General features: G+C 38.9%; 2 protein-coding genes and 1 non-coding gene across 3 annotated transcripts; all 3 read right to left on the bottom strand.

Moving 5' to 3' along the window:
* Positions 1-32,904: 32,904 nt before the first annotated feature.
* On the bottom strand, positions 32,905-141,506 carry HIBADH (3-hydroxyisobutyrate dehydrogenase). Its single transcript, XM_065939596.1, has 8 exons — positions 141,313-141,506; positions 130,431-130,591; positions 117,831-117,940; positions 114,728-114,849; positions 50,492-50,625; positions 48,852-48,928; positions 41,789-41,945; positions 32,905-33,888 (listed from the first exon to the last, which is right to left on the bottom strand). Exons 1-8 carry the CDS (start codon positions 141,401-141,403, stop codon positions 33,730-33,732), a joined length of 1,011 nt encoding a protein of 336 aa, XP_065795668.1. The 5' UTR covers positions 141,404-141,506; the 3' UTR covers positions 32,905-33,729.
* LOC136170568 (large ribosomal subunit protein uL23) lies at positions 108,665-109,203 on the bottom strand. Its single transcript, XM_065938877.1, has one exon. It carries the CDS (start codon positions 109,194-109,196, stop codon positions 108,726-108,728), a length of 471 nt encoding a protein of 156 aa, XP_065794949.1. The 5' UTR covers positions 109,197-109,203; the 3' UTR covers positions 108,665-108,725.
* LOC136171286 (small nucleolar RNA SNORD56) lies at positions 124,892-124,962 on the bottom strand. The gene has a single exon (XR_010663827.1). It is a non-coding gene; the product is annotated as a small nucleolar RNA SNORD56 (small nucleolar RNA).
* Positions 141,507-144,179: the final 2,673 nt, after the last annotated feature.

Raw genomic sequence — 144,179 nt, 5'->3', positions numbered from 1 at the left:
CTGAGCACCAAAGAATTGATGCTTTTGAACTGTGGTGTTGGAGAAGACTCTTGAGAGTCCCTTGAACTGCAAGGAGATCCAACCAGTCCATCCTAAAGGAAATCAGTCCTGAATATTCATTGGAAGGACTGATGTTGAAGTTGAAACTCTAATACTTTGGACACCTGATGCAAAGAACTGACTCAGTGGAAAATATCCTGATGCTGAGAAAGATTGAAGGTGGGAGGAAAAGGGGACAACAGAGGATGAGATGGTTGGATGGCATCACCAACTCAATGGACATGAGTTTGAGTAAGCTCTGGGAGTTGGTGATGGACAGGAAAGCCTGGCATGCTGCAGTCCATGGGGTCGCAAGGAGTCGGACTCGACTGAGCGACTGAACTGAACTGAACTGAATATCACTATACTATTAATATTCCCTATGGCTCAGGTGGTAAAGAATTTGCCTGCAATGAGGGAGACCCAGGCTTGTTCCCTGGGTTGGGAAGATCCTCTGGAGAAGGGAATGGCTACCTGTATTCTTGCCTGCAGAATCCCACGGACAGAGGAATCTGGTGGGCTACAATCCATGGGGTCACAAAGAGTCAGGGCACAGCGACTGACACTTTCACTTTCAGTACCATTAATACTTTAGAGAACATTTGTATATCAATTTTACTGTGAATATATGTTTCCGATTCTCTTGGATATGTATCTAGGAGAGGAATTTCTGGGTCATATAATAACCCTATTTAAATATTTGGGGAACTTTTCAAAAGCACCACTTTACATTTCCATCAGCAATGTATGAAGTTGCTAATTTTTCCACATCCTTGTCAATGCTTGTTTTTACCTGTCTTTTTAATTATGACCATCCTAATGCATGTGAAGTGGTATCTCCTTGTCCCAATAATTTCTCATTCTTAATTTTGTTGCTACACTCTCATGATGTGTGGACTTTAATGGCCAGTGGTTGTTTTATTAAAATTCCAAGATGGAAAGGATCAATAAAGAACTCTTGAACTTTAGTGCACCTTTTAAAACCGTCCACAGACCCCAATGTTTGGAAGAAAAATTACCCCAATGCTTGGAAAGGGTAAACATGGGTTTAAAATAAACTATATATTATTACTATTCATTACACACCATTACTTATTGAGGACATATATACCACCGAAGGACCATGCCAAGTGCCTTAGAGGAAATGAAAAACACACAGGCTCCTGACCACCAAGAATTTGTAGAATTCTGTAACTCATAATGATGGCAATAATACTATTTACACACAACTTTACAGATTATAAAGGGCTTTGAGATCTTAACTCTGGGTTGTTTGGGTTTTTTTTTTTTTTCTTAGAAATTGAGAGTTAAAGTAGCCAGGAGGTCTGTGACCTTACCCCCACCCCAATAAGACAAGGGACAAGGGGCATACTAGGAGGTAAAGGTACCATGGGGAAACACGGCAGGGGGAACATCTCATACAAGGCACACTTGGGGAGCCCCACAGTGCAGGCAGCATGAAGAGCCAAGAAAGACTGATAGCCTGGGAAGGAGGTCCAACCACGGTAAGACGCCATGGGCCCGAGAAACAGTGGCGTAAAGACATGCACAGGTTGGGGTGTCCAGACAGACCACAGCGGATTGGGGACCAAAGGCCAGGTGCTTGGGCACTTACCTGAAACGGCTTCATGAGTGGCCACTAGCTTCCCCAGGTCACCTCCACTTCTCTAGCAATCCTGGCTCATCTGTGAATTTTTCAAATGTGCCTTCCGTTCCTACCTTAATGTGTTTCTTCTATAGGTTGTTTCCTGAAACACCCTCCTCCAGTTCCTACACAACACTGCCCAAAGCAATTACTTATTAAAAACCTTTTGCCTTCTCACCATCTCCTATACCAAGGTGACCAAAACATGGCATTCAATGCTGTTCCCAACTGCTCCAGCCCCCATTTCCCAGCTCCTCTGCTTTCCCTTCCCCTGGCATTTGCCATTCACCCCACATATTCCAGAAGTCTTCCCTGACTCACCCAGGCAAAAGCGATTACCCTCTGCTTGTGTCCTCTCACCCTTTGCGTTAGGCCATCATTGCTGTGTTACAAAGTTGTTACATTTCAGTTCCTCAAGTTGTGGGGTCACTTTAAGCAGGGGTTCTGCTTCATTCATCTGTGTGTTAACAGTGCCAAAGGGGGTTATCCAAGTGGAAATGTATCCAAAAGGTAATGTATGATTGATGGATTAATGAATAAATAAACTTATACAAAATGTTAGACCAAACCTGGAAATATTTAGAAAAAAAAAATTGCCTTGGACAAAATGTTATGGCTAAGGGTTAACTTAATCTCAACATCAGATCAGAACAATTGGTGAACTGTTCTTTTGTATATACCTTTGTTCTCCAGAAAACCTAAATAAACCTGCTTTGATTAGAGCTCTTTTTTTATTAGAGTTTGTAAATGATATAGAAGTATTATTCAATGCAAAAATGACAAAATATAAATGAAAAGAATGAAATGCAAGCCTGCTTTTATTTAACAGTGGTCATCAATATCAGTGAGATAGAAGAGCAAACAGAAGCATAGTTTCTGAGCCTGATTACTCTCCATTATAGCAAAAAGTGCTTTAAAAGGGGGTGGGTTGGTCATGCTGGCTTTTGTGTTGATTTTCTAAGAAATGCAATAATTACAATTACAACGTGAGTGAAAGTCGCTCAGTCATGTCTGACTCTTTGTGACCCCATGTACTATATAGTCCATGGAATTCTCCATGCCAGAATACTGGAGTGGGTAGCCTTTCCCTTCTCCAGAGGATCTTCCCAATCCAGGGATCAAACCCAGGTCTCCCACATTGCAGGCAGGTTCCTTACCAGCTGAGATCCAAGGAAAGCCCACGAAATGCAATAGACTTGTACATTTGTGAAACAACTGGGCAATATCAGAGATACATTTTGTGGCATACTCTGTCCTCAGCAAGTAAATTGATCTCTATAGGAGAAAATACAATGAGTTAAAGATAGCTGCATTTTTTTTTTGCCATTCCTTTCATCAAGAGATGGATCTATATCCTTTCACCTTGAGTCTGGGCTGGCCCTCTGACTTTCTTCATCCAATAGAAAGCAGTAGAAATGACACTGTGTAATTGCCAAGGCTGAGCCTTGAGAGGCCTGCAGTTTCTGCTCTTGTGCGCTAGACATGTTTCCTCTTGGAATCCTGACTATGCTATGAAAAGCTCAAGCCATGTGGGAAAACTGAATGGAGGAGAACTAAGGTGCTGTGGTCAACAGTCCCAGGTGAGCTTTCAGCCAACAGCCAGGACCAATTGCCAACCATATTGGTGAGGCAGCTTAGAAAATCCACCCTGGTGACGGCCCTAGATGACTGCAACTCCATGCAACACCACACAGTGCAGAAAAACCATCCAGCTGAGCCTGGTCAACCCTCAGAATTGTGAAAGACAATAAACTATTGTTGTTATTTTGAGTCATTAAGTTTTGGTGTGGTTTGTCATCCAGCAAGAGATAACTGAAACAAACCCTGGTTCAGAACTGAGTAGGTTGAATTTACTGGAAAGTGAGACCAATTCAAAATACTTCTCAGCCCTAGGAATACCAAAATGGGACAGAAATAAGACTTCCTGCCTCTCAGGCAATTCCCAAGAGAAACAGAGCTTAGTTGACTCTGGGAGAATTAATAAGAATAATGCAGTAAAGTGATATAAACTGTGCTTTGTCAGCAGTGTCACTGGCAAAGTGTACAAACACTATTGTGCCATTAAAATAAGCAATCTAATTACTACAATATGTATGAAGCAAAATAATCAACTTTCAGTTTGATGAGAAGAGTATATAAAATCAGTAGCTATAAACAGCACAGAGGAATCAATAAAGTTTATGAAAGTGGGATTAGTTTTGTGTGAAGGTGAGGAACAAATGCACAACATTTAAGAAATGAGAAGAGGGCCCTCTGTGGTCTGAGGCCACATTCAGAATAAAGGGCTGACATATACCTATCTACTGCTTGATTTATTTCGATTATATCCAGTACTCTTGGGTTTATTCTAATTTTTAAGGTTTTGTGTTTGCCCAGACATCTGTAACTTGCCAATTTTGCCTCCAGTGGACTCCTACTTATCTTTGTCCAGCCAATACTGCCTCTGTGAAGCTTTGTTTTATTCCTCCTACCAGTAATTAATAATTTTTTTCACTGTGTCCCAACGATACTTTTTACAAGTTGCTAAAATAGCACATATTACATTGTTTCAATTTCTCATTACCTGAGCTTATTGGGGGCAGGACTAAGCCTTATTCAGGTTGGTGCAACCTCTAACGGGTAAGAGCTGGTTCTGGGCACATAGAAAGGCTACACAGTGGGTGTTCAGTATTCAAATAAATATAGATGGATAGAAAGAATGGCTCCCAGAGCCAATCCCATTGATGGAGTTCATTGGATATCAAATGAATATTAATGGATAGGTGTGTGAATTTCCCTTAAATGGTGACTTATGGAAAATTCCAAGAGTTGGAAAGATGGGAAAGAAAGTCATGTGATGACTTGAGAATTTCTCTATAGGAAGAGGTGACTCAGATGGTAAAGAATGTGCCTGCAATTCAGGAGACCCAGGTTCAATTCCTGGGTCAGGAAGATCCCCTGGAGAAGGAAATGGCAACCCACTCCAGCATTCTTGCCTGGGAAATCCCATGGACAGAGAAGCCTGGAGGGCTACAGTCCATGGGGTCACAAAAGAGTCAGACATGACTTAGTGACTAAACCAAGCATGGGAGTACTGTTGGAAGGAGAGGTAGAAGAACCCACTTAGACACACATACTCTTTTAATTTAGATTTCATTTTTATTTGGAGCAGATTTGGGGTTATTCTTTGAGGCTATGGAAAGGTTAAAGCCACTTGTTGGTATAGTTACTGAAAAGAGTACTTGCAAAATAAGTGTGATTGATTCTCAAAAGCTTACTGGTTGGTAACAATATCTAATGTGCCCAAAGAAGGCAACTGGGACTGAGAACAAAATTACCTGATTGAAGTCTGAAGCTCTACCACTGGGGCAATAGCAAGAAAGCATTATAATTTTGTAGCACCAAGCATAGAGATCTAGGTAGATGGGGTCTCTGCCTTCCCAAACAGTTTCCCAACCATGACTGGGCTCATCCCTGTTCCTTGGAGACCTTGATTTGGTTGATTGGAAGGCAGTCTCCAGAGTATTTTCTAAAATCTTTCCAGGCGTGTCTAATGGACCATTGGATTAGAAACCATTCATTGCTCTAGAAGCTTGCAGATACAATGACAAGGACCACAGTGCTTTCAGATCCTCTGGAAATCGAATAAAAACACTGTCTACATGTGAAGAGAGCCACATTGTATATACATTAATTGAGCTGACATTTATTGAGTGGCTATGATGTGCCAGGCCCCCCATCAAGGGCTCGGAAACAATGAAATGCAGTGCTCATGGTGTTTACATAAGTCTCATTGGGGTATTAGACATTAAATAATACACACACATATAATTACAATTGTGACAGGTGCTCTGGAGGAAAGGACAAGATGATGTGATACAAGATAATCCAATTTAGGTGGAGTGGGGCAGGAAAGGGAAGCGGAGAGCAAGTCCCCTTTAGGTTGAGATCTCAAATACAATTCAGTGATACATGTATTTGAGGAGTTGGAGGTTAACATTAGGTTGAACCACATGAAATTACTAAGATTTAACCATTTATGACCTACAAAATGGCAATTTCATACAGTTCAACCTAATATAAGCATGTAATCTGAGCAGGAACCAGGGAGAGGAGGCATGGGGTGTTCTATTTTCATCAGAGCGGGGACAGATGGCTGCAAGATTAGAGGCAACTGCTGCAGAGGGAGGAAAACTTGCAGCCCCACATTATAAAAGTAGTGCTGGAATTTGAGCAGTATACTGAATGTTTATAGCAGCCTTTGATTTTAAATACCCATACTTGTTCTCAAATCACTGAATCAGTGTTTGGAAAAAAATCTAAACTTCTGTACTCTTCCCTCCTTCTAGAATAGAAGTGGAGAGGAGCTGTTGTTTAAAGTTTAGTTCTTGGGTACAGTGCATTTCTAAACAAATCAGCGGCTCCCATCACCAGGTAACCACACAGCAGTGGACAATGTAATCCAGTTACCATGACTGCATAACAAACCCCCCTAAACTTAGTGGTATAAAGCAACAACCATGTAGTATGTTCTCGGATCCCAGGTATCGAGTATTGAAAAGGCCACAGTGGGGATGGTTATTCTGTGCTGTAATGTCTGGGACCTCATTTGGGAAGACTTGGACTGTGAAGGATTAGAATTGCTGGAATTGGAGGATCCACCTCCCACATGTATCTACCTCCCCCACTTGTCTGCTGCCTGAACTGGGATAGATGGAAGGCTGGCTCAACTGGGATGCTGACTAGACCACTCCCCAACAACTTCGGCTTCTCGTATCCTACTAGCTAAGTTCTGAGGGGAAGGCCTCAGGAGGGGGTCTTTGCAGAGTGAGCATTTCAAGAAGACCATATCAAAACCAACTAGACTTTGACCCGGTTTCAGAAATCACAGTGAATCCCTCTGCCCTACTTCACTGGTGGACACAACCATGAGCTTACCCATATCCAAGCAGGGGGAGAGAAAGAAAAAAATTCCACCTCTCAGTGGGAAAAGTGTCAAGGTCACATTGCAGAAGAGCATGGGGGATGGGAGATATTATTGCATCCATTTTGAAGATACAATTTGCTGTGACATGGTTAGAGAATAACACTCAGAGAGGCTTTCATGATGGGCCAGGTAATGACTTTGCACAGGCTAGTTGGGCCTGGGCACAGTGAAGGTGAGGGCGAACTAACTCTGTTACAAGAAAGAGGTGACTCCACCAAAAGGAGTTTTCCACTTCTCTTGTGATAGTGTACAGAACAGTGCTGGTTCTTCCTGAGAAGATAGACACACACACATTCAGTTTAAAGAGACAGAAGACTTCTGCTGGCAGAGCTAAAATTTTGCAGAGCATGTTAGAGGGAAAGAGTTTTCCAAAGAAATCAAAGGTTCAGTTTGAAAAGATTTTTTCAAGAGACCTGCAGAAGCAATAGCTGAGATGTAGTGACTGAAGGCAAGAAGCAGATGTCGAGATTTAAGACATCTTAGACTGTAGCCTGGAAAGAAGGAGCCAGTGGGATAAATACCCTGACCTTTCTCATCTCTTGCCCTTTGATCTCCTGCCAGCGCCTCCCATTGGCCAAAGCAAACCAGCAGCTGGATGGGAGGAAGCCTGGGGCCAGGCAGCCCCAGGGGGCCAGGCAGCCCCAGGAGGCCAGCTTTTCGAGGTACAGAGCAGTGTGGAGATGGTGGAGGTGGATCCAGAGTACAAGCCCTGAATGAAGGAGCACACTCAGAGTCCGTGACCCAGCCTCTATGATCACCTGGACCAGGGAGGTCTGATCTGTAGGCCCAACCTATTACATTCAAGGTTCTGTAGCCGAGATGAACAAAACTTAGGTAAGCACTGTTACTGTTTTGTGTTTGAGGCTGAATTTGGTCTGTGTGTGCTAATGCTGCAGAAGCATTCCAAAAAATACCGTAGCTGAATACATGCAGGAGTGTGTGTGTGCCCCACGTTAATTATTATTAGTCAGGGCAGTGAGGGGATTGTATTACTTAGTAATGCATCACTTAGTAAAATTGATTAAATTAAAACCCCAACAATAAATACACAGCAAAGGATACTGTTCTGTACAGTAAGCAGCAATGACACATCTGGGGACTGAAGGAATAATGTGAGCATAATATTTAGGTGTCACATTTCCAATGATCCATACCTGGGATTTCTAGGGATGTGGAGCAAACAGGGAGGGAGAATCCACAGGAAGGTGGACTGCAGGGGAACTTGACCTTGGTCCTCAGCTGGGAGACAGCTCTGTGATGAGGGCTCCAATGAGGAGGAGGAGCCTCTCTCTGCGTGACGTGGCCAACTGTCCACATCAAATCGCATTCTCACTCCTGCCATCTGGCAAACTGGATGTGACTTTTAAGAGGTAGAGCATCAAACTCTGACTTGTCCCATTTATTCTTTTCCAAGATATCAGTTGCTGACATATTTGTAGCCAGATAGGAGTATCTTAAGGCTGCAGAGAGAGTGAGGAAGCCTGGCAAATGCTGGGAAGGTGAAAACCTTGCCTGGGCAGCAGAAGACGTTTCTGAGTGACCTTCAAAAGCCCGACTTGGCACCCACCACCCAAAGCCCTCGCTGTTTCTGAAGGGGAAGGCGCCCATGCAGAAACAATGCCTACACCACACGGGGCTCTGTGAGCTCCACTACTGGGTTGCTGCCCACTGGCTCCTTCTTTCCAGGCTACAGTCTAAGATGTCTTAAATCTTGACATCTGCTTCTTGCCTTCAGTCACTACATCTCAGCTATTGCTTCTGCAGGTCTCTTGAAAAAATCTTTTCAAACTGAACCTTTGATTTCTTTGGAAGCTGTGTTTCCCTCTAACATGCTCTGCAAAATTTTAGCTCTGCCAGCAGAAGTCTTCTGTCTCTTTAAACTGAATGTGCGTGTGTCCATCTTCTCAGGAAGAACCAGCACTGTTCTGTACACTATCACAAGAGAAGTGGAAAACTTTTGGTGGAGTCACCTCTTTCTTGTAACAGAGTTAGTTCGCCCTCACCTTTACTGTGCCCAGGCCCAACTAGCCTGTGCAAAGCCATTACCTGGCCCATCATGAAAGCCTCTCTGGGTGTTATTCTCTAACCATGTCACAGCAGATTGTATCTTCAAAGATGGAGGTGGCCAGCCTTGAACGTGAGGCTCCATGGCTTTCAAGACCACACTGTATCCTTAGGGATGGCCCGTCTGCAAATGACCAGGCCATGACCCCCTTCCCCTCCCACGCACCCTGTTGAACTGAGTCAGCATCTCCATGGCACTGGGGCAGTACTCATGCTAGAGGCTGGTCACCTAGTGGATGTGATTAGACCCAGAATCAGGCAAAATGAAAACACAGGACTCTCAATCCGGGTGTGCAGAGGCCGGTGGAGTGGAGAGGTCCCCTGACTGAAATACTGGGGACAGACTCCAGTTATACATGCCTACAAAATTGTTCACAGGCTTCCCACAGAGGCCAGAATTATCACAAAAGTACATATGTTCGATGCAGAGAAAATGAAGGAAATGAAGGCCTGAACCGAAGCAGCAGGCACTAAGCAGTAAAATAAAAAGTATAAAATCAGCCCCCACCCACCCATTGCTCGGGGGCCTGGCTTCCTCTAGTGGATACTCACCTGGCCTGGAAGTCCTACAGATGGCTGCACGCCTCTCTACCTCTGAATCCCACTGCATATTGAGCATATTTGCCCAGAAGGAATGCATTTGTCCTATACAATTTTTTAAAAGAAATACATTTTCCTTTTAATGAGAGCGCTGTAAGCTTTACTTGACCCTGAAATGCAGTGGAGGTCCCAACCCAGGTATCATTTCCTCTGGACTCTGGAGTGTGAATAAGACCCAACTTGCTGGCACCTCCTCTGTGCCAGGTCCCTGCTAGATGGTTAAGAGTATCTTTTCTTTTAATCCTCACACCTCCTAAGCTGTATTTTACTTTTAGTCTCATTTTACAGAGAGGAGATGGGTTCAAAGAGGAAAAGCAAGTCACCTATAGTCATCTGGGCAGTGTAACTATCATTCCATATGCCTCATGCTCTTTAACAAATAACAACAAAAAGTTAAAAATCCAAGATTCCATTTCTTGACTCCCAAAGTTCTGCTTTTGAATTCAGTGACATGACCCTGCAATCCAAGCCGTGCAGGGTGGAGACTGAGCTCCAAATCCAGTGGCATGGGCTGGCCCTGGGGGCAGGCAGGGAGAAGGCACTGCTGCCCACTGATGTCCCCAGCGTGTGCCTTTCCCTGGTCCAGGCTGCATGGTTCCCAGGTAATCTGCCCTCCCCCCCCCCCCCCCCCCCCCCGCCCAGTGAGAAGCAACTTCTTCCTGGCAGACCCAGGCTGTATTGGCTGTATTTAAGCAACAGGTGCAGACTAGGCCTGCTCCTGGAGGTGGGGTCAGCCCTGGCAGCTGACATCTGGTGTCAGGATACCCCCTCCTCCTCGTCCTGGTCATCGGTGAGAGGGGAGGCAGGTGGTCATCTCCACCGGGCAAGTTCAGCTTGGGTCCATGCTTAGGCTTCCTTGCACCTTCTCCCAGTGGGGAAACGGTGTCCTTTCATCAATCTCTAATGAGGTCCCTACCTGTTTAAACAAGAGCCAATGCTGTCCAGGCTATTTGCAGAGTCTTTACAAATCTTTGCTTTGGAATCCCTGGAAAGAAAGAAAGATTCCCTAAATATCTTTCTCCCTCACCTTTGAAGGGGCTCTCATCCAACATCCTCTCCACTTTACTAAGCCAAAGAAAAGACATTCTTTGCAATCCCTCTAATTAACAGTTTGTTTTATTTTTCAATATCTGGTGGCTGATTTAGTTTAAGGTCCTTGGAGAATTTAAACTACATGGATTAAATAAAAGCAGCTGGAAAGTGGAGAATGTTTCAGCAGAGTTTTTCCCTCTCTTTTTAATTGGTAGCAGCACAATCTGTAACAAGGTGAGTCGAATTCCATTCTGCTGAAAGAGGAAGAAAGTTTTACTTTTATTATCCTTCTAAGAATATCTAGCAAATTGGCAGGGTTGGTGGATTTTTTTGTGTGTTTTTCCCCCCTAATATAATGAAAATGAAAAAAGCCCCAATTTCTTTTCATTTCTGAGGAATCATCAAGTGTGGAGGTCAAATGAGGAGATAGACATGTCCCTTGCATGAAGTCTTTGCCTTACTCTGGAGTCCCGATCTTGGTATCCATTTTATCCAGGAGCATGGGCTGACTGCACTGTTCCCAGTCATTAGAGCCAGCCTGGTCCTGCTCCTTTTGGAAGCGTGAAGCGCATTCTCTCCCCCAGCAACTCTGCAATAGCTCCCTATTGGGGACAGGTGGGCCTCTGCTTTACATCAGCTGTTTCCTTGACCTCTGGGCCAGTTGATTAACTGCTTTCAAGGCCTCCCTCAAACCTCACCTGCTCCACAAAGCTTCCCCAGACTAACACAAACTCATCAGACTATTCCCCCTCTGTGAATTCCACACTGTCCTGCACTGTTAGGCACAATTCTCCAGGTGTGACCACAGCAGCATAGGCAGCAAGCTTCAAGTTTTCACAGACCTGTGAAAAACCATTGTTTATGTAGTCTCAGTGTTCTTATACTGGTCAGTTAAAAAGCAACTAGATACAGCCTTAGTGGAAGGCGGCTTAGTAATAAGAATCAAAAAACTTTAAATTTCATTGGGCCTTTGACCTACCAATTATACCTCTAGGAATATATCCTCAGAGAAAAATTATCTATGAAGAATGCCTATTAGAAGTATTTATTACTTCTAAAATTTGGAAATAATTCAAGTGTCTAACAATAGGAGAATAGCTAAATAAATTATACAGCAGCTATACAATGGACTAGTCTACAGCCATTAAAAATATTACATATAATATTTAATGACAGGGAAAGTTATTCAGGTTATTTTTTAAGTAGAAAAACAGACTTTAAATTAATGGCAAATTTTACTTTTAATCATACAATATACATCTTTGATTTACAAAAGTCTAATGCTATTTAGACTTTCCTGGTGGCTCAGAGGGTAACGTGTCTGCCTTCAATGCAGGAGACCTGGGTTTGATCCCAGGGTGGGGAAGATCCCCTGGAGAAGGAAATGGCAACCCACTCCAGTATTCTTGCCTGGAAAACCCCATGGATGGAAAAGCCTGGTGAGCTACAGTCCATGGACTCACAAAGAGTCGGACACAACTAAGTGACTTCATTTTAATGCTATTTTATATTTTTACTCTATTATCATTGAATTAGCTATTCTTTGTTCTTTTGAATATCAAAAGAATTACCAACAAAACTGCAGAAAATCACTTCTGCCTGGGGCAAATTTAGGGGTATACAGCCATTCAGGGATTCTTTCTTTGTGGTTCATCTGCCTTCCCCCGACTTTATTGCCTCTGTGTGAGTGTGTGTGTGTACATACGCACTCAGTTGCTTCAGTTGTGTCTGACTCTTTGAGACCCTATGGACTGTAGCCTGCCAGGCTCCTCTGTCCATGGGACTTTCCAGGCAAGAATACTGGAGTGGGTTGCCATGCCCTCCTCCAGAAGATCTTCCCAACCCAGGGATCAAACCCGCTTTTCTTACGTCACCCGCATCTCAGGCAGATTCTTTACCATTGAGCCACCTGGGAAGCCCCATGACACTGCCTATTGCCTGGCAAACCAAGGTCCAAGTAAGAATGAAACCTGATGTCTTCCTGAGTACAGACCATACTGCCTCTTCCCCGCTATGGTCTAATTTTGGCCAAGGGGTGAAAGCTTGTATTGAGTAAGGTCTACGGTCCCAGTTCACAAGATAATATGTTAATTTGCCTTTTGTCCTCTCACTTGTATTGGTGAGAGCTGCAGCTACTGACCCCTCTTTTGAGTCACACACACACACACCCCACACACTTCTGTTGCTAGTGCTCAGTTTCCCAGCTTCTGGAAAGAGAATCTAACATTTCTTTTTTAAAGGTCAAGTCTATAAGAATTATTAATTTCCTGTTTGAGCTAATTTGAAGAATAGCCTTCAGAAAGGAGAGAGGATGAGGTGGCATCCTATAACAGTGCCTCCCTTTCCAGGGCTCCTGATGAACGGAAGTGGGTCTTGGGAGGTGAGTGCTGCGGTGTCAAGGCCCTCAGGGCATAGAACCTCATAGTTTCTGGTTTCTCAAGGAAGCTTCAGAAACAGTGGGTTTTCTATGCTCCATAAAGCCTGCCTCAGTAACTTTTGGACACTGATGGACAGATGAGTGCCATAGAATTCATGCTTTTTAGAGAACTGGAGTTTCTTTTTTTTTTTTTTTTGCCATGCCATGCAGCTCAAAGGATGCCAACTCCCTGACCAGAGAATGAACTGGGGCCAGGGCAGTGAAGGCTCAGAATCTTAACCACTAAGCCCCTAGGGAACTCCCTAGGCAATTGGGGGTTTCTAAGCCTGGCAGGGAGGGATCCATCCTACTCCTATCACAATTCCTTCATCTTTTCATGCAAGGAAGATCTGCCAGACTCCACTGCTCATGTGAGTACCAGCCCCCACTATGGCTCAAAGAGGATTTTAACAACACTTCTATGCCCCCTCCCTCAGGCAAGTTTTTAATAGTTCTTTTCCCATCTTAACCAAGCTTCCAAAGTCAGGGGATCAAAAGTAATAAAGGCTCTGGGGGATCAGACTTTAGAAATTGAATTCAATTCAAATCACCTTTGTTGAATTCTTGGGGCTGCATATATGACTAGCACATTGCATTTTCTAAAGAAACAGAAGTCTTTAGTGTAGTAACCTCAAGATGTCTGTCATATGCTTTTTGGGGGGAAATAGCACATATATATACATATATATGTATATGATAATACCATTTTTAGACAAATAAACACATCTATGTATAAGTAAATAATAGTATATACATTTTAAAAATTTGTAAGAACACAAAACATGCTGTTAATATAATCAGAAAGGGAGGACTTACTTTATTTTATGTACTTTGTTTTCTTTTTTTACAAGCAAAAATTACTTCTTAATAAAGATTTAAATTTTTTAAAAATAGAGACTTTGGAAGAGTTTCATGAAAAATAAAATTATAAAGAAATACACTAGAATACTCAGAACTTTAAGTTATTTTAGATTTAAAATTCTGTAATTGATTCATTTTTTAAATTCATCCCACACATATTTTTGAACATCTCTGTTCTCAACATTTTATTACTAGGTGATTTTAAAAGTTAAAATGGAGTGGGTCAGGGGAGGTGTAGAGGGAGCAGAAAAGAGCCAAAAGGAAGGCCAAAGAACTAGAAGACAAGGTCCTTATGCTTAAACTTACAAAATTCATTGCATGTAAGCAAGCATCGATCCATCCCCTCAGTGAATATATACTACTTGCAAGACCCTATGCTAAGTAGTTCAGGGTATAAAGAGGTTAGAAAAATCACTCCCACCTTAACAATTCTGCCGTCAAGGCCCTAGAGTGTTTGCCCTATGCTGTGCCCTGTGTGTGCACCTCCCAGAGCCACCTTCATCAGAAGATCTGCTATTCCAGTGGCTGGGCGTGCTGGGCAGGCAGCCTTCAGTCGTCAGCTCCTTCAGGGATGCCCTCAGTTCCAGAGAGCCGCCTGCCCAAGTTCTGACCCCTCCCATGTGGCTGATACCCAATAACTGACTCTTAGAGGAGAATAAAGGCCCAGCCATCTCAGCCCAACTTGGAAACATTCTAAGAGGATATTCTACATCCAGAGCGCCTGTGGAACTGGCTGAGTCTATTGCCAGATCTTCCTCACAGCTTGGCTCCTCCCTCTATCTATTATCTCCCATTTTCCACAGGTGAGGATATCAAAGGCATTCCTTAATAAACATCCTTTCCATTAAATTCCCTCTCAGAGTCTGCTTCCTAAGGGAATCCAATCTGCAACACACTAGCCCTATAAAATCCAATATTTACAGAAGATGTTAGAATAAGTCAGATTCATCTACTTGGCATTAGTCTGGCCAGGGTAGTTACAGAAGCAGTATTGTGTAGGGCAGGGGTGGCAAACTATGCTGCAAAGGGCCAGACAGTCAGGCTTTGCAGGTCACAAAAGTTTCTGTTGCATATTCTGTATGTGTGTGTGTGTTTAAGATGCAAAAATCATTCTTAGCTCACTGGCCGTAGAATAAACAGGCTGTCTGCCGACAGATGGTAGTTTACTGACCCTGGTGTAGGGCATTAAGAACACAGACTTGTTAGGGGATTGTTCTCAGGGGGGTCTCGTATTTCTCACACCTAGCAAAGCAGAGGCGTGAATAACATTGTCCCACACTTATCTTTTTAAGCATTTTGTATAACCTACAGCCTGGGAAGGTATAGCATCTCCCTCCACAGAAGAGGTCAGGCATACTCTCCGCCTACTGTAAAAGACAGTCACTTAGGTGACACAGAAAACAGAGTCCATAAGTCTTTCTTGGCATCAAGCCCATTTCATATTTTTCCAGAGTGTACTATGCCTCCTTCCCCACCCCCTTTCTCATGTGTCTTCACGAGGGAGCATGTTTCTGTCCCCACTGCCCCCATCAAGAATCTCTGATTTAATGTCAGTGGAACCCTAACAGAGTAAAGAAGTATAGACCACAGTACTGTAGAGTGTGTCCAAGTTTTATAACTTATGTAAAGTGAATATACTGTTATTTGTAAAGTGTAGACCTACAAATACAGGGAAAGACATACTTTGCTAAGGTCCCAGAGCTACTCACGCCTTCCCTCAATTAACTACACAAGAGGCCCCATCTGGGCTCCTTCCCAGAACTCCTCCAAAACCAGAACCAATTTTCAGGGCAGGAGGGGCAACACCACCACCACCCCTTTGCTGATTTAAGAACTCAAAAACCTGGAAGACTGGGCCTCTTCATGAGGGGCTGGTGCCTAATCAGTGGTCCAGGGGGATCCCCACATCTGCTGGACCCCGAGGCCTGTGACCTCGCTGATCATTTCTGATCATGGGTCTCTAGCCAGGCTGAATCAGGATCACCTGGGGGAATTTTTAAAAAATGTGGTTGCCCAGGGCCCACCCCAGGACCAAGTCAATAAGAAAACCATGGAGATCAGGTGTGGGCAACTATGTTTGTTTCTGTTTTTTTAAAATAACCTCCCTGAGGTGGTTCTCAAGTGCAGCGGTGTTGAGAGCCACTGATCTCTCTGTCCCTGGGAAGACCTGTTCCTTCAAGACCTGGAACTTGCCCACAGCCCCCAACCACAGAGGGGAAGGGAAGGCTCGCTGGCACCCAGCCTGTTCCACTCTAACCCCTACACAGAGCAAGTTTACTGGCTTCCTGGGTGTCTGGGAAGCTGCCAGTCCTGGGCCTGCCCACTCTGGCCAGGGCCCTGGAACAGAAGACATGAGTCCGTGCACCGCCAGTGGCACTCAGGCTGCCACCTGCCAGGAACATTCTGTGGCTTAATATTTCTGTCAAGAAGATGATCAATAAAAATAGTATCTGCTCGAGAGAAAGAGCAGCTATTACAACACCACAATGCCTAGGGTGGACGCTGGGGGCTGGGAGCTTACTCACAGGGCCAGACAGAAAGAGGCCCCATTTGGGCTCCGTCCCAGAACTCCTCCGGAACCAGAACCACTGCTCTGACCCTGCAGTTATTCTCCTCTTCGTGCCAAGTAGGACACAGTGCGGGGTTCTGGAAGGGATGCCTGTCAGGCCTCACGGATTCCAAAGCCCAGCATCCAGCAGAAGGATATCCAAGCTCCTTCTGGCCACATCCTCCTCCGCCTCCCTCCCAGCCCACCTGGTGGTCATTTCACTGCTCATTAGCACCTCCTCCAGAAGGTGAGGGGTTGAGGAGGAGGTGAAACTCAAACCCAGACATCCTCCTGCCTGTTAGCAGTGCTTATAAAAGCGTCGATGGAGGAGCAGATGAAGGCAATTGGCTAGAACCCCGAGCCTCAGGCATCCCAGTCCCGCAGATGCCCGGACCTGGCATTTGCTGAGCACTTCCTGTAACCACCAGGGCCTGGCATTTGCTGAGCACTTCCTGTAACCACCAGGGCCTGGCATTTGCTGAGCACCTCCTGTAGCCACCAGAGCAGGAGCTGATGGTGTGGGAGGCGCTTGGGAGTCCAAGAGGTGAGCTCTTGGACTCATCGCTTCAGAAGTGATCCTCCAGCGAGCCTGTGAGATGCGTACAGTTCTTATCTGGACAGATCTGGAAGCTGAGGCTGGGAGAGGCCAGTGAAGCCTGTTCAAAGGCCACACAAACCACAGAGAGGAAGCCACCAGGAGTGTGAATTCTGACAGAAATCAGAGTCCAGATGCTATAGGCCTTACCCTATCCTTCTGGTTTCCTACTATGCACTCTCCCTGTGAGGTTCAAGGTCCCCATTCCCAAGGGATTTCTGATTCAACAGGAAAGGAATGTCATTCTTGTGTTAAAATTCAAAAACCCTCAAAACCCAAAAGGGAAGTAATGTGTGAGAGTCATAGCTGCTGAGAAGAAGAGAAGAAGGAGAGGGAGCTTGAAGGGGCAGCATCGGAGACCTGTTTGGAAAGGGGGCGGTATTTGTGTGGATGAAGATCAGAGGAGATTCTAGGCAAGGACTGGGGAGGAGGGGGCGGGAGGCCCTTCAGAATGACAGGGGCTGTGGTCAGGTGAACGGTGGTGGGGCCGGGGCTGGCCTGGGGCGACCAAAGCGCCTGCAACTCTGAAGGCTGAGCAGGTTGGGGCTGTCCAGGAAGGCCACAGGGACAATTGTGGGTGGAACAGGTTGAAGGGAGAACGCACAGGAAGCAGGATCAGTCCCACTGCCACCATGGTCCAGGCTGAGCCAGGAAGGAGAAGCTGGGAGAAAAGAGTGGCCCAACAAGCAGAGAAATGCCTTGCATAAAGAATCATCTTCGTTTATGTAGCCTGTAACCAGCTTCAGGGAGTGCCTGTAAAACAAGGCTACTGGGCTTCCATGAGGTCGGGTTACCCTGTTACAGCGTCAAAGGGGTTATTAGTTTTTGGTCCTCAGATGGCTGATATATCTGTCTGGGATTTACAATTTTTCTTGAAATACTCAAGTTCATGGAATTCTTTTTTTTTTTTTTTTGTTCATGGAATTCTAAAGATTTCAAATCCTTCAGTAATAATTTTTAAACATTAAAATTTTCTCCAGCAATCTCTTCAGGGCTTCATAAAGTCAGCTAGGCTATTAAGCTCTTTGAAGAGTTGTAAGGAGGTGGCCTGTCTTCTGAATAAGCATCCAGCAAATATCAAGTCAGTGGGACTGTCTCTCACCAGGCTCCCATGTACATAGATAGTTCTGTACCTTATCATGACATGTCTCTTAAATGAATTGGCCCACAGAAGATCTTAAAATTAATGTTCCCATACTCGTCTTTCCCTCTTTCCTGCCCTAGAATAGGTCTGGCAATAGATGAATTTAGGGAAGATTTTTTATCATCTTGGCTCAAGCTGACATTTGCCTTGGGAAGCAGGTAGGTGCATTCAGAATTTCGTGTTTCTTAAAAGCTATGATTAGATTGATGGGTTGTCAGGAGCCCACCTCTCAGGTCTCTCTCCTTGCCTGCCAGTCAAGTCAGTTCAGTTCAGTTGCTCAGTCGTGTCCAACCGTTTGCGACCCCATGAATTGCAGCACACCAGGCCTCCCTGTCCATCACCAACTCCTGGAGTTTACTCAAACTCATGTCCATGGAGTTGATGATGCCATTCAGCCATCTCATCCTCTGTCGTCCCCTTCTCCTCCTGCCCCCAATCCCTCCCACCATCAGGGTCTTTTCCAATGAGTCAACTCTTCGCATGAGGTGATCAAAGTACTGGAATTTCAGCTTTAACATCAGTCCTTCCAATGAACACCCAGGGCTGATCTCCTCCAGGATGGACTGGTTGGATCTCCTTGCAGTCCAAGGGACTCTCAAGAGTCTTCTCCAACACCACAGTTCAAAAGCATCAATTCTGCGGCGCTCAGCCTTCTTCACAGTCCAACTCTCATTATCGATACATGACCACTGGAAAAACCATAGCCTTGACTAGACAGACCTTTGTTGACAAAGTAATGTCTCTGCTTTTTCATATGCTATCTAGGTTGGTCATAACTTTCCTTCCAAGGAGTAAGCGTCTTTTAATTTCATGGCTGCAATCACCAGCTGCAGTGATTTTGGAGCCAGTCAAGAGGCAGCCTTTATGTCAGCAACTTGCCCCCATCAAGCTGATCCAAGAGTCCAGTCCATAGACTAGCCAGTGACTTATGGGTAGCTGGGAGCAAAACACTGAACTGGACTAATTAGATTCTAGCTCTTAAGAATTTGATCTGGCAAATATAGAGGAAATTAGGCACCAATATGAGCTGAAGTTGAAAAGATGTGATGGTGGAACAAAGAATGGGGGAGGGACCATTATGGGCCAAGAGGAAGACAAAGTTATGAGGCAGCAGCTTAGGTCCATGTATATCCCATCAGTAAATCCTCTGCTTCTGGAAGTCTGTTTTTTGCTCCCAAAGAATACCCCTTCAAACTAAAAACCTACTAATTACATCCTAACCACAGTATCCCCTAACACAGCATGGGCTGAGCCATACTCAGACACCAGCTTTTCTCAGACCTGAATGTGAAGGGAATCCTCTGGGGATCCTGTACAGATGCTGATTCAGCAGCTCTGGGCTGGGGCTGGGCTTCTGCTCCCAGGTGATGCCATTCCTGCTGGTCCCAGGTCCACAAGAACGAGATGACAGGTAACTGTTGTTACTGACTTGGGAAGAAAGAAAAACCTAAATCAAAGCCAACAAAGACAGATTTCCATCCTGTCCAAAAGATAAGCAGTAAAGAGGCAAAGTCAGTGATACTTTCTAGCCCTCATTTTCCTTTCTATTGCATTTAGAAATAGAGTGGATGTAGATGGTCAAAATACAGGACCAAGGGACTCTGAGGTTTCAGTATACTATAATATTTGAAGCAATCATTTTAAAACATTTTTTTAAAAACAGAAGTCTTGGGTTTTTAAATAAATCTGTTCTCTGGCATCAATAAATTCCATCATTTTGCTAAATGGATTGGTTTTGAATAATTTCTATGACACTTACAAGAAACTGTTAGAGTTCACCAGAAGGTAGTAATGACGGAAGTTGGTAATCATTCTAAACTCAGCAAGAATTCCCGGCAGTCCAGTGGTTAGGACTCCGTGCTTTCACTGGTGACGACCTGGGTTCAATCCCTGGTTGAGGAACTAAGATCCCACAAGTCAAGAAAACAAAAAGGCTTATATGGTCTAAACTCAGCAAGTAAGTTTCCTGCTGCATCATTTCCAATAATGCTGCTTTCCATTGATGCTAAGTCTGGGATGTGTGTTTTGCTATTGAAATTAGAAGGCTAATTCTTGATTGAATGCAAACCTCATTTTCCGTGTACATATTTTCCTGTTTTAACTGCAAGGTGGATTAAACTGCACACCCTCTTCAAACACCAAAAAGCCCTACTGGAGCAGAGGTTAATAGTGAGATGGGAAGTATAAGGAAGAAAAGGGGTACGTTACTGAATATATGAAAGCCAGCTTTGGAGCTGGTTTAATGAAATAAAAAAGCATAATATAAATATGTGAGCTCTAAAAATACCCAGTAGACTACACACTTACTTATCTGAAGGGGGGAGAAGGAGGGCTTTGCCTCGGTGGTATTATCATCTGGGTGAGAATCTTGGGCAAGGGGTCTTTTAGTCCATTATGGTTTCTGAGCATTTACTGCCTGTGATAAGCTGGGAGCCTCACCATGAACTTTTAGTGCTTCAGGTAGAGTGATCACAGCTTTCCAAACTGTAAATTACTTAAGTAACTACTCTGGACAGAACGAAGTAAAACAGGAGTCTCAAGCTGAGAGGACCGTTTCTTATTCTCCCTGTATCCTGGTGCTTATCTGCACGGGACATTTGGGTAAAAGCAGGCTTTATGCCATCCCCCACCCCTAATCTGAGCAGCCTTTTTAGTTGGATTTTGAGTAAACTTCAAAGCCCTCTGTCAGTCAAGCAGTACATGTACATGTGAACACAGCTCACCGTGACGATAAACACAAGTGTGTATTGGAGGCTTAAGCACCACATTTCACATTTTTAAACTACTTCTCTTGGCCTTACTAATCTACTTCTTCACCTCTCAACCAACTTGTTGAATCAATAAATAACAGGATCTTTAATCGATAAGGTTGGTACAAGGGTAAATGCTTTGAAATCTTACTAAGATAATGAAAAAGTATACAAACTATATAAACCAGACCTTTCACATCTGAGGCATAAAATAATCTTAAAGATGTTACATTGATCATGTCCTCTGGATTTGAAATCAATGCACCTTGTACACTACACAGTTTTCCTGAGGAGACAACTGGACAAAATATTTGAAAATGGAACTGAATCGTATTGACTATCTTCCATGGGTCAGATACTCTTTTGTCTCATTTATTTCTCCCCAAAGCCCTCTGAACTGCTTTTCCATTACAAAGTTAAGAAAACTAATTTTAGAAATGTTAACGTGCTAATTGTTGGCAATGCTGGTGTTCCAATACAAGTCTGCCATACTCCAATGCCACTGCTCATCCCCTTTCTAGGTATCATGCCAGACAAAGGCAGCTCTCTCTTTACCGCTCTCTTCTCCCCTATTCCTGACTCCTGCCTTCTCCTGCCTCCACACAGCAGTTCTGTTTTAGTTTCCATAGCTCTATCATTTACTCCGGGATCGTATTTGTCTGCCTAAATACAGTCATTTGTACTTTCTCTCCAGTAACTAGGAGGCTTACAGGTAGCTAGAAGCTAAGACAGATGGATAAGCTTCACTGGCTGTGCTGTGCCTCTGTTCACAATTTAACAGATGTAGGGAACATTCAGAGGTTCCTATAATTCTGTGGTAGCTCTTCACACGTTTCTCGAATCTCCAAAGCCAAACCTCTTCACCAGCTGACTCTAGACCTGGCAAAACTTGACTGGAAAGAACCTGAGGAAGCCTATGATACAGACAAGGCACTGAACGACGTGTCAATACTACAAAACAAGCTAAGATGAAGGGGTATGCTTATAAATCTATCTCTATGTGCTGAAACAAGCAAATGTTTCATTGTCTCTTGAAGATGCATTCCTAGGAATGAAATGACTGGCTCAAAGCATCTACTCTGTGGCAGGCACTGTGCCATGCACTGCACATACCTTGTCTTTTTAAAGCCTTTCAACAGGCCCATGAGGTGGGTACTGTTATCATCCCTATTTTAAGATGAGAAAATGGAGGCTGAGGGAGGCCGTCACCTTTCCAAGGCCACACACGAGGAGAGAGTAAAGCAGGGATTCACACTCAGGCCTGACCTCTTTACGGCCCAACAACCCTGTCTCACTGTTGCTGTGTTCAAAGGTGCAGAAGACGAGTGGAATGAAGGATGGCTTTCATCATTATTTTCGAAAGTTAGATCATAAGTTTGTAAAGTAAAGATGGGGTTTTAAACCTATTTCCGTCACGTATGTGAACCCAGGGAAAGGAGACTAAGCAAAGTTTCTGGCTTTCTGCTACAGCGGGTTTCCGTGTCCCCTAAGCGTGGTGATTAGCCAGGCAGCGTTTCAAACTACTGGGCCTATGAGTCCAGTCGAAGTGCTCATCTGCCAGCATCCAGACACAAGTCACTCTGGGACGTTTACTGAGTATCTGCTATAGGTCAGAGCCTGTGCTAGTGGCTTTACATGTGTAACTGGCTGTTTAGGGGGGGCTTTTCCTGACGCTGTAGAATTGGCCTTGGGGCCCTTAAAAACAGGGGCTCAGTGTTGTTTCGAACTCAGGAGAGCTTCTGGAGCTGGGCATGGGGCAGCACCCATACAGTACCCCGAGGCTTCCAGAGACCGGGCAAACCAGCCCCACTGCAGCCAGACCCTTCCCTCCAATCGCTCCTGCTCAGAGCCCACAGCGGCAGAGCCCACGGGAGCTTTGGCTTCAGCTCTGTTCCTGGTGAGCCAAACAAGGGCGAGTGTCAGAGTATTACCAATAAAAATTGGGGATGCTTATAACAGAAAACTGGTATCTCAGCAATTCGTTCACTTATTCATTCATTCTCCCTACAGATGCAGTATTTACTGAGCCCATACTGTGTGCCAGGCACCGCACTGGATGCTTGGGACACACATGACAACAATGGCTCTCGCCCACTTGGAGCTCCATCTGGACATCTGCTCTGGCACTAGCCGTGCTGGTCTCCCTCAGGCTGACCTGAGCTGGGAAGAAGTGAACTGGAGAGTGATGTCTATAGAGAAGAGGGGGAGGTGGAAGGGGGACACCCTGGCTTCCCACTGTGGGGCGTCTAGGATGCAGGTGTTGCCCAGACTCCTGAAAGGCAGGTTCCTGGAGCCTTCTTATCAGTGCTCACGTAGAGGGTTCCTCTCAGACAAGCACATCTGCCTGGAAGAGGCTGTCAGGTACATTCCCACGTGGAAGATGAGATGTAGAAAGGGGCAGGCTGGAGGGAGACTCTTCCTATGAAGGAATGCTATGGGGGTGCCAGAAAGGGGGAACCGCAAGGCCTTCCAAGGCCCCATATATGTTCCCCTGAGAGATACAGAATGCACATAAGCCAGCTTTTCTAAGGAGTACAGGTGTCTTGCTTGGCCTCAGTTGGATTGCCCTGCAACCGTCTCCCTAGCAATCTTCACAAGCAGGCACCTCAACAAGACCTTCTCTTCCTCCTCAGCCTAATCAAACCCATCTGGAGAAACAGAGGGCATGGCCTCCCTTTACACCCTCCATCCATCTGAATTAGCTGGACAGGACCTGGAGTCCTGGCCAAGTCAGTATGAAATTGTCCCCAGCCTCTCTTCTAACACTTACCAGAGCTGGACCATTTTTTTTTTCAGAGTGGAATGTCTCCAAGGTGACATTTATAGGAGTGTGCTGATTAGGAAGCAGGGTAAGGCTGAGGTCCTTGGCCTTGACAAGGCCAGACACAAAGGCTGAAGGTTATTATTTAAACTCAAGTTCTCAACTAAGCAAGTTACTGTCGCCAATGTTTACAATACTTACAAACATCTCTCATAAGAATAAGGATGCTGCTGCAAGCCAAAGAAATAGACTACTACCCACCATCAATTCACTGCCTTTTTGGAAGGTCGCAGGTGAAAACTTTCAATATCATTTCATTTTTCTTTAGGGACTGTTTATTTTCCAAGTTACCCTTTGTCTCTACTGAGCTGCCCATTTGTTATCTATTCAAGGATCAGAGTAAGCAAAGGTTTTCTTTTGACAATTTCTTCACTCCAAAAGATATTCTTGATTACTGATAGCAAGGTAATTACCTATTATTCTGAAAACCAAAAGTAAAAATGCAGTTATACTGATCAGAGGATCTTTTCTGTCTGGGAATATCAGCCTTGCCCACCTCTCAAGCAGAGGGCTGCTAACTAGCATATTTTATTTAGAACGTGTGCTTAAATTGGCCCAATTCTTTTCCTCTACTGTTCCCATTTCTCCATAATGGTAGGCTCTGGAAGGTAGGCTCCATGGGATCAGGGCTTTTGTCTGCCTTGAGCACCGGTGGAGGGAAGCCTGGTCCATAGAATACAGCCTGGCTCTAAGGAGGTCCTTCAGAAACATGGGTAGGTAAATAAATATCTGTGGTCTGATTCTGCAGTCCAATGTTACCTTTTCTGTGATAATTCAGATTAATCCTCCTTTACCTCTCAAATAACATAGAAAGGGAGGAAAACCTTTTTGTAACCTAATTTTAAACTCATAACATATGTCCTTCATTATACCCTTCACGATTTAGAGCAAGCAAAACAAGTCTTAGGTCATCATTTTCCCATTAGCTGTGGACAGCAAGTGTTCACTTTATATGAATATTCTTTTCCTTTCCCACAAAGTAATTACCTAAGATTTCTAGCTTTAAAAAAACGGTGTAATTTCCAACCTGGAAACAGCATTGCTCATTAAGGTTGAAAAAGTGACTGGGGCTTGCTGAATCCTATGCAAATCAGTCCTGATGAGCCCTTAACTAATCTGTTTACAAACCAGACCTGCTAGACAGGCCTCAGTGATTTTCTATCAAAGCAAAGCACTGCTCTTTATGGGCATCTGGCTGTCCCTGAATGGGGAGTTTAAACATAGACTTTTTCCTTCAAAGTAAGATCAAAGGCTTTATTACTCTTAAATGAGTGCATTATTTCCACTTACTACCTTCTTGTTTGCAATTTGTGTTTATTAACAGCACTGTCTCAGGTTTACTTTGTGAATTACTCGTTTCTAAAAACAGTATGGCAGTTTTATAGACCACAGTATACATTTGTGGAGATTATGTAGCATATAATACATAGAATGGCCCATCAGATAGGACATTAGGCAAAGAAAATTCTCCGCAAAGATGACAATACCTGACCATGCAGAATTCATTTATGATTTCTTTTTTTTTTTTTAAGAGGAAACCATCTGGTATAACAGGGCTAACATAAGAAAAGATTCCCCAACTCTAAAGAGCTGGAGATTAGATAACTCTTTGACTGCCTTAAGGAGAATTTTCTTTGAAGCTTTAATTTTATTTCTTCCAAAGAGAACAAGCACACCAAGCTGTACCATGGATGAGGGATGCCATCAGTACTGCTCCAGGAGAAGCACAATCAGACAGAGAACAGTCTGTTTTCAAAAACCAAAAATGCCAGTGTGTGAGTAGTCACTGTGGAAATCCCTCTTTCAGAGAGTCCTTCAAGCCAGCAGTCTCCCTGGGGCCCATGTGAGGGAGGACAGGCGTGTCTGCCCTCCCTGGTCCTAACACGGAGATTAGAACCTTGTCCTTCACTCCCACCCTCCAATTCATCTTAGGAAGATGAAGCTGCCAAGAAAATTGCATCTTTTAAGATTTGTGGTGACACGGGTATACAAGCTCAAGGGTGTCACTGACCTATAAAAGGGGCCAGACTAAACTGCTATGAGTGCAGTGCAACTCAGGGAACAGGCAACCTCGGAAGGGGCAGCTTTTAACGCCACTAGTTGGACCAGCCAGAAATTAAATGGGATGGCTGGGAGAGGCCATAATCAGGGATCAAGCCACTGTTCAAAGTCATATCAGTTTTTAATAGTGGAGTGTTGTTTTGTTTTTTTTTTCGGACATTGAAGCAAGCATAAATTCACAAGGATAAAAACACATTGTCAGAACCCCACGGTCAGACCCCAACCAACCCAAATGAGTTGGGCTGAAAGTGGAGAGGCAGACAACAGGGGAACTAAACCCATCGTAAATCTCTTTAAAAGTCTCTTCGTGCTTATCACTTTCTAAGCGTCCTTGATGGCCCAGGTCTGCCATTGTAACATTGAAAAAAAAAAAAAAATCAGATAGCATGCATTAAACACCAAGTCAAAAAAAAATTCCTGCACACACAGACAGGATCAGAAATTACATTAGAGAGGCTGGAGAAATAAGACATTCATACAGCAAAGCCTCAAGCACGAAAATTTTTATTGAAGACATTATGACTCCTACAACTCAGAAGAGGAAACTGGTTCTGAGAAATAGCGCATTAGGGTATAACTGCACAATAAACTATGTTCTTAATGAACATTTGCACTGTTATCTATAACATGGTACACATATTTGTGTGCAGAGGCACAGAATACAAAGACTCTCTCCTTCTTGAGCAGTTTGCTTTATCTTTCATTCCTGGGTAATGTCTGTCTCCTGACTTGCTTGTTAACATTAACTGTTTGCATCTCCCTTGTCTAAAATATGGACTTTTCATCTCTGAGACAAAGGGTCAATTTTAGGCAAGAGTAAAAGACAAATAAATGAGTTAGGAGTTAACTAGTAGAGCATACTTACATTAGCACAAATAAGCTATCAGGTCTCCCTAGTCATCTTGGCTCATTAAAGAGGCAAAACTAAATCAAGCAAGGAGAATGAATCATGTTTGGCACTTATAGAGAGCAGGTTTGGGGTCAGGGTTAAGGTCATTAAAAGGAGGAGAGGGGAATGAAAGCTACATTTGCTCTTTAGGGTCTCTGAGACTGGAACTCAAATGTGAAATTTCTGGAGAAAGGCTTCAAATTGTCTAAAATTACCATAGAATATTTCAAATTCTAGCCACAAATGGAATGAAAATTGAATGCAACAGGCACAAAAGTGAAAGAACAGTGAATTTGATATCATCTGAGCTGTGCTCAGAGGGGCTGAGAAGCACCATCTGGAGGCAAGTTAACCATTTCAGGGCACAAAGCTCTCTCTTCATGGAGTCGGGAGTCATCATCTACCTCCAAAAGGCCCAGACCATTCATTTTTATAAGGAGAAGTGGCAACAATTATGCCCAATATCCTCTGACTTAAAGGGAAAATAATGGAGGATTTTTTATTTTCCGATTTGACAACTTCAGTGAGAAGTTTTCTATTGTAGGGTATCGTCTGGTCCTGAAACAATATTTGTTCTAACCTACAAGAATCCCAACTCTCAAGCATTTTAGGCATTTATCATTTTTAATGACCACAGCAAATGCCAAATTTTGTCCTTTTGAAGATAAAATGCTACACTCAAAAAGTCATGGGATTTGCATATACAGCCAAGGCTGAGAAACACACCCCAAATCTGCCCTTTGATTTTATGAGTCTGGCTGTGAGGAAGGTTTCCATAGTGTTTCCCTCTGCCAATGTCATTATTTTACAGAGAGGCCTGCCAAAATGCAGCTCAGAGCTAAGCTCAGGGTGTCAGGTTTATTCAAGGGGCTCATTCTCGATGAGCTCTCTTGCCATCTCTTTACCAGGCATGACGGACTATCATTAATAAAAATGTATTGATCTCTGAATCTATTCCCAGCTATAAAAAAAACCCTAATAAATAAGATGCCTATATGAGCAATAAATAATCCCCGACCAGACAGAGTCCAAAAACTGTCAGAAGCACGTGCCTTACATTTTCTTAAACCCTTAACTAAGAGGAATCAGAAATTTAAAGCTAAAACAAACCCTGGAGATCAGCGCAATGCCCTCACTTAAAGAGAAGGAAACTGATCCATGATGCTGGACAGGTGAATGCTGACCCAGGTCTCCTGTCTGCCAGCCAGGGGCAGCTCTGGGAAACAATACACTTAGACACTCCCTACAGGCTGCTTGCAAAGTGCTTCATCTTTATTGTATTTTCCTATTAATGTTCTCAAAGAGTCGAATTCTAGTCTGAATGAAGAAGTCATCATCCCTTTTAGGTATTCTTGAATTATTAAATGATGAATACAATTAAATAGTAAAAGGTCATCTTCAATCTCTCTGCCACCTACGAGAGATGATTCCCCATGCGCATCGGCGCGATAGACATGCTGGTTTATGGGCCTGACACCTTGCATGGAATGTTACAAATCTCTGTGATGTCCTTAAGCTACCGCTTCAATTGAACTGAAAGATGGCTAAAAACCCCACTCAGGCAGACAACTCCCCATTGGTTGGCTGTTTGAGAATGCTCAAGGGGGCAGTTACCATGGCTGAAGCTGGTGGTAACCTGTGAAGTTTCCCTGAGCAGCAGCAGGCTTCTGACAGTAGCCCGGGTAGGATTTATGCACATGGATAATGCAACCCCATTCTCTGCCCTTTCTCCTCCAACCCCCATAGGAAGCGGATAGATCACACGCATTTCAGAGTGCTTAGAAAACAAGTCAAGATCAAAATCCCTGCAATAAGAAGATTGGCCAAGGGTAGGCCCAGACCATTTGGGGTTCCCTTAAATATGGACCCAGCGATGGCCTTGCATATGTTCTCTCATCATGGTTTCAGATCACTAGGATAGCAAAAGAGTCTCTGAAACACCTAACTCTTCAAGGATTCCTTGAATAAATCAAACCTGTGTCATTATGAAATTCACCTTATGCCTCAAGGTCTAGGTTGTGTGATATAAAAGATCACATTCGGAACCTGTACTCCATAAGGTGGAATATGTGCATGCTTTATCTGCATGCAAGTTGATGTTTAAAGTACGTTAACAAGACTAAAGCTTGCTACCAAAAATGTGTATTTTGATTGCACAAGTACTTAGGTCAAACGTCATAAGCTAACCTTTTGACTAAGAAAACTTTGTAAAAGTTCCACACTCTGCAAGTGTCTAACAAACCGCATCATTTATAACCCAAAGGAAAATAAACTTGATCCGCCAAGGAAGAATCTTTCAGGAAAAAGTTCATGCAGATCATAGTCAACCTAACACAAATGCAGTGCCGCTGCTTTCCATTCACTCGGTCTTCTATTGAGCTCTTATTTGATGCCAGGTGCTGACCTCAACATGGGGACTCAAAGCTGAATAAGATGCATTCTTTGCCCTCAAAGAGCTCACAGTCTGTTTAGAAGACAGATGACCAAACCAGCAAACATAATGTAAGAGGAAAGTTCTATGATGGAGGCTGGATCAACAAAGAGCTATAGAAACAGAGGGGAAATGACTCAGCCTGAGGTGGCCAAAGAAGACCTTTTAGATGATATGGTGCCTGAGCAGTGGGTCAGGAGTATAGAAGGGTATTTCAGGTGAAGGAAGCAGCATGTGCAAAGGTCCTGAGGTGTGAGAAACATGGCATGCATGGGAAATGGCAAGTGCTATGGTTCACAAGCGGGGCCCACAGGGTGCCACAGAGGAAGCAAAGGGCAACAGTGTTGGTGAAGTAAGACAGGAACCAGAGGATGAAAGGCCTGAATACCACGCCGAGGGGTTCAGGCTGCATTTGTGGCTGAAAGGTGTTAAAGCGAAAGTGAAAGGGACAGTCGCTTAGTTCTGTCTGACTCTTTGTGATCCCATAGACTATACGGTCCATGAAATTCTCCAGGCCAGAACACTGGAGTGGTAGCCTTTCCCTTCTCCAGGGGATCTTCCCAACCCAGGGATCAAACCCAGGTGTCCCAAATTGCAGGCGGATTCTTTACCAGCTGAGCCCAAAGTTATGCAGGGGAATTTTAGACTTTCACTTCTCCTGCCATGGGGGAACAAATTGGGGAAGAACCAGATTGGTGGCTAAGCAGCAGCTGCAAGTCTACAGAGTCAGAAAGATGAGTGGTTGCTTAGAGCTTTGGGGTTAGGGGAGGAAGAGAATGGCAAGTGACTAAATGAGACTTGGGGGGATGGTGGTGATGGAAAACTGGATGGATTGTGGTAATGACTAAGGGTCACTAAATCGTACATTTAAACTGAGCAAATTTTACTGTAGGTAAATTATACCTCTGAGAAGTTCTTAGGAAAAAAAAGAAACAACCACAAAGAAACCTAAGTATTCTAGACAGGAATCCATGATGGTGTGAAGCAGGTATGAGAGATTTAGAATCTGCTTTGGAGAATGGGTGGAGGAGAGAGCCTCATGGGTGCTTTCTGGGAACCTGGATGGACAGAGACAAGGAGAAGCAGCAGGTCAACAGGGGAGGATGTGGAGCTCAGGTTTGATACACTGAACTTGAGGCATTTGTGGAATACCTGAGCAAGGTTTCTCAGACTCCCCATGACTGACATTAGCATGCATTAGTAGTTTATTCCTCTTCATGGCCAGTCTTCCACAGTATGGATATACCACGATGTGTTTATGCAATCGTCAGTTGAGGGATGTTTGGATTACTTCCACTTTTTGCATATTATGAATACTGTTGCTATAAACATTCTTGTACAGGTTTTTATGGAGGTGTATATTTTAACTTTTCTTGCACTTTCTAGGAGTAGAATCGCTGGATCATGTGGTAACTCCATGTTTCACCTTTCAAGGAACTGCCAAACTATTTTCCAAACTGGATGCACCGTTATACAGTCCTGGCAGCAATGTTATGAGGGTTCTACTTCCTCCGCATGCTTGTTAACATTTGCAATTGTCCTTGACTCACATTTTGTTTCAAGTTTCCAAAAGAGCATTTAATATTAAGCTACACTATTGATAACTGTAGATGAGAAAGCTGATGATCAGGAGGGTGACTGATACAGGTTAATGCTTATAGGTCGCTGAAGTCCTTTCCAGCACTAATATTTATTCTGTTGGGAAAAAGAAGTATAAGTTTTAATTATATTTAATTGCAATACTACTCTATCCTTCATATAAGATGATGGCAGTTTGACACATGGTTTTTGTGCTGGTTTTTAGTTTTCAAAGCTCCATCCACGCCTCTACCCTTCTCCTCTCACTACTCAAACACACCACTTAGCAAGTATCTTCTTTTGTGTGTCATTACTCACCCCTCTGTGATCATTCCACCTCCATCAGCACAACCCCATAACATCTCCCATCCATAATGAAACTTCCTTTGACCTCATGTTCCCTACTAGTATCTAACCAATTTGTGTTTTCTTTCTACAGCAAAACTTGAAATCTGTCTCTATTCATTTCTTTAAATTTCTCTCTTCCCATTCCCAATCTTATTTCTAGCACTCCACCAAAACACTTGTCAGAGTCAACAATGATTTCTATTTTGCCAAATCCAAATGACTAATTCTCATCCCCTATATTACTCAACTTGTCAGTAGCTTTTGATACAAATGTGCATTCTCTCCTTATAGTGAGTCTTCATTTGGCTTCTGGGACACTGCTCCTATTTTTTCCCCAGTCTTACTGGTCAGTCTCATCTGCTATTTCTGCCTGTTTCAACCATTAAAGCCTAGAGTAAGATAGGGCTCGGTCCATGGACCTGCTTTTTCTCCACTTAGATGTCTATCATAAACTCCTGATTTTTTCTCCTATACCTCTCCCAATCCTTCCTAAATTCTTCTCCCACAATCTTGCTCTCATAGTACATGGTCACTCCTTTCTTCCACCTTCTCCACCAACTCTGGAGTCATCCTTGACTCCTTTTCTCTCTCCCCATCCATCCTGATGTTTAGAATCTGACCACTTCTTGCCTCTTCCATCTTCATCATTCTTGTCCCAGCCACCATCATTTCTCACCTGGATTATTACCACTGCCTACCTGGCCTCCTTGCTTGCACCTTTTCCCCAATAGTCTATTCTCCACACCACAGTCAGAGGGATCCCTCTAAAAAGCGAGTCAGAACACACAGATCCTCTGAACAAAATCTTTCATGTACCGGCTGTGATACTAGGTTGTTTGCAAAATGGTCCCATACTGCCCCCTTCTCTGTGTCCACATCTTATGCAACCCCTCCCATACTGACTCGGGGCTTCGCTAGGTGACCTGCCTTAACCAATGGGACAATACAGCCATAAAGCAAGCAGAGGCTTGAAAAAAGCTTGTTCACTGGGACTTGTCCTATGTTGCCACTGGGAACCTTCTGCCACCAGGTCAACAAACCTGGATCTTCCCAAAGGGTAACTGACCATGTGGAAAGGAGCCTCAATCATTCCAGCTGTCCCTGCTACGTGAGACCAAACTACAGCTGCCAGCTCCAAATGAGTTAGCCCAGTCGGAAGAATAACACAGCCCACCTTGAGAATCATGAAAAATAATTAAACACTTGTTGTTTTAAACCACTAAACGTGGGGTGGCAGTGTATTGGTTACCTTTCGCTTTTGCTAACTGACATGCTGCATTTCACTCAGAATAAAAGCTACCATCCCAACATAGCCTCCAAGGTTCTACACGATCTGGTTTCCCTCAATCTACGACACACAGTTCTGGCCTCCTTAGTCCTCATATATCTTACGCTGTCCTAACTCAGGGCCTTTGCACTTTCTGTTCCCTGTGCCTACGATGTTCTTTTCCCAGTTATCTATATGGCTTGCTCCCTCGCTTCCTTCCTATCTCTGCTCAAAGGCCACAGTGCCCTTACCTGCCTAATAAGGTGCCTGACACTCTCCATCCATCACCCTCACCCAGCTTTATTTTTGCTTTTAGTCCTTATTATCACCTGACATACACATTCAACACTTATTTCTTGTCTCTCACACCTCCTCACGTATACACCTAAGAGACACCAGAATTTATGGTCTACAATGGCAGGATTTTATGTTTTGCTCATCACTGGAGCGCTAGCACTTAAAAATAATGCCTGAAATTTTTGATCACCAGGAAAATGATTAAAGTAGCAGTACTTTTGCTAAATCTGGTGTCTAGGTATATGGCCTGGAGTGTTTCTAGGGGCTGTGGTGGGGGGAAAAAGGCAACTGTGCTCCCTATTAGGACATAATTACATCTTTTGCAGGCCAAATTCCTATAGCACCCACGACCCAGAAAACAAACAAAGACTCAATAAGGATACAGGCAGAGGAGCAGGCTGAGGGCTGCCCACTGGCCAGTTCACACTCAGTTCCTTTTGACCTCCCCTCCCTTCCCTTTGTCCCATCCTTTCCCCATTAGTCTACAACACCAATTTGTCAGGTCATTTGACTGTTCACCAAAAAGGTTAGCAAGACACGAAAACTCCAAGGAAGTATTATCAGCATAGAAATTTATTTGAATTCAAAATAATATGGTTATATTTAGGATAATGTAATAATTATCTAAAGCACATATCATTGGCTCTGAAACAGTTCTAAAGAAGTCATTCTTCTGAAGTCAAAAAATATGTAGTAAGAATGTACAAGGAAGCAAAAATATATTTAAAAAAAAAGTCTGCTGAGTATTGGGAGTTGTTACAAGAGGGACACACCAAGATACTATAACAGGGTCCAATTTACATAACATGCAGCAAGGTGTTATCTTGCTTTATCAACTCTTGGAAAATAAACCATAACCTCAGAATGCAAGACCACCACCACTGGGTTAACAGGACAAACTTCCTGAGGGATACAGGGAGTAACTCACTATACTTCCCCTTTCCCTAACTTGTTTCCTCATACCAATTTCTTTTCCTTCCTTGAGGATAGGTTTTATCCTGTTGAAAAAAACTGGTCTTATTTGTGAACGTGTGAAAGTGAAAAGTGGAGTAAACAATATCCTGATTGAAGTAGGCAATGTTTCAGCTGAAGATGCTCAGGAATAAAACTTTTGAAAAAGGTCAGTTGGCTAGCTAGCAGAGACCATCAGTGGCTTGCAGAAAAGGAAAAAAAAAAAAATCCAGGTAATATGTGTTTGCTAAATAGATAAAAAGAATAAGCAGTTAAAAATGGGTGAAAAATCCCAGGGTTTACTGTGACCCAGACAATCAAAAGCAGACAGGTGACCTCTGATTAAGCCCATTTACTTGTGGAGTGAGCTATAAGGGGCTCCAAGAGGGTTTGGTTTCCAACAGTGTCCACAGCCAAAGGGCAAACTCAGAACGTCTCCTCCTCTCGTAGAAACTGGAACACAGATGAGAAGTCTTTTTTTGAGTAGCCTTTCGCGCACATCATCCTGTAGATCTGATGGGCTTGACTGCCCAGAAGGATCGGGGTCTTCGTGCTGGTAGCAGAGTCTTGTGCTAATCCCAGATCCTAAATCAAACAAGGGTGGAGGGAATACATTGAGGCTGTGCAGTTAAGGCTCACTTCGGAATTGTGGCTCCTAATGCTTGGGTTTCAAAGAAGAAAAAATGAAATCTGAAAAAATAAGATACTTACAAGAATGATGTTAAGTTATATGTGTGTGTGTGTGTGTATAAATATTTTATAAGTGCTATCTTACAGCTACAAAACTGCTCCAGAGACAAACCTTGATTTCTGAGTGTCCTCTCTACTCCTCCACAAAACCTATCTGTTTTGACTCTGGACAGGTATGTTCCCATCCAGATGAGACCACATAGAGAAATGTTTTTTCACATCTGCAGAAGCCTGTAAGCCTAAGACAAACCCCAATATGAAATTAAGCATGATGAAATTATCAATGATGAAAATACCCATTTAATCTCTTAGTCAACACATACTTAAAAATTGCTGTGTGCTGGATACTGTTCTAAGTGCTGGTGATACGTGGTCATAATAAAACCAAGTCATTATTCTCAGGAACTTAATGTCCACTGTGAAAGATAGACAGGAAAACAACTGCTGAACTTCCAGATAATGACAAGTGATGAGGAAAAATATGCAGGGTAAGGGGTCAGGAAGTCATACACAGCAAGGGGGAGAGTGGAAGGAAGAGAGTTCTGATTGATGAGATGTTTAGGGACGACCTCCCGAGGTGAAGACACTTGACCTAAGATGTGAATGTGAGGGGGCAGTGAGCTGTCTGGAGAGCTGGGGGAATGAAGTTTCAGGTGGGTGGAAGAGCAAGGGAAGGGCCCCGCAGGAGGCATAGCTTGGATGTTCAAGAAACAGTAAGAAGGCCAATGAGACTGAACTAGAGTGAGCAAGGTGCTGGGGAGGGAAATGAACCTGGGGATGGGCAGAGGTGGAACAAGAAAACTTTATGATGTTTGGTGAGAAGGCTGGATTTTCTTTCAAGTGCAATGGACAGTCAGCATCACTGGATTTTCTTTCAAGGGCAATGGACAGTCAGCATCACATCAACCCTTTAATATCTCTGAGAACTAATGCTTCATTTTGAGAGTTTTGGAAAACTTATGGTTGTTTAAAGATAGACAAAAGCTAACATTATAAATTTTTTATAGCTAAACTGTAGTGAATGGTATCTTCTACTATAAGAATAGAATCGTGTCCCACCTTGAAATATGTAGGGTAAATGGAAGACAATGAAGGCATGGATAATTGAAACAATATTCCCCACATTTCATTTTATTTGTGATTATATAAGAGCTGCACAAGTGGCAAAACCAACTAGATTGCCTTCTTACCATTACCATCCTCATTTCCTCATGAACAGAAAAGTCAACAAGCAATGAAAGAGGAAGACAAGAGGCAAGATCAGGACCATTTGTGTTCTTTGAGGAACATTCTTGATAAATGAGCAGTTATGGATACCATCCACGCAAAGGAGGAAATGATTCAAAGAAAAAAGAAGGAAAGTTTAAAGAATGGGTTAAATCTCTAGCCGCTTGGGTATGTATGATGCTATAGGTGTTAACACGATTTTGTGCTTACTTATATATTTTTCACATGCAAACACATAGATTTCAAAAATCTACTTAAACTAAAACTTGTCTATAGCTTCCACTATAAAGCAAGGTTAATTATTACCCACACATTTAACAAATGTGGGTGGAAAAGCTACATTATTGCTTATACCCGGACAAGCAGACAAGCCTCTTGTCAACATCACTTTGCTGCACATCTGCAAGATGCATTTATTTAAAAACGACAGAGAGAAAATCTACATAGAAAGACTGCCTGTAATTTTTAACCTAGAACTATAACTAGAATATAAAAACTTAAGAGTAAACATAACATATTGAGGAGAAGACAACATTATTGAGAAGGAAAGTCTAGTAGAGGTTTTCAAGTGGGCAAGTAAATATTCCAAATAAGAGCTAATAAAACCAAAAAAGGGAAGCTAAAATAGCTTTGCTGGCTGCTACCTCAGAGGATGGACATTCTAAAAAGAGAAAGGTGATTTAGTCTATAAAACTCTAAGTGGCTTATCTGTCCTGAAATATAAGAAAAGAAGGCATCCTTTGAAGTTTGTAACATGTAATTTAAAACAAACAAATGCCCCACTTCACTAATCAAATAAAAACATTTATGAATTCATCAGCTCAGTGGGTGGTTCAGGGGAAAAAATAAAACAACTGCAAAAGTTTTCAACAAATTAATGAAGGACCAAGTCATTGCATTTTACAAGGAGACAGGTACATTAAATAAGTAACGAGAGTGGTCATGATATTCCATAAGTTGTTTCTTAGAGGCCATCAGAAACAGACTTTTAGGCTGAGGAGTTTTTGGATGTTCTAATTACGGTCTGATTATATACACACCCTATATTAGAATTTTATGATGTTAAGACCTAGAAACATATAAGCCTCTACTTTAAGAACACACTAACATTATCTCCCCCAATACAATGAGATCTAATAGCAGTCAAGCAAAATATCTCCTAGTAAGTTAAGGCCCTGAGGGGCTTGCATAACTCAATGAAGCTATGAGCCACGCCATGCAGGGCCACTCAAGATGGACATGTCATAGTGAAGAGTTCTGACAAAACGTGGTCCACTAGAGGAGGGAATGCAACCCACTCCAGTACTCTTGCTGAGAGAACCCCACGAAGAGTATGAAAAGGCAAAAAAGATAACGAGGAGTCCCCCAAGTCGGAAGGCATCCAATATGCCACTGGGGAAGAGTGGAGGGCAATTACTAACAGCTCCAGAAAGAATGAAGTGGCTGGGCCAAAGTGGAAACAATGCTCAGTTGTGGATGTGCCTGGTGGTGAAAGTAAAGTCTGATGCTGTAAAGAACAATATTGCATAGGAACCTGGAATGTTGGGTCCCTTGAGTCAATCAAACTGGACGAGATCAAGCAGGAGTTGGCAAGAGTAAACATCAATATTTTAGGAATCAGTGAACTAAAATGGGTGGGAACGGGCAAATTTAATTCAGATGACCATTATATCTACTACTGTGGGCAAGAATCCCTTAGAAGAAATACAGTAGCCCTCATGGTTAATGAAAGAGTCCGAAATGCAGTACTTGGGTGCAATCTCAGAAACAACAGAATGATCTTGGGTTGCTTCCAAGGCAAACCATTCAACACCACAGTAATGCAAGTCTATGCCCCAACCACTAATGCGGAAGAAGTTGAAGTTGACCAGTTCTATGAAGATCTACAAGACCGTCTAGAACTAACACCAAAAACAGATGTCCTTTTCATCATAGGGAACTGGAATGCAAAAGCAGGAAGTCAAGAGATACCTGGAGTAATAGGCAAGTTTGGTCTTGGACTACAAAATGAAGCAGGACAAAGGCTAACAGAGCTTTATCAAGGATACACACTGGTCACAGCAAACACCCTTTTCCAGCAACACATGGACATCACCAAAGAGTCAATAAAAACAAGATTGATTATATTCTTTGCAGCCAAAGATGGAGAAGCTCTATATAGTCAGCAAAAGCAAGATTGGGAGTTGATTGTGGCTTAGATCATGAGTTCCATACAGAAAAATTCAGGCTTAAATTGAAGAAAGTAGGGAAAACCAGTAGGCCATTTGGGTATGACATAAATCAAATCCCTTATGATTGTATACAGTGAAGGTGATGAATAGATTCAAGGGATTAGATCTGGTAGAGGGTCTGAGAACTGTGGACGGAAGTTCATAACACTGTATAGGAGGTGGTAACCAATACCATCCCAAAGTAAAAGAAATGCAAGAAGGCAAAGTGGTTGTCTAAAGAGGCTTTACAAATAGCTGAGGAAAGAAGAGAAGTGAAAGGCAAGGGAGAAAGGGAAAGATATACCCAACTGAGAGCTTCCCAGGTAATAAAAGAGACACAAGTTTGACCCTTAGATTGAGAAGATATCCTGGAGGAGGATATGCAACCCACTCTAGTATTCTTGCCTAGAGAATCCCATGGACAGAGGAGCCTGGCAGGCTACAGCTTAGAGGGTCACAAAGAGTTGGACATGACTGAAGCAACTTAGCACACACACATATCCAATTGAATCAAGAGCTCCACAGAACAGCAAAGAGAGATAAGAAGGCCTTCTTAAAGGAACAGTGCAAATAGAGGGCAACAACAGAATGGGAAAGACCAGAGATCCCTCCAAGAAAACTGGAGCTATTTAGGGAACATTTCATGCAGGAATGGGCAGGATAAAGGACAGAAATGGTAAGGACCTAACAGAAGCAGAAGAGATTAAGAAGAGGTGGTGAGAATATACACAACTACACAAAAAGATCTTCATGACCCAGATAACCACGATGGTGTGATCATTTACCTAGAGCCAGACATCCTGGAATATGAAATCAAGGAGGCCTTAGGAAGCATCACCACAAACAAAGCTAGTGGAAGTGATGGAATTCTAGCTGAGCTATTTCAAATCCTAAAAGATGATGCTGTTAAACTGCTGCACTCAATATGTCAGCATATTTGGAAAACTCAACAGTGCCCATAGGACTGGAAAAGGTCAAATTTCATTCCAATCCCAAAGAAAGGTAATGCCAAAGAATGCTCAAACTACTGTACAATTGCACTCACTGAAATGAGTGCTACTACATGCTACTAAAACTATCCTCAAAATCCTTCAAGCTAGGCTTTAGTAGTACGTGGACTGAGAACTTCCAGATGTACAAGCTAGGTTTAGAAAAGCAGAGGAACCAGAGATCAAATTGCCAAAATTTGCTCGATCACAGAGAAAGCAAGGAAGTTTAGAAAAACATCTACTTCTGCTTCACTGACTATGCTAAAGCCTTTGACTGTGTGTATCACAACAAACTGTGGAAAATTCTTAAAAAGATGGGAATACCAGACCACCTTACCTGTCTCCAGAGAAACCTGTATGTGGGTCAAGAAGCAACATGGAATGACTGAGTGGTTCAAAACTGGGAACAGAGTAGAACAAGGCTTTATATTGTCACCCTAGTCATTTAACTTATATGCAGAGTACTTCATGTGAAATGCCGGGCTGGATGAATCACAAACTGGAATCAAGATTGCTGGGAGAAATATCAATAACCTCAGATATGCAGATGATACCACTCTAAGGGCTAGTGGAAGTGAAAAGGAACTAAAGAGCCTCTTAAAAGTGAAAGTGAAGAGTGAAAAAGCTGGCTTAAAACTCAACATTCAAAAAACTAAGATCATGGCATCCAGTCCCATCACTTTATGGCAAACAGATGGGGAAATAATGGAAACAGTGACAGATTTTATTTTCTTGGGCTCCAAAATCACTGTAGACAGTGAATGCAGTCATGATATTAGAAGACGCTTGCTCCTTGGAAGGAAAGATGTGACAAACCTAGACAGCATATTAAAAATCAAAGACATCACTTTGCTGACAAAGGTCCATACAGTCAAAGGCATGGTTTTCCAGTAGTCATGCACAGATGTGAGAGCTGGACCATAAAGAAGGCTGAGTGCTGAAGAATTGATACTTTCGAATTGTGGCACTGGAGAAGACTCTTGAGAGTACCGTGGAGTGCAAGGGGTCAAACTAGTCAGTCCTAAAGGAAATCAGTCCTGAATATTCATTAGAAGGACTGATGCTGAAGCTGAAGTTCCAATATTCTGGCCACCTGATGCATAGAGCCAACTCACTGGAAAAGACACGGATGCTGGGAAAGACTGAAGGCAAAAGGAGAAGGAGGCAGTAGAGGATGAGATGGTTAGATAGCATCGCTGACTCAATGGATATGAATTTGAGCAAAATCATGGAAATAATGAAGGACAGGGGAGCCTGGCACGCTACAGTCCATGGGGTCACAAAGAGTCTGACACGACTTAGTGACTGAACAACAACAAATAGCCTCATCTGCCCAAGCAGGTATGACTGCTTTCATCAGTAGCATTCATGGGGATTTTTTTAACCTCTATCAATTTCTCGACACAAGTCTCACCTATAGTGTGAGACACACATACACATCTATAGTGGGTTTCACTAACAGCCCTCTGAGGTGATGAAAGCATTTCTGTGTAAATTCTCTCATTGTAAGCAAAATTCAGAAGTCTTGTTCTTTGTAAGGGAAATGACAACTGCATTTTACAGAGAAAACATATGAACAATGTTCATATGTTTTACTACTGAATTGTCTTATGCTATCTTCTACTATCAAGGAAATAATTTTAACGGACCTCAATAGGGACAGATTCTTCCTGGGCAGGGGCACTGGAGAAAATGGTGGAAGGAAAGGTGTGATACACAGGTCAGCTACAGTTGAGAGTCCCAAAATAAAGCCAGCACTGCTTACAGGTCACTTGTTAGTTGCTTCTTCAATTGGAGCCATTAGCAGTATTTGAGAAACCAAACAAGCTAACAGGTCACAACCTACTTCACACAGATACATAAAGCAAACGGCATAAATGTGATTCTTTCACTCTTCTGTGTCCTGATAAACGACCCTGCAGCTTTGTGAAAACAATCCACTTAAGGAGCTACTTTCTCCAATAAAAGTAACAGCACACTACATCAATAAAAGCCTGAGTGGAAGATATGCAAGCCAAAATACAAGGTACAGATTGGCATAAAAATAAGTATTTTCTTAAATGAAACATGAGGAGAAATGAAACTACAAAATCCACAAAATAAGAAACATAGTTTCAAACCTGGCTTCACCCAATAAATATTTCAAATGAGCTGACAATGTGCCAGGGGTCGGGCTGGAGGGCGAGGAAGCAGTGAGGTAGGCCTGGGGCGGACCAGGCGCAGGGCGGCCAGGGAGGGAAAACAAGGGGCCAAATGAGTTCCATGTGGCTAAAGCAAAGGAGGGGAGTGGGAAGCAGAGACGAGTCAGGGAGGAGAGCAAAGGCCTTTAAGAAAACGTGCAGAGATGGACTTTAACCTACAAGTAACTGGAATCCACGAAAGAGACTTAACAGGAGAGACGACACAATCAGGTTTTTACATTTTAGGAAGACCACCCTTCGCCATGTCATGGAAAATGAACTGGGGAAGATGAGAATGAAAGGCAAGGAGACTAGTTGAGAGCTGATGTGGCAGCATCCAAATGAGGTTCAGCCAAGGTGCTGGAGATGGTGAAGAGGGCGAGTGGACAAAGTCAAGGCACAGTCGAGAAGCAGAATGCACGAACATCGTGGGGAATGAGCGAGGGTAACCTGCGCACCATATCCAAGTGTTCGTACTATTACTTTGGTCGAAAAGTAAAGGGCAGGGTTGTGGGGAGTGAGAAACGGGGAACGCACTACACAAAAATCTGAAACTGTTTGTCTAAAAAGTATTTTCTACCATTGAAATCACAAATAAGAGAAGGCTGATAGTTTGCTTTTCAAATGACTTTACACGTAAAGTCATATTCTTAAAGCAGGAAGATGTATTTAGAAATCTAGTATCATGAGAAAGATCCTCTCTTCTGTGATATGTACATCTAATGTCATTATATTATTAGCCATCAGAAAATGCTTACTGCTTCCATTTCTAAGGACTTGGTAAATGACTATAAACAAGAAGACTATAAACTATAGGAAGAACAAAATTTTACCGACTCACATTACAAACAAAGCCAAACACAAGAGAAACATCCTCATCTATTCTCATCCAAAAGACCAGGATTAAACATGAACAAGATAAGGGTTTTTATCCAAGCTAAGTTTGAACTAACTTCCTGTGAATGAGTCGCTATTTTAGTCATCTGCCTTCTAGGATAGACGTGTGCTTTCTTACAAGCAGGGAGGAGTGGGAGTGGGGTGGGGTGGGGTGGGGTGGTGAGCCCTGGGCAGGGAGGGAGGTAGTAGCAAGAGGGGGTGGGTGGAGAATGATAGAGGGAAAGATGGAAGGAGAAGAAGAGACCGTTAAACATTTCCCCACTCTCTTGGGTAGTCACTGCATTTCCCATACCTTTGCCATGAGTGTTGTTCCGAATCCGCCCTGATAGTTATTAGCCGAGGGAACTCCATCCATCACCCCAGGTACAGGATTATAAGTGTCACTTGACCAACATCGTCCTGAGCTCATATTTAGGATTTTAGCCAAGAGTTTTGGGTCAAGCCCTAACCTGTCAAAGGTCAAAGGAAAGAAGTGTTAAATGTCAAAGTGTACAAGTCACATGTGACTTATTTATGTCGGATGGTGCTCCATCTTCTCTCTCCATTTATGATGTCTTCAAAAATCAAAGCAGATGGATGAGTGAAGAATCCAATCTTAAATTATAGGGTGTTAAAAGCTAGTGAAGAAACACTTTTGAGCCAGGACACTACACTGAGAGAACACCTGCGCTACCCTGCTTTAAGAAACAATATATAATTGCATAAAAAATGGTGCTGGCTTATCATACACATAGGTTTTCTAGTCTTTTGAACATTATTGCATTTATGTGTCGCCTAAGAACCTTAAGCCAAGATGATCATCTAAATTCTACAGTCTTTACTCGCAAATGAAGTATTTCAGAAAGAAATACTGACAGATAAGCTACGTTTCATGGGAGTCTATGTATCATTTATGTGTATGTTTATTCTTTTAGCTTTTATGAGAATAAATGCAAGAGATGAGTCATGAGCAGTAAAACGAGCTTATGAGAAGTTGTTATTATAAAAGAGGACATTTCTTGCTGTAAACTTTTCCTTATTTATTAAATCTTCATTAGACCATCTTGCTTATGAAGCAAGTCTGCATAGAGCTGTGACATATGCTATCTATTCAGAGGCATGCATTATAGTTCTGGGTCAACTGCTGATAAGGTTACTGATCCTGATAAAACAAAGCCTGCCCAAGCGGAAACATCATTTGTTCTATCACTGAGCCGATGGCATAAACGGCTGTTCAAATGTGGACCCAGGGAAAAAAAAAAATTAAAATGCTGTACTACTTTGATTTCAAGTATCTTAGTGCAGTCTGGGAAGTACAGTTTTGCTAAGTATCTTTTAATCAAGTTTCAAATAAAACCTTCTACTTTTCCTTAAAACTAATTCATTCCAGAATGGAAAAAAAAGATTAAAAAGAGACATATAAATGTTAAATGAATTGTGTATTTTGGCATGCTGCTTATTACCTGTGTGTTGAAATATATCTGTTTATTTCCGGGGCAGAATATAACAACCAGGAAAACCTTTTTTCCAAACGCTCAAGTGGGGTTGAGGGATAATACCCGGGATGGGTAAGGACTTACCACATAATATAACTGTTATGTAATCAGACTTTCAAGGAGCAACTGTGATTCAAGGAATACGATATGGCATGCCATCTACACGAATTCACATAGTGGGCCATGTTATAGTGAGCAGTTTTTACTAAAAGATTGTAACAAAGATTCCATTGAAGTCAGCTGTTCAACTATACTCTGCTGGAAAGTAACCTGACAGTTTCACTCATTCTTTTATAAAGATCCAAGTTTGTTACATGTATAATTTGCTACTGATGTTTTCTTTCTCTTTTAAATAAAACCAGGCTACCAGGGTGCTATGGTAGCAGATGACCCAAAGCCAATGCACTCAGGGAATAATTGTGGAAAATAAAGTCACAAATGAACAACTAGTCAATTTGCTGTAACTGCAAATATATTTTCTAAGCACAAATATTGTGTTCTATGAGCAGGGGATATTTTTAAAGACCCCCCCTCTCCAAAACATTGCTTTTTCCTTCCACTTGAAATGTAATTCTGGCTTCCTAATTTAAATTTTCTTTTAAAATGGCTCATCACATTCTGAGCAGCAGAGATACTTCCCTGCTTACCAGGCTGGACTCAACAGTGCCTCACAATGCTCTTTATTGCTAAAGAAATTCATACTCTGTCTATAATACTCACCAAATGAGAGCACAGTTTATTATCTGTTGTAAAACCCTACCTTTCATTTTGCTTGAATGTTCGAGGAAAAATACTGGCACTGATTTATGGAACTCTTTTTGGTGAACATGTTACTATTTAGAAGCAACCTGAGGGGCACACCAAAAAATGAGGTGACAGTTGTTACGTGCTCACTTTTCAAATCTGATGCTTCCCCACCGTGCTGATACCCTTTAGGAGATGCTGCTCCCTCTTCGCGCCTCCCCAAGCCACTCCCCCCACCAACAGCAAAGTGTATCATTAAAAAGAGCAAGTTAGAAGTGTTTTGCATTTCATCTTTCTGAGGATTCTTTCACTGGCATATATATATAACTGACAGCTAAAATTAGACATGATATTAAAATCAGTTACTGAAGTCCTCTGTCTTCCACTGTGCCCAAGGCTTGTAATGGTCTGCAACCAGCTAGAATACACAGTAATTGTCATTCAGGGAGTCTATCCTAGAACGTCATGCTTCACTGGAGAAGACTGAGTTTCCATTTGAAATCAACAAATTAATCCAAGACAGGTATCTGAAAGGGCAAGTTTAATAGGAAGCAGCTACTGGGCTCTCAACCATGATAAAATGTTATTGCTGTTTCCCTGTAAATTGGCTGGGAACATATGATACTTTCTGCATAAGAGCCCCATTGCTGTTCAGGAGATATACAGCTCAAGCCATCAAAAGGATGACAGCCTGTCAGTCCCCATAATAACTTGCCACTGGATGTGGTTCCAGAGTACGCGCGTGCATGCATGTGGCTTTACAATTGCTGGAATGTTCTCTGATATAAACAGAGAATGAATTCATTGCTCTGACCGCATATATAATGCAACTCAAATAAACGTCACTGTGTCAAATCTACTCACCTTTAAAACACAAGAATTTGAAATGAACTTTTGAGAGAAGTAAAAATGATGCATAAACTGTAAGAAAAATTCAAGAGAAGCCAAGTGTTTGCCTTCACTGTAACCAAGGCTTTTAAAGGCCAAAAAAGTTTGCTCACTTTATAGTCTCTGTAAGTATCTATACTGTCTGGTTCATATAAGAACACAGCAAATGATGTCCCTAAACTGAGATGTTTGTATCACAGGAACCGATCTGGAAATGAAACATCCAAGACTAGGTCAATTTAAATCAATCATTCCCTTATTCACTAAAGTTTATGCAGACTTGCCAGCTAACAAGAGGCTGTGCCTGCCCTCCAAGAGTGGGCCAGTTAGGACATCCACATAGTAACATTTACCTAAGGCAGGGGGAAGAGCCTTCCCTACCTCCCCCACTCTTTCCTCTTCATTCACCTGGCAAATCTTCCCTGAGTGCCTACTATGTGCCATGGATGAGCAGACAAAGCTCAGAGAACCTGCATTCTAGTTGGGAAGACAGGCAGTAAACAAACAAACAAATATATAATGCTAGCCAGTGAGAAGCATTATGAAGAAAAAACGTTAACGTACAATTCAAATACTAACCGCCCCATCACATCAATAACTACCATGTATTAAGCACCTACTATGTCTCAGGAACTGTTTTAAAAGATTGACATGGGTGAATTTATTTACTCCTCACAACAGATACGGGGCTTCCCTGGTAGCTCAGATGGTAAAGAAACTGCCTGCAATGTGGGAGACCTGGGTTCAATCCCCGGGCTGGGAAGTTCTCCTGGGGAAGGGAATGGCTACCTCCAGTATTCTTGCCTGGAAAACTCCATGGACAGAGGAGCCTGGAGGGCTACACTCCATGGGTTACATAGAGTTGGACATGACTCAGTGACTAACACTTTCACTTTTCACAACAGAGCCTATTATTACTGTGGATAGATACTATTATTCTTGTCATTTTATAGATGAGAAAAGTTTAAGTTGGTGGCAGAGCTGGAATGTGGTCATCAACAGGCACCCAGACTCACCACCCTGAGTCTCACTAGGTCATATGAGTAGTCACATAATCAGCCATCATGATGACCATCTTACCAGTTTAGTAAGAAATTTGGTCAAACCTTTATTATAAACCTTTGGCCATATGTTTTATCTATTAGGGTATACAACTGAGAGGTTTCAGTCATCACTTAAACAAAAAGGCAACACCATCTCAGGGCAGTAGCCAAGAAGCTAAAATTATGCTAGTGGGAAAGTCTTCAATTCGAACAGCCTTCCAGAAGTTTAACTGTTTTAAGCTTCTTTTGGTGGAAGGAGACAATACGGCTGTTGCCAGAGGGCCCTGGGCCCTGGTGGTAATGCAAATAACTTGTTACACCACCCATACTGGGGGAAAAAAAAAAGAAAACCAAACAAAAACATAATTTCTGGTAGAAGAAAAATGAAAACAAAACAACAAAACTCACAGTACCAACCTTATTCTTACGTGGTGCATGGGAACAAAATCTCTCTAAGGCACATAAGGCATTTTTAGTACCGTAAAACTATGCTCTGAGTCCTAAATAGAACCCAATTAGAAGGCAGAAAGGTCCAGTAAAAAAGAATCTCAAAATATGTTGTATACCAATGCTTTTTATGCTTTACTTTTTTTTTAATAGCATTTAAACTTTCACTGACATCCATAAACATTCATTGTAAAAGATCATATAGGGTCAATAAGAGTTTAAAACTATAAGGTTTTATTCTTCTATTTAAAAAAGGGAAACATCAGTGTTCCAGAAAAAAACACTGCCTTATGAGAATGAAATTAATCAGAAATGATCACTTCATAGGAACAAGTGACTCAATTTGTAAATGTTGACATTAATGCTCTAGAAAATTTTCACTTCAGAGTGAACAGAATATAAATGTGGCTGAACCACTTTGATGCTATAGTACTTTGTGGGAATTTACTACTTGGGAATTTATGCTTGCTGATGCCAATTTTCTCTTTCACCTTGCAAAGCTCAATAAATCGTGGCCGCTCTCTATACTCTATTAGAGAACAATCCTGTCATTTTAAACCATGTCTGTAAACCATGGAGAAAAGACAATAGCCGAAGCAATCATTTTTAGGACTTTCAAACCACTGAGAATCTCTGTAAGATAAACTGATAAAATCCTAATGTTGTGAAAATAAACAATTCATTACTACAATGTAGAGTACCACAAACTTGCAGATTATTAATATTGTAGCACATAAGTAAAAATAATGAATTCCTGCTTTGAATTCAGACATATGTGTGTGTGTGTGTATACATATGTAAATATTTTATTTATATACATATACATCAATAACAGTAATATACAGTTTTGGAAAAATTAAACATTGAAAGCTTAATATTTTCCAAATATTGTTTTTATCATAGTGAATCAAGGCCAATGATAAAAGATTTATTGCTTTTGCTCTTAATACTTGTTTGAAATTTTATCACTTTTTTTTCCTCTTTGATAATAAACTTACTCTAGTAGCCAACGTATACATTTTATTCATTTGATTCAACTGATTTTCATACTACTCTTTATTAGCTGGCCTTTGGAGTTAGACTTCCATAAGCACTTACTGTACAAAAATTTCATTTTAGAACCATCACCTAATAAGAGTTTTGCTAGGAGAAACATTTGAGGAATGCTATAAGATGCCTAATGAACATTCTGTTCCAGTGATGCTTAATGTAAAAGGCAGAATATAAAATAAACTGGCAAAAATAGAGGGAAATTTTGGTATAGTGTAATCTAGGCTTTTACTTTTTTAATTATATACTCATTTATATCCAGAAAACAGAAAATAAAATTCTAAAGCTGAAAATGCATACTAATACTCTAATCCTGTTGTCAATACCAATTAATTTTGTATGCAATTTGGTTCCAGAAATTTACATTTTCTTCCTTCATAAAATTAGTCTAAAGAATGGACATGAAAATAAGTTACTATTAACTAGTTTTCCAATTATGATAAGTGACCTATAGCCTAGACTAGCTACATTACAGACACAACACTCTGAAAAGCTTCCTATATACTACCAGTTTTATTAAGACTTTGTACAGATATGCCTTACCATCTTACAGACATTCAATTTTAAAATGTAAATGGTACAGGATATTGATAAACCAATTAGCACTGATGCAAAGCAAATTCCTCTTTTATCTCAATTACAACATGACAACTTAATAGGTCAAGATAGTTTAACATCTGAGACAAGGGCAATTCAATAAAACAACAGCATCTTGATATGGTAATTAAGAGGAAATGTGAATCCATTACTGTGTTTTAAAAAATATCTCAAGTACTTTGGCTCTTTTATTACTTTTATCAAAAGCTATGATATGAAACACTACTCTGATTTGTAATATATTTGGCAAGCAGTTCTGGGAAGTGTGAAGAAAACACCTGAATAAAAGCATCTCTCTCATTAAGCATTTTCTAAAATAAGAAATATATATTATATTCATGAAATACAAAACATCCAAAAAATTAATTAGGTGATTAATCATATTTAGAATTCCTAACCCAAAAGATTAAAGACTAAAATTAAGGCATTAACCTTAAGCATTCTAAAGGATGATCCCCATCGTAGGAAAAACTGAATTCCTAAATCAATTTCAGCAAAGTATGAATGCCATTTTATTTCAATGAAAAGATATATTTTCAATGTAAAGTAAGGATAATGTAAAGCCTTAATGTAAAACCCTAGGCAAGTTAAAATGCAGAGTTATGCTATGTAGTCTTATGAATGCCATCCAGTTTATCCTGAGAATAAATAACCAAGAGTCCTTTTAGTGTAGATACTGGGGACTATATTTTCAATAAATACATAAAACCAGTCACATGGTAGCCTAACACTTGAATTCACTATACATTAAAACTGTATTTTATAAAAATTTGTCCTACACTGCCAAAGATTGTTTAAATTTTATAGTAAAAGTGTTTCTTGCATTGTGACATAATAGAAGAAACGGAGCTCCCAATGTAAAAAGGATAATGTAACTTCAAATAGACAGCACAATGCATTTTATGGCTTAGGGCAAAGAGTATTCATGCTCTCCAGGGTCCTATTGGTTGTCCAATAAGCAAAGTCTATTAAAGTTCAATAATGAAATACTTTCAAAATGTTCCTGGATCAACTCATTTATCTCTCATGAACATTTGTTTTCAACATCAGAAAATCAAATCGGAAAGCTCGTAAAAATTGTTAGTATATGAAAATGTACTATTCAACAAACCTGATTCCCAAATTCATAGCTTCAGCAGTTCCAATCATACTAATAGCTAACAGCAAGTTGTTGCAGATCTTCGCAGCCTGAAAATAAATTGAGTACATATTAAATATATTTATTTTCAAGCTATAACTCACAGGAAGATTTCTTCACCCAATTCTACATGTTTCTAAAAGTAGCAGCATTCAACTGTTGATTCTCTCAAACAGGAAAAGGCATCTGGTGCTGCAAACCTCCCTCCAAGCCTAACAGAAGCTCCCAGAGCTGACAGGGGTAGGGGTGGGGGTGTCTCTTGCACCAGGGAAGAACCGTGACGTGTAGGTGACCGAGTTACTCCCATGGGTGCAGGCACGGCAGGGAATACTGACTGACGTGGCACAACCGTTCCTTCAGGAATGGGGCCGACATCCTCACCGGGGAAACAGTAGTAAGACACTGAATGAAAGGGCAGTGAACAAGCAAACACAACTTCGTGGGAAACTGTACGGTAGAAGCTGTAGACAGAGACAGGAGGAGTGCAGAGACACCAGGTCACTGAGGGCAGGAGCAGACAGGAAGTGAAGCCTGGAAGGAAGGTCTCTCAGAAGGTCAGGCAGGATTGAAATAGCTAAGAGAGGGAAAGGAGGAGACCAGGAGAAAAAGTAAATACGTAAGAGCATGGGATATTCTTGAGAACAGTAAGCAAACGGATTCCTGGGCAGTGGCTTTAAGGACTGGGAAGAAGTCTGACAGCTTAGACTGGGTCAAGAGCTACGGAAGCTAGAATAGAGTGTCCTCGAGTTTGACATGGTAGGAAACAAGAGATCTACACAAAGTGTCAGAACTGGGAACTCTACAAGGACTCAAGCATCCTGACTGGTTCTGGTGACAGGGTTGGCAGAGGGCTAAGCCCAGGGTCCAGAGACCCACCAGGCCCTGCGAGCAGTGAGCAAGGCATGACGCAACGCAAGACCGGACCAGGTAATGTGTGCAACGAACTAGACAGAACAGTGAGAGCCACTGAAGCCAGAATCAGAAACTGGAGACTGACTGGATAAGGGAATGGAGACAACAGATGTATCTAGGATCATAGAATAGTCCTGAATATGATTAAAACAAAAAGGGGACTAGTGACCAGGACAAAGCATGAAAGGAGTGAGAGTGTTGGGTGGGAGGGGGACAACCTGTTTGATTTCCAGATTCAGTGTGATCATTCACTTCTGATTAGAAAAGAAACATAACACATTTCTTAATGAAAATTATGTGTGTTTTTTTTTAAGTTAAAGTGCATACATTACTTCTACCCAACAGTACTAAGAAGAGAGCTGTGGCAAGCAATTACAAAGTCAGAGGGAGGATCAGACAACATAAGTACTTCATACAGAAGCCATTTTAAGGAAAATTTCAGTGGTCACTGGGGCAAACATGTCAAAGTCTGAAATTAAGGAACTTTTGGCATCTTTTTAAATTAATTGGCTGATTTCTGCTTACTTTTAGTAGGAATGATGGAAAACTAATTTTTCTAAATTAATTTAAGAAAATCTGAGCAAACAAAAAATCCACAGATTGAACAGAGTAAGGCAGAATCAGATTGTCGTCAGGAAAGAAAAATGAACATTAGCTGATTTTACACCATCAAATCAGTGTCAGTGATGTGAAAACGTTACCTGCCCTGTCCCAACAGCGCCACAATACACCACATTGGAGCCCATGCACCCCAGCAACTCTTGGGCAGCAGCAAATTCTTCTTCGACTCCTCCTACCATAAATGTGAGGTTCCCCGACCGAGCAGCTCCCACACCTGAATGATTTGGGGGTAAAGGGATAGAAGCAGAGGGATACATTTCTTCAAGTGTTTAAGTAGATTAGAGAAAATTCCAAACCAAATCAAAACACCTTGCCTCCAAGTTATATTTGTGTCAGGCATAAATCTCTCCTGGAATATTTTAATTGTCAAGTATTAAGAAGGTTACTCATAAGCCAAAGGCAACACACAGATTCAGTCGAACTCAATTCATCTCAAGTTTTTTTGCAGGATCATGGAGTACCATGGGAATTTGAAATGTGAATTTTAAATTTCCATGCATCTCTTATTCTCCTGAAAAACCTATTCAGTAATAGTGTGTGAAAAAGATGACCTGTACCCTGACCAGTATCTGTGCCCTGGGAATAGCCATGGGTCAGCTGCCCAGGTTTGAATTTGGGGTCTCTGGCTCACTCCCTCCCTCTCTGCACACTACAGATGAGACTACCAAAGAGAGGGGCTTGTCTTTTTCTCCCATAAACAAGCAGGCATTTCAGATGGAAAGATTCTTTTTTAAGGTAAAGAAAACAGTTGCTTAGTTAAGACTGATCATTCTGATGTGCACTTTCTAGCTATTACTTGATTTTTCTTTTTCCTCCTGCTATATAATAAGCATGCATACCTTGAAGATTCTGTGGGTTCAGTTCCAGGTCACCCCCATAATGTGAATATTGTAATCAGGTGAGAGTCACATGAATATTTAGATTTTCCAATGTATATAAAAGTTATATTTACACTGTTCTGTACTCTACTACATGGGCAATAGCATTATGTCTATAAAAACAATGCATACATGATTTAAAAATTCTTTATTGTTAAAAATGCTAAGTATCACCTGACACATCAAGGTTACCACCATGTTGGTTCTTTCTGTTAAATAAATATTTAATTTATTTATTATTGAAGTACAGTTGATTCACAATGTCTTGTTAATTTCTGCTGTAAAGTGACTCAGTTATACATACATATATTCTTTTTCTTTACAGCTTATCACAGGATATTGAATATAGTTCCCTGAGCCAGACAGTAGGACCTTGTTGTGTACCCATTCTGTGTATAATGGAAAAACCCAATATTTGTAAAGAGCAATATAACAAGGTAGGCCTATACATCTTTCGGGCAGTTCATTCCTGGTGATATGACGGGAAGAAGAAATAAACTTTATCAATGGTGTGGCCACTCCTCAGCCTCTCAAAGTTCTGAAGTGTGTTCACTAATGGAAATGACTGGAGAAGCAACTTCTACTTCAGCACAGAAAATATGGCCTAGACTCTTGAGAGTCCCTTGGACTGCAAGGAGATCCAACCAGTCCATCCTAAAGGAGATCAGTCCTGGGTGTTCATTGGAAGGACTGACGCTGAAGCTGAAGCTCCACTACTTTGGCCACCTGATGCGAAGAGCTGACTCACTGAGGGCAGGAGGAGAAGGGGACGACAGAGGATGAGATGGTTGGATGGCATCACCGACTCAATGGACATGGATTTGGGTGGACTCCGGGAGTTGGTGATCGACAGGGAGGCCTGATGTGCTGTGGTTAATGGGGTCGCAAAGAGTCAGACACTACTGAGCGACTGAACCGAACTGAACTGACACTTGTCTTAAAAAGGAAGTAGGGGGGAGCTTCACTCATCCATATTATTATTAACTATAAAATAAAACCAAGAGTATTATTTATCGCTTTTAGCATTAGAAAAATCTTAATTCATAATTTTCAGGTTAGGTTTTGCTGTTCAAACCCAGGGCAGTATGTGAAAGAACTATATTAGTACAATTTTTGTCTTTACAACTTATTTATAGTATAGCTAGGAATAAAGAAACTGTAACTATTTGTGCTATGTATCAAACCTGGCTATTAGAATAGACAGCTACAAGTAATGGCCTACTTTTAAATTTAATTTATTCAATGAAATACAGGTTTTATACATAAAAAGCCAAATGAGGATCTTTATTTCATTCTAATTGTGAACATGTCACAAACTGATAGCCTTTCTATTTTACAGTTCATGCTATTTTTAACTAATTATTAAAAGGAAGAGAAGTCAGCATTATGTTAGCCAAACAATCTTGGAAGAGGAAGTGCCCGCATGCTATGAAAGTCTGAGATGCTTACATATGGTTAAATTACATTATTTCACAATATTTTCAGACACACTATGGAACTGATTATGTACAAAAACCCAATTAGAACAAATGCTTTTAATTAGCTTATCTGTGTCATTTGAACATTCTGATAATGGTGAAGTTTAAGTGACTGTCATTTTGTTAGTTTCTAATTTACTTCACCAAGATGGTGGATCATTAATGTTTTACAATCATTTTGCTCAATTTCTATGGCTATTTTAATTCAAACCACATAACCACCCTTACTCCAAATCCTGTTGATCTGACCAGGAGAAATTAAGCAGACGATTTAAGTCAAAGCTTACAAACAAACCCAGCACTATCCATCATAGGTCAACAGCTTTGTATCTAGATTACAGGCTGCTAAATAGCTTCAGAGAGTCATTTATTAAAGGAAAATTAATGCTGACAATGGTTCTCAGCTGGTTAATCTTTTGACAGGTGTACTTTCTCACTTGTTCAAACACATATTTCAAAAAGAAGAAATAAGTTACTTAAGAGAATACCACAAAAGAAAGAATAATTCATCTTTTAATTTGTAACTCTGTGGTACTTCCACTCTTTCCTTCTCTCACTATGTGATGTAATTATTTCCGACTTCATCATAGTCTATATTCCAATGTAAGGGTCTGACTAAACTGGGTAATTCTAAAGTTCTGGCATTCCCTGGGACCACATTCTAACTTTCCATATGTATTCCTTTAACCATATGTTACTATCAAGCCTAGTCCTATTGCAATGACAAAATTAAGACCTGGTCCATCTAGTCAAAGTTATGGTTTTTCCAGTAGTCATGTATGGATGTGAGAGTTGGACTATAAAGAAAGCTGAGCACCGAAGAATTGATGCTTTTGAACTGTGATGTTGGAGAAGACTCTTGAGAGTCCCTTGGACTGCAAGGAGATCAAACCAGTCAATCCTAAAGGAAATCAGTCCTAAATATTCATTGTGGGACTGATGCTGAAGCTGAAACTCCAATACTTTGGCCACCTGACATGAAGAACTGACTCTCTGGAAAAGACGCTGATGCTGGGAAAGATTGAAAGCAGGAAGAGAAGGGGATGACAGAGTATGAGATGGTTGGATGGCATTACCAACTTGATGGACATGAGTTTGAGCAAGCTCCAGGAGTTGGTGATGAACAGGGAAGCCTGGCGTGTTGCAGTCCATGGGGCCGCAGAGTCAGATATGACTGAGCGACTGAACTGAAGTTATCCCAAAATAAATGCAACCATTTCGAGTTTTGAAATAACATAGAGACAACTGGAACTCTAAAGCTGTATAAGACAATCTCATGGATTTCAGAAGACATTGTACACATTTTTATGTCTATGAATAATAAACAATAACTTAATTACTCTGCCATGCATTTTAAATCAGATCCACTCCCCAAAATAGGAAAATATGGAATATATAACTAGGCAGCTGCTAGACTACTGGGAGTATTTATTTTACCTTGTATTTTAGTAATTGTATTATATATACAAAACTGAAATATGCCCTATGCTTAATTTTATTACACCTTATTAAATTTATACACCTTATTAAAACCTTTGACTTTCTTACCTGATTCCTCCATGACAGCATAAACCACTTACAAGGGGAGCATTTGGGTCATGCTTATGTCAGCACTCCATTATCTATCATGGTGCCTGATACATTCAACAGATAGTTGTTCAGTAAATTCATTTATGAGCATGGTACAAACAGTAAAGGATCTGGAGATGAAATACCTGGTTTGGGGATGTGCTGGTTATGTTGTTACTATAAACAAAATATAAACAAATTACTTCACTTCTCTGAGGTTCTGTGTATAAAATAGGAAAACATTAATAGCTTTTTCATAGAGTGGTTTTATCTTTACCTATATAATATCTTGAGTCCTTTCCTATTTGGTTATCTAAGCTGTCTGCTCTAGTATAATTTTAGCCTCTCTGGCTAAATAGTGGCTGGCTTGAGCCAATTCTATAAATAATGGAAGCAAGCTGGTTGAAGTTAAGAACTACTAAAGTAGTCCACAGCCAGTGACATTAAGATTACAGTGAAGACCTTTTGTAAAATCTTTCAAAAGCAACACAATGTTGGAAAGTGACAAGAAAGCTGCATTTGTTTGGTCTTATTCATTCAACAAAATTAACCTACTAAGAATCAAGCCCTGTGCTAAGCCCTAGGGTGACAGATGAATAACATGTGTTTCCGATCCCAAGAAGTTAAGTTATACACTTGTGAACCGGCCCCCTCTCTCCTTAACCATCACCAAACCTGGGTTGAGTCATCCCTCTCTCTCACCTGAATTACTGCGACAGCCAGGTCCTACCTGATCTCGCTTCAGCTCTTGTCTCTAAAGTCTATTCTCCATACAACAGTCAGAGGGATCCTTTTTAAAACATAGCTGACCCTTGAATAATACAGAGATGGGGAGCACTGACCCCCACCCCAATGCAGTTGAAAATCTGAGTCTAATTTATGGCCAGCCTTCTGCATCCAAAGAGTCAACCAATCACGGGTCGTATAGTACAGAAATATTTATTACTGAAAAAAATCTGCACATAAGTAGAGCCCCTGTTGTTCAAGGGTCAACTGTATGAATCTAGTTCATGGTTCCTCCCTCCTCTCAAGCCTCCAAAGTGGTCCATCATTCTCAACATAAAATCCAAAGTCCTAAAAAGCGGTACACGGTGTGGTCCCTGGCTACCTCTCTTAGTTCATTTCACACCATTCTCTTCAGCACTCACTACTTTCCAGGCACCTGGCCTCCCTATTGCTCCTGAACCAGCTCAAGTGAGTTTCCTTCTCAAAGCCTTGCACTTGCTAGTCCTTCTTCCTGGAATGTTCTTTTCCTAGGTATTTAATACTTGTTTCCTTTATTTCATTCAGGTTTTTTCTCAAAATTCACCTCTTTACAGAGGCCTTCCCTATCTCTGTAACATACCCATCTAAAATGGCACCCGGCCACTCTCTATCCCCTTTCCAGATTTCATTTTATTCACAGCACTAATTACCATCTGCTTATGTTAACATCTCTATTTATTTGTTTCTGATCTGAATTCCCCACATTAAAATTAGCTCCAGGAGAGCAGCAACTCTGGCTTATTCACCCTGTATACCCAGTGTCCAGTACATAAGAGATGCTTAGTAAATACACTATGTGTTCCAGAAAGAGAAAGGGGCAAAGAGAGAACCAGGAAATAAGTGACTACAGTACATGCAAGAGCTGCTCCCAGAAACACACAAAGCATTTGTCATTCTACAAGTTTTTTCATATTTAAAGTGAGATGATTAGACAAGATTATTACTGAGTTACTTTTAAGCTTTTGAAATTCTGTAATTTTGAATTCTCCAGTTCATACACATACACTTTCCCACATCCATCATACTAACACACAAAACTGAAGCAGGTTTCATTTTATGCAAATAATATATAAAAAGTTTCAGAATAGAGAAAAGTTAAAAAATGAATTTTTTCATGTAACTACAGTAATTAAATCTGACAAGCCTAAAGACTTGTAGTTGCCTTTGATGGTTTATCTAACACTTTCCTGTGATGATGTCATTTGTGTTTCTCTCCTATGACCCTAGGATCAGAAAAACTGAATGCACTGGTACAGACAAATGAAAAGGCAAATGCCCAAACCATTCAAAATGGGTGGCTGACTACCCTGCTTTTAAAGTGATAGATATCTATCACTTTTCTTGGTAGCAGTTTGATTTCAATCAACCTTACAGTGGAGAAGCACTTTAATCTAAGTCCCTAAATCACCCCTCCCCTTTAAAAAAAGGCATCACAGGGAGCCTCCGTTATCTAAACTACCTTCCCTCTTTCCTTCCTTCCACTCCTACTTATAGCTGACATAAAAAAATGTGACCATCCGAAATCCATTCCTTAGTAGTTCTCAACCAAGAATGGCAAAGACACAGTCCTTGCATCCAAGGAGTTTGACAGCCAGTGTTTGTGGCAGTGTGGGGGTACATGTGGATGGAGACAGGAGAAGAGGTAAGACAAATGCAAATATAAATAATAAAAAACTGTTAGATGCAAGCTACAGGAGAGCTATACACACAAATGCAAGAAGTTCAAAGAAGAAAATATCAGCAGGACGTATCTATCAGTCCTTCTAACAGCTTGATAGATCTTGGTGCTAGGTACAAAGATTCAAGGAGTAAGCATATTTTCTAAATGAAAAACTGGGACCTCTTTTTTGGTATCAGGAGAATATCTGAAACACAACTGTTCCAGAAAGTCCAAAATGTAAGGTCATGATAGGCATAAAACATAGTCTTTGCTCTCAAAAAGTCTAACAAATAATTAGGAAAAAGAGACACATACTCAGAAGTAAATGCCAAAAGGTAGCATCACATACCACGTGTCAGATGGATGAAGACAATCACCATCAAATAGCAATTCCCCCTTTCCTTCTATTTCTTAATGTCCATCATCAAAAGAACACTGATTCTCAGAGAGATAAAGAGTGAAAATCAAATAAGAAATTGATCTCAGAGAGTAATGGTCTTGCTATCAACTGTGGGTAGGCTTATGAAAACTTTGATAAGAATACAAGTATTCTGAACCCACTTGTAAATTGTGTTCAGAGCAGTTTCAAGTAACTTGAGCATGTAATTTTGTTTGTTTTATATACAGACAGTGAGTTCTGCCTGTTATCTAAATGCACATAATACCCTACCTCTCTTCACAACAGATTTGAGCTTGCTTAGTAGAACGAAACAAACAGAAAACTGAACATGAGAATTAAGAACAAATACCAAAATGAAACCATAAGATTTCACAATGAATTTCAAATACATATATCAGGGCTTTTGTTTTTTTTCTTTTTGGCAAATCCTATTTGGGAGAGGAATAAAGCAGTCTCAAGGAAAATATAACTTTTCCTTGAACTAAGTTACATGCTTAAAATATTATCATTTGGAACTTTATGCAGGAGACAGTAAATAATGGAAAGTGTTCTTCATATTTTTACAAAATAGTAGTGATAATTTTTTCAAGGTAAACTGAGCTAAAATTCAGTTCCTTCTTTATATCCTTTAGTGGCTAATCTTAGTCTTGTACCTGGTAACATAAGTCAATATTAATAACCTCATTCTAATATTTGTTTATTCTAATCTTTGGCATTTTCTTTTGACAGAAGAACCAAAACGGGCTTAAGTCTCAAGTCATGCATCAACATGAATATAACCAGCAGCTAGAGACATTAATAACTATTCCTTACTATTTCTATATAGTGTCAGTTTCTTTTTCCATTAAGGAAAAGCTATTTTTTCTGAAGTACTTAAATGTTTATGTTTCTGCAAAAAAGAGAACTTCATAACTCACTGTATCTTCCCCCTTTTCTTTAGTTACAGGAAGCAGTAACTTTCTCTTTCTCTTCTTTCTCCGTAACTAGTTTCTGAATTTTTTTCTTTTTAATGAACTCTAACCACTTTTCTGGTTTCCTCACCTATCCCTGCAACAAAATGCACTACACAATGCATACTGGAAACCCTTTCAGTGGCTGTCATGTGCAATGGCTTTTCATGCATCTATGCCTCTCCTGGGCATTCCTTCTTAAGAAATTTCCTTCTCTTTCTTCTGTGTCTAACTCCTGCTTGTCTTTCTAGACTCAGGGGACTTCTTTGATGGTTTGCTGGCAAAGACTTTGCACTCCCAATGCTGGGGGCCTGGGTTCGATCCCTTGTCAGGGAACACGTGCTGTAACTAAGATCTGGTGCAGCCAAATAAATAAATAATGAAATAAATATTGAAACAAAGATTCATCTCAGGTTAACTCTCAGAAGGAATGAATGACCATGACCTCCTTTTTCTATTATTGTGACATTCCTAGTGATATCTCTGATGAAGCACTGATACTAATCAATGATTTTTCTGGGGTCTTGGTAAGATTATTACGGGCATGAGCTGTTTGAATCTTAGCATCCAGCATGTGTCTGATAAATGATCCCTGGCTTTTTAGGAGGTAAGCAGAAAAGAAATCAATGATTAATAAAATGACCAAGAATACTAAGACATGTTTTTAGTCTAAAACTAAGACAATGTTTTCTAACTTATTAAATAACACAATGTTTTCACTTTGGAATAGCACGATTCTCCACATGTGATAATGGCATTCTCAGTTATTGCTGAATAAATATGCATGCACATAAGTATACATGTATGGAGATACTATCATAAAGACTTGAAAAATGAACATGTGATCTGCGTTAAGGACCTGGAGTGAGAGTCACACCACTTGGACCACTTATAACACCTCTCAATCTTAGTTGCTCCATCCGAAAATGGTGATATAAAAACACTTGCCATACTTAAATTTGAAACTCAAATGAAAGAGTACATTGGAAAGATACTGAACACAGTTTCTACCCTAGTGTTACAAAAAATTCAAATATAACACAAAGTAAATCTACTCAATTTGAACATGTTAAAGTCTTTGGCCTACCAGCAGCAAACAACTGAAATATGGAATTTAGCCTTAATGAGAAGCTGAACCAAGAGTTCAGCTCATAATAAAAAAACTATTATGCAAGCATAGACAACTTAGAATAACCATTTATAAGTCACAAATAAGAAGGTCATTTTCAATCCAATGGCTATTAGAAAGAAATCTTCAAAAACCAGAGAAGGGAGAGATGGCAATCTAAAGAGTACAATCGAGTTAGATTTGTCTTCAATACTGTAAAAATCCTGCCACCAAAGCATTCTCATTGATATATAGCAAAATGTAGTAAATCACTTAATTTACTCAAAAGAACTTAAATGTTCTAACCAGTCTGCCATCAGAAGAGATCAAGAAGAGGGCCAATGGGACTCGGGCTGCAATGTGAGCCGTCTTTAAAATGCAATTGTTCTAATCATTTTCTACAGATGCAGCCTCACAAGGGGCTGCTGTCACAGGGACCATTTACGACTTGTTATGGTGTCTCTATTGTTTACCAGCGACATTCGCTGAAAAAGGCGACAGCTGGGACAGAAAGCTGCTACTCAACGAACAATATAATCCCGTGAAAGTAATCAACAAATTTAAGGGTGTTAATTAACTTTACACTTTATCATGTTCAATTAGTTGTCCTTTCTAGAAAAGATTGCCGTGCACAATCAGTTTAGAGCGTGCCATGTTTGATTTGTAAGTGATCACTGTTTCTGTTTCAGAGCCCATGTCAGATGTCCTCTTGGGTTTTGGTGACACAGATGAATGGCTCTGCACATGTTAGGGGGTGATCTGGTTTAACATAAGCCAGCATAACATAACCCCTTGTTAACACTATTGCTGGCATTATCCAAGCTGGAAACAGAAAAGCAGAAACGTTCACTGCACTATTCTGGAGTTGGATAAATGAAGTTTAGTTCTTCCTGTAATAAACACAGACACAAATATATGGAGAAATAAGCAATTTTTCATCATTATTTTTCAAAATAAGACTTGTCTTTCAGGGGCATGTTTGGGATCATTTCCTCCCAGCAAGATCTTGAAGCTCTGCTGCATTATGCACAAAGCACCAGTGTCTCCTCAGCCTTTACATAATGCAGACAGCCTTCTCCATGGCAGGTGAACAAATGCTAGGATGTGTTGTTAAGTACTAGCTGGTGTTAAATTCTAGACTGTGACTTTCAAATCCAGAGGCCCTGTTTTATAAATGCAGGAAATCTTCAAGGGAGTATATCAATCTATGAACACAATGTGTTTCTCTCTTACCCTTAATGCACCTGTTCTGACGTGCTAATAGTACAAGGAAAAGTTCATGATACAGTGACAATATATTCAGTATCGCATTTTAATGTAAGTCACCGCAGTTCCTCTGAACTGATAAATGGAGCTTTGTATGAAAATATTTCACAAGTCACTGAATCAGTGAACAAAACCTAAAACAGGTTTGGCAGGAGGTGTCCATCTATAAGAAAACAAAAGCAAGGGACATGTTTCTCTTAAAAAACAAGTAAAAACCGTTTACGTAGGATTTTGAAACATCTTCATAAAGCTGTACCTTGCTCTTTCAGACTCTTTCCTACATAATACAAATTAAACGCATACAAATAAACTACAGCTGGTTAGCTAGTTATAGCACACACAAGGACAAAGCTGAACTTCTTCAAAATAGAAAAGTTGTTAACTCTGAAAGCTAATAATGTCCTAAGTTAAATATTAAAGAAGGAAATTATAGGCTCTATCTGAAACAGCTGAAACCACAATACGCGGCAGCAGAAAACATTAGTTTTCTGCAGAAGATCTGCAGGGAGAAGGGAAGCGGTCGATAGATCCTTAAATTGGAAGCAATAGCCGTTCTTCTATCCCAAGTTGGCAGCTGCTACATTTGCAGACCTGGTTCATTATTTACCCATAATGACCATCAAGCTGCAGTCAAAGTCAGATCACAACAACTGTCAGCAGCTCTTTTAATTAGCCTTGTTTGAATTCAGATAAATATCACAATAGACCTGCTTATGCTGAAAGAGCAACAGAACGTCCCGCATGGAGCTGGGCTGGTCTCAGGACCAACGCAGCACAGAAGCCGTCACCCAGAGCGGGGATTTTTATAGGGTGGGGGTAAATCAGAGAATGAAATGGTTTGCTTTAATTTTGAAAATCACTTTAAAGACCACTTCTCTGACAGTCACCCCAGATCAAGATGGTGCATAATGTTGGATTTGCTATGAAACTCTAGGCTCCTAACAGCTACCTATCTGGAGCCCAAGGAGAGCCCAAGGAGAAAGTTAATGATGTCTTCAGAGATTGTGATTTTCAAAACTCCATCTTGCAGATAACGTGTCTTTCAGCTTAAAAAAAAAAATCACTTTTAAAAGTCAAATAAGAAATCTTGTATTAAACAGCTTGCAGCCTTTGTCCTTCTGTTTTGCTTTCTTTAGAAGTAGCATAATTTGCAACAGTTTTCTGTGATAGGAGTCAGATTCTTCCCTGTGTATTTTCTACACATTCCTTGCATTCAGCATTAACAATCACAGAGTATAGCAAGGCTAACAAGCCAAATTCTGAGTAATCCAATCACTGCCGTATCTCACAAACCTCTGTGGTTCCCTTCTCTAGTTTGCTTGAGAAGTAACACAAGCATGTTCATCCACCTTCTATTTTACAGACAACTGATCATTCACCTGAGTTCTGTTTAACTTTGGGGAAAGGTAAAAGAAGTGACAAATGACAGAGAAAGGAGAGTAGAGAATAAGGAGGAAAAAGCTAAAGGGCAGGTAATAACCTGGAAGCAAACCAGAGCCAACTCAGGATAGAAACTAAAGATTAAGAGAAAGCCATGCTAATAAGTTACCCTCAGCTAACTGGGAATTACAGTCTCCAGGACCCACTGGAAATTCCTTGAGACTCTGGCCTCTGGAATTGGGGGGGCAGGCACAGTTGAAGAGGTGGCGCTTCCAAGTGTACGCCGGTCTCAGTCCACTCTGCCATGCCTTCCAGCCCTTTGGTTTTTCAGCACCCTTTTGCCACCATTTCAATGTTGCATAGCACCATAGTAAGAAAGGGTAATTATCGTATCTGCATGATGATCAAGAACATACTGCAGTTTACACAGGGTTTAGATCCCATTTACTATTTCCTTATTGAGTAGAAAAACAATACTATAGGAAGTAATAAAAAATTATTATATTTGTGGTCAAGTACTAAAACCTGCAGAAAACTTTTATTGAATACTGTGAGACCAAATATGTGGTCAAGGCAACTAGTGAATGTTGACCATGTAAGTGGTACAAGAACTCTTCATCTGGTTTCATGAGAATGAAACATGGCAGGAAGGAATGCTTCTTGCCCTACCTCTTTTTTTTTTCTGAAAGTACAGAATAAGCCATATACATCATCCTATCACAGATGACAGCCTTCTCCCTCCTCCCCGCTTAATACAAACAACCTCCTGACGACACTCACAGCCAGCCACTTTATTTTGTTCAGGATGCTGAGTACGAAGTCAACTTGTCAGTCCCAGGTCTAGCTCAGTGTATGTGAATCAGAATTCATTCTGTAAGAATACCAAAGAAAACCTCACATCCATTTGGATGGCTACTCTAAGACAAAACTGAACTATAACAAGCAATGGTCAGAATGTGAGAAATTAGAACCCCTGAACACTGTTGGTGGGAATAAGAATCGGTACAGACATGCAATGGAGTATGGTTCAGGTTAAAAAAGGAAAGAAATTCTAACACATGCTACAACATGAATGGAAGTTGAGGCCACTGCACTAAGTGAAATAAGCCAGTCCCCAAAACACAAATGCTGTATGAGGTACCCAGAGCAGTCAAATTCACACTGACAGGAAGGAGATGGGCTTCCAAGGGGAAAGGGAAATAGGGAGTTGATGTTTAATGGGTGTGGAACTTCAGTTTTGCAAGTTGAAAAGAGTTCTGGAGATCAGTGACCATGACGGTTGCAAACACTACTGAAATTTACACTTGAAACTTGGGTAAGATGGTAAATTTTATGTTACATGCATTTACAACAATTAAAATTATACTAAATAAGTAAATTAACTAAAATATAAAAAGAAAAAATAATTTTTAACTGGTGGTATTCTGATGCTCTTTTGTTGATTATGAGGGCTACTCCATTTCTTCTAAGGGATTCTTGCCCACAGTAGTAGATATAATGGTCATCTGAATTAAATTTGCTCATTCCCGTCCATTTTATTTCACTGATTCCTAAAATGTCAATGTTCACTCTTGCCATCTCCTGCTTGACCACGTCTAATTTACCTTGATTCGTGGACCCAACCTTCCAGGTTCCTATGCAATATTGTTCTTTACAGCACTGGAATTATTTTCACCACCAGTCACATTCACAACTAAACATCGTTTCTGCTTTGGCCCAGCCTCTTCATTCTTTCTGGAGCTATTTCTCTGCTCTTCCCCAGTACCATATTGGACGTGACAAACCTAGACAGTGTACTAAATAGCAGAGACATCACTTTGCTGACAAAGGTTCATATAGTCAAAGCTATGGTTTTTCCAGTAGTCATGTATGGTTGTGAGAGTTGGACCATCAACAAAGTTGAGTGCCGAAGAACTGATGCTTTCAAATTATGGTGCTGGAGAAGTCTCTTGAGAGTCCCTTGGACTGCAAGGAGATCAGACCAGTCAATCCTAAAGAAAATCAACCCTGAATATTCACTGGAAGGACTGCTGCTGAAGATGAAGCTCCTGTACTTGGCTACCTGATGCGAAGAGCCGACTCATTGGAAAAGACCCTGGTGCTGCGAAAGATTGAGGGCAAGAGAAGCAGGCGGCAGAGGATGAGACGGTTAGACAACATCACTGACTCAATGGACATGAGTCTGAGCAGGCTCCAGAAGATAGTGAAGGACAGAGAAACCTGGAGTGCTACAGCCCACTTAGTCAGTCAGACATGACTTAGTGCCTGAACAACAACAATTCTGATATTCTCACATCCTGCAAAAGAACAGAGTGTTTCAATCATATGCTATTAACTGTGAGTTTTACAAATCATTAATGCAGTTATGTAGAGGGTTTTACAAATCATTACTGCAGCTATGCAGAGAAAACTAAGGAAACTCATACTAATCTTATAATGTCTATTTTAAAAACACATAACAGTTAACAGGAAATAAGTAAACGTACATAGTTGAGCCAAATGGGTAAAATTAGGATCCTCTAATTTGCAGTATTATGCTCATTTCACTAGGCCAAATTGCCTCCCCAAAGAAAAATGCACAAATTCTGATAAGAGGTCACCCAACAGTTAAGATGAAAAAGGAGACTAATCAAAGCACAAAAACTAGGATCAAGAACTGGTTAAACTAAAAGCATAGGCTAAACTAAAGAAGCAAATGATTTTAAATCCATGTGGACTGGTACTTAAACTATAAACATGGGAGTGGGGGGGGGAATACCCAGTATGTTATACATGCCACATATATACATGCCGTTGTACATAAAAATAGCACCTAGTGTCTTGATATGGTTGGGGAGTAGGTACGCGGAACAGGAGAGACAATAAAGCAAAGCGAAATGCCTTCAAGATTCAGGAGAAGGCAGTAATCCCAGGATAATACTACTAGGAAGCAGAGTTACAGTTATCCGGTTTGCCTAATTATGAAACCAGATTTGGGCCAAAAGAAGAGGGTTTTAAATCTGCCTTTGTGTGAACTGTAAAAAGCCTTCAGGGGAAAAGAGCCCAGAAAAGGGCAGCCCCTTTGGGTGAACAAATCAGAAAAGGCTTTACCCCAAACAGACAGAAGGAGGTGAGACCACCAAGTCTGGCATGTGGAGGATAAACAGAATTTCAGCCCCAATTCAGGTCTCCTCAGAAGGGGACAAACCTGCAGAGGGGAACACAGCAGCCTTGGGAAGACACACCAGACCTATGTTCAGACTACAGTTCTGACATGACAGTGCTATTTTGGGCAAATCAACCACTTTGGACTTTAGTGCCCTCTTCTATAAAATGAATCTCAACTTCAACTTTACTAATCTGTGAAAATGACAAATTAATCACAGTTAATTCACACATCCACTCAGCATTAGTGAACTCCTACTGCAATCCACAGCACTGGGCAAGGCAACTTCAAGACAGGGTTACAGTCCTCGGGCCCCCAAATCATCCAGTCCAAAACACAACAACTGAATAATGTCCAGTCTAATGAGCTCAGCTAAACCTAGACTGTGTATTAAAAAGCAGATACATTGCTTTGCCAACAAAGGTCTGTATAGTCAAAGCTATGGTTTTTCAGTAGTCATGTATGAATGTGAGAGTTGGACCATAAAGAAGGCTGAGCACCAAAGAATTGATGCTTTTGACCTGTGGGGTTGGAGAAGACTCTTGAGAGTCTCTTGGACTGCAAGGAGATCCAACCAGTCAGTCCTAAAGGAAATCAACTCTGAATAATTCTTCATTGGAAGGACTGATGCTGAAGCTGAAGCTCCAATACGTTGGTCACCTCAGGCGAAGAGCCAACTCACTGTAAAAGACTCTGATGCTGGGAAAGATTGAAGGCAGGAGGAGGGGACAACAGAGGATGAGACGGTTGGATGGTACCACCAACTCAATGGACATGAGTTTGAGCAAGCTCTGGGGGATGGTGAAAGACAGGGAAGCCTGGCATGCTGCAGTCCATGGGGTCACAAAGAGTCACACATGACTGAGTAACTAAACAACAAGCTCAGCATGTTTTGTCCTCCCAACCCTCCTCTCACACAGACCCCAAACTGGTTCTTTCCTCTGTGCATCCTTTCGCAGTAGACATAACTACTATCTGTACGTGTGCTCAGTTACTAAGTCATGTCCGACTCTTTGAGACCCTATGGACTGTCACCTACCAGGCTCAGACTTGGTCCATAAGATCTCCTAGGGCAAGAATACTGGAGTGGGTTGCCATTTCCTTCTCTGACTATCTATATACACTACCCATATACACTAGAAATCCCCGGCAGTATTTCTCAAGGCCACTTCCTCAGAATACTACTTCTACAGGATGTTATTGAGTGTTTAGTGATATGGTTTTGTTTCTGGCCCCTGTAAGCTTTCCCATTCTCCTATTAACAAATCCTCCCTCTCTGGCCAAAGGGTTGTGCTCATAGACCATAAAGATACCCCATCCTCAGGAAACAGTACCTAGTCTATAGGGACAAGGAAATTCAACAAAACCAAGAGTCCTGTCCTAGGTTGCTAAGTTAAGATTGCTGAAGGCCTACATGGACAGTGTCTGCAGTAAAAGACGATGAGGCCAACAAGCAAAAAAGCATAGCAAAAACTAGCAGATAATAAAGACAAATAAAGAGTGTTTCAGCAGCATCAGCTGCTCAATTCTAGTCACTAAAACCCTGGTTCTTGAAGCTTTTCTTTCAATTTGAGAGTTATCCCATAAATGTCCCACCCCCTGACTCCCGTTTCTCAAACTTTAAAAGCTTTATCGTCAAACACATACTGGCTTAAACAAAGTTAAACAGGTAACTAAGAATTTAAGGGCTTATTTTAATATGAAAACATGCACCTTGAATAGTTCCAAAATGGTGACCAAAAAAAATGTATCATTTCTCAAATTTATTTGAATACAAAAAAAGATTCCAGGCCCTTCCAGGCTGGTTTTTTGTGTTACTCAGGGTTCTCCAGAGAGACAGAACCAACAGAATGTGTATGTTTGTATACAGAAGAAGATTTAAGAAATTTATAAGGAGCTGGCTCGCATGGTTATGGAGGCTGGTAAGTCCACAATTAGCTGTGTGGATGAGCAGTCTCAAGACCCAGAATTGCTGACGATGCAGGTAAAGTCTGAATTTTTTCAAAAACGAAAATGTTCTGAAGCTAGATGGTTGCACAACAATATGCATGTACTTGACACCACCAAACTATACACCTAAGAAATGGTAAATATTATGTGTGTTTTACTGCGATTAAAAAATAAACTACATCACTTAAAAAAAAAAAAAAAAAGAAACCTCCACAGAATTAGTTTTCTCAGGAGCTGTCTCAGGAAATGCTACTTCAATCATCTGACTTCTTTTTAACTTTCTATATTCAGCTCCTATTTTTTGTTAATTCTGATCTGAAATTTCTATTCTGGTTAATATTTTCTCAGTGTTTTCTCTCCCCCATGTTTAATCTTTTTGCATACCTTTTATTTCTTGCTTTCTAAGCACTGCACAGCCTATGGGATCTTAGTTCCCCTCAACCAGGGATTGAACCGGGACCCTCTGCAGTGAAAGCTGGGAGTCCTAACCACTGGACAGCCAGGGAATTCTTTCTTTCCTTTCTTCCCTCTTTCCTTTTTAAAAAAGATGTTTGGATATGTCTCTCATAGGGAGTAGACAGCTAAAGTTTTAAATGACAATTTCAAGAAAAATGAACTTAGCTAGCTTATATGTATTACAATTAGATTTATTACTAACATAGCTTTTGTATTTACTTTCATTTTTCCTTCAATTACTTTCTTCCTATTCTCTTGCCTCCTGTTGGATTGATAAACATTTTCTAAGATCTTTCCCCTGACCAGTGGGCTTTGGAAGCTATGAATCACTTTTCTATTCTTCTAATGATAGTCCTTAAAAATTTTACATATACAAAATTAACTATAACATTTTCCAATAATCTAAAGGTTTTCAGTGTTTCTATTCTCCTCTCAAACATCATGTTGAACCTTAGCATGCATTAAGCCAGAGGATACTAACTGGCTTAATGAGTATTAAGTAGTAGACGATATTAAGTAGTAGAGGATACTACTCCCTCACTACACACATACCTCAAATCTTATTATTGTCCACTTTTAGTTTTACTTTTTAAACACACAAAAACAGGCTTTTTTAAACAATCAATACTTAAAGTGTGATTCGGTTTTTTAAAAACTATTTATTTATTTAACTATGCCAGGTCTTAGTTGCAGCATGTGGAATCTTTAGTTGTGGCATTTGGGATCTGGTTCCCTGACTAGGGATTGAATTCAGGTCCCCTGCATTGGGAGCCTGGAGCCTTAGCCACTGGACCACCAAGGAAGTTCGATACACACACACGCACGCACGTACATACACATATATGCACACACACACATACACGCGCACACACGTATATACGTACGCACGCACGCACATACCCGCACACATATACGCACACACACACGCACGCACACACTGGTTGCTCTGGGCCTTCACGGCAATGTGCAGGCTTTCTTTAGTTGTGGTGCAGAGCCCACAGGCTCAGTTGCAGCTCGTGAGCTTAGCTGCCCCGCAGCATGTGGGAATCTTAGTTCCCCGGCCAGGATCAAACTGGCATCCCCTGCATTGGCCGGTGGATTTTCAACTACTATACCACCAGGGAAGTCCCTGTGATGTGATTTCTAAAATCATCTTGTGTTTGTGGTTCTTTTTTTTTTCTAATTAATGTTTTTTGGAGTATACAGTTGCTTTACAATGTAGTGTTGGTTTCTGTTCTACAGCAAAATGAATCTGCTATATGCATACATATATCCCCTCCTTCTCAGATTTCCTCCCCATTTAGGTCACCACAGATCACTAAGTATTTCTCTATGCTATACAGTAGGTCCTTATTAGTTATCCATTTTTATATACAGTAGTGTGTATATGTCAATCCCAAACTCCCACTAACATTTGTCATTTTGCTTTTTCCATAGTAGCCATCATAATGAATGTGAAGTGGTATCTCACTGTGATCTTAATTTGAATTTCCCTAATTAGTGAAACTGAATACCTTTCCATGTGATTATTGCCCATTTGTATACCTTCTTTGAAAAAATGTCTAACTCAAGTCCTAGACCCATTTTAAAAGTGGGTTGTTTTCTGCTATTGTTAAATTAATTTCATTTTTCAAAATGTGTTTTATTTTTGCTTTGAAAATGAAAAAAAAATTAGCTCTTTCCTATACTCAGCTTGCTTCCTTTTAATATACTTTCAGAATTTATTCAAAATTTGAATTTGCTTTCTCCTAGAAATCCTACTTTAGCTGCATCCCAGTTGAATATATTTTTTTCTTTACTGTTGAGTACTATTCTTTTGCTCTCATATGATTTCTTTGAGTAAAGAATATGAACTCTTTAGAAATGTGGTTTTAAATTTCAAATGTACAGAAATTATTTTTGCTATTCATATCTCATTAAATTACATTGCTGTTAGACAATGAAATCTATAAGATATAAATTCTTTGGAGTTGGAGACTTGCTATATAGACTTCCTTTATACACATGGTCAATTTTTAATACTTTTTCCATATGTTTTAAGAAATACATTTCTTCAATTTCTAGGTATAAGGTTCAAACTTGTTAATTGTGCTGTTCAAATTATTGCATTTTTAAAAATTGTTCATCAATTGTTTAAAAGAGATATACTGAAATGTCTCACTATTATGGTGTACAGTTATCAATTTCTCCCTATGGTTGTCTTCTTTTTTGCTTTATAAATTTTTAAGGTTATTTTATTAGGTGCAGTATGTAATGTCTTTTAAGTAGGTCTGGTGGAGATAGTCTTTTAGTTTTCCTTTAGCTAAGAATGTCTCTATTTCACTTCATTCCTGAAAGATATTTTGCCATATATAGAATTCTGGTTTCAGTACTAAAAATGTTGTTCCACTGCCTTCTGGGTTTCATGGTTTCTCTAAAGTCACTCATATCACTGTTCCCTGTAATGCATCATTTTTCTCTGGCTGCTTTCAAGATAATTCTCTTTCTCTCTGGTTTTTGGCAGTTTTGTTTATGATATATCTAGGCATTAATCTCTCTGAGTTTATCCTGTTTCAGGCTCGCTGAACTTATTGGATTTATAAGATTTTCTTTTGTCAAATTTGTGGCACTTTCAGTCATTTTTTCCTTCAAACATTTCTTTTTTTTGCACCACACTGTCTCATCTCCTTTGAGAACACCAATGGCACATACACCTTTTGATGGTATTTGATAGGATCCTGAAGCTCTGTTCATTGTTTAAAGTCTTTTTATCCTCTGTTGTTCATAATGAATAATTTGCATTCATGTCATTTCTATCTTCAAATTCACTGACTCTTACCTTTGTCATATCCACTCTGCTTTTAAATACTTTCTGTGATTTTTTTTTCAAATTTCTGGTTACTGTATTTTTCAGTTATAAAATTTCAATTTGGTTCTTTCTTATAGCTTCTATTTCTATACTTCTTGGAACATGGTTATGATAGCTATTTTAAAGTCATTGCTTGATATGGAACATCTGGGTAATCTCAGAGTTGGCATCTTGATAGTCTTTTTCTCTCGAGAATTTTTCAGATTTTCCTGGTTCTTTCTATGTCAAGTTAATTTTCCAGTGTATCACAGACATGTGGAATATTACATGCTATGAGACTCTGGGTCTTGCTCAAATTCCATGAAGAACATTGCATTTTGGTTTTCGTCTGTCTGCTTCAGCAGACAACTGACCAGGTAAGGGTCAAGCTGCAAACTGCTATTTGCTTTTCGTGCATTGTGGTTTCAATGTCAGTTCAGTTATCAGTCTCAGTGGTGATATTTGAATTGTACTACGTATGCATCAGCAGGTGCCAGTCTGTCTACCCCATAGTTAAGTTCTTTTTGGTATGCTGTTTAGGGAGAGGTCCATGCTGTGTGGCTCTGGGATGGACCCAAAAGTGCACACAACACTAAGGGATCCCTTTTTCTTGAGTCCCTCCCTACCTGTGAAATCCCACCAGCACCCACTCACTGACACTCCAGTACCCCCATTTCCAATCTTCTCCCTCTTCTGGTCCTCTGGCTGTGTGCGTGGGTGCTCAGTCGTGTCCAGCTCTTTGCAACCACATGGACTGTAGCCTGCCAGGCTCCTCTATCCATGGGATTTTCTAGGCAAGAATACTGAAGTGGATTGCTATTTCCTTCTCCAGGGGATCTTCCCAATCCAGGGATTGAACCCGCATCTCCTGCATCTCCAGTATTGGCCGGAAGATTCTTTTATTACTTGAGCCATCAGGGAAGCCCCATCCCCGCTACCAATCCTCCCCCTATTCTGGTCCTCCAGCTGTAAAGTCCTGCAATTCCTACAACTAGGTCTATCTCTGGGTACCAGGAGCAGAAGAATAAAGAAAGTAAAAAGCAAGGGGAATTTTTCCACACTCTTTGGACTTACAGTGGCAAAGCTGGGAGGAAAAAAAATTAAGAATTTCTTCCTCTCTGTTTTATGGGGCCTTTCTTTCTGCTCCTTGGACTAGAAAGTACCCTTTCCTCAGAACTCTTTTTGTTTGTATTCATGCACAGCTTCAGAATTCGAGCGGTCTTTGAATCCAGGCTGGGAGATCTGGGGGTGGGGAGAGGTTTTAGGTGGATTCCTGTTTTTTGTGGATTTATGTCAATCTTGGAAATTCTTAGGCATTATCATTTAGACCATTTCCCCCCATTATATCTGGGAATTCCAATCAGACACACGTTTGATTTTTTCTATCCATGTATTCATGCCTCTTAACTTTCCTTTCATATTTTTCATCTCCAAGTCTTTCTGTAATACATTTGGGTGATTTCTTTAGATCTCTCTTCCTATTTACTAATTCTCTCTTCAGCTCCCTCCCAAAAGCCCTTTAACTCATCTATTAACTTTAACATTTCAATATTTTTTCCAAATTTGAGTGGTTGGTCCTTCTTGATATTCTCTCGTTCCTTGTTCGTTTATTTTTAATTCTATGTTTGTCATTTTAAATTGTTTTACATATAGTAATTATATATTCTATTTGGGGGTTTTTAGTATCTGTAGCTCTTCAGGACCAAGAGCTTTAGGGATTTGTTTGTTTCTGTTAACTCTTGTGCTGGAAACTTGCCTTATGTTTCGGATATATGTATTTTTTGTCAGCCTGTGTTTACTAAGCTGAATACGTGTGAATTCCAAGAGGTCTGGATTGAGGGTGATTTTCTCCAGAGGGATTTTCATTCTTTTTGTGGCTGACAGGCTCTACCAGCCTTACCAATTCAGAAACCAAACTTATTGTTTGAGTGTTTCCCCAAATGGGTTACTTGCTTAAATTTGAACACTATATCTGAGATCAGACCTACTGTTATAAAGATTTGGCGGGGAGAGGGAGGCTGATATATTATGCAAACTGTCAGTTCAGTTCAGTCGTTCAGTTGTGTCCGATTCTTTGCGACCCCATGAGTTGCAGCACGCCAGGCCTCCCTGTCCATCACCAACTCCCGGAGTTTACTCAAACTCATGTCCATTGAGTCGGTGATGCCATCCAACCATCTCATCCTCTGTTGTCCCCTTCTCCTTCTACCCCCAATCCCTCCCAGCATCAGGGTCTTTTCCAATGAGTCATCTCTTCGCATGAGGTGGCCAAAGTATTGGAGTTTCAGCTTCAGCATCAGTCCTTCCAATGAACACCCAGGACTTATCTCCTTCAGGATGGACTGGGTGGATCTCCTTGCAGTCCAAGGGACTCTCAAGAGTCTTCTCCAACAACATAGTTCAAAAGCATCAATTCATAGGCGCTTAGCCTTCTTTATGGTCCAACTCTCATATCCATACATGACTACTAGAAAAACCATAGCTTTGACTAGACAGACCTTTGTCAGTAAAGTAATGTCTCTACTTTTAAAAATGCTGTCTAGGTTGGTCACAGCTTTTCTTCCAAGGAGCAAGCGTCTTTTAATTTCAAGGCTGCAGTCACCATCTGCAGTGATTTTGGAGCCCCCAAAAATAAAGTCTCTCACTGTTTCATTGTTTCCCCATCTATTTGCCATGAAGTGATGGGACCAGATGCCATGATCTTATTTTTCTGAATGTTGGGTTTTAAGCCAGTTTTTTCACTCTCCTCTTTCACTTTCATCAAGAGGCTCTTTAGTTCTTCACTTTCTGCCATAAGAGTGGTGTCATCTGCACATCTGAGGTTATTGATATTTCTCCCAGCAATCTTGATTCTCGCTTGTGCTTCATCCAGCCAAGTTCACTCATTTCTCATGATGTACTCTGCATGTAAGTTAAATAACAAGCAGGGTGACAATATACAGCCTTGAGGTACTCCTTTCCCGATCTGGAACCAATCTGTTGTTCCATGTCCAGTTCTAACTGTTGCTTCTTGACCTGCGTACAGATTTCTGAAGAGGCAGGTCAAGTGGTCTGGTATTTCCATCTCTTGAAGAATTTTCCAGTTTGTTGTGATCCACACAGTCAAAGGCTTTGGCGTAGTCAATAAAGCAGAAGTAGATGTTTTTCTGGAACTCTCTTGCTTTTTCGATGATCCAGCGGATGCTGGCAATTTGATCTCTGGTTCCTCTGCCATTTCTAAATCCAGCTTGAACATTTGGAAGTTCATGGTTACCACCATAGATAGTGTGGTTTTTCCAGTAGTCTTTAATCTACTTTATCAGCAGGAAGATTATCCACAGACCACCCTTTTCCCAGAGGATACGGCTTCTGGGTATTTTGACTTTTAAGAAGTAGGGGACTATGAGGCAGGGGTCAGCTTTCCAAACTGGTGTGAGCACAAGGCCTAGTTTCCCATTATGCTTTGATTCTTCATTCATCAGTATTAATCCCTAAAGCTCCTGGTTCCTGAAATCAACATTTGCCTCTAGGGCAGCCAAAGCTTCTGGATTTATTACTCTGACTTCAGGTTACAGGCATATCCTGTTTTATTGTGCTTTGCTTATTGCACTTCTCAGATATTGCAGGTGTTGTTGTTTTGTTTTTTTTTTAACAAATTGAAGGTTTATGGCAACCCTATGTTGTCAGATGATGGTTAGCATTTTTCAGCAATAAAGTATTTTTTAAGTAAGGTATGCACATTGCTTTTTAGACATAATGCTATTGCTCATTTAACAGACTACAATATACTATAAACATAACTTTTATATGCACTGGAAAACCAAACAATTCATGTGACTCACTTTATTGCACTGGTCTGGAACTGAACCAGCAGGATCTCGGAGATATGCCTGTATTATTAAATTATTTGGTCACTGAGGATTTCTCTTATTTTTTGAAGTATCTGAAATGCATTTAAAAGTATGTTTGTTATTATTTATCCTGCACCTAGGTGTTTTATTTTAACATACCTAATTCACTATACTGCCAGAAGAAGCAGATGGATATGTAAAAAAAGAAAACAGAACATGTCCTTAAATGTTAAAGGCATGATTGATTTCCATGTTATTTTTATGCTGAGCCATCTTTAACTCTTCTATGATAACAAAAAAGGTTTTATCTTTACCATTAGCACCTGTGTTACACTAAAAATTTACAACAGAATGTTGCTTTTATGGCATCCACTTTTACAAGTGAAATCAAGAAATTTTATACAGGTATAGCAGCCAATCAAATTTATGAATATTTTTCATGAAAATAATCGAAAAGAAAATATTAGGTTTGGGGAATCTCTAGATTAGTTTGTGTTTTTGTTTGGTTTACATCTCAGAAAATATATTTGCTACATACAAATCAAATACTTACAGAATATTTCCTCCATAGTAGGAATTCACTCTTGGTTCTTCTGAGTATAAAAAAATAATTAAGACCCAATTCTTGCTCAAATTAATTTCTGTGATCCAGACCAAGGGTTACTCCATTATAAAATTAATCTTAATACAAAGACAACTGCCATAAGAAAAGTCAAAATGTCCAAAATTCAAAAGAAGGAAACGTCACATTCATTTGTGGAATAAAACTAGGAAAAGAGAGTAGGAGAATCTCCACTGAAAAGATCAGTACAATATGGGCCATGAAAGATGACTAAGACTAGGATATGCTAGCAGGGAAAGATTTGGGGCAAAGAGAAAAATTCTAGGAGCAGTGAACTACAAACGCAAATACATAAGGGTATAAAAGTACGAATTTGTTCAGAAAATAATAAGCAGGTCAATTTGAAACAATTAAAACTTCAGAAACTCTCACTTAATAGTCCTTAAATACTCCATGCCCTTTTGCAATTCCAAACCTTCAAAACGATCTCTTTTTCTTAAAATACCCTCATCCAACTATAAAATACATGGTAACACTCATCAGCTCAGGAAATTAACTGACCTTGAACTTATCCAATCTGATAAATACATATAATCCAAACGATATCATCTCATCATGGAACTTGCTTATACAACTGTTACAGCAACTATAAATCTGCATTGTAATGGGTTACTTTTTCCATGCCCATCTCATTGCCGTTTCATTTTGCTGATGACTTCCTTTGCTGTGCAAAAATTTTTTGTTTGATATAGTCCTACTTATTTGTTTCTACTTTTATTGCCTTGCTTTTGGAATAAGATCCTTTAAAAAAAAAATCACCAAGACTGATGTCAAGGAGCTTACTGCCTATGTTTTCTTCTAGGACTTCTATGGTTTCAGTTCTTACATTCAAATGTTTAATCCACTTTGAGTTAACTTTTGTCCATGGTGTTAAGATAGTAGCCCTCTATTCTATTCCATTGATCTGTATGTATGTTTTTATGGCAATACCATACAGTTTTGATTACCACAGCTTTGTAATAGTTTGAAATCATGGAGTGTGATGCTTCCAGCTTTGTTCTTCTCAAGACTGCTTCTGTGGCTTCTGGAGGTCTTCTGTGGTCTCTGACAAATTTTGCTGCTGGTTCAGTTGCTCAGTCATGTCTGACTCTTTGCAGCCCCATGCCTTCAGCATGCCAGGCTTCCCTGTCCTTCACAATCTCCTGGAGCTTACTCAAACTCATGTCCACTGAGTTGGTGATGCCATCCAACCACCTCATCCTCTGTCATTCCCTTCTTCTCTTACCTTCAATCTTTCCCAGCATTAGGGTCTTTTCCAATGAGTTGGCTCTTCACATCAGGTAGCCAAAGTTTTGGAGTTTTAGCCACAGCATCAAATTTTAAGATTACTTGTTTTGCTTCTATGAAAAATGCTATTGGAATTTTGACTGGAATTGAATCTATAGATTGCTTTGGGTAATATGGACATTTTTAACAATATTAATTATTCCAATCCATGACCACAGAATATTGTTCCAATTATTTGGATCTTCTTCAACTTCTGGGCTTCCCTGGTGGCTCAGAGACGGTGAAATGTCTGCTGCCAGAGCAGGAGACCCAGGTTCGATCCCTGGGTCAGGAAGATCCCCTGGAGAAGAGGATAGCTACCCACTCCAGTATTCTTGCCTGGAGAACTCCAAGGACAGAGGAGCCTAGTGGGTTATAGTCCACGAGGTCACAAAGAGTCAAACACAACTGAGTGACTAACACACACACAACTTTTTTCATTAATGTGTTAAGAATTTTCAGTGTATAGTTTTTTTACCTTCATTAAATTTAGCAATAGGCACTTTATTCTTTTTAAAAGAATTTAAAATGGGATTGTTTTCTTAATGTACTTAGGTGTGAAATGAACACCAGATTTTGAAGACTTAGTACAGAAAAAAAGGATGCAAAAATACATCAATAATTTTTACATTGATTACATGTTTAAAAAGTGGTAATATTTTAGATATTCTGGCCTAAATGAAATATTATTAAATTCTGTTCCTGTATTTTAAAATACTTTTAAAATGTGACTACTAGGAAGTTTTAAATTACCCATATGACTTACATTGTATTTCTATTGGACAGTGCTGTTCTCAGGGTCTAAACCTAAAATTTAAAAATTTTGAAACTGCAGCACAGTTTGATTTCTATAAAGAGAAATCAAGAGGAAGAACTTGGTTTATAGAAAAGATGAGCCTGACTTAGAAAAAAAGACTTTAACTTAAGCAGTTAAATAAATTAAAATGCAGGTCCAGAAGGTAAAAAAAACTGTGATGGAAATACAGAATTAGGAAAACATTTCAGAGATGAGCTACCTGAAATTTTAGAAGAGTAAGTGAATCCCACAGGAAAATTTAGAGCCCACAACCTAGAAAGAGGAGGAAGAAGCAGTAAGTTGATTTTCTTAAAGAATAAAAAGGGCTGGCATCCTGGCTGGCATTCCAAGCTGGATCTCTGAAATCATTTCCCACAGAAACATGATACTTATCATAATTTAGGAATATCCTGTGTTGACTACATTTGATAGAAAAAAGGACCTAAATATACTAGAAAATGTTGTTTCCAAGGAAAAGTATATTCCAAATTCAAACAGGCAATACTTTATTTTACCTTGTTATAAACAAACACTTTGCAAGTTAGCTTCTACCATAATAAAGTGCATTCTTTATTCCTCTGGAATTTATATATGTATTCAGCCACTGGAAAGACTGAAAAGAGCTGGTTCAAGTTCAAAATTCATATATCCTCCTACTTCTACAAATTTTTATAAAACCACAAAAAATTGTAGCTGTTTAAGCAAATAATCTTAATCTCTTCAAGATAGAGCTATGCAAATATGAGGAGAATCATTTAAAGTATAAAATACATTTCCATTTCCCTCTCCCTTAAGTGATATAATAAAGGACTATTTGTACTGAACAAAGAACTGTTTGTATTTTAGGGCTTCTGACTTATTTGCCAAGAATTTTATTCAATAATTCTATACTGGGTATAGGCAATATTGAGTCAAGGCAAGAACACAGGTACACAAGCCATTACAGCGCAAGGTGGGAAGGGAAGTGTCCCACCACCTGTTATGGTGGTTCAAAGGAAGCCTCACCACTACTGAAGGAGAATAGCACAGAAGGTGGCACCTACTGTCTGACAGGCTTACTGTCTGACAGACAGGAAATGAGGAAGAGATGAAAACTGCAGTAAAGGAAAGCATAAACAAGAAATAGAAACTTGAGTAAATAAAATACACAAGAAACTGTGAATGGTTCAGTTTGGCTAGAAGTTAAGGCATGTGAGGAGAAGTAATAAGAAACAAGAGTAGAATAGTTAGCTTGCTCCAGACTGTGGAAAGCCTTGAGTGGCAGGTTGAGGAGGCTGGGCTGGGCTGGGTGAACAATGTGTCAGGTATGTACATGCCTCGCGTGCGCCTTGCGTAGACTGAAGCAACCCTGAGAGTTTTGAGTGGAAACAGGTGGCACCTCCCACCTGTGAATACTGAACCTCAGGTACCGAGGGCTGACTGTCCTATGCCTTTTATATAAGAGACCTGAGCACAGTGGAGTTTGATATCCGCAGGGGGTCCTGGGACCAATCCCCCATGGATACCGAGCACCCAGCAGTTGCCCAGCATCAGGGGAAGTGAAGGCAACGTGAAGCAGAGGACGTCTGAGTAGCAAAGTACTGATGTACCTGTTTCTGGGCAGAATGCACAAAATAGTTTTCAAGAACAGAAAACACATCTGCATGTGTTCCGGTTTTCTCCCTCTGCTTAAGAGGCCTCCTCCTGGGCAACCAGCCTAGTCTCTAAGGAAGAAAACAAATTTATATCACATGAGCAAGGAAATTTGCCTTTTCCTGAATGGATCCTGGGCTGGACATGATGAGGAGAGACATCTGCTTGGAGCAGCAGTGGCGGCAGCAGAGCACACTTGCTCACACGCATGTGGTTTTCCCTTCGCAGGTTTGCTGGGTCCAAGTCACCCACCTTGGAATTCGTTTGACATATGCAGTTAAGAGTCAAATTCTATTCCTCACTAATTCAAGGCTGGAAAGCCTGACAGTAAACAGTCACTGAGTTAATCAAGCAACTGATTCACATAAAGTAGACCAAAGAAGGGAGGAAAGAAACCAGGTTAGACAGAGCAGAGAACAGAGATGGGATCAAGAGAAACCAAGAATGAAGCATGAAGATTTTAGACAGGGGAGAGGGTGGACTGGATCAGAACCATTACACCTGTGATCACATAAATGTAATTTTCATTTACAGTGAAACTTTCCTTTCAAAAGAACTTTTTGTTCCATGAAAGAGGTGAAGGTGGTAACAAAGTTAATTACATCTCGTAATTAGTAATTAAGACTAGATAACAAAGCCTTTGGCAATACTTCTCTAATGATGGAGGACCAGCATCTGAGAAATATAATAGTATATTAGCATAACCACATATGCAAAATACATAGAACCACTGCCACCGTTAACTTGGCATTGAAGGATTAAATATGAATTCATAATTAGAAAAACCCACACTGTAATTTATTGGCTTTCCTGACTGTTCTGGTTCATTAAAAGTTGATTACTAAACAGTGACCTCTAGTGGCCTGTAATTTTCTAATGCTATGTTTCTCTTTGAGTCAGCAAGAACCTATTTATTCTAAATAAGGCTGTTACTTTGAAGATGTTAATATTCTTTTATATTTGTTACCTTACCTCCTTAAGATACATTCTGTGTCACAAATACAAAGTGCTAAAAAAGTTCTGCTTCTGCACAAGTGACACATATTCATTATTAAATTATTACTGAGCACCTATCTATAAGACTGTTGAGCTGGGTGTTTGGGGTGTTTTATTAATAACTGGAAACTGAATTCACTCATTGTATACTATCCAATCAGAAACTGAGTCAACATTAATACAAGAGTCATGCTACTATTCACTGCCTATTATATACACACGGGACGTGTGTATATTAATGTGCATATTATATGTATAAATTAAAACACATTTGAATTTAAAATTCAAAGAGACTAGTAACTTCAGAGTCATTGAATACTAAACTACTAGAGTTTATCTTAAAAGGCAGCTGACAAGCAGTTATTTAAAAATCTAGCCTTTTTCTTAAAAAAATAGGTTTTTTATAACAATGACACTTCTCAAGAAATCTTACTCCCATAGTATGTAACTGAGCTTTCCAAGTATCATCTCTCCCTTAAAACGAATATATCTTTTAAAAATATTCATATGCCTATAATTTAAAATTAAATCCAACTTACAAGACTGTAAACATTTGCTTTTATTACTTGCTACCCAGGTATACTCATTCTTCAAACAAGTTTTCAGAAAGGTTCACAATATGAAAAGAAAACTTTGGGTGTGTTATTTACAAAATTCTACACCCCTTCAACTTCCCATATCAGTCAGAGCATTTCAGTCCTCTAAAATAGTGGCACTGCTGCAGCTTCCATAGAGAACGTGATTAAGCCTCCAATAAATTTAAGATGCAAACAAAAGAAATATATACTTCTTCATCTTCTATTTCTACAGAACACATGGATGTGGGGGTACCATGATGATTTAACACAGTAGCTGGATAATGAGTTGTACCTTCTGCAACAAGCGAATCACCATTAATGCTATTATCAACAGTTCATGACCCACCAGCAAGAAATGTCAACCTGATAAATCTAAACACTGCTGACCTCAATAAAAAAAAAGGTGGGGGGGAATTTACTCCTGTTATTAACATCTACTGTTCTTTAGTATGAACATACAGAAAACAAATCTTTAGATGAAAACAGTATTTTTAGAAAATCTGGTATGCAAATTTACTAAGTGAAAGTTGTCAAGAGTTCTGAAAAAGGAAGAGCTGAAGACAATACTTAAATATAAACATTTGTTACAACTGTGGGAACTATTGTTTTGGAGATGCCTGATTTTATAAGTTCAACATATGTTATTTTAAATATCTGCTTTATTTTCTTAGATAGCATTATAAACCAGGGCTACAGTAAGATGTCATTTTGGTTTTAAAGTTCACTGTTAAACTCTTACTACTTATATACAAGTTCCTAAATTAAACCAGAGATAAGCTCAGAATAACCTAAAGACACATATATTGGAATGCCTATTTCCTCCCATGAGCATAAGGCACAAGAGAGCTGGTATGAAATACTCACTTTGTTGGTTTTATTTCAGTAACCCACCTGCAATTCAGCCTGTTTCTGTTTTACACAATGGGAATTTTTGATGGGACGTAAGCTTGAAAGCTTTGAATTTCAGAAGAATATTTAATGCTGCTCTTTTAAGATTTCTATGAGGCAAACACCCTACCATCAGGTTTTGGAAAGGCTCATTAGATCATAAATTGGACAGCTGAGTTTTGCTTAAAAATTTTTTTCTTCATTACAATATGGCAGGTTTTCAATATCTACAATAACAAACAAATTGAACTGCGTCTTTATACCTGGTTGAGACTTCAAGGAAAGCATCTGAGAAAGGCAAAAAGTCAAGATTCTCTACAAGTGAATGCCAACGTTTTTTAAAAAATCAAGCTCTGTATGGTAACCAAAAAGGTTTAACCTTATATCAATAAGGAAACAAATTCAGAATGAGAAAAATTCCATAAGATAATTGATCTAGACTCCAAAAATGGCATCATGCAAGATTTTTTTAAAGGAAAAATTTGGAGGGCTGATGAAACATGACAACCAAACATAATACATGAACCTTTATCAGAATGTGGATCACAGAAAAGGAAAAGCCCAGTTATTTGGGGAGTAACTGAGAAAACCTGAATATGGATTCTACATTAGATGATCCTGAATCAATGTTAAATTTCCTGGATGTGACAGCAGTCTTGAAGTTATACAGGAACATGTCTTGGTTCTCAGGAGATTTATGTTAATAATTTTTAGATAGAAGTAAATGCTTCAGCCAAAAAGAGTAGGAGGGATGGAATGGGGGTAGGGAAGGGATGTATGTATAAATATGTCTGACTTGTGCTATTGGCAGAAACCAACACAACAGTATTAAAATTTTTAAATATAAATTTAATTTTAAAAATAGAGAAGAAAGAACAAAGTCTCAAGGGAAGAGCCTACAAATTGAAATTAAAAATAAAAACAAAATTGTAAATCAACTATACTCCAATAAAATAAAAAAATAGAATAATAGCACTAATTCACCTATAAATGGCATCTTTGTATACTCATTATTTAGAAATGCTTCACAAATTCTACTTTTACTGTCTTTTAAAAAGGCAGGAGGTAACAGAGGGAAAATTCTGACCTAAAGACCAACAGAGATAAATACTTGCACCTTGATTTACAAAAGATACATTCCTGAAACATCTGCATCAAATTTCTGCAAATGGAGTAACCCTTCATTAATTTACACTATTATATTGCTGAGTTACCTTGTATCTCCACGGTTACAGTCAGCTTTACATATGTGCTTTCTGTCCCTGGTGGCGCTGAGTCCACCCTGGCATGAGCTTCCCAAGTAAATGACTAACCACACCAACGGTATTTGCTCTAGACTATCTACCAGGGCATACATATAAAAATTACGTGAGTTTCATTTTAAGGTTGTTTTACAAATAAAAATTCAACTGCCAAAAAAAGAAGCTAGTATAATTATCCTAAAATTATTTGATTGTAAGGAAGCAGCACTCAGGGACTGTTTCTATTACACAGCGCTATGCTACTGAGTTACAGTCCATGAAAATTCACAATGCTTTGCTATGCCGTTGTTCAGTCCTTCAGTCACGCTTGACTCTCTTCATGGTCTGTAGCATGTCAGGTTCTTCTGTCCTCGACTATCTCCCAGAGTTTGCTCAAATTAATGTGCATCGAGTCGATGATGCTATCTAACCATCTCTCCCTCATCCCTAATGCTTACTTCCATACTCCACACAAATTGTACATTGCTCATGTACATTTTCAAAACACACAGGAGTCTGAATAGCCACATTTCTATAAATTACGATTTAGAGAAAAGAGATACAGAACCAAATTAAAACATATGTGGCTTTTTCCTATGACTTCTCATGAAATAGAGCTATCATGAAAATAAACACTCTTATTCTCATTTTAAGGAAAGAAATGCAATCAATTACACTCAAAGCCAATACAGAATACTTCTTCATTTTTAACTGAATTAAGATCTCTGTCACAATCTAATAACATTTACCTTAATGTAATTTTATATCATTTAAATTACACTTGAAGGTTTGTCCTTACTGTTTCTCTCATCTAGAAGGTCTCCCGTGCCTGGATTAGTATTTTGTCCACAGTGGGTGTTCAGTAAATGCTGGGTAGGTAGATTAATTAGTGAATGAAGCTATTACCAACTCTTATTAATTTTAGATTTTTTTAACCACAATTAAACATGTTTGGGTTTTTTTTTTTTTGCTTAAAAAAAAGAAAAGAAGAAATGCAATCAATTACATTATGGCCATAAGAGAATCTGTCTCCTTAAGAGAAGACAAAAAGTGATGGAGCTCTAAGCTAGGTCTTCTGAGCAGCAGTACTAGGTAAAAAGGAATAGTGGTTTGGATTTAAATAGATCCACTCATTTGTGAAACTGCCACCAATGAAATCCATATGAAAAAGCTTGAGCACTCATATATCAGAAAAACCTCAGCTCTCAGTAACCAAAAAATATCCAAATAACTAGAATTACCTGCAAAAAACAAATTCTAGGAAAAAAATTTCAAATGAGCATATTTGTAGGAACTCATTAGAAACCTCACTAAACCAATATTTTTTTGGTGAACAGATCTGAATTTCTAATTATAAAGCACAGGGACAAGCCTATTTATTAGGTGTGTATGTTTTGTCCTTTTCAGAACTTACAATTTATATCTTTTTTCTTTCTAGAAAAATTTATTCATTCACTCATCTATCCATTCAACACAATGGATAGACGGATGCAAATCTACTGTGTGTTAGGTACTGTTACAAGCACTAAACAAAACAGAACAAGTATCTGCTCTCCTGGAGCTTATAGTCTAAGAGTAGTTCTCAACCCCAACTGCAAAGAACAGCTCCTAGAGATTCTGATTTACTTGAGGAGAAAGCAAAAGGGGTAGAAATCAGGGCGGAAGTACAGAGGTCAACTTTAAGCAAAGCCCTGAGGGCTCATTCAATGACAGGAGGGAAGGCAGAGTACATATATCAAGTAGCAAGGAGGTTAGTAGAGGCAGTGCTGGGATCACGTGGAAGTTCTTTGGCGACTGTCTATTTCCTCAGTGAAAGTTAAGACGGAAGCTCACGAGATGATATTGGGGAAGGGTCCTAGAGGTCTGAAGAGAAAACAGAAGCTATGAAAGAAATATTTAGGTGATGAAAAGCGTGAATGAATTAAGCAAATGAAAAACTGTCAGTCTTAAGGGCCCACTTGAGATTAGTGATAATTTAAAAGTGAAACCAGGTCAATATGGGCATTCATTTTCTCCAAGGATGTTCAGCTCCTCAAGGGCAAATGAAGGGCAGAACAGGGATGGAATAAATTCAACAGAGGGACGTTTAATCATGTACCACAGAATATAAACTGAGTAAGAAAAGTGAGGGCTGGAGGAGGATAGGGATAAAGGATATTTTATGTTTTATGATTCTCCCTCAGTTCTGACTCCATCGGGCACAGTCAGTAACTATATTGCTTATCTTCTTGACATTTGAAATTCCCTTGTTTTAAAAGTACTCAATTCTTTTTCTTTTACAAAAGGGAAATTTCTTGAATACCACTGTTTGGGAATGACCAAACATAACCTATAATGTTAGTCTCTTTCACAGTTCAGGAGAATGTAGTATTTGCAAATTTTTCAGTATTTGAAATAGGCTTCCTGGGGGCTCAACTAGTAAAGAATCTGCCTGCAGTGCGGGAGACCTGGCTTTGATCCCTGAGATGGGAAGATCTCCTGGAGAAGGGAACTGCTACCCACTTCAGTATTCTGGCCTGGAGAATTCCATGGACTGTATAGTGCATGGGGTCGCAAAGAGTTGGACATGACTGAGTGACTTGATCTTTCAATATTTGAAGACCAAGACCCAGAATATCAATTTTCCACTCTCACTGAAAAAAGAGAGAGACAGAAAGAGAATCTAGTACAAGAAGACATCTGGGAAGAAGAGAGCAAGGCAAATAGATTTGGTTTTTTGTGGTTTCTTTGATAAAGGCAGATCATTCAGATGAAATATTGGACTTGATTCTGTCCCCAACATTTAACATGAAGCATATTTATATGAGAGGAGATGCATGTTTTTTTTTCTCCTTGGATACAGTTAGTATTTGAGATTAGGAGCAAAAAGGACTTACTGCTTTTGACTTAATATGTAGAGTCTCTTTTGAACACAACAATCATCTGACTATCTGTTCCTCAGTTGGTAAAGAAGTCTAGGCTTCTTCATTCTCTTGAAACATTATATTGTATGCTTTCTGAATCCATAATCCCGTCCCTAGAACTCTGTTCTATAAAACTTCTAAAAGCAAAAGGTTATTTTCTTCACTCATTTGACATCAAAACTTCACCTGAACTAACATAGGTTATTTACATATTCATAGTCTTTATATTTTATATTAATAGCATTAATTATGCTTAGTGTGAATATCACATATTTCACTGCAGAAATAATTAATGTATTTGATTACCAAGGGTGGCCCTGGACCTTGTTAGGGATGTTACATGATATATGGTAAGTGTATGGTACTGTCTTCCTAAAAAATTTAAAACAAAACTCATATGGTTCCTAGAGTTTCGAGTAAGGGATTATGAACATACAGTGATATTTTTTCTTTTCATATCTTATAGTCAGGAACCCAAACTTTTGGCTTGGCCATGCAGTTATAACAACTCACTTCCATTTACTCAATGATTATGACATATCAGACACTGTGTTTTACATATGCTATCTTAACACTGGGGAATGAGACTCAGAGATCATGAAGTTTATAAACTTGAATCCAGGTTTTCCCCTACCTCAGAATCTCCCAGAGTAAGGAGCAGGGCTGGCTTGTTCCTTGTATTCATCTGGTTGTATTCACGTCTCTTTTATCAAAGGCAGTATATTATAGGGTTCAAAGTATAAACCTCATGGTCAGCCAGACGTGGGTTTGAATTTACTCCACCCTCAGAAATGACTAAAGACATGTTCTGTAACATCTCTTGTTTGACCATTTCTGCCTCAGTAAAATGAGGGCTGTTGTGAGGATTAAATGCAATAATGTCTGTAAAGCATCCAGCTATTTTACAAAAGTACCTGGATGGGGACTTAGGTATCTGCAGCTCATTAAATACTAGTTTCCCATACCCATCTTTACCAAAAAGCATGTGTATGGTGCTCTTTACTTTTTGTATTATGGCTATTAGTCCAAAATTTTTTTCACAGAAGATGATAGTCACCTGAAATGCTCTTGTTTTCAAAGGACCCTTATTTTGACTTCAAGGGAATATTTTACTAGCCACTGAATGTCACAGACACTGCTACCATACAGAATTTTAGAACTGAGAGAAATGTTAGAGGGAAGTATATATATGGGACAACTACCATATGCCAGGTACTATGACCTCACTTAATTCTTTCAACTAGCTAAGAGGTAGCGATTGTCCTGATTTTTAAGATAAGGGGGAAATATTCAGGTTAGGTAAGCTGGTTAGAAAAGAACAAGATGTTTTCATCAAAAGCCAGGAGGAAACAGTATCTCATGATGCACCTCAACATTCTTACAACATTTTTAGAACTTTTTCTGCCTTCTTTCCCAGTGAAAACTGCTTCATATCTGAGTGTTATAGAATAAATTTGATATAAACATACATTTATATTACTTTTTTACAAAAATGGAATATTGTATATGCTATCTTATAGCCTGCTTTTCTGCAGTCAAATGCTCTGCCACTGAGCTATACCCCCAAGCCTGCTTTTCTTACCTAACAAAATACTGTAAAATTTTTTCAGGTCAAATATTTAACATTTTGATGCATATTATGCAATCTAATCAATTCCCTCCTATTGGACATCTGTGCTATTTCCAAGTAGTCATTATTTTAAACCAGTGGTTCTTAAACTTTCTGGTCTTAAATACTGTGGATCTTTAGCTTAGGTGGATTATATCAATTGGAACGTACTACATTAGAAATTAACATTGAAAAAAGGTAAGAGTATTTATTTATTAACTTAAAAACAATAAACCCATTATACAATGTTAACATTTTTATGAAAAATTACAAGACTTCCTAAAGCGAAAAAAAATTTAGTGAGAAGAGTAGCACTGTTTTACAGTTTCTCAAATCTTTTTAAACCTAGTTGATTAGAAAGCAGCTGGATTTTCATACCAGATTGATTGCAGAAGCAAATATATGTTGTTTTGGTTGACATGTATAAAGAAAAACTGGCTTCACATGGGTATGAAGTTGAAAAATGAAGGAGTGTTTCAAGAATCTTTTCAGATAACTGTAGATACTTTTCTTTGGTATTAAACCAAAACTTTGAAAACTGATAGTTTATTAAAGGCCAGCTGCGGGGTGGAATCTAAAATTGTTACCAATGAACTTTTTTCAGTCTGTTATATTAAAATCTATCTACTTTATACTTTGAACACACCTCTTACTTAGGATAGTTCTGTAGCAATATATAAAGATAACTTGGAAAATAAGGGTTCCATGAGCTACACATATCTTTCAAATTACCAAAATACAATATTAGAAATTCACAATCTTTAACAGCACCACAAACCTCTTCATTATAGTCTTTAGTGTTAAAAAGCTGTCAGGCTTGTAGAATCAGGTTTTCTTTTTTTTTTTTTTTTAGAATCAGGTTTTCTAAAATTCTGATTTTTGCTTGAAAGGCCCAATATTATTATTGGCAACAAATATTTGAAGTAACAGGCTCACTCTGTGCTTTTTCTATAAAATGTCTTGTCAGTCATTCATAAAAATGATATTCCATGGAAAAGCAGATAGTTCATCTGGCAACTCAATCACAAAAGAACTTTTCCTCAAAACAATCTATTGTAGCAGAAGTGTTTATGCATGCTTTTCATTTTATCACACAGATTATTTAAAAAAAAAAAACTATTCAAAGATCAAGACTTAATTTGTATTGCTTCAAGGCCATTCTTAAGTAAAACTGCATGCAGGTGGCAACTGCATGCAGGTGGCAACGAAGAACACAATGCCAGTGTCTTGATTCATGTTGGGGGCCAGTACTTTCACCCACAATTCCTTTTGCATTGTATTAGTATTAAATCAATATTATTAGTACTAGTATGAAAATTACTGACCTCATGGCCACCCTGAGGGTCCATGGATGGCACACGGAGAACCAGAGTTCTGAACAACGCTAAACGTACATTCTAAAAGGTAAACCTTCATATACATTCTCAATTTGTGGGGATACATTCTTAGAATTAGTAGATAAATTATTTTACGTAACTTTTTAAAGCTTTTGATGCATCCAGCCAAATTGCTCTCTGAATTGGTTGTAATAATTTCCATCCCCAACAGCAATCAATGAGGCTTCATATTTCCTCTGTCTTGGCTAAAAACAGACTTTTGTATCTTTGCTTATTTGAAGGTTAAAACGGTAGGTAACCTTTTGAACTGTTTTTACTACCATAAAGCCCGAGGTGCTCCAGTATGAATTGTGTTGTTTCATTAGAATTTGGTTGTACTGAAAGTACAAGAGCCTGGGGCTTATAACAGCAAATTTCTCATTTTACTGAAAAACACTTCTGACTTTTCCTGTCCTTAAAAAAAAAAAGGTTATATTGTCTAGTTACATGATTTTTTAGAGTGAAAGTGTTATAGATGGCAAAAATCTTGATTTAAAACTACAGATGTAAACTTTATTAATAGCAAGCACAGAGCTGGCCTTCCTCTATGTTCATTCTCATCTAAGGAGACAGGTGGTTATATAATTCTTCTACATAAATGCAGCTCACCTGGACACAGGAAGGGAGTGGCCTGAACAAACTGACCTCACACCAGTTCACTCATCTTCTCTGCAGCTTATTCTTAAAATATATCGATTTTTTTATAAGCAATAAATCCAAGATAGGTCATTAAACCATCACCTATTTCCCCCCAAACAAATAAGCCCTAGTGGTAAGTATGCAAAGACAGAGGGGAAAACATAAGAAACAATGTTCTCTTTCATCTCAACTGACAGTCAACATGTGCTCTCAGGAAGGTGGCCAACTTGGTTTCAAGGTTTTAAGAATATGACATAATTCAGAATGACTGCAGCCTGGAGCAAATGTGTTTAAAAAAAAAAAAAGAAAGAAAGAAAGCCTGTCCTCTTCGAAAAGCAGGGGAATGGCTCTGGAAGGCATTCGCTCTGGGGCTGCAATGGTGACCACCTCTATTTCCCTAGGACAGATTTCTTCAGCCTAACAGCCCTCACTGGTGACTTGTGACACTCTCCTGCCGGTCCCTGCAGGTCCCATACCCTGACAGGCCATTATGAAAAGGCTCTCCAACAGGGCCACGGGCTGTCAGAAGCCACCAGCTGGCCTGCCACAGCCCTGCAGCCGCCAGGGTCCAGCTGCCAGTCTGGGCGGTGCTGTCCATGCTGAGCAACGTGCCGCCCAGCTGCTGCGCGGTCATGTCCATCTGGAGCTCGCTGGCTAGACAAATCTCTGTGCCTGTCAGATCTCTTCGGCAAGCCTTGTTATGCAAATTCAATTACTCAAGTGTGCCCTATTACTGCTGGCTAACTGCTCCTAGAACCAAGCTCACTCTGACAGTCAGTTCACATTTTATGCTCACCAAAAAGTACCTCATTTATTCTTGCTTTGCTATTCCCTTGTATCATTAAAGCTGAACAGCCAAAGTCCACAGTATTCTAACCTCTCTGCAGTGGGTTACTGTGCTCCACAAAGAACTCAGAGGAAAATTAATTACAAAAGGGAACCTTCTAATCAGACATGAAGTGGTGTTAAAGCTACAGCCTCCCTACACTTGACAAGGATGATTTTACTACTAGAGATACGAAATTTAAATCTTAATGACCTAAAGGAAAATCCAGTCAGTATAAGAAGTTATACTGGGCCAAAAAAAAAAAAATCATTAGGAAAAATGCTGTAGTGGTACTTTGGCTAATAGTCATTTTTAAATGAAAAGGAAAGAAGTGACAAATTTCATCAGGTACAGTTCATGTGGAGGGCTCACTGCCTTGTCTACATTCATCCCTCCCCTACAACCCCTCCCCAGCCAGGCACCCCCCAAAGAGGCACACCCTCCCCCTCCTCTGCCTGCACCCTTTTCATCTCTCCTTTCAATTTGATTTCTTTCTCTTTTAATACCTCTTTTTAACCAACCAACAATCTGAAAATCATCTGGGGTGTGAGCATTCAAGAGCATTTAACTATTTCTAACCCTTTCAAAAAACACCCAAGAAAAGATTCCCACCAGGCTAAAGCTATAGTTCAAAAAGTCTCACCCAAGTAACATCATTATAAAATCAGACATTTTAAACAAGTGAGAGGGTGAGAGAGAGATGAGCATATCAAGTAGTCATACTTCCAAATGAGCAGATTTCATGGTCTGAGTATGGCAGCTCAGGAGGGAGAGGGTCTAAGGAAATGTCTGTTTATGAATCACGCAATGATACAAATACCAACAGAAATTTAGCTCAAACAGATATTGCAGAGTGACAGAATGGTATTTGGACCTCAGTCCCCAAGGAATGTTTCTAGCACAGGAATGTTTAGGATCTGTACTCTGAAAACAACAATTTACTATTGACTGCAAAACTGAAAGAATGAAGAGACTGTTGGCCAGGCACAAACCACATTTAAAATGCACTTCAGGTTTAAAGCCTACAGACAAGGGAGGAAGGGTGTTTTTTTGTTGGTTTGTTTTGCTTCCTTTTCTAAGCAAGTAAAGAAACAAGGGAAGACGGTCCAAGATAAATGCAAGGTAAGAGATTTTGGTAACTATATATATAGTATTTTTAATATCAATTGTACAGTATTTTTACATCAGTATATAAGTATTTAAAATATATTTAATAAAACATACAGTACTTTAAAATATATATCAAAATCATCTTGTTATCTGATAAGATGATTTAATTTATAATTCTCTAGTTTTGCTTCTAGAAATTACTAACATTTCCTTAATGACATCTGAAGAATCAACACTCTAAAAGCAAATTATAAGGAATTCATTGGTGGTCCAGTGGTTAGGACTCCTCACTTTCACTGCCGAGGGCCCCAGGTTTAATTCCTAGTCGAGAACTAATTCCACAAGTTGCGTGGCACAGCCAAAAAATAAAAGCATTTAACAAACTTAAAAATGAAAGCATATTATATTCTCTATTTTTACTGCTTTGCCCTGTTCTTGATCATTATTTTATTTCACAAGAAGCAGAGACATAAAATGGCATATGCTCACTCTGGAAATTCAATGGTTTTATGAACCAATTAATAAGGTTTTCATTTCATACAATATTTCACTTAAACCTCAAAATAGCATATATGAACTCTCACCACTTTTATACACACCCAGAAAAGCCAAGGCTCACAGAAGTCAAGTAATTTCCCCAAAGCTACACCACAGGAGGTGGAAACAATGCAACTCAAACCTGTCTTCAGATTCCTAACATAATTGTCCTTTTCACTATGCCCAACTCTCTTTCATACTTAATTAAATATTCTGGTGCTAGACTACAGTAAATTAGAATTTCCTTTGTATGCAAAACCATCTACAAAGCAAAAATACTGGTCTCCAAACATCTGAATAGTTTCTTATTGATTCTTTCAGAAGTATAAGGCACAAGTCAAAGGTTTCCTACAGAACCAAGTCAGCAAAAACTGTAACACACCTCTGGTTTGCAGATTTTAAAAGGAACATCTGCTATTACTTAACTACCACCCATCTGATCCCTTTAGAGCTTTACCTCTATCTACACCTCAGCTGCAGAGCGTTCTCAAAGTATCTCTTAATTCCTTCATAGTCCCAGATAAGGATCTCACTTAATTCTGTAAACTAGCAATATCAATTTCTTCAAAGTCTGGGCATAATACTAGCACCTAGAATTAGAAAAGTACCTTCTTATCACGTTTGGAAAACATACCAGCAACAGTTAAGTGAAATTATATTTCCAGCCTTTCACTTAGGCACTCTGCTAGTATCAGCACTTGAATAGCTCTCTACAGCGACAGAGAAATGGTTAACAGGAGGAGAAAAGAGCTCAGGAAAAGTGCTAATACTGCAAGGGAACTGCCGTAGTTTTCCTTTTCATAAGTGACTTAAATGATAACACTATCATATTTTGGTATCGAATGGTCTTATTTAAGGTTAATTTTTTTAAAAATAAGCTTTGCTTTCATCTTTTCTGAGTGGAAGCACTACACAAATTTGATTAACTGAGTACCATCAAAATTATCATTTAAGATTCTTCACAAGCCTCAAGTCTCTCCCTGCAAGTGTAAGTCTGGTGAGGACCTCAGCCCTCTCAGCTCACTCAGATATCACTGAGCCACTGAAAGTTCTGAATGCCTCCAGTGAACAACATAGGCACTTTCACTATTTAGTTTTACTATCTGCAAGCATTTATAGGTTACATAGTGTAAGGCAATTTCAAAGATAGTATTTTCTACAAAATATGTTATCTGCTTTCTTGAAACTCAGTCTAACAACTTGTTAGCCTAGATAATAAGACATTTTTTTAATGAAGTCATAAGCTTTTAAAAACAAAACATTGTTTACTTCCCAGTGAACACAAATGCTTTTCTGAATGCAGTGATTCTGGAAGAAACTTCATGGTGAACGTCTTGCCAATTTGGCCCATCTCATCTCCGGCCACTTTCCCCTGCATTTACAACTAGTAACACCAAAATTTAGAAATGTCAAACTGCCACATTTCAGTAAAAACATTGTGCTATTTCAAGTTTCAGTGTCCTTGCACATGCTATATTCCCTTTGCCTGTTCTCCCCCTGGCAGATTTCTGTTTATCTTTTAAAATATAATTTAGACGTCCCCTATTCAAAAAAACCAACCACGAGATGCCCCCAAAAGGATCAATAACTCTATTTTGCATGTTTTGTATGTTACATTTGGTACAGTATGTTGTTTGTTGTTTTATGAATATACATCTGCCTCATTTATTACATTATACAGTCATCTCTTTTCCCGGCACCCAGCAGAACACACAACAGAGGAGGTGCTCAATAAAATTTGCTGGATAAAAAATGCTTAAGAATGGAGAGAAATTTGGTGAAAAGAGACTGGATTTTCAGATCAGGAAACAAGTAAAGAGTAAAGATGGAAAGAAATAGAGGACAAGGATAAAAACAATTAAAACCAACTCCTGGGACAAACATAATTTTTTTTATTCAAAAGCTGCACCTCCACTTGGCTTCCCCCAATCCTCTGAGTTATTCTTGGTTAATTTTATACATTGACTCCTTGTAATGCCTAAATATAAGCTACTTTTAGGAAAACAACCAAATAAACAATCAATTGGGTTGCCATTTTCTCTAACTCCATAGCCACAACTCTAGCTCAAAGTACCATCCCCCTGTGTCTGGCCTATTGCAATAGCCTCCCAATTAGTCTCCCAGTTTTGACCCTCACCCTGCCTCTAAAATATTAATATTTTCCACACTATGTGATCCTTTAGAAATCCAAATCCAATCATGCTGCCTCCCTGCTTAAAACTTTCAAAGGCTTTCCATTCTCCTTAGCATAGAGAATAAAATGAATAGCATCACTGAAAAGGTCTTGATTGTTAACCCCTGACCCCTCTCTTCAATACTATCCAACATGGTGCTTCCCTGCAAATGTGCCCACCCTCAGCTTGGAATCTTCTTCCCGTGCCTAGTTACTTCATTCCCTCATCAAAGATCACAAGTCAAAAGCTACTTCCTCCAACAAGAAAATCTCCCTGTTTATAGATTTCCATAGCCCAGTGTATCTCCAATGTACCATACTACTAAGAATACTGTACCACTTTCTGTGATTAGATGACCAACATCTGTCTCTCTTCAACTAGATTATAAATTTCATGAGGGCAGGAACTGTACTGGTTATGACTGCTCACTTCCCAGTGCCAAAGTTAAGTGTCTGACCCATACTAGAAATGTAATAAATATCTGTTGAGGGAATGAACAATGAAAACACCCATTAAAATAAAAGTAATGGAATACTTTCTTAACAATTTTTTTTCAATCTCCCTCAAACCAAAAGCTACCACTCTATTTACCATCAAATGCAAAAAAGCCTTCTCATTAACGTCAGAGACATGACGAGGGTACTTACTATCACACTTTTGCTATTCAAAACTGTTCTGGAAGTATTAACCAGTGTCATTAGTTATGAAAGAAATAAAGAGAGCTGAAATTTGGAAAAGAAGCAAAATTATTATTTTAGAACTAGAAAACCCAAAAGAACCAACTGAAAAACTATTTGATGAAACAGTAAGAGAATTCAAAAGGGAGATGGAATTCAAATTAACATATAGAAATCAATATTTGTCATATTTATTAACAAGTTAGAAATATACAAAAAGAAAGGGCTCCATATTTGCTGACAAAAATAACAAAGATAAAAAGACTTTGAAATAAATTGCACAAGAAATATTTGGTATACAAAAAGAGAACTTTAAAATCCTAATAAGAGACATAAAAGAAGAAATCAATAATGTGTAAATCTTTCTCTCCACGAGCTTTGTAACTATATCAATTTCTTTATAAATTCCTCCATAAACTCAGTGCAATCCCAATCAAACTAATAACAGAATGTTTTGCGAGGAACATGGTAAAATGCCACTCGTGTCTATATGAAACAATCAATAGGCAAAAGTAGTCTGGACAATTCTGAAAGGGAAAAAAGATCAGTGAAAAACTAACCTCCTAGATAGAAAAATAAAGCAACAGAAAGTTAGAATGTCCAACCTAGGAAAGACTCAACAATAAGGTATCAACAGAAGAGTGCACAGAGCTCAAGACAGAAAGATTATTTGAAATTAATGCGAAAAGATGGATTTTCATTAAGTGAATTAACAACAACAACAAAAACTGTAATCTCCATCTCTACCCTCATTATCTCCCCTATAATTCTAAATGAATCAAAGATTTAAATTCTTTAAAAAGGAAATCATAGAATAACTAAAAGAAATGTGTAATTGTTTTAAAATTTTTATAATCTTGGAGACGAAAGGCCTTTTTAAAAAGGACATGGGGAATTTCCTGGCAGTCCAGGGGTTAGGACTCCACACTTTCCCTGCTGAGGGCCCGGGTTCAATCCCCGGTCAGGGAACTAAGAACCCACAAGAAGTGTGGCAAAGAAAAAAGAACAAGAAATGGGGCATAAAACTCAGAAGCCACAGGTAATATTGACAAAATCAATTACAGATAAATTCAAAACTTCTGTATTTCAAAAAGTACTATAAACAAAATGAATAAAGAAAGGACAGACTGGAAAAAGATGTTTGCAAAATACGTACCTCCCTATGGGGTTCCTTGGTGACTCAACAGTAAACAATTAGCCTGCCAATGCAGGAGACGTGGGTTCAATCTCTGGGTCAGGAAGATCTCTTGGAGAAGGAAATGGCAACCCACTCCAGTATTCTTGCCTGGGAAATCCCATGGAAGACCAGCCTGGTGGGCTATATAGTCCTAAAACAACAACATACCTCCCCACACATACTCACACTCATTAAAAATACAGCCTCTCTGAGAGAGTGTATATATGTGAGTGCTTGTGTGTGTTTTCTCAATAATGTATTCCTATACTTAGACTAGTATTTAAAACATGGTAGATGGTCAGTAAATATTTGCTGGATAATGAATGAGCACTTGACATTCATACATATCAATTAGAAAAGATCAATGCCTAGCACAGTGTCCAGTACCCTCTAAGTACTCAAGAGATAGCTGATGAAGGAATGAATCCAATAAAAACATGCCTAAAGAACAGGAAGAAGCAATCACTGGATAAAAGAAAAACAAATAAAAGGTCAATGAACATTCCTAAAATGCTCAAACTCATAACTTAAAAAAAAATAAAAACCATAGTATGATATTTTAAACTATTAGATTAAAAAGGAAATGTAAAGACAGTGTTGGCAAGTGTGAGAATAAATACTTTCCTACATTGTTGGTGGAAGTACACCTTTGGTGAAAAGACTGGCAGTGTCTAGCAAAACTGAAAAGACACCCTCTTTGACCCAGCAATTCCATTTCTTAGAATTTCTCTGATAAATTTGCATATACATGAAAAGACCTATGTTCAAGAATATTCAGAGTAACTTTTTCATAATACAGAAATCTGTCCACATGATAGAATACTTTGTAGTAACTAAAGTGTAAAATAAATCTATTACATATTAAAAGATTAATTACATGAAACTTAAAAAATTGCAAAAAATCCCATTTTGTTTTTTAACAAGTGTACCTATGTATATACATGCAGTAAAATATTTTTTAAATATTAAGATGCAGTCTTCAATTATAAAATACAGAAGTTTTAGGAAGAAATGGGAGTCATTTTGTTTTAAAAAACTGATGAAAAATAAGTAAAAATAGGAAGCAAGGCAGGAATAAAAGTACACAGAGGAAGATTTTAAAGAGAGAGAAGTGATAAGAAAACTCATGTCTTTATGAGTCCATATTTATGACTCATATCCTTACTCCCAAAAAAGGTTCGAGATAGTTGGTAAGATGACACAAACACATAGATCTTAAGCGCTAAGAACAGGGAAAACAGATCTCTCATGTTCACCACTGTTTCACCAGTGCTTAGCAGCAGACAGTAGGGACTAAATAAATATGTGTTAAGTTAAAGCTACAAATGAGAATGGAAACCATGTGGAAGAGCACGCTGGGGAAAATAATAATTACTACTGGGTACGTTAGCTCTGAGTCTCCTAGCAATCTCAGTAAAAGGAAAAATATGATGCTGTGAGTCAGTAATCTTCCGACAGGTATATCACGTTGGGAGGTCCCTTTTGCATCCTCTACTTCAGAAGCCGTAACCACAGATAAAGACTTCTGTCAACTTCAGATACCACTGAAACCAACCAGTATTCTGCTTCTTTCCCCCAACACCACTAAAAAGAGGGGCTTAAGACTGTGGATACTCTTACTATTATGCTCTGCTATGCTATTCCTGACTACTGAAGCTATGAATACTTAAGAGGTAGAACATAAATGGTAAAAGTGCTGAGAGTCTCAGATTAAAAACTACTATCTATGTTTATCAATGTAAGGTAGTATTAATGCAAATAACTGAAACATGAGGATAATAATAATTTGCAAATTGCCCCCACAGACTCAGTAGAAGCTTCAACTTTACCCCCAGTTTTGATCACAGCCAATCTAGAGTGAGAATCATCTAAGAAAGAAATAAACTACCTTCACTTTTTTTTTTCCTTTTTTTTTTTTTTTGGCCATGCTGCACTGCTTGAGGGATCTTAGTCCCCTGACCAGGGATATAACTTGGACCCTCAGCAGTGAAACTCTTCAAATGTCAGGTCATTTGGTTATAATCTCCTATGTGTTTTTAGAACAAGTTTATTATAAGAAGGATTCAATCAATTAAATTTATTTCAACTCAGCAGTGAGGTCCTGTAGCCAGTATCTTTCAACTCCAGTGTAGATATATTACAGATCAGATTCGCATAAAAGCTAGAACTACACAATTATCTAAAAACACTACTAGTTGTATTAATCAAAATTAAACTAAAAAAAGTTGTGGCCGAAGAGGGAAATGCCTCTTAGAATATTAGGAAACATGCACAGGGACATCTTTTTAACAATAAAAGTAAGGCTAGCTATGGTATAAAAGACTTCAACACTATCTTGTGAATAATTTTTCTGTGAACACAAGAGAAAGGCACAACTGCTCTGCATTCATTCTTCTTTTATAAAATAGGGACAATCCTTCATTATACAGCCACCTCTTCCTATAGGCTCTGAGAAGAAAGGTTTGACTATTTTTCCCACTTACTTTACTTCAGACAAAACTGATCATCATTTCTAGCTTTTATTCCTAAACCTTCTTTTTTAAGGGAGGGTGGAAAAGTCACAAGAATCAAAGAGAAGCATGCATTGTTGTTGTTGATCTGCTGACAGGCTTGGTGTTCAACAGTCTGAATACTCAGATCCCATTTTCTTCAGGAAACTGAAACAAATAGTCATCTTTCCAGATCAAACTTCCACCAAGCAGTTTTAGTACAACATTTATCATACCTAGCAAAACCACCAGAGGACAACTCCATCTGCTACAACAAAACAGAGGAAGATAAAGGTCTCCAAACACTTAACGGCACTTTCCAAAAAAGGGGCCATAAACCTAACACCACTGAAAGAGAAATGCAATCTGCGCTCTGCAGACCTAGACAGGAATTGCTTCAATACTATCTTTTCCCCTCTTCCTCGCCATAAAAAGTACCCAGCCCTAGTTGTGATGTACAGATCCACATCCCAAGGCTTTTAGGAGATTAGGAACCCACAAGGACCAACAAAGACAGGAAACAAGGACTTCTTTCCCACACAAGCTTTTCATTTCAGTAATTACGTACAAGGAACACTGGAAAGAAAAGCAAAAACTATGCCCACTTAGGAGCATATCCAAGACAGAGTGGGTACAACGCAAACTGGACATAAGTAACATAACCACCCCTGTCAAAGGTTAGGAGCAGAACACCTTAGGAGAGTAAGAGATTGATCCCACCCATTTTAGATTACTACTGAGAGGGAATCACCGAGGAGCCCCTCGGAACACAAACACCATATTCAAAGATCTGTGTTCAGATAGGAGTATCTACACCAATAAGAGTCAAAGTTCTGGTTTGGGGTCCAAGGAAACGCCTTCCTCAGGTTTAATTTAAAGCACAGTTAAAAGGAAGGAGCTTTAAGAAATTTCAGTAGAAAACACAGGGAAAAGCCAGATGCAATTAGATAAATTTTTCATCCTAAACTTTTTGAATTCTTTACATTTATACTGTTTATTAGCTTTTTAAATTAAAATTAAGGAGAAAGGATAAAAATGTAAATAAAATTAAACAGCAATTATTGAAAAGATTTTTTTTAAGGAAAGTTTTAAGTTTTTTTCTTTTTCAAAAAACGTTTATATGGAAAAATAAACAGATGCTTGCTTCTTTCTTTGTGTACATTGTGGTATCATCATATAAAAAACTCAAGAACATTTAAAATTTAAGAATAAGTAAAAGGAAGGTATATCACCTTCATTTTTGTTGCCAATGGAAAAAAATTCAAGGCTTAATTTACTATAAGATGTGGAGTGCATAATAGAAAAATAACCTCTTACTTCTTAGACGTTAAAATTTTGCTTTGGCAGGATAAGGCAGAACTATCAGATAAAGATGCATATCCACACACATACACATCTATGATTCTCAAAGGAAAGTAAGCGGGAAATAGTAAATGGTTAGGTCGTGAAACCACAAACAGCTCATTTTCACAGTATCTTTTCCCAAAACTTGTTCCCCAGTTGTGACATTCATACCCACATGACACACACAACAAATTAAAAGTCAACAATTCCTTATTTTGGAATTTTATTTGAAGTTTATTCTGTTGCTCAACTGTACTGCAAATATACTTAATAAGGGGTGGACATCAAAATTACTATTTCAAAACTGTTTTGCTCCTGTTAACTTTGTATCTACATATAATTGGTAAGATATACAAATGCCTTAGTTTTCTCACCGCAACAAAACAGAATAGGTATTGTTATTTTAGGTTCTATACAATTCCTTACCTCAATACTAGTTTTCCCATATCACCTCCCCTTTACGAAAACACTGTCCTATGTTCACGTTAGCATACTTCCTGAAATAACAGCAGTTCATTCATTTAAAGTCATAGCCTCCATCTTCAAAAAAACATATCACCACTTAAACTGATGCACAGATAAAGATCAAGAATTGCTCATTTTTTTTCCATGAAGAATCTCAATATCATAAGCTACTTTGGTTAGAAAAGATAACATGATTGAAGAGGGCAAAGCTAATCTTGACCCTGCCATAACCGGATGAACCACTAAAGGTCCCTTCCAATACAACCCACAATAGGAAAAGAGAGCAAAACCACAAAAAAAATAACATTTGACTAACTTTCAGTTTTCATCATTATCCAGTTGGACAATTTTCTGACCAGCAATAATTATTCACTTGGAATTTCACCCCAGTAAAGATCAGGGTCAAAATATCCTTAAGAAAAATTTTTTTCCAGAAATTTCTTGTCAGTACTCTCTACTCTGCCTTTTCTATCCTTCATATTCATAGCAATCCATCTCGTAAGCATTTCTGGGGAGAACTGGATAATCCTTAGAATAAGAACAAACTGAAATGAAAGAAGCTTCATATATAACTTCCAAAATAACCTGGGAAGACCACAATACTCTTCTTCAGTGTTCTGAGCTGTTAGTAACAAGAATGCTGGTTTATTTTTTTCCCGTTGAACACACCAGGATAAGGGGGAAGAAGGGCGCACTCATCATTCTTTTCAAACTGCTGCCAATCATGCCTGAAGCTAGATCTATGAGGATGAAACCAGACGTATCACACTTGAAATTCTCACTCTTAGTATATGCAAAAAAAGAGATTAGGTGAGGTCCAGTTTGTATTACAAATATATACTAGCATATCACATTTCAACACACCCGATCTTTACAAAATTCAAAGAAAAATTAGCAAAGTCAAATAAACATATTTTCCTATAGCTTTCGATGAAACCTATGTTTTATACTTAAGCTATGAGGAGTATGGGTGTGTTTGCGCATCTCTCTTTTTTTAACTAATATGAATTATGTTTAGAAAGTACCTTCAATAATCAGAATAAAACTATTGAAAGACAGACACACTCACATACCACACACGACTCTTAAAGGCCTTCTGCAAAAGCTGTTGGGACAGATTTTTTTTTTAAATAATATGACTGAAGAACTGTGCATATTGAGAGGGTATAAAAATATGACAGGATAAAAACCATTAACTCCCAATACATTATAATTCTTTCAGTAAAACACATGATGATAGTTGTAATGTGAAATTAGACTAAATACTGTACTTTATTATTATTGAGCAATAAACTTTGATACACTGTTAATCGCAAGACTTAATGCTGAATACTATAAACATACTAAAAAAGGTATACATGCAGTTAAACATTATTTTTGTAAAGGCCAATTTTTGGTGATTAAAAAGTTGTAAAAGTACACTTAAATAAATAATTTATTTTTTTAAATAAAAATTTAAAACACAAGTTAAAAGAGTAAACATATGTCGAACTGTTCTGTGTACTCATACTTCAACCACATAGCTAAAAAGATACCCTCTGGCATCTTTTCATTTTCTTTCCAAGGAAGTTATTTTAGAGGGTTTAAAACTTCTGGCTTTCACTTCTGGTTCTGCATTTTCTTGTCCCTTTTATTCTTGTCTTGACTAGATTCAAGCATAGAAGACCAAAACCAAAACTGATTTAAATTATCGAAGTTTAAAAAAATAAAAAAATAAATTAAAAATAAATAAATAATCGAAGTTTTGTAATAATTTCTTCTATATTGGGGTGACGGGGGAGGGGGGAGGTCACTGAATGGTGATATCAATGGAATGTGAAAAAGTATTTCGTTGATTTCTTTTTTTTTAATTTTTAAAAAAAAGCCTTTTTGTTATTCTAGCAACCAAAGAAATTCCAAATTTGAAAGTACTACTCCTTTCATAATAAAACCCTCTACCTAAAATGTCTTCTTGCTATATCAGGCTAATTCTTATAATAATTCCAGTTTGTCATATCACACCTTCCAAAATGAGCCTCAACTTTCACACTAAAAAAAAAATGAGGACAGCCTGCATTTCACGAAGTTGCTATAAGGATTAAGTGATTTAAAATACACAAATCACCTAGCATGATAGCCAGACACACCAATGGTACTTAATAAATATTAGCTGCCTTCTAAAAGTTTCTGTATTGTGAATTTTAAGGAGGTTAAATATATTTTGAATCCACTTATTGACAAGGCTATGTGTTTTCCACTTCATTACACTTCACTCCATTAAAATTGTCAGATTTTTTCTAAGAAAGAGGGGGGAGGGAGGCAGCAGACAAACTGAAACAGAAAAACAACATAGATGGTATTGCCCTTTCATTTTCTTAAGTATTTTTTAAAACAAACTTGACTTTTTATCGCTCTTATCTATTTTTCCAAGAAAGTTTTTCTTCATCTTTTTGTATTAGAAATCAAGTCTAGCCGACACTCTATGCCAAAAGTACACCTAAAAGTGATCATGATGTATCTTGATTGCTGAAGATTTTACAGTTTAAGGGACTCATGCAATCTCTTAAAAAAAAAAAAATAAGACTGAAGCATACGGACAACTAAACATTCTCTCACAGTTATGAACTATTTCACACCACTTGAAGGTTTCCCTTGATTAATTTTATATGCCAACATACTTTCTCCTTCTTTACTCTCAACCCCGTTGTTTTCTAAGCCACAGAATCCACTGCTGACTGAACTCTTTGCATTCCATTTCACTTCTCAACACCCCCTCTCTACTCCAACACCCACCCACCCCCAGGAGATGCCAGCATTGTTTGTGGAGTTGGAAACAATACACTTCCACTGCTGGTTAATTTACATCAGATTCGGCCAGGCCTGGGGAGCAGTGTGCGGTCTTTCCCCCCTTTCTCCTGTTTCCCCCTCCCTTTTAAAAAATTTAAATTACTCTTTTTAATTTAAAAACTTCCGGATGTTTTATTACCTTGGCAGCTTTACTTTTTCTCTGGAAAGACTAAAAAGGTAAGCTTAAACAGTTTTTGTCAGGTTAATGTCTTGTCTTTTTTTTACATGCATACATGACAACCAGAATCCACAGTGTTAAAACTGCAATAATAATGTTGCATTTTACCACACTAACTCCTGTTTGGCACAATTTCATTGGTTTTTGTAGCATAAATATACAAAAAACAAAAACCATTACATAACAGTGAAACTGGCTGTTCTCTAAACCTATTTGTCAGCAGCTACATGTGCTCCTGAGGATATAAAAGGATTTGATGCTTGCTTTCGCTATTTTCATTCTTTATTTTAGAAAACCATACAGTATTATACATGTAAATACAGTAAATCATTATTTCCTTGACCCATATTTATAGAAAAGCAAAAAATTCTTTAATTTTCAAAATCTAATATTAAAAATACTATGAAGTCTAAAAGTCAGTTTTCCTTTGAAAGCCCACATTAACTGTCTGCTCGTCAGCAAAGTTACAGTTAAAAAAATTTTTTTCAGATATCTGAAAAAAATTAAGTATGTTAAACTCTTTAATAAAATTTATAATTAAAGCTATCTCAGAGATTGAAATCCTCAGTTTCCAACCAAGAAAATTTCACAGAATTAAATATTTTATCTAAAATCAAACAAGTTAAACATGTTCCATCAATACAATTTAAAAATAAGATATGCAGACACTCCCCAATATATGCAAATGATACAAATAATTAGGAATCACATTTCATTCATTTAAATTTTAAAACACTTCCATCTATGAGACTCCAAAAGTATGAGTACACAGTTTTAACTTAAATGTCTACTTTTTCTTCTCTTCTCATCCTAGCTCCCTCTAGACCCCCAACATATACATAAAATAGATCATTTAAACCAGTGGTATTTGAGAACATCGCCCCTCCTCCTCCAGTTAGACAGTCTTGCCTTTTATATCTATGTGAAGGTTCCCATGGCAACACTCACTTACACCAATACTATTTCCAACTGAAATGAAAGAAGCCAAACTCTTAATGCTTCATTACTAAATTACACAGACCCTAAAAGTAAGGATTTTTCTCTATCATTTTTTTAATGAAAAAGTAGATTTCTACAATTTCCACGAAATAAGTCATTTAATATTTTAGAAATAAAAGAACAGTCATTGTAGGCAATTATATATGCATATTATTACAGGAGATTTGCATGTGTTTATTCTTATTACATAAAACTGATATACTGAGTCAGGAGGCTGACTCAATTATAATTATAAATAGTATAATTTTTACTAATCCAGCCTACTGTATCAAATTCTTCTCCTTGCCCCCCCTTAATGTTGGCTACATAGCTCACAAAAACCCTGGTGAGAAATTCTAACAAAAAAAAACAAGAAGCAATTCATGGACAGCAGGAGGCAATTCCAGAACACAGGCACAATCTATAAAGAAAAACCACTACAGCTTTTTGATGTTAAATAAGTAGAAATATCAGCATACAACAAAGCCAAGAAGCAAACTGCTGTATCAAGTTTAAAAGTAAAATATTCAGCATTAAGTGTCATGCACACCTTTTGTCAAGTTTCAAATACGAAATTTTCCTAATTTTTAAAACAAAGTATTCTAGGTAATACTGAAGGTTTGCATGTATTTAGTTTTAGTACAACACACATTACAATCAAGTTATTCAAAATATAGGGGAGGAGAGGCTTGTGTTGTGTGTGTGTATATATAAAAGTAGGAACACCAAAGTGGGAGGTCAAACACTTAATTTGAAAACATACACATTTCTTAATCAGGCTGTACACACTAAGGAGCCTCAGAGGAAGAGGTGAGAATATAAACTGAGTAACATTTCATAAAGCATTTTAATAAATAATCAAAGCTAAGCATTAAACATAGCTCTGTACAGTGAACACATTTTTTAAAAGGATAAAAATCAATAGAATATACACTGAACCTTATTTATTCTGACAAAAGACTGTGGCACCTGAATACTCGTATCATACAATCTTTTCTGAAGAGTTTATTAACTTATATATGGGTTCATAAAAATAGAACATTAATATATTTTAATGAAAGAATCTTTTTTATTAAAATTTATAATGAGTCTTTTTTTCCCTGCTTTTACATTATCACTTTCTTAAAATGGGCTGACTCAAAAGACTATAAAGACTCCCTCAAAACCAGTACAGGAAACTGCAAGAATTTACTTTCCCAAAACCAGCTTTTAAGACATGAACGTGAACTGCCTAATGAATCTCATAGTTAGGACCAACTTGCACATTTCAGAGGTCCTTCCTTCGTTTTAAAAATTCCCATACAGTGAAACCTGCTGACACCGCTTTTATAAGGCCTGGGGTGGGTGTTGAGGGGAGGAAGGCACTGATTTGCCACATTGGGGCAGGGGGTGGGTGGATTTTTGCAACATTTGTGAGGGTTTTATAGGCAGGATCCCCTCTCCAGGGTTTAGACAAGTAAAACAAAACCAAAAAAATATCCAACTGTTAAATGTTCATTTTATTAAAAAAAAAAAAAAAAAAAAGGTAATCCTCTGCAAATGTCTCAACATTTTAATTTACTTTCATTTCAGTATTAACCACCTAAATGCAAATACTTGCAGTTCAGAAATCTTTTCAGTTCTTTGGAGAGTGACATTTAATCAACCTTGATATTAGATGTATTTTTAAGCTAACTTCAAAAGCAAAATCTAGAAAAAGTATTATGACCTCTCATGAACAAAAAAGAATATTTTAAAATCCTCCCTTTATCACAAGCAGGTTTGGATGCAATGCCACCTGGTGGCACAGAAAAAAAATTTTTTTAATGAAGCTTAGATTTTTAGAAACTGAGCTATTCTATGAAAACACCAACCCACCCCTTCAGGCTACTCTGCCTTCCTCCTAAACAAGTTATTCATCCTGCCGTTTAATAATAATGACTAATTTTTATTTTAAAACTTTAAAAATTTTAAGCAATTAACTGCATGTGACAATATCCTTAGTGTTTAAATATCATAAAGGAAGCCAAACATTTTTTCTTTTTTCAAAAACCTAAAACTACCAAAGCTCTAATTTTTAAAAGATGAAATACTTACGAATTGGGGGTGTAGGGATGGAGTAACCGAACGGCTTTGTAAAATTACACTGTATAATTAATTCCATGGTAAGAATGTTTTTATGGTGTGTTTTGGTGACCTTTTATTACCATCAAGTTCACAATGCTGGTGGGCTGCCTTTTAATCCCTCCGCAGACAAAGGCCCTAAATAAACACAGATCCCTTCCTGGGAAAAAGTCCACTCTGGTTAAATGGTAAGGAAATGAGTAAATCATTAGTAATCTTTAAAGCCAAAGCTATAAACTCAAGTTACCTTAAGTTGAAATGAAAGTGTCCTGCAAGAGTTTCAAAGTTCTGTCACAGATAGAAATCTCCAGCTCTTGACTCCAGACTAGGCGCCAGCTGATAAACAAACAATTTAAGTCAAGAGCTGGAGAATTCCCAGCTTTTTCATTTAATGGCTTTGGCCCAGAGTATTTATTGCCTCCAGTTTTATTCTCACTTAGCTCTAAGAGGAAATTTAAACTCATCATTATCTTAAAGCCCCATATGGGTAGCAGTCAGCTCACCTGATAGAGCTCCTCTTACTTGGTACCAGTTCGAGTCTCTACTAGAAGTGATGTAATAATGTAAACGAATTAACTAGTGTTCGGTTGACTTCTTAACAGGCTACATAAATTGTGTTCAATATAGTTTACATTCCCACTTGGGGTAGTAACGATTCCAAAAAATTTAATTCTGCAGTTTTATTCCAAACTACCAGCTAAAATGGGTAAGGACAGTGTCAGCTTTCTCAATCCCCGACATGCACCCACCCAGCCTCCCTCTACCCTCACTCTCACCCTTGTCCACCAGCCCTTGAATATTACATAAAGCAACTTTTCTGTATAAAAGTAGGCTATTTCTATTAACTTCAAGATACTCAGTGTTGCCAGATCTATTTCCCAACAGAGCAGGGTGTAAGATTTAAGATGTAAATGCCCGATCATGAAAAGTTGTTGATTTTATACGAGTACTAGTAAGAATATAAAAATACAGCCCAATTAAAGCCCATAAGATACCATCAAAAATTTCTAAATGCTGTTTTTAAATGTTTGCTGCTAAAGATTACAGATCTCAAAGCCAGAACTACACTGTTGCTTCTATTTCATTCTCAAAATTATCATTTACTTTTAAAGAAAAATCTCATCTCTACTCAGGATTTTATGTCAAAATAATTCAACTATCTGAGTGTTTGCAGATATTTCACAATTACAATAAATCAACTATCCTTCTTCCTCTAGCCGCTTATCTAATGAAAAAAAACGCTGCAAGAAAATTTTTATAGCCTAAGGTAAAGGGTTAATGTGGCATTAATGCAAAGAAAAATTCTCTCATTTCTTAATTTTCAGAAAGTTTTATAAACCTATCTTGGCTAGAAAAGCAAATTAACTATAACTATTTCAGTTGTCTGCCAAGATTATTTTTCTAGTTTTACTATATGTACATAGTACATTAAAATGTTGGCCACTTGAAAACAAGTATTACCCTCACACATAAGAATTGTGGAAAAGAAATATAATTAATGATAAAAACCACTTGTATGCCTGGCTTCATATTGTGTTTCACAACTCCATAAGAACAATGCTGTCTTAGAGACTGCAATGGATAAACATTCTGAAGACCACAACTAATAGTCAACAATTTAATTTTTAAAGACATCAGGTGCAAATCTTAAAATTCTTAATACTCTTTTAGAAAAGACTCCATACCTCTCCCTTGCTGGATTTAACCTTAGCTAAACACAAAATAACAACAAAAACTCTCTACCTTCAGGTCGATTTAAATTACTTAATGCAGCAGAGAGATAGTGAATTGGCTGTCAAACCTTCATTGGCCATGTTGGGAGGATGGCTACCAAGAAACGTGCATGTAAATTTAAATTTTTCACAATTAAAATATCCCAAAAATGTAAAATAAAATCGTATGACAAATATATACAGAGAAGGTATTAAATTCAATGTAATATACTTTTCATCGGCTGATATTATCAAACTTTAAGAAAATCAGACAACTATAAAACTGCAAATGAATCTGGTAACAGTGTGTGATGACAAAGCCCTTATCAAATTCTTAATTCCATTGCCTCCTCTCACTTCCCCCCAATAGCTGTCCTGGGATCACAAGCAAAACAAAATAAAGACATATAATACATCAGGGATATTGGAATTAATTTCATGCTGCTAAGGAATCAATAGATGTTAATGAAAAATAAATTATATACAATTAATAGACTTAAGATTTATTTACCAAATCTATTTCCCCTTTATATAAACACTGCTAGGCAGTTTTAAACTATGTGACCAGACCCAATCGTGTCTGGTCTGACTTACATCCTGAATGGCAATTAAAGGACATTAAAAATACCCCAGGATTACTTGAGGCAGGACCCCTGCCTTATCCATGCGCTTTCCAACAGAACCATGTGAAGAGAACACAGTGTCCCTCTGCCACAGGACAGGGCCTAGCAAGAGCAACTCTGGTAATAGTTACTTGACTGGAAATTGAGATGCAGTTAAAATCTGGCCTGCAGATTTGGAGATGAGGGAGTGGCAAACTGCAAGAGAGTAAATTCTTAGAAATAAACTAAGTTGCTGTTAGCAATAATAATTATTACCAAGAATAACTGATGGTAATAATACAAACACCAAATGAAGTGATCACCCTGCATTCTCCATCCCACTCCTCCACTATTTTCTTAGGAGACAAATTATTAACACTGCCTCAACCACGTTATCTTGGGCAGTGAGTCAGCAGTCTTCCCTAAACATGTTAAGAACTCATTAACACCTTGTAATAGGGACTCTCGTCCACAACAACTGTTGTAAGGGAGTTTCAGACATGCCAAAAGATGTAAAAAGACGCTTTTATGGGCACCTCTTCTTTGGGACTAATTTCAAAGAAATCCTTGGAATTTATTTACCAAACATCTCTGAACCACTTTGTGCAAACTGGAGAAAATCCCAGGCAAAGTGTACTCTCCAGAGACAGAAGGGATACTTAATGGATACAGGGTGATAAGTAAAATTATGCGTAAATGTAAATGGATAACATAATTAACTCATTTCTGGGTATACTGGTACTGATGAATCTTATGTCATTTCTAAAGAAATAGATTTGTCCCTTAAATCAAGTTAAAGAAAAATTTAATTATTTGAGTTACTACTAAAGTTTTTTTTTTTTTTTTTTTTTTTTTTTTTTTTGCATAGTGAAAACTTTTATATTTGGAATTAGCCAGCTGGACTCAGTTTAGATGATCCCAATTTTGTTGGCAACATCCAAAGCATCATAGTCAGGAGCCAGTCGAACATATGCCTTCTTCTCTCCATCAGGCCTGATCAGAGTATTGACCTTAGCCACGTCAATGTCATAGAGCTTCTTCACAGCCTGTTTAATTTGGTGCTTGTTGGCCTTGACATCCACAATGAATACCAGTGTGTTGTTGTCTTCTATTTTCTTCATGGCTGACTCGGTGGTGAGGGGGAATTTGATGATGGCATAGTGGTCAAGTTTGTTTCTCCTGGGGGCGCTCTTCCGAGGATATTTGGGCTGCCTCCTGAGTCGCAGTGTTTTGGGCCGCCGGAAGGTGGGTGACGTCCGGATCTTCTTTTTCTTGTGGCTGTGGACACCTTTCAACACTGCTTTCTTGGCCTTCAAAGCCTTTGCTTTGGCTTCAGCTTTAGGAGGGGCAGGGGCTTCCTTCTTCGCCTTCGGCGCCATCTTCTTGAAAAAAGCACTACTAAAGTTTTAAATACCACTGAATCAGACCAAGGAGAGGCTTACTTTAGCATTTTAAGATAGAATAATCCACGTCTCTGATACGGAAGTCAAAGCCACAAAGTACTTCTAAGTTTTATAATAAAAAATAGAAACTGATCATTTTAAAAGAACTAAAAATCATCACAATAATACAATTCTTTAAAGGAAAGAACCCAGGAAAATGAATTATCTGAATCATGTTAAACCAACTTATTTCAAAACATTAAAAACAATATTACTGAGGTAAGACTAAAATTCAACAATGAATACTGTACAAAATACTACTGTATAATCAAACAGCTTATGAGAGCACCAAAGACCTCCTATGATAGCTCTTCCCTCACACACACACATTACAAACCACGGTAAATTAAGTTATATGAAATTTGGTAAAAGAATTTGCTTTTGGACAGAAATAGCAATGTTTCAGCCCAAAGCAAAGTAAAATTGCCAAGCTATAAACCTAAGAAAATGTTTTAATGGAAATGCCAAGAGGCCCTTAACCATAACGGTGTTAGGTGCCAAAACGTAAATAAATTTTGTTTTTGTGCTCCCTTTACCATAAATTAGATACAGGTCGAGTGGAAAAACAGTAGGTATCCAATTCAGTGAGTGGTAAAGGCCAAGACTTGCACATTTGATTTTAAAAACAATAATGGAGTCTATGTGAGACTTTCATTGAAGAATTAAGCAAGCAAGTCTAGCACTCTAAGAGAAACTCCTTAATAGGTCTTATGCTTACTATTCCATATTCTAAGAATATCTCAAACAAATTACTAAAATTTAACCCAGCCAAGTAGAGTATAAAATCTGGTTTCCTGGTCAGGACTGTTATACAAACACATACACACAAGTTCAATTATTTAATTTTGACATTAATCCTAACCAGGGCAACACAGTTTAGCAAATCAATGATGCTGGCCAGCCCAGAAAGACTTGGGCTATCTACAAGAGCCATTTCAGAGTCACTTCAACTCAAGGTTTCTGTGCAAACCTACAGACATACTATGCAATCAATGATCTGATTCTTCCATTATTCAAGCACAGTTAAATGCTATAATTATGCCCTTGGCACAGAAAGAACAGTATTTAGATATCGATTACAAACAATAGTTTTTAATTTGCTTTATATCTAGCATTCATTATACAAGAGAGCTGATCAAACTGGAACTAACTCTGTGGTAGCAGACCACACCTCCCGCAAAAAAAAAGCATGTGTCCAAATCGGTGTCACTAAACAACATTCACATTAAAGGATTACAACTTTCACAAAGATATGATTTACACAAAACAGATAAATAGATTAGGGCATCATACTTATGAGGCCAGTGTCATGGCTAACAGACAGAGATCCTGGTTAGCTTTACTGTGATGAACAAACTGTTAAACAAAGGCATGGCATTAGACATATAGGGACTCAATATACAGGTGATCCAGTTTAACTAACTCCAAGTGAAACTACCTGCGAAGTCCTAGCAATACAAAGACAAATGTTCCACAAGCATACCAAGCTTGTTCATGCCTCAGAACCCTTACAGAGTACCTCTCTCCACTGAGAACACTCTACCCCTGGACCTATGCGCTCAGATCTCTGCTTAAATGTCACTTCCCCAGAGAAGGTTCCCTGTCCACTCGATGTAAAAGGGCCCTCCCCTTGGTCTGTCTCCTTAACTGCTTACTCTGTGTTTTTTCCTTCATAGTACTTACTATTGAAATTATTCTTATTTGTTTATTTATTTTTATCTCTATTCCGATCAAATCATAAGCTCCATAAGACAAAAGATGTTGAGGATCTTTAAAGCTCTATCTCTAGTACCTAGAACATACCTAGTACATAACAAGTACTCAATAAATGTTTATTGCACGAAAGGAAGAATGAAGCATGCCCCCTGCAATCAAGGTCCCGTCAGCATAAAAGAGAATATTAGAATATATGATCAGAAAACAGTATATAACACTGTAAGAATTATATAAATACAATAATTTAAGTATAAGACATTCCACTGAAGAAAAAAATGAAGATCTTCACTTTTACTTTTAAGTTCCAGGGAGCCTGGAACTTAAAAATAAAAGCGAAGGTCTTTCAATTTATCAACAGAAGTACAACAGAAAATGAAACCAAAGGTGGTAGAATTACATGAACTAACCAATTTCCTTTCTTCCTTGCTTAAAGAGTATTTACTACAGAATAGTCAAATCTAACTCCAAATTCCAATGGTTCTCCTTGGATCTGTGAATCATCTACAAGGTTTCCAGCTGATCTTTAACATAAATGTTCTACTTCCAGAATTTAAAATCCTTTACTAGCCTAGAATCAGGTGTATGAATCAGATCTGGCGTTACCCTCTCTTTAAATACCCGGAAAGGTCAAATTAAGTATTAATAGCTACCCCAGATAGGAAAAGAGTAGGAGAACCACATAAGAACTTCAAAGGTAATAGTAAGGCTTTATTTCTTAAACTGGGAGGGAGGAACACATGGGCCTGATGTGTACTTATAGTTTGTACCTTTATAATTTTATAAATATTTTATATATAAATTCATATTTAATAAAAATTTGGGGAAAAAACTTACTCCCTGCACTCAAAAAGATTAAGCTTTACAGGAAGAAGAGAATCAACATCTATAAATATAATGTAATATGGGCTTTGATAAAGGCATGTACAGTTTCACAGCTTCAAAAGGAAGCACCAGGATTTCCCTGGTGGTTCAGTGGTTAAAGCATGTGTGCCTTCACTGCAGAGGCAAAGGGTTTGATCCCTGACTGGGGAAGTTAAAAAAGGAAACACCAAAATCGGTTGAGGTATGTCAAAATATTTTATAAACTAGTATCTATGGTACAAAGCGATAACTGCACAAGCATATAACAGTTATTTACATTGGTTTCAGGATGATAATTACAACAGTTTAAGCATCATTTGCTTTTGATTTAAAAAAAAAAAAATCATATGAAACAAATAAAATTGAATAAAAGCTAGCAGAAAGCAGAAGAAGGGGCTGAACTGAAGAAATCACTGTCTTAAACATCTGTACAACTTCAAATTCTTCATCTGGATTTTAAAAAAGGTTCTCTTTAAAATGCTAACCACAGAATAAGGAGTATAATGTGTTCCCATTTTAATTTTCAGAATACTACTGTATTTGTAGGTAACACCTCTATAAAATTACACAAAAATGCATTTTTTAAGCCTAAGATAAACAAATGAAGAGTGGGGGGAGGAGGATAAAAATGGGGGAAATTTTTTTAAGATTTTATGAAAATTACCTCAAATAATATGTGTTTTAAGACTGACAAACATAGAACCTCTGTAAAACTGTAAGCCCATCTGGGTGTCTAACCCAGGCTTTTCCCAGATCCCTTTTCCTAAATTTTATTTAGTTAAAATACAATGATTTTAAAACCTGCTAACTCTAACTTACAGAAAGTTTCCTCTATTTTAACTGAGAAAGTACAGACAATTTTAACCCATATAAAAAATATAAAAATACTAACTATGAGAAGACAAACATAAGTTTCTATAATGCTGGCCAATCTCATAATGATAATGTGTCAAGCAACAAGTTATCACAAACCGTCTCTACACAAAGCTTTCAATCTGTAATACAGATCAGACTGAAGTGAATTCACTTTTACAAATAAGCATTTTTATACTCTAAAACCACAAAACTGTGATAAAAATAACTTGATAAGGACGAGGAGTAATCTCAAAGTTTTATCACAAAGAAGACTGTATTTTAAAGGCTAAAATAACATTTAAAAATCAAGTTGGTATTTTTTGTTATCAAATGATCATTTCAGGCTATACTCTTGAAGCAAAAGAAGATCAATCAATAAGATCAATTGATATGTTCCATATCAATTGTCAAATTAAATTACAGAACCACTCAAAGAACAAAGAATTGTTCATTTACTGAATCTATTCTATAAATAAATTCCAATACCAAGCTTAAAATTGATTATTAGTATTTTTTAATCAAAGATCCATACCACATTATAAATCTTTACACCTTAAATCCTACTTAAATGATTCAATATAACAATTATAGGGGCTAAAAATTATTTATACCTCCACCTATACTCAAAGGGCTTCCCTGAGAGCTCATTGGTAAAGAATCTGCCTGTAATGCAGGAGACCCCAGTTGGATTCCTGGGATGGGAAGATCTACTAGAGAAGGGACAAGTTACCCACTGCAGTATTCTTGGAATTCCCTTGTAGCTCAGCTGGTAAAGAACCCGCCTGCAATGCGGGAGACCTGGGTTTGATCCCTGGGTTGGAAAGATCCCCTGGAAAAGGGAAAGGCTACCCACTCCATATTCTGGCCTAAAGAATTCCATGGACTGTATAGACCATGGGGTCGCAAAGAGTCGGACATGACTGAGTGACTTTCACTTTCTATAATCAAAAGGGTTTGGGATATAAGATTCCTTTACAAGCCCACTAGGTTCTTTATGAAAAAGAAGCTGATTTAAATTATTATATTTCATTATTTTTTAATTCCAAAGCCAACTATTAAGTTTAATAGGAATAAAATTGTTATTCCACTGTCTACTGCTATAATTACATACGTATGTGTATATATGTATGCACATATGTATGTGTATGTGGATATATATTTGATTACACAGTAACTCTGGAAAATTTTTAAATTATAGGAAATCATAATCCTGCCGTTCCAAAATACCCAGATATCCATATTAGTATTTTATACAATATTAAGCTTTTAGAATTTTATTAGCTCCTTGTCCTCTGATTGAGATGCTGTTGATTTTGAAATTTATTTATAGATTTTCTAATATTAAGCTCTTTATACATACATGAGATAAACCGAACCTGGTTGCAAAGCCTGATCTCATTCATACAGTTGTATTTCATTTGTTAATGTACTTTATAAAGTTTTACTTCTATATTCATGACTGATGTAGACCTATAGTTTTTCTCTCTCATAATGTTTCTAACTGGTTTAATTATCAGAGTTATACACACCTTATAAAATGATTTGGGAAGCATTTCCTCTTTTCTATTGTCTGGGAAAGTTCATATAAAGTTGAGATGGTATGCTCCTTGAAATTTTGGTAACATCTGGTAAAATCACTTGGGCCTAGTATTTTCCTCATGAAATCATTTTCTCTTTTTTGCTACTTTTTCAGTTTCTTTAATAGTTACAAGATTATTCAGGCTAATTATTTCTTGAATCTGTTCTGAAAAGTTCAAATTTTCTAGCAATTGATCTAGCCCTACACACAGCAATCTAGATAAAAAATTCATAGCTCTTCAAAGCTGTAACATCCTTTTATCTGAGTTTAGAACAAGCATTGTATTTGGAGAGGGCTAAACAACATAAGTCAGTTTTGCTTTGTTTTTATTTTTAACGAGGAAACTGAGAATCTTCAATAACTCTAAAAATAATTGGATTATCTTGGGTACCACAAAATTGTAATTGTTACTTCTGACAAACAGAATAGGTGTGCATCTATTTTAGCTACCACTTACCACCAGAAACAGGGGCATCCATGAAAACTGCTCCCATTTTTTCAACTTCTTTGGCCAGTTCTTTTGAAACCATAGGATCAATAGTACTGGAATCTATTAATAGTGAGCCTTTCTTCACTTTTCTAAGTAAACAAACAGAAATATAGTTTTTTTAAAAGTACAGTTTTATAGTTTTAAAAATATAGTTTACAACTCGGAATAAGTATTTCATGCAACTACTTATAGAATCAGAATCTGCTAAAAGCTGCCAGATATCAAGGAAGTCTCTGGTGTAAATATTAGAAACATTATTAGGGACTTCCCTGGTGGCTCAGTGGTGAAGCATCCACCTGCCAATGCAGGAGACATGGCTTTGATCCCTGATCAGGGAAGATCCCATATGCCGCAGAGCAACTAAGCCTGTGCGCCGCAACTACTGAGTCTGTGCTCTGCAACAAGAGAAGCCATCGCAATGAGAAGCCTGCACACCACAACGGGAGAGTAGCCTCGGCTTGCTGCAGCTAGAGAAAAGCCTACACAGTTACAAAGACCCAGAGTGGCCAAAAATAAATTATATTTTTAAAAAGCTCATTATTAGAACTGGTTCAAAATCTCAAATTCATTTTCAGATCAATTACAGTTCAAAGTAAACGCAAACTATTTCAAACAAACCAAAGTAACCTAATAAACTACATGGTATAAATTCTGGTTTCACGTGAAATACACATTAACCATAATAATTTAGGTTAGCTAAGATGTAAGCAATTTTAAACACCTATTAACTTTAAAGGGGCTATTTGGTAAGATTTAAATTTTTGTTTGTAAAATAGCTGGGTCTCTTTAAAAAGTAATTTACTTGTTTTTAACAAGCCATATTGCAAATTTCATATATCCATTTTATTTCCACTAGGTAGAAAAAATATAAGCAATTAAAATTTAGCCATTTGCCTTAAAATGGCCTATTCTTTAATAATTGTAACTTTGTAAAGATAAAATATCAAACAGATACTAAGGAAAATATAGGAATGGACCTAGAAATCTCAAAGAGTCTTCTTGTTCTTTATGGTAAATTTATATATATACACTGATAAGAGGGGGAAGCAGTCTTTTCACATATCTTATTTTACATCAATATTTAAATGGCATTCTTAAAGTAAAGGGCTTCCCTTGTGGCTCTGCTGGTAAAGAATCCGCTTGCAATGCAGGAGACCTGTGTTGGATAGATCCCCTGGAGAAGGGAAAGGCTACCCGCTCCAGTTTCTGGCCTGGAGAATTCTATGTATATATAGTCCATGGGGTCGCAAAGAGTCGGACATGACTGAGTGATCTTCACTTTCACTTTAAAGTAAAAGTTTTGTTTGCACTCTAAATATAGACTATATACCTGTCGAGTTCCCTTACAGTATATAATCTATGCTATTGTCACTGGCTTGTAAACTAATTTATAATTAGTTAATTATAACTAACTAAATTATAATTTTGTAATTATAATTTAATTATAGACCTAAATTATAATTTTTTTAAAGGGCTATGGCTAACCTTCCCAAAGTTTTTACTACAGATAAACTAACCCACAAGACACTTAATCATAACTATGATTCAAAAATTAAAACTGAATAAATATAAATATTAAAGGGGAAACAGAAAATCACTGCTAAAACCATTAAAAAAATTTTTTCTACAGAAAAAAATAGCACATAAAATGCTTTAAGCAACAATTTTTGACATACGAATTGATCTGGTCTAAGTGCAGTAATTGAGTATGTTCCATAGAAAGGAAACAGCATACTCTATTATAGACACACTCCAGGATGTATATACCCTAAAATATGAGAATTAAGTTTACCAGTCTTCTGTGATGTTAGTATTTTTAAGATCTTAAATCTTTAATCAAATGGGAAATCATCTCAAAAAATACACATGCAACTGGGTGTGGGGAAGTGATCCTGACCCAGAAGAAAATAAAGAACCACCCATGAGAAGCAAATTACAGTTCAATGTAAAGCCAAACTCCTTCAAAGCACTCCCTAGACAAAACCACCCTGGTTGGTGGCAACCATATTCCTAATAAGGGATATTAATAAACATAGGATTTTGTCCACACCAAGTTTTTAGTAACTTTTCCCTGAGAGGTAAAGCAGGGCCGTAATTGGAACAGACCAGGTAATGACACAGCTAGGTCGCTCAGGACCACACACACTGAGGGCCTGAGGGCTTCATCCAAAATGAGTGTCTTTCAACCTTCTCTGAAATCTAAACATTTATCTTATCAGTTTTCTGCCTAATATTCAAGTGTCTTTTGCTTCTAAGTTTGCTAGTTTTCCAAGGCAATTCCATTTCCCAAAAGCTCACAATCCATGTATTACAGCTTCATGAAATTAAAACCCTTTCTTTCAGCCCTTCATGTGTCTACTGAGCCTACCAGTTTGTTCTAGCTCTCTGCTAAAATTCAACAACAAAACAAGTTAGGTACAGGAATCAGTAAGACCAGAAAACTAAACTGGGAATTCAACCATTGCCATCCTAATATAACCACAAGGGTCTGGCAGCAGGCACCATTAACCAAAAGGTTCTTGAAGCGAGGCACTGGGTAGGAAATGCTGGCCCAAATTATATATTATTCAGGGAGCTACTGCTAACCTTTCATTCCAGCTTCTCAAAGTTCTTACTACAGATGTACAAACCCAGAGGACATACAGTAACTTAATTTCATAATAAATTTTAAATAATAGTGTTCTTTCCAATGCTTGGTTTTATTTTTCATAGAAATCTTTCCCTGAATTTCTATAAACCATAAGAAAAGTATGCTTGTAACATTTGTGTACAGTTTAAAGTCAAGCTTTAAAAAGTCTCTTAAAACAGCTTACCAGTGAAAGTGTAAGTTTAACACAAGAGTTAAAGGAAGAGAAACAAAAAAATTCATTCCCAAAAGTCACATACTTGACTTCAGTGAAAAAATAAACCCTTTACAATGAGAGAGAAACCACACCATTCACTTTTCAGACATAAGAAAACAGTACAAGAAGACTTTACAAACATAACTGTAATTTCACAACTGTTCTAACAAATGTGAAATTCATAAACTACCACAGAAAGAACATATCTATAGTTGAGAAATACATACTTTAGAATTCCATTTGCTCCAGAATAAGCTTCTATCGCATTGATGCTGGTGGGCAACATGGTAATAATTCTGTCAGCTTTTTCAGCTACATCTGCTGGGGAAGACACTACCTTTAAAAAAAATTGCAAAGGCACATTATTTAAATCAAATGCTTCTAGCGCACAAATAGGACCCACTTTTTATGCATGCCTATAATAGTAACAGTGAATAAAAACCAATACTTGTTTTCAAATGACAAAAAAAAAACCTTACTGCCTAAAATAGAGAGTCCACTCCTTACACACATACAGATGCAGTTTCTATGGAATCACATCCACTGTTTACTTTTAAAAGTGTGAAGTGAGTTGAGGGGGAAAAGGGCAAAACCCAACAGTCCTGGGAACAGACACACTTCTCATGGATTCCTCCAACTTGGACTCTTAAAACAGCATACTTCTTGGTAGATGCTCTAAGAAAAACATTCTAGTATAACAGAGCTGGTAGCTGAAGTACAGGATTCACCAGTTATTTCATGAGCAGCAAAATCCCCAAGAAAATTCTCAAGCCCCCATTACCACTATCTTCCAGCCTCTATTTTCAAGAGGAAAAAAAAAAAAAATAAGCCTTTTCATTAAAGTCAGAACAAGGACAAGCATGCCCTGCACTGACTCAGACCACCATGAAAGTCTGAGAGCGTGAGCTGCCAGGACTCCTGTGGAAACCACATACACAAGGAAGACAAGCCGACAGGCACGGAGGCACGGCCTCTCTGCAGCCCTGACTTCTGCTTTAACGATGACCATGAACATACCACACAGGAGAGCTGCTCTGTGCATCCCCCGAACGTACGTGCATAGAAGCGTGGCTGTATCTGCCCTCACTCACATCCCCCACACCCTCTGCTCTCTCGCATACATACACCACGACACACCTGGCCAGCTGGTCAGCCACCAGGGAGGCCAGAAGAGACCAGGAAACCACTTCTTGACTAAAACCCCCCTCTAACAGAAAGAATCCATCACCCTGTCATAAAAGTTCCTGTCCAAAGCTTTTTCTCTCTTTAAAAAAAGACAAATGATTATCAAGAGGATAATCAAAGATTTCTCCATAGGATGATTTACTTATGCATTAGAAGCAAACATATTTTCTACAAGGAAATGTGAACTGACACATAAGTATCTTGGGAATGGGAATGCCTGTTTTTCATGCAGTGGAAGTATACAAAACGTTTTCTTTTTGTCTTTGATGTTCAATTGATGAAAGAATGAGAAGCCAAACACAGCGTGCAATCTAAATATTATGAACTAGAAGCAGTTATATTTCAATTTTCCATAAGAGACTATCAGCTTCTAAATCAAAGTCTACATAAAGGAAGTTTTAACAGAATTTCCTAAGTTGTACTTCAAAATTTCAGACAATCAAGTATCCTGTCACTTTGTGTGTTAACATTAAGTGAAACACCACAGACTCTAAAAACCAAAAGAAAAAAAGATAGTCTCTCATTCTAAATGCAACATAGTATTTTCGAGTCTACCATGCGGCACATTCAACAACATGTATATTTTGATATATAGGAGGGATCTGCCACAAATCATTCCAGAAAAAAAAATTTTTCCATGCAATGACAAAGAAACACTTAAGTTAGGTGAAAACCTTTCCTATACTCAAACAAATACTGAGATTTGAAAAGAGGCAACTATTTCCTGGCAAACAATTCTAAGTTTATTCAAGCAAAAAAAAAAAAAAAAAGTTCAGTAAGATGAGACGATAAGAAAAAGAAAGGTTGTAGGAGATGTGATTCTCTACTTCTGGACTGTGTCAAGAATATGGGTTACATGGACAGAGCCCCACCCACGCACCCCACTTAAATGACATAATAAACCCAGACGAAATGGTGGCGTACCTTTCAGCGGCCTTTCCTTCTACGCAGCTCCATCTCTCTTGATCTTTCAGGGACTGTATTCTAAGACCTCAGCCCTGAGGTCTAAGAGCCAACCTGGAACTTTCTCTTAGGAATTGAGTCTCTTCCACTGAAGGAAATTCAATTCCATCTAGATAGCTCCTTGAGACGTGCCTTCAAGGACCCCGACCATCAGCTCAGAGATCTAGGAATACTTCACACCTCCAAGCTACTCATGTTCATGAATTGGCACTGCCAATTCATACAACTGCCAAGTGCATGGGGTGGCAAATCAGCCCCCTGCATCCTTAGCATCTGCTCCTTGGGATGCTTGGGTTGCCAGAGTACTGCTAACCCCTCAATTATATAAGAGAGTAGTGTCAAAGCTCACAGGTCCGGAAAAAACACACAATGATAGTGATAGCTGGCATGTCACCACTCTACTGGCCACAACTGCTCCATATCTAATGACTATACACATTCGGTACATTCTAACAGTCTCTAATTTGCACTACAGAAAAGGCATGTTTATTAGACAGATAAGACAGACATGTGTGTCCAGTTATTCAAATCATCTTGCCTTCCATGTGATGACTTCAAGACTCTGAAATAATTGACTAACAAAATTTGGCCACGACTCAAAAGCTGGCAGGAAAAAAACAAACCTTATTGCCAATCTGACACTAACCACAAAAGCCTTTAGGAGCCAAACTAATTAGAGTCCCTTCAATTACATTTACTAATTGAATGGATAAGCACAGACAGACAGCATGATCAGTGAAAGGAACACTAATTTAGAAGGCAGAGACCCGGGTTTAGTTATAGCTCAGCCACTAAGTCATGTGTGCTTTTGTGCAAATCACTTAACCTCTCTGACTTCAGTTTCTGAACCTACAAAATAAGAAAACTGACTTGGGTTATTTTTAAGGGTTTCTACCTCCAAAGTAGAAAGGAAACTCTGGCAAGGAAATTGTTTCACACTGAGTAAATTTCAATTCTAGGAAGGTGTTGCCTCTGTGAAAAGGGACTGATAGGATAGGAAGCATCTGCAGTGACTCAAGCCTCTTATGCACCTCCACATGTGTGGGTGGTCACTGATCTGGCCTGACTCTGGACCGTGGTTTTGCTCTGTCATGCCCATTCCAGAAATTCTTGACAATTCCAACTGCTTCCTTCTTACACCACTGTGAATTAAGATGACCTTACTAAATGGCAACCCACTCTGGTATGCTTGCCTGGGAAATCCCATGGACAGAGACCTCTGGTGGGCTACAGTGCAAGGGGTCACAAAACAAACACAACTTAGCAACTAAACAACAACAATTTCTCCATTATCTCGATTTTGATTACAGGAGATTGGTTCCCTTCAAAATATCTAGTTTTTAAGAATTTCTGCAATCAGATTCATCCATATGTTAGTAAGTACAATGGCAGGTGTACATTATAAAGAGTATATGACTGGACAGATGGAAGACAAAATCTGCTTTGCTGGGTGGGGAGGTGGGGGATGACGGGCATCAGGGTCCACAGCAATCTGAAGTAACTGGGGATTTTTTCTACAGTTACACTATTTTCCTTTTTACATTACATCTCACATTACATTACATTTACATTTCCTTTTTACATTATCAGTTGAAGGAGACAACAATTAACCTAGCTATTTTACATAAAGAGAAAAATCTCTCTGTCTCTTCTAGACAAAGCAGTCACATAAGTCAAGCTCTTAGCACTGCTTCCAAATAAATTAAGTGGGACAGAGAAATTGCAAAGAAACAAGATGAATATGACCTTGGTTAACATGCCACTCTGTGTATTTTCATCTTTCTAAGTAGAAAAGCATATTGTTGCTTCAAAATTGCACCACCCCTAAAAAAATTGACCGAAATGGTTTGTGCCTACATCTTGAAACATTTGGTCAACAATGATGAAACCCACTCAGCAAGAGGCTTTTAAAGTTCCAATTTAACAAGACCTGAGTGGATGCCAGATTAGATCCCAAGAGACTTTCTTAACCAAACATGTTCAGCCTTATAACCTAGAAACAACAAGATGGCTTCCAAGTTTTTAGAATCCAATTAAGCCTCATTCATCCAGAAAACTCACAGAGAAATGGTGCATAAGTCTCAAGACTTTTGCCACCGATCGGAGGCATCTCCAAGGAAATTCCTAGACAATGAAAATGAAAATAAAGCACAAGTCACAAGCCCTTGATACTAATGCTTAAAAAGAGAAACTGGTATCTTCTGTGTCCAGGACACAAGGAACTCTGCAGAATATATTTTTAAGCAGGGACGTGGTCAAATTCCTCTTTGTCTCCTAATTTGGTTTTAACTTTTATCATCATTCTTTGATTCAAAAACATGTCTAAATTCTCTTCCAAGCAACTCTGGACTCAGTGACTCAGTCAAGACAGTGGTGCACTTCTATGTGTGATGTTGGGGATGAAGATTTGGGAGAAATACGGTATGGATACTAAAGCAACAACCATAACAGTAGTAATAGCAGTGGCAGCAATAATACCACTTCCTATGTGCCAGGTTTTCTAGGACTAAAACGAAGGTACTATTACTACTGACATTTTATGAGACACTTAAGTATTGATAGAAAGACGTCAATCTGCCTAAAGTCACTCAGAGCTGAGATTTGAGACCAGACAGTCAAGTTCCTAGATTTGTGCTTTTAAACCACTACATTCACCATTTATTGATTCATAATTTCTAAAACCCAAAGGACTGACAGTTACCAGGGTTACATTCTTATAATAGATGCTATAAGTTGCAAAGATGCATTCAGGGTTAAACCTGTAGCCCTCCAGGCTTCTCTGTCCATGGGATTTCCCAGGCAAGAATACAAGAGTGGGTTGCCATTTACTCCTACAGGGGATCTTCCCAACCCAGAGATCAAATTCAGGTCTCCTGCACTTCAGGCTGATTCTTTACCAGCTGAGCCACCAGGGAAGCCCAGGTTAAACTTGAGTTTCCAACAGTTAAAGACATAACAAAGGGTTACTGCAAGAGGAAGGCATAGTTGTTTTTTTTTTTTTTTTTTTTTTAATGGGAATGACCACAAATAACATACTAAACCAGCTGTAAATGTTCCAATAGAATTCGCTAACATGTAAAGGTACAAATTTCCTTCATAACCCAGTAGCGTTTTTCACTACTAGGTACAGCTGGAAGGAAACCCTCCAGGGAGGTCACATCCAAAGCACTTCTGCACCTGGAGCTGCAGGCAGCCACCTTGTACCTTGAGGGGAAGGAGGAGCTGGCCTGCAGAAAGAGGAGCCAAGACACAGACAGAAATGGATCTCCTTACATCTGTGCCCAAAATTCAGCTGTGCTTAGGCTCAGACCACTCCCCAACTCTTCAGTTACATGAAACAACAAATTCTCAGTTTTTGCTTTTTAAAAATTGAAAAAGCACTTCTCCAAGGAGATGTTCAAAGATCTTTAAATCCAGGTGATTGCTTTTTGATCCTCCAGATATGTCTAGTTTGGTACTTTCTCTCCCCACATATTTCCTACTGAAAGCACAGCTGACATCAGAAATCAACTAGCCATGCTTTCCACAAACTTTAAGGGAAAACAATTATGTTTCCTTTGGCTGCCATTTCATGGACTTCCCTTGAGATAGTAACATTAAAGGAAGAAAGGGACATCTATCCTTAAAATGTAAGCACCAAAAAAAAAAAAAAGTAAGCACCAACTCAAATATACTCTGAATTCCTAATTCTTAATCCATCCATTGTACTACTGTGGACAATAGCCACAGGTTTCAAGGTTTTCACCTGTATTTTCCCATCTAATCCCAAGTCTTATCTTCATCTTTTAGTGGTAAAATGAAACTCACTTTTTCCTTTATCAAACATTTAAAACTAAATATAGCTATGAAATAATATTGACATTTTAACATATCAGAAGTCATTCATCCAGATTAACATTATCTTTTAAAGTAGGACTCTTAAGAAATCACACTTGTTTGAATGACACTGCCACTGTTCAAAATGGTTTTTAAGCTGCTAGCATAAATCATTTATCAACAAATGTTTTCATTTTATGATATTTATGACAGACTATTCCCCCTCAGGTCCAAAGCTTTTTTACTTTTCACCCTTCTCCCTTCATTCATCTAAATTTCACGTCCTCCTGCCCTCCACTGCTGTCACAATCAATACACACAGGACTCCTTAGAGTCAAGACTCTGAGGGGAAGCAGAGATAGAATGTGGGAAAAGAAGAGCCTGCCTTCCAGGCTTGCCACCTTAGTGTGAAGCATCCACAGAACTTTTCCCACCGTGTGCAGCAGTCAGGGGTGGGAGCTGCAGGCATGAAGCTAGGACATGTCTTCACTATTCACTAATCTGGGAGGGGCAGCTACCCAGAACCCAACTTCTTTCCTTCCTCATACCCACTTATCTCAAGGAAGACAGAAAGAAGGGAAATCTAATGACTGAGCCTGTGCCCTAGAATCCTCTGATTTCTATTCAGGAGTCTGAGAGATCTTGTCTACACGACTTTCATTTCAGACTACAGCATTTCTGTTTGCAGGCCAGCAAACCTTAAAAGCAATATTCATGTAGTTTTCTATCAGAAATGAAATGTCTCTTAACAGTTACTTATTATTTTCCCCCTCAAAACCTGCTTCAGCACTTCATTATTGTCAAAATGCAATTTTAATAGAAACTCCCTCCTAATTTTAGTCTGGCTACCTAGGACACATCTAAAACAATGCCACATTCAACCTGTTTTATTCTCCACAGCACTAGGTGGACTGCTAGACACACTGGTTCAGTTCACTTCAGTCGCTGTCGTGTCCAACTCTTTGCAACCCCATGGACTGCAGCAGGCCAGGCCTCCCTGTCCATCACCAACTCCCAGAGTTTACTCAAACTCATGTCTGTTGAGTCAGTGATGCCATCCAACCATCTCAACCTCTGTTGTCCCCTTCTCCTCCTGCCCTCAATCTTTCCCAGCATCGGGGTTTTTTCAAATGAGTCAGCTCTTCGCATCAGGTGGCCAAAGTATTGGAGTTTCAGCTTCAACATCAGTCTTTCCAAAGGACTTGAGAATTGAGTCATACTGGTACTCAATTTCTATTTGTTGACCTAATGTAGAAATCTCTAGAAACTAGAGAGGGAGCCTTCCACTTTTATTTATTATTATTTTTTCCCTCTACCCTCAGCTTTACTCAGACCCAAAGTAACAACACTCACTAGGTGAACTGCTGTTCACAAAAAATACTGCCATCATTGTAGAGCGTTCCACTTTTAAAGAAAACTGCTCCTTTGTCCGCATTGTTCATCTGGATAAATCCTCCTTGTTCTTGCGCTATCTGCCTACACTGCTAGTCTTCAGAGAACAGCCCTAACTGCCCTCTCACCCAATGTAATGCACTGAAAAACTGAGGAGAAGCTACTTTTGCTTTTGACATCAAAATTTAGAATCACATATTTGTGTGACCTGATCATCTAATACCTCCTGCTGGTCCCCAAAGGCAAAACTGTAACTATTTTGTTCTAGGCTATAATACCCATACCCAGCACAAAGAAAGTACTCAAGAAACATCAGTCAAAGTAGCAAATAAATGAAGGTCCTATCACTTGTTTTGCTAGGAGAGTCTAAAGTAGCCTTAATCTGCAGCGATCAAAGTAACTTCTCTTCGCAAAGAAGTAAGAGACTCTGACAGTGTCATGTGAATAGAAAGCATCAGAAAAGGAGTAACAGCTCTGCACAGCAGAGGGGAAACAAGACTTCTAGGAACTAACTTAGACCTAACACACATAGTACTTACCATGCCAAGCATGACTTTAAGCTTTTTACAAATACGAATTCATGTAATCCTCATACCAACTCTCTGAGAAAGGTTGTTATTATTATTCTCAGGAGGAAACAGAGATAAAGACACTAAATATCTGTCCTGGGATTGCAGACACTAAGTGGTAAAGTCATGTTCCAGTTTCCCAAAACTCTTGCCGTAATGGTTTCTTGTGGCTGCCGCAACAAGTTCCCATAAGCGTGGTGGCTTAAAACACAGAACCTTATTCTCACAGCTCTGGAGGCCAGAAGGACGAAATCAAGGTGGAGGCACCACCACGCTATCTCCATGGGAAGAGCCTCCTCTGCCTCTTCTAGCTTCTGGTAGCCCCCGCTGCTCCTTGGCTTGCTGCACCATTAACTCTGAAGTCAGCAAGGACCTGCTATAGCCTGCCCTCATGTCTCTCTGTAAGGATGCTCATCACTGCCTTTAGGGCCCAAGCAAAGTCCAGGAGGACCTCATCTCAAGATATACATCTGCAAAGACCTTGTTTCCAATTAAGGTCACTGTCAAAAGTACTGGGATTAGTGGACATTTACCTTTTTTTCCAATAACTTTATTGTGATATATAATTTGCCCACGTAAAACATATAATGTGATGGTTTTCAGGGTATTTGCAGATATGTGCAACCATCATAATTTGAGAACTTTGCATCACTTCAAGAAAAAAATCCCGTATCCATTTGTTATCTCTCTCTTGTGCAGGCCTCCCTCTTTCCCACCCAGCACTAGGCAACCACAAACCTACTTTCTGTCTCTATAACTTTCTCTGTTCTGGATTTTCATGTGTCACTGCTTCATTTCTATTTAATGGTGGAATAATATATCATCGTATGAGTGTATCACATTTTTCTTATCACTGATGGGACATCTAGGTTGTTTCTGTCTTTTGGATATAATGAAAAATGTTGCCACTCATATACAAGTTCCTGTGTGGGCACATGTTTTCATTCTCTTTCACATATACCTAGGAGTAGAATTACATTCTCATCAGCAGTGTGTGATAGTTCAATTTTTTCACACTTGTCATCTGATTTTGTGATTCTAGCCAACCTAGGGGGTGTGGAAATCTCATTGTGAGTCTGATTGCATTTCTCTAATGACAAAAGATACTGGCATCTTTTCATGTGTATATTGGCTGTCTGAATACCATCTTTGCGGAAATGTCCATTCAGATCCATTGCCCACTTAATTGAGTCACTTGTCCTGTTTGAGTTGCACGGCTTCTTTACACATGCTAGATACAAGTCCTTATCAGATACATGATTTCAGTTCAGTTCAGTTGCTTAGCCGTGTACAACTCTTTGCGACCTCATGGACTGCAGCATGCCAGGCCTCCCTGTCCATCACTAACTACCGAAGTTTATTCAAACTCAAGTCCATTGAGTCAGTAATGCTATCCAACCAACTCATCCACTGTCATCCCCTTCTCCTCCTGCCTTCAATCTTTCCCATCATCAGGGTCTTTTCAAATGAGTCAGTTCTTTGCATCAGGTGGCCAAAGTACTGGAGTTTCAGCTTCAGCATCAGTTATTCCAATGAATATTCAGGACTGATTTCCTTTAGGATGGACTGGTTGGATCTCCTTGCAGTCTGAGGGACTCTCAAGAGTCCTCTCCAACACCACAGTTCAAAAGCATCAATTCTGTGGCGCTCAGTTTTCTTTACACTCCAACTCTCACATTCAAACATGACTACTGGAAAAATCACAGCCTTGACTAAACAGACCTTTTTTGGCAAAGTAATATCTCTGCTTTTTAATATGCTGTCTAGATTGGTTATAGCTTTTATTCCTAGGAGCAAGAGTCTTCTAATTTTTTGGCTGCAGTCACCATCTGCAGTGATTCTGGAGCCCAAAAAAATAAAGTCAGCCACTGTTTCCCCATTTATTTGCCAGGAAGTGATAGGACCAGATGCCTTATCTTAGTTTTCTGAATGTTGAGCTACAAGACAACTTTTTCATTCTCCTCTTTCACTTTCATCAAGAGGCTCTTTAGTTCTTCTTCACTTTCTACCATAAGGGTGGTGTCATCTGCATATCTGAGGTTATTGATATTTCTCCTGGCAATCTTGATTCCAGCTTGTGCTTCATCCAGTCCAGCATTTTGCATGATGTACTCTGCATATAAGTTAAACAAGCAGGGTGACAATATACAGCCTTGATGTACTCATTTCCCGAGTTAGAACCAGTCTGTTGTTCCATGTCCAGTTCTAACTGTTGCTTCTTGACCTACATACATATCTCTCATGAGCCAGGTCATCTCTTGAAGAATTTTCCACAGTTTGTTGTGATCCACACAAAGGCTTTGGCATAGTCAATAAAGCAGAAATAGATGTTTTTCTGGAACTCTCTTGCTCTTTCAATGGTCCAACGGATGTTGACAATTTGCTCTCTGGTTCCTCTGCCTTTTCTAAATTCAGCTTGAACACCTGGAAGTTCATGGTTCATGTCCTGTTGAAGCCTGGCTTGAAGAATCTTGAGCATTATTTTACTAGTGTTGTGAGATGAGTGCAATTGTGCAGTAGTTTGAACATTCTTTGGCATTGACTTTCTTTGGGATTGGAATGAAAACTGACCTTTTCCAGTCCTGCGGCCATTGCTGAGTTTTCCAAATTTGCTGGCATACTGAGTGCAGCACTTTCACAGCATCATCTTTTAGGATTTGAAATAACTCAATTGGAATTTCATCACTTCCACTAGCTTTGCTGGTAGTGATGCTTCCTAATGCCCACTCAACTTCACATTCTAGGATGTCTGGCTGTAGGTGAGTGATCACGCCATCGTGATTATCTGGGTCATGAAGATCTTTTCTGTATAGTTCTTCTGTGTATTCCTGCCACCTCTTCTTAATATCTTCTGCTTCTGTTAGGTCCATATCATTTCTGTCCTTTATTGTGCCCATCTTGGCATGAAAAGTTCTCTCGGTATCTCTAATTTTCTTGAAGAGATCTCTAATCTTTCCCATTCTATTGTTTTCCTCTATTTCTTTGCATCGATTACTGAGGAAGGCTTTCTTATCTCTCCTTGCTATTCTTTGGAACTCTGCATTCAAATGAGAATATCTTTCCTTTTCTCCTTTGCCTTTCGCATCTCTTCTTTTCACAGCTATTTGTAAGGCCTCCTCAGACAACCATTGCCTTTTTGCATTTCCTTTTCTTGGGGATGGTCTTGATCATTGCCTCCTGTACAATGTAATGAATCTCCATCCATAGTTCTTCAGTTACTCTGTCTATCAGATCTAATCCCTGTAATCTATTTCTCACTTCCACTGTATAATCATAAGAGATTGATTTAGGTCACACCCAAATTGTCTAGTGGTTTTCCCTACTTTCTTCAATTTCAGTCTGAATTTTGCAATAAGAAGAAGTTCATGATCTGAGCCACAGTCAGCTCCTGGTCTTGTTTTTGCTGACTGTATAGAGCTTCTCCATCTCTGCAAAGAAGATAATCAATCTGATTTCAGTGTTGACCATCTGGTGATGTCCATGTGTACAGTCTTCTCTTGTGTTGTTGGAAGAGGGTGTTTGCTGTGACCAGTGCATTCTCGTGGCAAAGCTGTTAGCCTTTGCTCTGTTTCATTCTGTACTCCAATGTCAAATTTCCCTGTTACTCCAGGTATTTCTTGATACATGATTTGCAGATATTTAATCCCATTTTGTGGGTTATCTTTTCACTTTCTTGCTGGTGTTCTTTGCAGCACAAAAGGTTTTAATTTTGATGAAGTCTTTTTTTTTTTTATTTTGTTGCTCATGATCTTGTGTATCATACCTAAAAGTCCTTTGCCAAATCTAATGTCATAAAGATTTACCCTCATGTTTTCTTTTAAGAGTTTTCTAAGTTACTTCTTTGGGGAGCTACTATTCAACCTACTGTATACTCACTAACTATATAATCTATCATAATAGATAACTATTATTTACTTCCAACAAATTTCAAGGGTGAAGAACAACATATTAAGTAGGGTGTGGTATATAATCATTACTGCCCTGACATCATCTGATCCAAAAGAAATCTAGGCAATTTATTGTCTAGTAGTCTAGGTTGTAGATAGGTTAATAGGTAGCTTATTTCAGAATCATCAAGGAAGACACCACAGATACACTTAAGAATGTCTCATACATAAATTTCATTAGTTAGTGACTATATGTCATATAATTAAAAGAGTTAAAACTCCAAAGTCAAAGACGGATCTTTGTTCAGATCCTGGCTCTTGCCACTCACTCACCGTGTAAACTTGGGGATGTTATTTAACTTCTCCAAGCATCAGTTTCCTGAAAATACTTCTGTTGCGAAGATAAACATCGAGAGATTATATGGGCCTAAGCAGCCGCAACCCTACCCTGAGAAGTTCCAACATGATACCCACACATCCTCACACAACACTGCAGCCACCCCCGTCTGGCACACCAGCCACAAGGGAGAAGGAGACAGAGGATATCCAGTTCTACAAACAGCCTCTTTGCATACACACTGCGTCTTAGTATTCATTTCAAGTCTGTTATCTAGAAGTTTATTTGTTCTCTAACTTTTTTCTATATTTCTCAGTATTTTTTAGTATTCACCCAGCTCTGGGATTGCATCCAGCCCTCAGTTACCACTCTACACCTTATACAAGAAGAATTTCCTTCATATCTTGGCAGGGGGGAACCTCTAAATTTGGTTACTAGTACACAGTCTCCCATGTGTATGTGTGTGTGTGTGTGTGTGTGTACATGTATTTTACATATTATATAATATATACATATGTAATCCTACATATAAAGAAATAAAATTAACAATGAGTTAACTTTACAAATCCATCATGTATACTTCCAAACAGCTATTACTTACTTGAATGTCAAACACCAAAGTCTGAAAAACATTTTTAAACATCAATATCTTAAAAGAAACTTAAGAAAACACCTTACCTGTTCACCTGCATCTAGAAACTCTTTGCAAGCATCAGGGAACACATCATAAATAATAAGTGGATAGCCATGTTTCATGAGATTTTTTGCCATTGGATTCCCCATGTTGCCGACTCCAATGAATCCAACTGGAGTCTTAGAAGCCATTGACCTAGAACACACTGATTTCAACATATTATTTTTAACAGGAGCAGACAATGTTTTATTTTAAATATTCACTCAATAAGTCATTGTTATCTTGACATTTCTATTAAAAAAACTTTTTAAAGGAGAATTTTAAGCTAAAGATCATTTAAAGATATCAACAATGTACAGACAAACTTCTGAATATACAGTTCTCTAGGAATAACCATAAAATTTTAAGTAATCTCCCTTCTACTTTCTACCTCTACAACATCCCTTTACTATTTTAACAATAAACTTAATAATGTTACCATGTACCTATTACTTACATTGCCTGTTAAGTGAAGTACCCTAAATTCTCTTATCTATATTATCCTCTTTAAAAATGCATACAAAAAAATTGGAAGTATTCAATAAAACCTGTATCTTGGACAAGCACCAAGAATGGAAAAACTTTTTAGCTTCCCGCCTTCACATTTATAGAAACTACTCCCTCCAATGGTATAAAAAAACAAGTGAATAAAATGTTAAACCCAGAAGAATGTATTTCAACTTAGAAGTCACCAGTTTATAAAGGGGGTCTAGGAGAGACAAGGGGGACACTTTCATGGGCTTTCCATGACAATAGTAACAGTCGCAATAGTAACAGTTAGACCTTGGGCTAACAACTCCAGGCACTTTCAGAGAAGAGGCATTTTCACTCACAGAAAAAGAAAACTGTTCTTAAAAATCTGTATACAGCTTTTGATTTTATTTTCTTCCTTTTCATAAAAGACTTTGTGAAATCACACTGGGGCATACAACTCAAAGTAATGCTTTCTGCCAGACAGCAGAGAAGTTCCACATTAGACGGTGTTACTACTCCATTCAACAAGTATTTACTGCATGAAGTTCTATGACACAAGCAAGATATGGTCCTTGCCCTCCAAAAGTTCACAATCCAGTGAAAGAAGAAAGCGAAATAATTCAATTTGCCTTTTCTCCTATCATTTCCCAGCTGTATTACTTCTTTTTCTTTCAAGGACTCCAGTTTTAAAACTGTGTAGTGTTTAGTAAAGGGTATACTGACTAATCACAGTAACACTTTTTTTAAGTTTCAGATCCTCTCAACTGATGGATCCTTGCTCTTCCTTCAACTTAATCTCAATGTAATGAGATTTCCTAAAAGTAGATTATTTGAAGCCCTAATGCTTAAGAAAAAGAGGTCATCTTGGGTCAGAAGCATGTTTAATTCCTATGAACTCCATGTCTGTCTCTACCATTTCCATTAAAGATGGGTGTGCTTCCTCTGCATCACCACCTTAGCAGTCCTGAGTTTAACATGCTGGGCATGACAGGAGTCCTGTGCCTAACTTTCTGGTTCACAAGGGGTTTAATGACAGAGAAATGACTCCTCACTGAATCTTTATTTTGATATTAAGTATACTTTGTAATAAACACCAGTAACTAGTGTACCCAACTACTGTGTTAAGCTTGAAAAGGTTTAATTTAACTGAAAACATTAGAAACTAGAAATATTATTATTTAAATGCAGTTAACTTTAACAGGCAACTTTAACAGTTATTGTTTAACTAAGTCAAACAATAACTATGGCAAAGTAGAACCATGATTTATTCACACATTCAATAAACATGAAGCAATCATTTGTACCATGCCAGATGCCAACAAAGACACAAATGACATACAGTCCTTGGTTTCAACCAGCTTAAAACACCGGAAGACAACTAGGTACAGACACTACAACATGAAAGCAAAAGATCAAGTATGAAAATCAATGCTGATACTAAAGGAGAACCTGCAAAAAACAGCACTTGACCTGAGTAATTTAGGATGGGTAGGCTTTCAAATGGAATCAAAGTAGAAACAAAGGGAGTTCCATACAAAAAAGGAATGAGTATGCATATGAGTGTATGCAAGGAAGTAGGAAAGCCAAGAAAAAAATGAATACTAAAAGTTAATAGTTGTGGCAATTTTATTACACGCCAGACACCGTGCTAAGCACTTTATAAATAGCACCGTCATTACATCCCATCATTAAGCCTATCTTCCAGTTCAGGTCCCTGACACTTAGTTTAAATAAAACGCACAGATTCAAGTTGTTGTAATGCCAAGATTCAAATCCAGCCAATCTGACTCTAGGTTCTTCATTTTTAACTGCCATCCACTCTTCCTACAGGACACGCACAGATACAAAAGAGCAAGATTAAGATTTAAAGAAAAAAATGCAACCGTAACATGGCTGGAAAGTATGCTATAAACAATTTGACTGTATTTTGGCAACCCACTCCAGTGTTTTTGCCTGGAGAACCTCATGGACAGAGGAGCCTGGTGGGCTACAGCCCATGGGGTTGCATAGTCCAACACCACAGAGCAACTAACACTTTCACTTTCTGTAAGCAAGTGGTGGTACCACAGACTGAATGTTTGATAACCCCAAAATTTTTATGTTGAAAAAATAACTCCCAATGTGAGGGTATTTGGAGGTGGGGCCTTGAGGCAATGATTATTAGATCATGATGGAAGAACCCTCAGGATGGCATTAATGCCTTTACAAAAGCGGCCGCAGGGAGCTCCCTTGTCTCCTTCCACCATGTGAGGACATAGTGAAAAGATGACTGTCCTGGAACCAAGAAGTGGGCCCTCACTTGACACTAAATATACCAACACCCTGATTCTGGACTTTCCAGCCTCCAGAACTGTGAGAAATAATTTTCTGTTGTTTATGCCACCCAGTCAATGGTATTTATTTATAGCAGCCCAAACAGATTAAAACAGGTAGTTACTGAAAGGGCTGAGTGAGATAAATGACCTGATCAAACCCATGCTTTAAAAGGAGAGAGAGCAGCAGTGTACAAAAAATAAACCATAAGAGCAGCCTGGAGGCAGAAAGACCAATACAAAAGTGACTGTCTAAAGTCTCAGTCCATTCCAGCTGCTGCAACAAATAAACCATAGATTGTGTGGCTTAAATGACAAGTATTTATTTCTAACAGACCTGGAGCTGGGGGAGTCCAAGATGAGGTAGGCAACAGATTCAGAATCTGTGAAAGCCCACTTCCTGGCTTGTGGATGACCCATTTTCTTGTATCTCTGGAGAGCAGAGAGAGAACACAGGCTCTCCTGCCTCTGTTTATGACACTAATCCCATTCATGAGGGCTCCAACCTTATAACCCAGTTATTTCCCAAAGGCCTCAGCTCCTAATACTATCACAGTGGGGATTAGGATTTCAACACATGAATTTTGGAGGGCTGCAAACATTCAGTCCACAGTTAAGTTCAGAGATAATAAAGGGCAGTGCCATAGAAAATACAGATATGAAAAATATTTCAAATATAGTAATAAAAGGAAACAGTAGTAGGCCTCATTATAATGTAATAATGGAAGAAATGTAATAATGGAAGAAATAATGGAAGAAAAGACAAAGCAACAGAAACTATCCAAAACACAACACAGAGACAGAAAAAAGAATTTTAAAAATAAAAAGAACATCAGTGAGCCATGAGACAGCTTCAACCAGCCAAATACACAACAAAACTGGAGTCCTCAAAGGAGAGGAAAGCAAAGTTGGGGACAGGAAAAGTATATGAAGAACTAATGAGCAAAATTTCCAAATCTGATGAAAACCATAAACCCCATGCATCCAAGCTCAATGAACTCCAACACAAGTAACATGAAAAAAACTACAAGACATGTCACAATCAAAATGTTCAAAAGCAACCAGCAGAAAAAAGACATTATGTACAGAGGAACAAAGATAAGAATGAAGGCAGATTTACTGTCAGAATCAAAATGAGTGACAAAATAGGAGAGCATTATCTCTAAAGGACTGAAGCAAAAAATGATCGTCAAGCTAGGATTTATCTAGCCAGTGAAAGTGTACAATTATAGAAACCTGAGTATGTAGGGGTATGAGGAAATTGGCAGGAAAAGGATGAATGGATATAATCACTATCTTAATTGTCATGATGGTTTCCCAGGTACATACATGTCGAAACCCACCAAACTCTCCATATTAAAAGTGTAGTTTATTGTAGGTAAACTATATTGCAATAAAGCTGTTTTTAAAAAGTCAACATGTTTACAAAAAAACAACCAAGAGAAGACATTCCTCAGTCCAAAGATTAACTAAAGGGATACATCAACCAAATGCAACATGTGAAATATGGATGGATCTGAGGTGCCAGGGAAGCATTAAGACATTCTAAGGAAAATTATGAAATTTTATATATAAGCCGTACACTAGGATGATAACCAGGGAAGTTCTAACTGCCTTGTTGTTGTTTAGTCGATAAGTCATGTCTGACTCTTTGCAATCCCATGAACTGTAGTCCGCCAGGCTCCACTGTCCATGGAATTTTCCCAAGCAAGAATACTGGAGTGGGTTGCCATTTCCTTTTGCAACCCTGACCTAGGGATCTTTGCATCTTCCTGACCTAGGGATCGAACACACGTCTCCTGCATTGGCAGGTAGATTCTCTACCACTGAGCCACCAGGGAAGCCTGCTAAATGTCTGAGATAGTGGTAATTTGGTTATGTAGGAGACAGTTCTTAAGAGATTCACGCAGAATCATTTAGGGTTGAAAGTGTCACTGTGTCTGCATTCTACTTTCAAATAATACAGGTGGGATATGAACATGTTTGGAAAGAAATAAAGCAAACCTGGCAAAAGGTTAACAACTATTGACACTAAGCAAAGAGTACATAGATGTTCATGGCATTATTCTTTCAATACTTTATGTTTGAAATTTTTCATGAAAAAACAAGGGGGAAAAGCTTACCAAATCTATATACAAAAAAATAAAAATAAAAAACATGAGCAAACACAAATAACTAGGAAGAACACTTGAAACACAAGATAGAAATAGGGCTATTTTACTTTATATGCAAATAACTTTAAAATCTATAAGAAAAATTTAAAGAACCCATTGTTTTAAAGTATGCCAAAATCACAAAATGACAGTTAACAGAAAATACCCAAAAAAAAAACTTCTAAAAAATGTTCAACGTCTGTCATAATTAGAATAATGCAAACAAAACAACGTAGTATCATTTTCACCTATCAGCTGGACAAATGTGTTTCTCTGATAAAAAGCACAACTGGTTAGGAAGGACTGATAAAAACATATACTCTTGTACACAGTAGAATTGTATTTTATGTCAACCCTAGGCAGCAATTTGAAAAAAAGATCTCCATTTGAACCTCATTATAAAATTCAAATTTAAAATGTGCATACTCTTTGAAACAGTAATTCCATTTCTAGGAATATACGCTATATGTAAGGGGTCAGCACACTTTTTCCTAAAGGGTGAGGGGTAAACAATTTCAGTTCGGGGCCATAACTGTCACAACTATTCAACTCATCCACTACAGTTTTAATGCAGCCATAGACAATATAGAAACAAGTGGCTGTGCTTATTTTCCAATATAGTTTTATTTACAAAAACAGAGGTCCAGCTGTTGGGCCACAGTGTGCTGACTCCTACTATATATAAACTTTGAAAAACACAAAAATGTAATTTACTATAGGAATGTTTGTAACAACACAAAAATTATAAATAACTAATACTGCAGATGGTGACTGCAACCATAAAATTAAAAGACGCTTACTCCCTGGAAGGAAAGTTATGACCAACCTAGACAGCATATTAAAAAGCAGAGACATTACTTTGCCAACAAAAGTCCGTCTAGTCAAGGCTATGGTTTTTCCAGTAGTCATGTATGGATGTGAGAGTTGGACTGTAAACAAAGCTGATCGCCAAAGAATTGATGCTTTTGAACTGTGGTGTTGGAGAAGACTCTTGAGAGTCCCCTGGACTGCAAGGAGATCCAACCAGTCCATCCTAAAGGAGATCAGTCCTAGGTGTTCATTGAAAGGACTGATGTTGAAGCTGAAACTCCAGCTGCGAAGAGCTGACTCATTGGAAAAGACCCTGATGCTGGGAGAGATTGAGGGTGGGAGGAGAAGGGGATGACAGAGAATGAGATGGATGGATGGCATCACTGACTCAATGGACATGAGTTTGAGTAAACTCCGGGAGATGGTGATGGACAGGGAGGCCTGGCGTGCTGTAGTCCATAGGGTCGCAAAAAGTCGGACACGACTGAGTGACTAAACTGAACTGAATACATATTAATAGGACATTTAATTTATATAACTAAATATACATTAACAGGGCCCTCAATATTTCATAGAAAATCAACACAATGAAATATTATGTAATGTTCACAAGAACATAGTATATCTATCTAAAAGTATAAGGAAAAAATCTCCAGGATATGTTAAGGCAAAAGAGTAAGATTCAGAACATTATATGTAGTAACATACAGTGTTTGAGGAGAAAAAAGGAACTGCTGTATAGCTGCTAATTCATGTCTGACACTTCTGTGATCCCATGGACTGTAGCCCGCCAGGCTTCTCTGTCCATGGGATTTCCCAGTCAAGAGTCCTAGCGTGGGCTGCCCTTTCCTTCTCCAGGTGATGTTCCCGATGCAGGGATTAAACCCACATCTCCTGCACTGCAGGCAGATTCTTCACTCCTGAGCCACAAGGAAGTCAGAAAAAAAAAAAAAAAAAAATACACAGGCATTAAATTCTTTCAAATTTCTGTAAGATACATAAGAAACAGCAGTTACAGCTAGAGAGTTGGACTGATGGCACAGAATTTCACTTTTCATTCTATCACCTTTTGAGTTTTTACCATGTGCATATGGTAAAACTTTTATAACTACTTCTATAATAAAATGTGCCCTGGTGACACACAGTTTGTTTAATAATGTTATATGAATGAATTACTAACTAGAGAGAGGTTTCATCAAATGGGGATAAAAATCAGTGCTAAAACAAAAGATAATGATAAAATGGATCCAGCAAAGAATTAATTTAATCTGTATTGCAGCAACCATTAAACAAACATTTCAGGTTTACTCTCCAATATCCTTTCCTCCCAGACCTAGAGTCAAGCTCCAAGTTATCTAAACCAATTACATACTGCCATCTCTCTGCAACTGACTGTTCACAGACTGATAACATTGAATAAAAGATTTAGAGAAGCCCTGAAAAATATGAATATGTACTAGGAGATGAAACAGAGATTAAAGAAACGATTATATCTAATCAGCAAACTTCTGTGATTCTCAGTACCACCACATAGGTGGCAACCAGGAGGAAGAAATAGCCAGAAAATTTGGCAAAGTTAATCTCTAAATTGATAGCTGTAAAGTTACAGGTTATGACCTCTTTCTCCAATGGGACATGGACAAAATTACCCATATCTTGTTTACACTGTCAAACCAAATCAGGCTACTCCAAGCATAAAAATGCAAAAATTGCTAAGAGGTTAATTATTTTGTATTTCCAAAAGTTTTTTTTTTTCTTGCATCGAAGTAATTCATTGTAGAAAACTGGAAAATCTGAAAAAGGTGCTTCCCTAGTGGCTCAGGGGTAAAGAACTTGCCTGCCAATGCAGGAGACACGGATTAGATCCCTGGGTCGTGAAGATCCCCTGGAGAAGGAAATGGCAACACTCCAGTATTTTTGCCTGGAGAAGCCCATGGACAGATGAGCCCGGTGTGCTATAGTCCATCGGGCCACAAAAAGTCAGACATGACTTAGCAACTGAACAACAACTAACAAAATCATAAGGGAAAAAGTTAATTTCACTACACAAAAATAACCAGTTCGCTTTTTGTATAGCCCTACCAGTCTTGGGAGGCAGGAGAAGAAGGGGACAACAGAGGATGAGATGGCTGGATGGCATCACCGACTCAAGGACATGAGTTTGAGTAAACTCCGGGAGTTCGTGATGGACAGGGAGGCCTGGGGTGCTGCGATTCATGGGGTCGCAAAGAGTCGGACCCGACTGAGCAACTGAACTGAACTGAACCAGTCTTCTGAATGCATTTTTAAAATTATATCATGAGACATGTTGTATATACAACTTGGTGTCCTACTTTATCACATATTATGTCATAAGCATTCCTTTTGCTTTAATGCTATGTATTACTAGACTAAGGGTAGTGACTCTATAAAGGCCTTCATTATTTGGATCAAGTTATTTTAGAGATACAGTTGACCTCTGAACAAGTGGGGGTTTTGTGACGCTCCTCACAAAATCCAAATATAATTTGTAGTTGACCCTCCATATCCATGGTTCCAAATCTGCAGATTAAACCAACTGTAGTACAAATTCATTGAAAAAAAAATCCATTTGTAAGCAGACCCTTGCAGTTCAAACCCATTTTGTTCAAAGGTCAACTGTATTTTCCTTATGCAATTTTAAGGTCAACTTTTGGTCCCAAGGTCACGTGCAGCTTCTCAGAGCTTCGTGTGCAACCCTAGAAGCTAATGCAAAGAGAAAAAAAATGCCATTAGTCTTATTTACACAAGGAGTTATGCTGTTTTAAAAGCAGATTTCATACACACACAGCGTCAATAATAAAGAAGTGTATTCCCATTTCTGTCTATAATTCTGGCTAATTTTCCCATTCTACTTTTGCTCAGGTGGTCACTTTAAGATGATCTGTTACAAATTTATTTTTACTTATGCTTGTTAGTGAGTCACAATGGCTGTAGAGGGTCAACATCTGTAATTTTTTTGTCTGTACAAAGAAGTCTGAAACTAAATTTAATTACCCTTTAAGATAAAACACAAAACTTACTTTTATTAAATGGTGATGCAATAGTAATGTATGGCTAGTCTAATGCTTCTCATTTTTCTATTTCCTTTTTAAAGCTTTAAATATTAAAATTAAGATATGCTATTAACCAGTAACTACTAGATATTATTTTTTTCAAACTGTAAGTAACTGTACAGACCTTTATAATATTACCCTCCATATGATATAAACATGTTAAACATACCATGGAGACAAACAGCCTACAGAATTTAGCACACTAAATAATGTTACTATTTGAACTTGGCTGTTTTTCTTAATGTCCCTAGACTCCAAACTGGCATGTAATTTTTAAGACTCCAACATCAAAAAAGTTAACACTTTTGCAGTAAATTAACAAAAACATTTAAAACAATTCCAGAGTAAGAACACTAAAACATTTCAAACAATCATCACACACACACCAAAAAAAAAAAAAAAATTCAAAATTTGTCATTTATCTGTATTATTACAATGTATTTGGGTAGATAACAAGATTACACGCAAAAGTAGTCTATCAATGTTTCAAGGTAGGCCTTTCCAGTCTAGAGAAGCATTTATTATAGTCAAACGCCTCTGACTCCTCTTCCATGAATTTTAAGAACTTTCCTAACTCTAAAAGGTACTTCAAGGGTTCATTAAAATATCATTAGAACACCTTGTAAAACCACTAAACAGCACAAATGTCTTCTTTGACTAATCAAAACTGAAAGAATCATACATTCATCTGAGAACTGGTGCTACATTTACTACTGCAGAAAAGTGACTTTTTTTTTTTAAATCTCCAATGTGGGAGGCATTTTCTGTAGTTCAATAGATGTAGATCAAGCAGTGGTTACACTCAAGTTTGACAAATTCTGTGAGTTTGTATCTTATTACTGTGATTCTGTATCAGACATCTGTTTTCTCTCATCACAGGGAGCTTTCTTTTTTCAAACCAGAGAGGAAATCCACTCTTCTGCTTAGGTTTTTACTGAGGGATAGGAAGGGAGGCTGTTAAGAACTCAATTCTCAGCCTGCTGTATTTTTTTTTTCAGTGAGGATCAGAAAAAAATTAATACCAAGGCTTTCTCAAAACTCTCAAGTATGAGCGTGTTAAACAGTGCACTGTCAAAAATAAAAATTTTTACAGGAAGACAATGGCAGTGTCTGTACAAACCAATCAATTTGTCAATTAAACAGGAATCCTGTTGTAGAAGAAACATGCAGGAATCAGGAAGAACCAAGGACTACTTTCTAGGCCCTGTTGTAATAACCTAATTCACTTCTCCGAGAGGCTTTAGGTTCTTTCCTCTGAAAAATGAAAAGACTATTAGTTCTCTGTGGGTCTAAAAAAAATTGTTTCTTCCTAAATCGATGGTTAGCTTCCATAAGTTATAATGATAAGGAGGGTGGAAGGGGACGGAAGCAGGATAGCTTCAGGCCACAATTAGAAGGACACAGAAAGTATTCTGGTTAATAAACTGACAGAAGTGCCATCTTCAGGTGGCACAGTTACACAGAACTTGGGGGCGGGAGGGCTGGCGGGGAGGGTAAGGAGCCCGCCTGGCCACCCAAAGGTTACTTAAAACTTTGCTGGAAAGACTGACTGATCATCTGGTCTGTACCGACTCCATTTGTGTAAAAACATCTGAAACAGTTAAGGTAGTTTAACAAAAATCAGGTCCTGCGGCCAGACGGCGCGCCCACCCGGGGCGTTGAAAGGCCAGCCAGCGCTGCAAGGCCAGGGGTCGCCAGCGTGGGTACGGGGTCGGCGGTGGGGCTGGGGCCTCCAATTGTCCTCAAAGTCCTAACTTCAAAGAAGCACGAATCGGACCCAAACACTCCTCCCTCTAACCTCCTTGGTAAGCTCTTCGCATTACCAAGTCCCAGAAGGACGCTAAACCCTATTCATGTAGATCCAGGTGGGGAGAGCTGGGAGACGCACTGGCGGGCGCGAGCCGCGGCCGCAGAAGAGCCTAGGCCTTGGAACCAGCCAAAATGTTGGGTTTTAAGCCCCGATCTAATCGCAGCGCCTCCCGTGAAAAAAACCTCTTCGGCGATCAGGGAGCGAGAAGCGGGCGACTGGAGGAGGGACGGGGGAAGAAGGAGCGAGGTCCTTACCCACTGCAAGGCTGGCCACTGCCGGAGGCTGCCGGCGGCTCCAATACCGGAGGCCGGAGGCGGCTCCACGGAGCCGTAAGGAGGCTGCCATGCTGCCCCCGCCCCGCCTCCCCACGGTGACCTCCGCGGCTCCCGGCTCACCCACTGACTGCCAGGGTGCGTGGTACGGCGGGCGGGCTCGGCTGCGGCGTGGGGCCGCATGCGCACGCGCTCTGCCGCTCGGGGCGGACACCTACCCACGAGGGGAGGAGCACGGAGCCGAGAGGCGTGACCCGGCGGGACAAGCGCCGTCAATCTCCTTACAAACAGGGAAGGAGGTCAATCAGACGTCCCAGATCTCTCCGCCCTTTGAGAACCACCAATAGGAGGGCGGATACCTCCCTGGCCCCGCCCCCAAGTTCCTCCCTTATTTACGGACTGCGTGTTGGCGTCTCCTTGTTTACCAAACGCCGAGGGCGACTGGGACGCGGTGGCTGTCACTCAGCGCCTCCTTGCAACACCTGCCCCTCAGAACCGCCTCTTCGAGTGTTGTAACTGCACGTGTTGCCTCCTGGCAGACAAGGACAGAACTTTGGCTCGCGGCAGCTGCTACACTATTTAAGCAAGAGCAGAAATTCCCAAGCTTTCCAAAAACAGTGATCCCTTTTTAACTTCAATAAAACGTGGGCCTCTTGATGTTAGCATTTGTGTTTTTAGTGTCTATTCATTAAGAAACAAGCACAGAAATCTACCATGAATGCAATAACTTTATCAGACTCAGTTGATTTTAATTTGCTGAATAGTTTCTCCATACATTTGAAAAATTGTAGGAAAACAATGCTGTTTTCCTCGAAGTATAGAATCGCTATGAACTTGCTCCTCGAACATATATTTCTCTAATGTTTGAAAATTCTGCATCCATTTCATTTAAAGAAAGCTGAGCACCAGAATTGATGCTTTTGAACTGGGAGTCTCTTGGAGTGCAAGATCAAACCAGTCAATCAAAAAGGAGATCAGTCCTAAATATTCATCGGAGAGACTGATGCTGAAGCTGAAACTCCAATACTTTGGCCACCTGGTTTGAGAAGCCAACTCATTGGAAAAGATCCTGATGCTGGAAAGGATTGAAGGCAGGAGGAGAAGGGGATGACAGAGGATGAGATGGTTGGATGGCATCGCCAACACGATGGACATGAGTTTGAATAGGCTCCGGGAATTGGTGATGGACAGGGAAGTCTGGCTTGCTGCAGTCCATGGGGTCTTAAAGAGTCGGACACAACTGAGCAACTGAACTGAACTGAAAGGCAAATGAAAGTGCAGAAAGTATGTTTGTGTGTCAGAAAGGAGATTTATTCATTTTTCTATCTGTGCTTGGTGTACATATTTGAATCTCTGAAACCTTTGGCAATGATTATAGGGCTTCACTTCCTCACTGACCCCATGGAAGGTTTGGGAGCCATGGACACCCAAAACAAAGAGTTGTTGCTTGTTTATTTTTGTTTTTGTTTTTATGCAAAAGTAGTACAGAAGGAAGGGGGCTTCTCAGGTGGCACTGGTGATGAAGAACCCGCCTGCAAAGTCAGGAGATATAAGAGATACAGGTTCCATCCCTGGGTCAGGAAGATCCCCTGGAGGAGGATATGGCAACCCACTCCAGTATTCTTGTCTGGAGAATTCCAGGGGCAGAGGGGCCTGGCAGGTTATAGTCCATAGGGTTACAAAGAGTTGGACAGGACTGAAGCAACTTAGTACACCACACAGTACAGAAGGAAAGAGAGTGAGAACAGACTAGGGCAATAAAAACCACTCTGCTGAATTCATTTTATTTATTCACTTGCCTAGGTTGTTTTTACCCAACCTTTTGATCTAAGTAGCAGAATCAACAGATTTGACTTTTTTTTAACCTCCACTGCAGCCACACACAGGAGTTCAAAGTATCTAATGGAACTGGATGATTTCCAAGTATGCTCTCTCAGGGTTCTTGGCATGGTAGCAGTGTTTCCAAAAACTGGTACAGAGTGCAAGATCCCTATTTGTAACTAATAGAGAAGCAGTTCCTTTCTTTGACTTTCTCTCCACCCTCTACTCCACACAAACCAAAACCAAGGAAAGGAGGAAGATAGGGAAGAAAAAATTATTTCAGCCATGGGGACTGTCTCCTAGATTTGGGTCCCCACCCAAATCTACTTACCAGTTTCTGAAGCATTTCCTACCTGATCATCTGTTGCTGGTTTATTTAGGTTTTAGCTTGGATAGACCTCCTGCAAACAATGAACTACAATTGTTAATGCTACAAACAATGTAGCACTACAGGTTTATATAATTGTTGGCATGCAGTCTACCTTTCAACTATATGAGCCTGGAAAGCAGAGGTATTTAGAAAACAGGCCCACATATCAATTGCTCTCCCAACTCCTTAAGTTTATATCTCAGTCCTCTTGAGACTTTATATCCAATCAGATGGATTTTGTTGTTTTTATTGTGAGGTACAGTGCTTGTTTCTCTAAATTGTTTGTAGGACTCTCTTCTCAGAAAATGAATGTTTCTTTACGAAAGTCTCCTCTTATGAACTGCTTTCTCCTAGGACTGAAAGGGAGAGAAGAAATAACTCAGAAAGAAGAGGAAGCAGACCTAAAGCTGCACATGAGGGCTTTTTAATTTTTTCTTAAACAAAATGAATGTGCTGGTTTTGAAAAGGGACTGAATGGCATTGAAAGTTTGATTTGTTTTGCTCAACTAGGACCAGGGGTAAGTTACAATTTCTCCTTATTCCTACATCGTGTAGTTTAGTATAGTTTCTCAAAAGCCCTATTTGCTTCATAAATTAAGGCTCTCAGATTTTCATAGAAGTTTTCTCATAAGCACCTTGATTTTTTAAAGTAACTATT

This window comes from Muntiacus reevesi, chromosome 6 (genome assembly GCF_963930625.1).
Source record: "Muntiacus reevesi chromosome 6, mMunRee1.1, whole genome shotgun sequence".
Classification (NCBI taxonomy): domain Eukaryota; kingdom Metazoa; phylum Chordata; class Mammalia; order Artiodactyla; family Cervidae; genus Muntiacus; species Muntiacus reevesi.
Note: the sequence above shows the minus strand (reverse complement) of the source record. Positions and strands in the feature narration are given on the sequence as shown.

Bases quoted from the DNA above. Each gene is read 5' to 3' on its own strand.
- LOC136170568 (XM_065938877.1), bottom strand. From the start codon at position 109,196: ATGGCGCCGAAGGCGAAGAAGGAAGCCCCTGCCCCTCCTAAAGCTGAA.
- HIBADH (XM_065939596.1), bottom strand. From the start codon at position 141,403: ATGGCAGCCTCCTTACGGCTCCGTGGAGCCGCCTCCGGCCTCCGGTAT. The intron at 130,592-141,312 runs GTAAGGACCTCG...TGTTGAAATCAG, and splicing joins AGTGGCCAGCCTTGCAGTGG to TGTGTTCTAGGTCAATGGCT. The intron at 33,889-41,788 runs GTATGGGAAATG...TGTTTGATTTAG, and splicing joins GAACAACACTCATGGCAAAG to GATCTGGGATTAGCACAAGA.